This window comes from Anser anser, assembly GCF_964211835.1.
Source record: "Anser anser genome assembly, chromosome: Z".
Lineage (NCBI taxonomy): Eukaryota > Metazoa > Chordata > Aves > Anseriformes > Anatidae > Anser > Anser anser.
This window is the reverse complement of record NC_139723.1, coordinates 32496105-32628019: the sequence shown is the minus strand read 5'-3', so window position 1 is coordinate 32628019 and position 131915 is coordinate 32496105. Positions and strand designations below refer to the sequence as shown.

At 41.2% G+C, this 131915-nt stretch overlaps 1 protein-coding gene across 6 annotated transcripts; it reads left to right on the top strand.

Moving 5' to 3' along the window:
• The first annotated feature begins 32641 nt into the window (after positions 1-32641).
• PCGF3 (polycomb group ring finger 3) lies at positions 32642-87061 on the top strand. 6 transcript variants are annotated; one of them, XM_083818243.1, is made up of 11 exons: positions 32887-33026; positions 56985-57176; positions 58203-58245; positions 65073-65190; positions 69423-69519; positions 71501-71556; positions 72555-72665; positions 73124-73212; positions 74465-74602; positions 78117-78197; positions 79974-87061. In XM_083818243.1, the coding sequence occupies exons 4-11, from the start codon at positions 65082-65084 to the stop codon at positions 80019-80021; spliced, it is 729 nt and encodes a 242-aa protein (XP_083674369.1). In that variant the 5' UTR covers positions 32887-33026; positions 56985-57176; positions 58203-58245; positions 65073-65081; the 3' UTR covers positions 80022-87061. The 6 variants fall into 6 exon arrangements, with proteins under 6 accessions (XP_083674366.1, XP_083674369.1, XP_083674370.1 ...); XM_083818242.1 differs by lacking the exon at positions 32887-33026 and adding an exon at positions 44565-53861; XM_083818244.1 differs by lacking the exon at positions 56985-57176 and having other exon boundaries at positions 32890-33026.
• The last annotated feature ends 44854 nt before the right edge of the window (positions 87062-131915 follow it).

Genomic DNA, 131915 nt, shown 5'->3' with positions numbered 1-131915 from the left:
TGGGAGAGGACTGGGAGAGGATTGTGCATCCAAAGCAGTTTTCCAGTACTGATCACTCAGGATGGGAATTGCAGGGTAATTCAGCTTTGAAGAGAGCACAGGAGGTCTCTAGTCCGACCTCCTGTTCAAAGCGAAGATAGCAATGAGGTCAGAACAGGTTGCTCAGGGCTTGGTCTGGTCCTGGAAGCCCCTGAGGACAGGCACTACACAACCTCTCTGGGCAATCTCATTCTACTGCTGGACTGTCCTCATGAGGAAGAAGTTTCCCTTCCTATGCAGTCTGAACTACTCTTGTTTCAACTTGTTTGCCTTGTCTTCTACCACGTAACACTGCAGGGAGCCCAACCCCATCATGATGATCCTCCCTGTAGGTTTGGGAAGGCTGATTACATCCACCAAATCCTTTTTTCCCAGGCTGAATAAGCCACATTCCTTCAGCCCTTCAGGCAACTTCACCAGTCTCTTGCCATCTTCGTGGCCCTCTGTTGGACTCGCTTCAGTTTATCGATGTCTTTCTTTTACTGGGGGATCCAGAACTGAACACAGTACACAACCTAGTAAGTACCGACTAGAAGAAAATAATCCCTTCCCTCAACCTACTAGCTGTGATCTTCTTCACACACAATCCAGGATGCTCTTGGCCTTCTCTGTTGCCAGGGCACACTGCAGCCTCCTGTCTACCGGGCATGTCCTGAGGGGTCTTACCAAGGCCCTTCAGTACATTTACAGCAGAAGTACTCCCCATCCAACCAGTCTATAGCCTGTAAAACTGCAAAAGGTTCTTCCTGCCCTGGTGTGGGGCTTTACGATTGTTCTTGTGAAATTTCATTGTCTACTTTCTCTAGCTGGTTGAGGTCCCTTTGAATAGTAGTCCTGTCCTCACGTGTATTGAATGTTCTCCCTACTTTGGTGTCACCAGCCAACATGACAAGCAGTACTCCCTTGCATCCCCCAGGTCAGTTATGAATGAGCTAAACAGGACGGGTCCTGGGACAGATGCCTTCAGATACAGGACAACCCACTAAGCATGACCCTCTGACCCAATCCATCCAGTACTTTACCCATCCAACTTTTTGCTCATCCAGACCATAATGTCCTAACCTGAATACATTAATATTGTGGGAGATAGTGTTGAAAGTGTTGCTAAACTCATGGTAAATGACATTCGCTCCTCTCCCCTGTCCAAAAATCCAATTCCTTTTACAAAAGAAGGCAATCAGACATATCTGCAAAGTATTATTTATCTTTGGTGAACCCACACTGATATTCCCAATTGTCTTCTTCTTCATGTGTCCAGAAACATAAACCAAGATAATTTAGTTATGTTTTTTTCTAAGGAATGAAGGGAGACTGAACAACCTTCAGTTATCTGGCCTGTCCTTTTGGTGCTTTTTGAACATAGGCACAACATTTGCTCTTTACCAGTTGTCGGGAATATTCATGGCCTCTCAAAGATGACCAAAATAAGCCTTGCTACGGCATCAGCCAAATCTCTCAGCATCCTTGTACGCTGTCCTTTTGGTCCCATGGGCTTGTATGTGTCAAGTTTTTTCTAGCAAACCCCAGTTTACCCACTAATGCTCATCTTGCTTGAATCTCAGTTCTTGAGTCCTGGAGACCTTGCTAGTGAATATTAAGATAAAGAAGGCACTGAGTTTCTCAGGTTTGCCAGTGCCAACTTTCACAAAACCACCCAGCCTGTTCAGTAACAGTCCATCATTTTCCTTGATCAGCCTTTTACCACTAGCTTAGCAGTAGAAGTTCTTCTCATTACCCTTGACATGCAAGTTTATACTCCAGCTGAGCTTTGGTTTTCCTGACACCATCCCTACATGCCCGGGCAATGTTTCTAAATTCCTTCTTTGTAGCCCATCCCTGCTTCCACCTCCTGTATTTTTTTTTTTTTTGCATTGGAATTCTGCCATGATTCCCTTCTTAGCCAAGCTGGTCTTCTTTTTTTTTTTTTTTCCTGAGTACTGAAATGACCTGTTCTTTGCACTTGGTTGAGGCTTCAGAGACCTCTTCACTGCTGGAGACAGCCACAGAGTGAAAGGCTGCTTCTTCCCATGCCGTGCACTGAGAGAGGCAAGGAACAAGATGTTCTAAGCTGTAGGACTAAGCAGCCAGATATCTTACAGGTGCACCTTTGGGTTGACTAGCATTGAGTAAGTTGCAACCTTTCATCACGGTTGGGGTATTTGTAATATCCCCCTGTTGCATGGATCATCTCTTTCCTGCTGACACTGTGGTTTTTCCATGCTGGAGTGCTAATAGGTTCTCTCTCTTCAACCACAGGTTTTCAAGAAAACTATGGAAACTGTGCTGGTTTTGAGAAGGCTGTCCCTCTGCTGAGTTTCATTAAAACTCACTAACAGATTAAAAAGGGGCGAAGGTTGGGGAAGTAGACAGACTTACTAGTTTTGTTCATTACTTACTCTCTGAGGAGTTGAAAATGGTACTTGAAGGTATAATTCAAGGCAATGCAGACTCATTAAGAGCAGGGGAGGGGGATTAGGATTGCTCAAACAGTTTTTATTCTGGCATTTCCTAATGGTTAGTGTTTAAATTAGCAAGCCTTTTTTTTCTTTTTTTTTCTTCTTTTTTTTTCTTTTTTCTTTTTTTCTTTTTTCTTTTTTCTTTTTTCTTTTTTCTTTTTTCTTTTTTTTTCTTTTTTTTATTTTTTTGTTTATTTATTTTTAATTCCACAAACAACATAGTGACTAATGCTTTTGTAACATAAATGGATCCTGCCTCTGCTCCTGTTCTTTCTCTTGGCCTGATATTAGCAGCATGAGGAGAATTCCCCAAGAAACCTTGGATTTTGGCTAATCTAGACTTTTTTATGTTAATCCTCCTGTCATCGGTTTGTACTTGTACAGTTTGTGACAGAGAGGGCACCAAAGACTCATTCTGCATACCTGGAAGCCAGCATCCTGCTTGTTTCCACAGTGCACGCTGGAAGGTGCATTGGAAGAAACCAGTAAAATCTCCATCTTCGAGACCATCACAGTGCGAGTCTAAGGCCCTTTATGGGAACAGATCATATATGTAAATTTATCTTAAAAAAAAAAAAAAAAAGAGGGCATATGTTAAGCACATATAGCAAGGAAAGGATTTCCCAGATTGCAAGAGACAATTGCATATGCAAGTTCCATATTACTGACAGGTATGGAGAGGAAGCTGGAATGCAGGAGTCACCACACTGGTATGTTTGCAAACTGCTGAATCAGACACTTTCCTCCAGACGCTGAGAGTAGTTGCTCACAAGGACCAAACAGAGCAAAACATGCCAGTCAAATCAGAAAAACACCTTAGGAAACAGCAAAATGCATAACCAGCCCATTGGGTATAGAGTCAGTTGACCCAGGGCTGAATCTCTTTACAGTGAAGCCAGTCCTGGGAAGGGCTCCTCCTGTTCCCCTTTGCACCAGATATGAGCCTGTGAGCACAAATTCCCACAAAATTCCAGCCCAACAAAAGGACTTTTCTGGCCAAAACAAACGATGCGTGCCTTAGACACTTCTGCTTGTGGACTCTGAGAATGGGAAGAAAAATATGCTCCTGCTTGCTGTGTCTGTGCTGCCAATCCTTTCTGAAGCCCAGGGTAGCTTCCGTGAAAGAATTGAAACATTACTTGAGTTTTCCAACTGTTTTCTTATTTTGGTATTTAATCATCCAGGTTTTCTCCATCTACATCTGTACCAGACACAGATAAGACAAGTCACTGAAATTATTGTTAGGAGCACATAAAAATTGGCTGTGCACTGTCAGCTCCATTTATGCTTTGTAAGATGAATCTTTGAAGGAGCAAAAAATTTTATTTTATTTTGTTTTGTTTTGTTTTATTTGTTTTATTTTTTATTTTATTTTATTTTATTTTATTTTATTTTATTTTATTTTATTTTTCCTGTGGAAAACACAATTTCATGGCTTTGCAAACATCAGTAGCTGAACCTATTTTAGAATCATTAGATCTAATGATATTTCATGTTCCATTTAAAATAAATCAGTGCAAAATCCAACAAAGTAGGTGTTAAATTTACATTTTGAAGCAAAAGGCAATTTTAGCAATTAGCCTTAGAGGCACAGCCCTGTCTTTGTCATTATTTCTTGAAGTGTTTCACATATTACCTTTCCGAGTAATGAGTCTGGGGATGGAATTTAGCATTACCTACCAAGGCCATGCGAAGTCTTTCTCATGCTTCCCTAGGAGCCTCCCCAGCTCTGCCCAGCCCTGCATCCTTCCCTGAGCCTGCCACCAGCACAGCCAGCAGTGGTGTCCCATTCCAAGGCTGTCAGATGTCCTCGCCACGCAAGCAGCTGCTGCTGTAGCACAGGCACAGTGAGAATGAGACAAGAAAAGACATCTTTTTGTATACACATTCCCAGATTTGTCCTTTGTCCTCTGCACAAAGAAATGAGAGCTAAAGGATGGAGTAAGGATGCACATATTTTATGCAAGATGGGGTGCCTGAAGGTCCCAGAAGTCAACTGCTTTAAGTCCAGGCACAGTATACCCAAGGTGAAGCTGCAAAGAGATACTCAACGCTGGAAGCGAGCTGTCCAGGTAGAACACAGAAGGGATGTTGTTAAATTCACTTTTCAGGGATGTTGTGCAAAGGAAATATGATTATAAATCAGCACTTATCACAACATTCAGTTGTTCACAGTCCCAGACAGCAGTGTTTGCTGTGGACAGCTGCTCGTAGTTCTGCCGTTACTTCTCTCTCCCCACTTCCTCTTCCCATCCCCTTGTTTCCGCAAGAGAAAACCAAGAGCGGTTAGATGATTTATTTGTGCCTCTCTTGCATGTGTTCAGTTGTTTTAGTGAAGTTTCCAGTGTTTGGAAGGCTTGTGTTGTGTTAATTACACTTTCTCTTTTGTGCACTTTGCTATGTGACTGGGTGCATACTCCCTTTCATACTCGCTTTCAGCTGGATGTTTTTGCTGATGATTGGAATTCCCTACCCAAACATTACTTAAAACACAAAAAAATGATGTCACCGTGTATGATTGCTAATGTCTGCAGACAAGTTCTCAAAAACCTTTTTTCGCCTTTCTATAATCAGGTTCATGGATGCATTCTTTCTGCTTTATACCACTTTGGAGACGTAGAGAGCAGCTACTGTATACAGGTCAGCTGAGGCTGCTGATAGAGGATCCTGGAGCAGTTACAGCAAAGGACGTGAAGTACATCTCGCTCTCCTCTGGTTTGCCCGTACCTCTGCACACCTGAAATCTCCAGCATGGCACTTGATCTCTGTGCAGGAGGACAGGACACACAGCGTGTTCACATGCACACACAGCATCACACACAGGCAGACACGGTTACGTTACTGCAGGCTTGTTCTGTCATTTTGTGTAATTCAAGACTTTTATTATGTTCTGCTTGCAGGAAGTAGCATCTGAAAAATTCAGAGAAGTCCAGAAAAATTGTCCTGTTTAAGAGCAGTTTCAATTCTTCTGTTTCTGAAATAGCTGTTGACAAGAAATGATGGTTAAACAGAAGAGGAACCAACCAGGCTTCCTGGTGAGGTGGTTTGTGCTCCATGCCGGTTGGTGTTCAAGAGGCATTCGGATAATGCCCTTAATGATAAGCGCTAACTTTTGATTAGCCCTGAAGTGGTCAGGCTGCTGGACTCGATGATCTCTGTCGTTCCCTTCCAACACCTCTCTCTCTTTTCCAAGCTCGCCACAGATCACACTGCCTTGTGACCCCCATCCACTCAACAAAAAGAGGTGGGGTCATGGGAGGCCCTCTGGTTGTTGCAGTGAGACCAAGAGGAGAGAATAATGTGGCAGACTGGATATTGGATAGAAACCCACGGAGGATACAGCTTCTGTAGAAAGAACAGGAGTTGGACTCGATGATCCTTATGGGTCCCTTCCAACTCGGATTATTCTACGATTCTGTGAACTATTCTCAGGACTCTTATTACATCAGACCAGAATGTAAAATCCAGCAGCTTAATGCCTATTTTCAGAGTGCTTTTCTCAGTTTTACTATTTCTTGGCTCTAGTCCTGTATCACAGAGTTGCTAAAGAAGATGTACAGGATATAGTCTAGGTCTTACTTTAAATCTGATAGACAAGGATTGTATATTACAAAGTACCTTGTCTTATTCTCATGCTGAACTTTACACTTGCTTCTCACCCTGGGCAAATACCTAGTTCACAGTTTAATGCATAATTAACAGATCTCAAGGTAGAATTGTTTTACAGAGATACTCAGTTGTTATCATTTGAAATTCCTTTTTACTGCCCTGCCGAATCACAGGTTTCTCTTGATCCTGTAGAGCTAAACTCACATCAGAAGTTAACCACGCAGAGGTTGATTTGTTTTCTCTTCTGTGCTGTCACAGATGCTAGCATAGCTGAAAATCCAACTACACAATTTAAATATTCTTAATAGTACGAGTTTTTAAAATCAGAGTGGTTACAGATAATTTTGAATATTCTTAGGCAGTAATTAGCATCTGTATAAATTATGACTTATTTTACATCCTGTGGCTTCAGAATAGGAAGTGAGAATAAACATTTGATTTAGAAAGCCTGATAGATTGCATAGACTGTGAAACTTTTAAATGTTTGACCTGAAGACATTTTTTATTCCAGCAGAAATCTCACTCATTCAGATTTAACTGTTATTCTGGCCTTTACTCTTGCTGAGAAGAGATATTATAGTGTTGTGTAAGAACAGCATAAGGATGGGATAAACTTCATAGCACACAGGCTGGTAAAGATGATCTGCATAGAACTGTTTGTTTGCAAAACAAACATAAACTGTGATAGCAAAGCCAATGCAGCCACCCATCCAGGCTGATGTTGCAATATATGATGCTGACTCATTAATAATGCAAAGAAATAACTACACAAAAATCATTTACTAAAGTTGTATTACTCAAATACTCTAAAATCCAGCTCTGGGTTTCCACATGGAGCAGGCCATCAATTGCATTTCCAGGTAGACTCCCTAAGAAGAGAGCCAGTAAGAACCCATCTTTTTAATGTAAATGAGGAAATACACACACTCATTTCTTAAGGGTGAGGTTGCTTATTTTTCACCTACATACTCAGGAATGAGTAACACTACTGTGGCAAAGAGCATGCCCTTATCTTTCTCACATCTAAAGTCCCGTCCATCACAGTGGAAGCTTCTGTTACTCCCGAAGCTACTGTGGAAGAGATGGTTGCATGCTGACAGTAAATCAAGCTGCTCTCCTTGGTTTTCTCTCCAGGTACCATCAGTATCAACTCCACAGTAAAACTGTTTGGTCAGTTGAGTGGTTGAACAATTGACAGGACATAAGGAGTTTAGTTCATCGTGGTCAGCTTTCAGTTTGGCACTGAAACCTAGAAAGAGACCCAACAAAAAATGTGAGAGAAGGCTGCAACTAACAATTAATTTTCCCTCCAATTACCTCCTTTTTTGCTTGCCACCAGCCAGGGCAGATATGATGTCTGCAGTGATGTTCAAATACTGGTTTCTACCAGAGGCCCAGGGTTTCCCTAGACCCTGTGCATCACCATGGTGTGCTTGTGAACTTTCCCTGCAGTTCACTGCTGTATAATCATGACTTCTGACACCAGAGAAGTTTATTTAGGTCATGGAGCTGGCCTTAAGGCCTGAGCTACTGAAACCTATTTTCTAATACATATAGGCAAGGTCTTCTGCCTTGAACCCTGCTATATCTGCAGCCTTTTATGTATGCTAGTATGTAAGCAAAGACTCCCCTCCATATTTCAAATACCTTCAAAAAGGCAAAAAGCTCTTTCTCTCCACAACTTAGTTATACAATCTTTCTCCCATATTTTCATTTTCCTAAGGGGAGGTGTCATTCGCTTATATCATTTTTAAAATCAAAAATATTCTTATGTTCAGACTTAGTTAATTTTCTTTTTTTGGCCTCTGCCTATTTTATAGCAAAGTTGGCATCTCGAAAGCTGTTCTGTTCTGCTAATTTTATAGCAGAACATCCAAATTATTTTCCTACCTTTATTTAACATCTAGGTTCGTGCAGATAAAAGACTTCATAGCAAAGCAATCACTGAAGTTCTCAGGGAACTTTTCAAGCACATATTTATGTCCTATATTGCTATTTCATGTTCTTTTCTTTAATCTGGGTCTAATTTGGCAGACTAGCACCATTTCAAATGACAGCAATACTACCTAATTAAGGAAACACAAAACTAGGTAGAATGATATCACAACAGCAAGTGTGCTTGATAACCATCAGTTAGAAGTCTAGATGTCTAGACTGTCTACAAGTCTAGAGCAACTATTTTGAAGTTAATAGTGAAAAAGCTGATGGAGATGCCTATTTTGATGACATGTAGCTCTGAAGTACATCAAAAATACCATAATTTAAGTAATCTTACTACTAACCCAGGGAAATACGTACCACACACACTGGAGGCAAACCAGTGCACTAAAGTGCATTTGTATGAAAATGTAGGACTTTTCTCATAGTGCCAGTGTGAAAAGAGACACTGTTTTAGCATGTTTATTATAAGTTGCTAATGTGTTCCACACCTTAAAATGCCTGGAAAAAATATTTGGTTGAATCTGCCCAATCCCCTGGATGAAAAAAACTGATACAGGTGCATTGGTTTTGACTATGCCCCAGAGGCTCTGATGGGAAGCTGCATCCCTCGTGGCTGAAGCATTTCCCGCCTATCCATGTAGACACTGGGAGCTAAGGTCTCTAAGAGCCGCCTGCCACAGGGTCACTGCTTCAGAAGTGGGGGGAAAAGCTTCCCAGACCTGCTGGTCCGTCCCCTCTGCAAGGTATGCTGAGAGGTTTGGCTTGTATTTAAAACCTGGGCAAAGGCACACTTCAAAACAGTGAATCCTTTTGTACAAGAAAGTACCTATCTCCACCCAATCCTTTTGAAAAGGGCTTCTAGCAAAGTAATTTATGGGTCTGGCAGGCGAGAGAGCAGGAAACATAAGTGGGAAAATGGCTGTTATGAAACTGCTCTGTCCTGGGCAAATTGGTGAAAAAGCAACTTTCAGACAATAGCACATCTGGTATGACAACATGGTTCATAAAATCCTTTTCAGGCAATGCAAAAACAGCAAAACAGGAATGAGCTTTTGGTCCAGTGATCACTACATTTGCCTGACCTAAACATTCACTAATTAAGAAAAGCTAATCCCTGTTCTGCCCCATTTTCTCCAATGTTGCCCACTTAGTCACTTGTTTAACTGAAATTAAATGGGAACTTTATCATTATTTACTGACCTCCAAGCTTTTAGGATTCCCTCATTTAATTTCCATGTTCTTTCCAGAAGACTCTAAATTTACTGCTTCATTTTTTGAGAGTTTTTTTTTTTTTTTTACAGTGAAAAACTGACATTCACATACAGTCATTCATTTCCATAAGTAGATCTCATTGTAGAGAGACCTGATCTGCAAAAGGGTATAGAAACCCCAGTCTCCATTCACGACACAGTCTTTTCATTGTCCAGAATGTTTTCTCTTGTGGGTCTTTGTAACCATCCTCGTGCTTAGCATAAAACTTGAAAAAGTATTGTTGCCCTACCCACATCTCTAAATCACACTGTGTTCAGGAATTTCAGCTCTTCTATTTAATGTGATTCAACAGTTGAATTATGTTTGTTCAATTTCTGTGCAGCAAGAATGACTTGTTAGGCCAATATTTTTTTAAGCAGCATCCATTTGAACAGGGTTTGCATTGAGGACAGAATGACAACAAGATGTCTCTGTTGCAAGAACATTAAAGACCATAATAAATTACATCAGACATGTTCAGGTCATTTCTGCATATGATCTGTAAAATTGCTCTGTGAAACAACTTTAGAGCAGGAATGTATATTTTTTCATATTAACAATGTCCTAAATGGTACAGAAATAGAACTGAGACTCACTTCATCTTCTTCTAAGCCACGCTGAATGGTCTGCCTCTGATAGGCAGCTTGTTCTTCCTGCTGGTGGTTCTGATGGTGGTTTGCTCTGGGTGTGTATGGGAGGATATCTGGAGTGAGGAAATGTAAATAAAAAGGGCAAGTCAGGGTCCCCGGAGCCTGTGGTGTTTTGGAGGGTTTCTCACGTTGATCACTGACTGCACTGGTGCCTCCTGCCAGCAGTTTGCCACGGTCTGCCTGGACAGCTCAGCTTCGGGCCTGGCATCACGTTACCAGTGAGCCTGGGGGATTTTGTTTTCCCTGCATGGCCAACACATCCTATGTACTAACTATAGCTGTTTTATCGAGGTCAGATGAAGGCCTCATCTGTACAAAGGGTTTCCTTCCATGTGCAGTGGATGCAGGAAACAAGTTCCTCACCAACAGCTTCTTCAGCACCAAACATGGTTTGTCTTCCTTCATAACAGTGTAAAACTACCCTCATCTCCAGCACGAGCCTCCAAGAAGCAGCCAGTGTCACCTGAAAGGCACTTCTATCCCACCTCACATGGGAGGGAACCTGTGTTTTCTGGGCTGCTAAGCTTTCGTGTCTCCTTGATCCCCCAAGGCAAGGCTGGGAAAAACATGGCACTTTAGCTTCGACAGAGCAGCTCTGTTCTCCAGCTGTGCACCTGGTGCTGCGTGAAATACCTCACCGCTTTCATTTTATTGTCAGCTTCCTTTTATTTTCAGCTTTCTCTCAGCAGGTGGCTTCAGACTGGTGGGAGAAACCATGCCTTCCTCCCCTCAGCATGCAGCTGCAGCTCGTGCGGGTCTGGCAGGGGCTGGTGTGGAGCAGGGGTGGCAGAGAGGCCTACCGCCATGGGCCTGCCCTCTCAGCAGCTCCCGGTCGCCATGATGGGGCTGGAGCTAACTGCTGCCAGCACTTGTATTAATGCCAGCCAGGGTCTGCATATTGTCTGCAATTAGAGGCCATTAGTGGCTCCCAGGCCAACGTTAAACATCTGCAGACAGCAACTCTGAGTGGTTTCTTAACTCCTCCTCGTAAGGGAACTGACTAGGTTTGCAGACAATAAGCTCTTGTCACTCACAGGACAGGTCTTGCTTCTTCCTCCAGAGCTTACTGCGAGCACCTCCTGTCTAAAATTATCATGGTAAGGCTGAGTTTGTACATGGGATTTACTCATCTAAAATGGTAGACTTTAGTTTTTCAAATTTAAATCTTACTTGCACTACTAAAATGCAGGTGGAACTGATCGACTTTGAAGTCAAACTCCAAATCCAACAGCTTATTTGGGGAACATAAAATATTTTTAGATATTTTAATGTCCAAAATTGAATCTGTTTTTGAGAGAAAATCGGTTTTTTAGACAGTTTTAAAACAAACTCCTGAGTTCTTAAAATAATTTGTTTGAATGGAAATTGATAGCTTCTAGATCATTGCACAGAGACAAGTTTTAGTGTACTTTCTAAAAGGTACTTAGAAGAATTTGAACTGAAAGACTGTTTTAGCAAAGTTTAAGAATTTGTGCTGTGTTTGTAGGCATCCCAAGGTGGCAGTGTTAGGCAACCTTTCAGTTGTTTTCTGTTAGACAGCGAAGCCTTCTGTCCTGGGCAGAGAGGCAGTGGAACAGCTTTCATTTTGTTATGCAAGACTCTGGATCCTTGTTTCACTCAGCAGCATCTGCCAGTAATGAAAAACAAAATGAATTAGTGCAATTATTTCAGGGGTCTCGTGGCACAAAAAAAAAAAAAAAAAGATGACACAAGCTTAAACCTGCAGAAACACTGACAACAGAATTACATTATTCATATTCTCAGTGGTCACTTTTTTCCCTCTTACAGGGACAAGGAAAATGAAACTGAACTTTAGCTAAGAGTTACATTACTCCAGCACCCCTTGAGGATGGTTATCAACTGCCTTCCCCTGCAGGGCTGTTGCAGTGTTGAGGAACTAATCTACAGACCTTATTCTATGTAATTCAGACTTTGATGTGTCCTTATGGCAAAATTCATGTCATGTGCACCCCAACCTCTGACCCAAGAATTCCTCTGCTAAATCTAGGAAAGAACCAAGGCCACTGTTTAATAACCTAATAGCTTCAGTTGCCTAAACTTGTTTCTATGCCACCTCTTTCATATGCAAGGGATCATTCCCCTTGCATTAGCACCACTGAGCCCAACCACATGTGGTGTCCTGTGTTCACTTTGGGCTCCCCAGAGCAGGACAGCCACTGACTCCATGGAACAAGGTCAACAGATGTTGATAGTGATGAATAGTGAGCTGTAACACAGCACATCTGAAAGATGTGAAGAGAAAAGGCTTTTATTCAGCCTGGAGACAAGAAGGGAAAAAAGAGCTCTTTTGGATGTCTCCAGCTCCCTTGGGATGGAGGAAGAGAAAGGATGGATCCAGGCTGGTTCAGAGCTGCACAGGGCAGCACCAAAGGCGCAAGAGACCAAAACAGCCCTTTCTTTTCTAGGAGGATACTTGACCTTGGAAGAGAGACCCCTCAAGGGTCCTTACCTTGGAGGAGAAATATGGGCAAGAGAAGATTATTTGTTATAAGTCTTTTTCTCCCTGAAGCTGTAGCATTGAAGACAATCACCCTGGCCTCAGGACTACCAAATATATGCCTATTGGTCATTCTGGCTCCCCAGATTTAACCTGTTTCCAGAAGTTATGAAGAGACTCTTAATGTATTATATTCAATCCAGTTGATGGTCAGTCACCAGTGGTGTTCCCCAGAGCTCTGTCTTGGGGCCAGTTTTGTTTACTGTTTTTATCAGTGATCTAGAGGAGGGCATGAAGGGCACCCTCAATAAGTTTGCAGGCAATACAAAGTTAGGCAGGAATGTTGATCTGCTGGAGGGCAGGAAGGTTTTACAGAGGGATCTGGATAGGCTGAATCAGTGGCTGAGTCCAATCACATGATGTTCAACAAGGCTAAGAGCAGGGGCTGCACTTGGCTCATAACAACCCCATGCAGCAGTAGAGTCTTGGGGATGAGTCCCTGGAAAATTGTCCAGAAGAAAAGGAGCTGGGGGTGCTGGTCAACAGGCCTCAGAACATGAGGCAGCAGTGTGCTCAGGTGGGCCAAAAGGCCAATGGCATCCTGGCCTGCATCAGAAATAGTGTGGCCAGCAGGACTAGGGAAATGATTGCCCCCTTGTATGTGGCTCTGATGAGGCCACACCTTGAATACTGTGTTCAGTTTTGGGTCCCTTGCTAAAAGAAAGATGCTGAGTTGCTTGAGTGTGTGCAGAGAATAGCAACAAAGCTGGTGAAGGGACACATAAGAAAGACGTATGAGGAGTGACTGAGGGAATTGGGACTGTTTAATCTGGAGAAGAGGAGGCTGAGCGGAGACCTCATTGCTCTCTACAACCACCTGAATAGAGATTGCAGTGGGGAGGATATTGGTCTCTTTTGTGAGGTGACAAGTGATAAGACAACAGGAAATGGCCTCAAGTTGTGCTGGGGTGATGTAGATTAGATATTAGGAAGAATTTCTTTATGGAGAGGGTAGTTAGGCATTGGAACAGGCTGCCCTGGGAAGTGGTGCAGTCCCCATCCCTGAAGGTCCCCATCTCCACTTAAGAGATATGTGGATGAAGCACTAAGGGATGTAGTTTAGTGATGGAACTCCATAGGTCAGGTTGATGGTTGGATTTGGTGTTCTTGAAGGTCTTTTCCAACCTAGATAATTCTATGATTCTGTGTTACAGACCACCAAGTAAGGTGGGACTCATCCAGGTATGAAGATTGAAGAAAGCCTTATGGGAGTTTCAGGCTTCTTAAAGTAAGCTAAGATCATGCCTTCACTAATAGAAAAGGTTAAGAAATGATGACAGCAGAAACTGTAGAAGCAACAACAGGTACAAGCAGGTGGAAACTGCGAGTGGTTTACACCAGGGAGAAAAGTAGCTCAAGGAGACGTTAATGAAAGTGTTACATGTGAAAAAAACAGCTTAGCAAAGAAAGGTAGAGCTGAAATCTCTTAATGTGTATATGTTTATAGTTTGTCAAAAAAGGAGAACACTGTCAGCTTAGATTGCTGAGACCATGAAGGTTCTCCAGAGGAAATCGGCACAGAGATGAAGGATAATGTGTTTCCCTTTAAAGACAGCTTTTCTAGGAAATAATGTGTGGTTTATATATAGATATGGGACTTGGGTGTTATTTTTTATTTTCTAGGTCTATGCCTTGCGTCCCATGCTTTGCCTTGCCTTCCTTATTAACAAAACCTCAATGTGCATGCTGAAAATAATAATAGTAAAAAAAAAGAGCTGTGATGTTTTCCTAGTGAGAAGCTGAAGATACAGCCTTTGTATTCCTGTGGTATCCAGCTCCACAAGTGGGCCTATTGTTTCTGCTTGTTTTCAGCCTGTAACACTAGAAATACTGAAAAACCAATGTCGTAGTTGCAGAACTGTACCTGGGAATCCAAGAGCTCTCATACCTCACTTCTGAATTTCTACATCTGGAACAGTTTTTCTGATTTTTTTTCCTTTGAAATCTGTATGAAACAATTTTCTTTTTCCTTTTAAATTGCACTTAGCGTCCATAAGATCTGGTTGCTTCAGGAGCCAGGACTCCACCATTAACATCTCTTATCATCGTAGTCTGAATATGATGCTGCACTGGTCACCATAGAAATACCCTGTCACTGTGAGTCTTCCTTGCATTTCTCGTCAAAAGAAAGCATTTCTCGGTTTTCTTTTAAATCTGAACTGCAGCAAGCTAACCCACACATGTCTTGGCATGATCACACTGTATTAATCACAGTCACTGCTTTGTAGGAGCGTCTTGATTCATCCTGTGTTTGCAGTTTGTTCCCTGATACTGAGGCTAACTTGAGGGGAGAGCAGAGAGAAAGGTGGGACAGTACTTTCCCTGCCCTCAGACTCTTGCCCACTCAGGGCTGCAAAAGCCTATGGAAGTCTTACAAAATAACTCCGCAGGCTGCAGATCCTCCCCCATGCACTCTGAAATGTGGCACAGATGGAGCTGTGCTGTCAGGGGGGATTACATACCGGAGGAGTGCCTATGTACAAGAGCCTTGTCAGTGTTTAAACCCACTCTCTGGAGACTCATGCATGGGGTGTGTGGGAGGAAGAGAACAAGGGGAAGAGCTGCGACTTGCCGGATCTGGGCTGGGTCAGGTCCCAGGCTGGTGTCTTCTGACCGTGGACAGATGAGCACCTTGGGAAACGCACAGAGTCAGTGGATTTCTTAGAACCTCTGGGGAGTCTGGAAGGGGGCTGGAAAGGAAGAATTTTAATGAGGGAAGGACAGTTGTGAGAAGTCAAAATGCATGTTTCCTGCTTGCACAGGTGCCAGTGACAGTCCAGGGACCCAAAAAGGACCAGAATAGGTCAAATGGAAGTAAATTCTGTCTTTTCCTACTGTTCCCTGCAGAGCTGTTCCTTCAGAGCTCCTCTTCAGTGCATGGTGACTCCTGCACGCTGTATCAGTATGACGTTACACATTTCCAAATCAGGATGTGCCGCAGATCTTGGCAGCAGAACATGTCTCCTCTAAAAGCAGAATCATGCACTGTTTTGTGTTCAGGAGAGTTGCAGGATTTTCAGTGTCCATCTGGTGCTAGATACAGGGCTGATGAGGAGGAACTATTTCTGAGGCTACTTACTGAACTGTACGTCTCTTAGCTCTTACAGATTTTTATTGATTGATTTATTTTTTTTTATCTGGTATGTTTTTTAAACTATTTTTGAATGCTGCGTGTATTTCAGATACTGTGGTAATGGAACTGGTATTGGCCAAGCAGGCTATTTTAATGAAGTCCTGCATGGCTGCTTATTCTGCAAACGCTGTAGTGGCACTAAACTCTGAAAAGCGAAAAGCACCCAGATGGGAACTGTATATCGTAGCAGGCAGCAAATCTTTGAATTACCCAGCATCATATGAGCCAAGCTGAACCTTTAAATAAACGGGCACAGATTAACCATTAGAGATTTATCTTCGGGGCTGGTTTTGGTTCTAACCTGCAGTACTCAGCAGAATTCTCTTCGCGAGAGACCTGGGGCTCCCAGTGGAACCTGTTCCTGCCCTCTCCCACATGCTGCCAAAGGGAACAGTCCCACTGCAGGAGCCTGCCTCTGTCTAAGTGAGAGGCCAGAACAGCTGGCCAGCTGTAGTCCTGTGCTTGGATGGTCCTAGCACCATCCTCAGGGCATGCAACAGCCTCCAGAGCCGGCTGCCCACTTCGGTAGACCGAAGGTAAAAGTGAAGGTTAGACTCCTTACATATAATGGAAATGTCATGTAAATACATTTAGCGTAGATTTGAATATAAAACTTTGGAATCACAAATTTCATGGATTTCATGGGGTGCTGGCTATAGGAACTATATAACTGGTGTTAACTCTGTTAAGTTCTTACCTTCTCATAAGTCCTTTACCATGAGCCTTTTTTTTTTTTTTTTCCCATGTTAACAGTAAGGACTAGCTCTCCAAAAAGATTAAAATGGTGTTAATAAGCCAGCCTATGAGGTTTGAAGAAGGCAGAAAATTGTTCAGGAAAAATCCAAATTTTCAAAGCAGGTGAATATAATGATTGGTACTACAGAGTAACCATATAACAGTTTTATTCAAGTAGCCTAATCGTTCTTCATTCTCAGGAAACATGGCACTTCATTCAAGCCAAAAAACTTTAGGGAAAGTAAAATGGGATTTAAGGCTGGAAATTGTTAACTTAATTTTGCTTCTCATTAAAGAAACAAACAAACAAACAAAAACTATTTTAAAAGTAAATGTATTGATTTAAGAAATCAAAACGAGATGCTTGACTTTCAGAGAGTGAGCATGCAATAATTCCTCTACTACACCTCTTCAAAACACCCCAAATCATTAGTCAGCGGTGAATAACATCTTCTCCAGAGTTCACAGAAGAGATAAACACATTCCTGCCCATGACTGGGGACCTCAGCAGACTAAGATTCACTCATCAGCACTGCCTTTTCCTCAAGGAAAATGACAACACTTCTAAATTTTATCCATAGTTTTCATAACGTGGGTGATTTGGCTGACTCATTAACCTGGGGGGGAGAGGAGAGGGGGAGGGGGTTGTTAATCAGCAGATGACTGCTCTGTGTGCCACAAAGCCATGATTCAGATTTGCTCCTTTATGGGAATGCCTGATTTAAATAAATTGTATGGTTCACATTAAGCCGTAGTCCTCTCGTTTTGATCCTTGTTTCCTAAGAAACACAGCTTATGCAAACAGTCCTTGTCCTTTCTTTCCCTTCCCAAAATCTTTGCAATCCTTTTCCAAGCTCCATAAAATTCATCAGTAAAGCTGTGGCCTGTAGCAGCTTGTGACTGGGTCAAGAAGACACCATATTACTGCAGTCCTCTTGAGAGAAGTTGTTGCAGTCCTTACTAAACCTGGGTGGGAGACAGGGATTGGGGTCCCTGTTGCTCTGAATACTATCCATGAGTGCGTGACAGTGGGAGGAGAGTTCTCCTCCTGCACGTGGCCACTACAAGAGAGTTTCTAGAGACACGGTTACAGACCTCCAGGGGAATAAGCTGCATTCTTTTCCACTAAGACACTTGATTTATTTCTTTTCTTAGCTTTGCTGTGAATAGTTTTCCATCCCAGGGTGCTGTTGTAGAGCAGGACAGGTATTGCAGGGGTAAAGGGGACTAAGAAGAGGCAGTTAACAAACCTTATACAAGTCTGATGATTCTCCAATACAAACTACTGTTGAAAAGTTATCTTAGTCATAAACCTGAAAGTACTGCAGGGCTTTGCACACAGAGTTGGGCAAAGGCTAGCTGTGTGTCCTAACCTGGAGAGTTCTTAACTGAAGCCGTTTAGAAGAAATATGGAAAGAGATTCAACCCAGAAATCCCTGGGCTTTATAGTGGATGTCTTTTAGAAGAAAGTCCAGCTGTACGTTGGTGCAGTTCCTGCTTGGAAAGCAGAAGAGAAAGTAACAAGCTAGGGTCAGTCTGGAAATACAATCCAAGTCCCACAAGCCAGGTAGTTTTAGGTGAGGGAACATAACCTTGTGCCTTTGCCACATAACCTTCTGGACCTAGCCAAGCAGAAGCAGGACCAGTCACCTCATTTTGCCTACTAATGGTTTCAAGCTGAGTGCAAGAAAGGGGTGTGTTTGTTGTACCGATACCTGAAGGTGATAAATGGGGAACAAACTTTTATGTATAGGTATTACATTCTCTGTAAAACTTTAAAAGCAAATTCAAACCTCATACGCTGTCTCCTCCAACTTCTCTGTTCCTTCCCTTTTTCCCCTCCCACAGACTTACAAAACAGATTGTATTAACTCTTTCCCCTCTTCTCTGCAATATTCTCTCCCTTAGTATTAATTTGTGGCTTTTCTTTTTAAACCAGTGTATTTATCTTTTCATTTTCCTACTTACTTTGTCTCACAGATTCCAGTGTATGCATCTCCCTTTGCTTCTTCTGCAGAGCCCATTCCTTTGTGCATGACCATTCCTCTTCACTTCTTTCCAGTTCACAAATGTCCTTACTTCACCGAGGAGAATACCAGATCCAACCTACAGAGTTCTTCACTTGGGTGTATGTAGCAAGGTTTTGGTAGCTTGGGGCTGCCAGGGTGAGAAGAGACCAGGGGCTGTCCCCATCTCAGATATATCCAGTTCCAGCCAGCTTCAAAATGGACCCACCACTGGCCAAAGTGGAGCTCATCACTGGTGCTCATAGGCACCTCTATGGTAACATATTTAAGAAAGCGTAAAAAATGCTGTGGAACTTCTGGGAGATAGAGGAGTGAGAAAGTGTGGGAGAAGCAGCCCTGCAGCCCCCCGATGAGTGCAGCAGGAGGGCAGGAGGTGTTCCAGGCAGGCAGCAGCAGTTCCCCTGCGGCCTGTGCAGGGAGAGGCCCCTGGTGGAGCAGGCTGTCCCCCTGCAGCCCATGGGTCCCACACGGAGCAGATCTCCACGCTGCAGCCCCCCCGTGGAGGAGCCCCCGGTGGAGCAGGTGGATGTGGCCTGGAGGAGGCTGCGGCCCATGGAGAGCCCCCGCCCAAGTAGGGGAAAACTGTGAGGAGGAATGACCTCATCACCAATATTTCGCCTTCCCCAACTCCATAAACCTGATCGTCAGCTCTCTGCTATCCTGTTTTTTGTTTTTTTTTTCTTCACCATAGCTCTCCTCCCCACTTTCCTCAGGGCTATTCTCTCCCGTGACCCCTGTACTTTCTGGTACTGTACTGCTTGATGGCTGACTTCCCTTTTGGGCTGTGGCACCTCGTCACAGTGCCATTCTAACCATGTGGAGATGTCTGTATGCAGCCTCTCTCCCACTGTGTTAGTTCTCTGCCCTAGCACATCCAGGAACCAGCTGCTTTATGAAATATGTTTTGAACTTCACCTTTGCCTCCTCTCTTCCTTCTTTGACACAACAAATTCCCCTTACACTTCCCTTCTCTGCTTACCATCTACTCCTTGCAGTCCCATGTTCACAACTCTTGCTTGTCTTGCTCCTGCTCCCCTGGATGGTGGCTGCCTTACCATGCACAGAGACACTAACAAACGAGCACAAAGGAAAAGGTATTACAGGCCTTTTTCCCGGCCACTAGAGGAGGTGGCATCTATGGAAAACCCTGGCTGATGCTGACTGCTCTGTTTGGAGAAAGTAATTATGGGCAAGCTGACAGCACCCTGTGATGATAGTCTCATTCTGGTCACGACTAGGCTGGATAACCTTAGGGAAAAGGGTGAAACTGTCAATAATCTTCTACCTTTTCCATACCACAGATATACTTAGTGGTTCTTTAGCATCGGTGAGGCAGAAGGCCTAGCTCTGCCCCAGCCTCTAGGGCAAAGAATTGTCACAGCACATCCACACTACAAATAAGGAAAAAAAATATCCTAGGCAAAAGGAACTTGGTTTGCTCATCCCTGAAAACAAGCTTGATGCTTTGAACTCCTGTCTTGTGAGTTCTGCACGCATTAGCTTGTCTAGTCCCTTGGTGCCATTACAGAACATAAGGCAATGCATCAAGGTCTATGCTGAAATGAAACATTGCACAAATTAGCTTGCCCTGCTGGGGAGAGGCAAGACTCCTCATAGCATCTTTCTAGCCAAAAAGATGTTGATGCCAGGAAAAGTGGCAAGAAGACGCTGAGATTCTGTTTTGGAGGAGGAAGGGAAGTTTGACACAGTAAAAGAGAATTTGGGAATTGTGTCTTGTTTGGTGAAGACATGATTCCGAGAGCTCACTTGGCCACAGGTGATGAAAAGTTCTTGCTATGTATTCTATTCAGTGGTTGCCAAGCCCTTGAAAGTAATGATCTGTGAGTCTTTTCCACAGCTGTTGGTTGTATGACTGTCTTCCACCTTGTTAAGCAGATTAAATGTCTCTTCTTTGGCTGTAGTTTATATGCAAGCTTCCAGAAGTCCAGTTTCCAGATTTGTTGTTTGAGACAGGGGGGTGTCAGCTGAGGCTGTTAGTGGCTCAGAATCCATTTTAGGACACGGTGTCTGTTCCCTCTCAACCCTCGGCTTAGTTTGGCAGCTGGCTTTGTGGACTTCAACCTCTCAGAAAAGCTCCTCACAGCTGTCAATGGAAACTGATGCTTGTCTGCATAGTCATTAATAAATAAACTGTCACTGAAGCACAAGTCTTGTGGTTGTGGCAGCTTATCCAGGTTGCCTAGGGTATGCAGTGGACGGTTCTGGATAAATTTCTTCAGCAGCCTGAAGGTTTGGAGATACATGTATTAAGAGGTACACCTCTTGCTGATCAGCCCGCTCATCTCAGGAAATGTTTAGTGTTTTACATCATCTAATATCTCACTCATAGTTGAGGCCTTACAAATTATTTTGATTTGTCTCCTTGTCCTAATGGCAGTAACCCATCCATTTCTAAGGGAAGGCCACCTACAGTCTCCAAGACAATCCTTGTCTGTTCATCCAGAACAGCAATTCCATTTGCAGTATTGCAAAGCTGGGTCTGGGGTCTTGGACCACAAAACCTCACAAAAATAGACCTGTTTGTTCAACCTGAAATGTATTAATTGAAAAAGATCTGTCCTTCAAAGACAACGAGGATGAAAAACTTCAATTTGTGTTCCGGCCAGGAATATTTCAGTAGGATTTCATGTTCAAGAAGATAACATATAGCATCTGACTGGTGACCTAACATGTCTGCAGACAATCATGCTCACATTCAAGAGCAGCAAGTGCTTGCTCTGCACTACTGCTTTTAAGCCTGAAGTTGAAGCATACTTGAGGAGCATATATGTTGGATAGAGTACATGTGGGTGCAGTGGTTTGAGAGGCAGGAAAAAAAAAAAAAAAAAGAAAAAAAAAATCTTGCAAGGTTGAGAATAGTGGCAGTTTAATGAAAGGGAAAAAAATGAATAAAAACCAACCAACCAACCACACAAACACATGCAGACACCAAATAAATAGATAGATAGGTAGGTAGGTAGGTAGGTAGATAGATAGATAGATAGATAAACACCAAAAGCCACATGGAATCAAAGGGAGAAAAAAAAAATCTACTCCCCATCAGTAATAAATGTCCAGCCACCTGCTTGGAGGCAGGGCCTCGGTATGCATAGCAGCTGCTTGGGAAGACGAAGGGCTACATAATAAGAGTCCCCCTCACTCCTTCTTCCCCCCAGCTTTTATTGCTGAGCCTGACATCACACAATAAGGGACATCCCTCTTATCAGTTTAGATTAGCTTTCCTGGCTGTGTCCCCTCCCCACCTCTTGCCCACCCCAGCCTACTGGCCTTTGGAGGGATGCTGGAGAGCCAGCCCCGATGCTGTACCACACGGCTCAGCAATAGCTAAAACATTGGTGCAATACCAGCACTGTTTTACCTTCAAGTGCACAGCACAGCGCTGTATCAGATGCTGTGGGGAAAGGTACATCCATCCCACCCAGAACCAATACAACATCCACTCCTGGTTCCATACTATTTGTGTCATACTCAGGTTCCACATACCTGTATTTGTATTTTTCTGTGTATTTTTATCCTCATATCATATCCTCTGATCACCGTAATATTTGTCAGATCTTCTGGCATTAACTAGCCAAGTGACTTCTGCTAAATTTTTGTCCTACTGCTTCCACGTTCGAGCACCCAACACCCTCAGCATAGTCTTTAACAGTCCCTTATACCTCTCGACCTTTCCAGAGGCTTGTTGCTGATAGGGGATGTAATACACTCAGTCAGTGCTGTGTCTCTTGGCCCAGAAGCTTCTAAGGTTATTTTGGAAACAATTCCCGTCATCTGAATTCTCCTTTGGGTACCATGACACCACAGAACTCACTTTTCAAGGCCCGAGATGGCATTTCAGGCAGTTGCATCGTCTACCAGGCATGTTTCTGGCCACCTGGTGGAGATTTTACTCACGCAGCTTTTTTGATTGCAGCATGTTTTATGTTCAAGGATGACCTGTGTCATGGCCTCAACTGTCAGGTCCACCGCTTGATCATGAGTTCACCCATATATTGCATCTCTCCCTGGATGTCCTGATGTTTTGTGGGCCTATCAAGCAACAAACACCTCACCCTGACCTTCCCAGACCAGGCCCACCCGAGCCATTTCAATTTTTGCAGCCTGATCTATCTGCTCGTTGTTCTGATAAGAAGAGAAATGTTTGAAATGAGTTTGAAGAAGCTAAGTGTGGTGGTTTTTTCAAGGCATGCATTACCTAACAGGGTGCTTGGCCTGGTTTAAAACATCGCCTATTTGTGTTCAGCAAGTGCAGGCCACCTGTCCACGACTTAGGTGTGGGATCCTATACTTCCAGTAGCGCAGACAGAAAATGTACTCAATAATTCATTTAAATGTGCTCAATAATTTAAACACAAAACCTGCAATGATTTTCGTTGCCTTGAGTAGTATCTCTGCAGGGCTGACATGAGCAAGCAGACAGCACAGATGGCTCTGCCTAGGGCAAGATTCTGCAAGCGGTGACAAACGTGTGGGTGTCCGGCCATGGGTGTACGCGGAGGAAATGGTGGCCACCCCTGCCTTCCAGGTGTCTGCCGTGCTGCTCTAGCAGAGGCGATTTCCTCCTCAGCTGGGGTGGCCGAGCGAGGTGCCTGCGGTTTCTGACTGTACTAACCTCAAGCAGAAAGCTGTTCAGTAGGTGGGCCATGTGCACCATTCCCACAAGTTGTGAGTAGGTACCTACGCGTAGTACAGTTGGAGCCCTTTGTTGGGAGAACAACAATTTTTTTAAACTTTTGTGTGGTTACGCATAACCTTGAGCCATCCTTGTTTCCTAGATACAGACAGAAATGTTATTTTTCATTATGCACTTAGATGTTTGAAGTAATACTGTTAAGTAAAGAGTTCAGCGACTGTAAAAAGGAGCTAAAGTGGTACCAGCTTGAAAATCAGACTACTGTATCTAAAATATATTTCATACTCTTAAAAACAACTAACTTTTATTCTCTTTTTATTCTTCGCTTCTGTTTAGTTTTCTTGGCAGATTAGGTGGTAGATGGGATTGTCGATATGTGGTATTCCCTTGTGGCAGTCAGCTGTTTTCTGCTTTTCCCTGTTATTCACAGGGAGAAGCATTTTCTGACTTATAAGAAAACTGGAAGTCACTTCCTGGTCTGTCAAATGTTAAGCTGGTGCGATTTCTACCTCTTGTCTGAGCTCAGAAAGAAATAATTTTTGATGCTCCTGCCAACCATTCTTCTTCTTAGAGGGGCAATTATTCATGGCAATATTTTGAAGGCATAGCTGGAGTCCTGACTCCCACTTATTTGCCCACCAACCCTGCAAAATTTGAAGGATGGTCAGACACCATTGCCCTTATTTTTTTAAACTTTGCTGAGTCATAAAAGTTGAAGCACCTTCTAAATGCGACCTAGGACAAAAGTGGCATGCTAGAGAGTGATGCTGATTTGACTGGCAGGGCTCAGGCTGGAGGTGGCAATATTCTATCTATTTAATGGCAAACCATTTCAGTGTAGTACTCTGCCCCAACAGTCTGCAGCCTTCTCCCTCGTGCTGTTTCACTCGTACCTCAGAAAAGCTTGGAAAACTTTGATCAGATCAACCTGGACCATCAGACAGGCTGAATGAAGTATCAGTCATTCTTCCTTCCCATAATTTGGCTGGGAGGCAGAGGCACAGAAAAAGCAGTATAGCCAGAATGACACAGGAGATCTGTGGAAACATTGAGATTTCAGTTTGGGTGTGCCTTAATTGCTGATCTATTGTTTCTTTCGCTGCCAGATTGTCCTCTTCCTGCTGGGTACATGGCAGCTGGACTCTACTTGACTCAGCAACCGCAAGCTCCCAAACATAAGAGCTGTCTCATCTCTGAAGACAAAACAACAAAACAGTGCCGACTTCTCCCTGCTTGTGCTGGGGGTGACGGTTTCCTCTTTCTCTCTGCCTTCCTTGCCAAGTCCCTGAAGCCCATAAATGATTGGGGAAGGCTCAAACTCTGCAGGACCATATGTTGCAAATATGATCATGGGATGACTGGATCCTGTCCTTAATCACCTCCCACTTGTCCCTGTGTTTTCAGTTAATATTTTTCTTAAAGAAAAAGTGAAAAATGCTGTTTCCATCTGCCACACAGTAGCAGATGATGGGGAGGTGGGGGAACCAGGTGAAGACTTGTGACTAGGCTTGGTGGTAACAAAGAGTAGTACAATCCAAACACTCTCAGTGTGAATATCTACAAGAGATCTTCCTTGACCTGAGATGTCTAAAATTGCCTTTGGACAGTTCTCCTGCAGAAATACTGGCTTCAAAACATCAATATCCTATCACAAAGAAATATCCCCTTTGAGGGCTTATATTCACCTTCATACATATCTGCTTTCATCTGGTCTCCATCTCTTTCTCAGGTAAAACAGTAAGTACAAACCATTCCAATCTAAACACTCCAGAGGCAGGGAGTGCACTTCAGTTTCCCTGTGATACGGGACCACCAAGATAAAACAGAAAGAAATTGCCTTGCAACAAACTGTAGTGCTTTGTCTTCACTGGGGGAAGGTGGAGCTATTTTTCACTGAGGCACATTAGTTAACCTGAGGTAAAACATAAAACTTAAAAAAAGGTTAAAAGGTGCTTTCTAGAAGTGGTTACAGGTCTTGGTAAGTCCAGGTAACTAACAAACTGGTTTTAGACAGCCTGTTTCTCCTCCACATACAGCCTGGTGCTGTAACAGGCTGAGAAATAACCATGATTGCCACCTGAATATTATGAATTCTTGAGGTGGTAACTGTCTCTTCTTGCGCTTCCTTTTCTCCCTCTGTGTCTCTGCTGATTCCTAGAACAGCACGCTTCACCTCAAAGACTGCAGCAGCACGTTGAAACATTTCCTTTCTAGTACCTCAGCAGAAACTTTTCTACTATTGACATTAATTCCGACAAGCTTTAGGATATAATCAGGATATCCCCACATTCCTTCTGCCACAACAAAGCCAGTCCTAAAATACGTGTTTACAAATCCTGACTGCATGGCCAGCTCAGCCTGGGTGAGTTATCAGGACAGTTTACTTACCAGGGAGGATGTTTTGAGATAGTGTACAGGGCATTGGCTGGATACTTGCAAGACAATAGATAAATCTCTTGTAATATCATTGTGAAAAACACTGCAGGGAAACCTTGCAGAGAAAGTGAAAGCTCAGTGAAAGTGTTAAGGACGCTAAGCAAAAGCCTAAAAAGGAGCCTTCCAAGGGGCCATTGGAAGCCCCCAGCCATGCTGGAGATCACTGCATGAGCTATAGGCATCTTTCCGTGGAAGGCAGCATGTGCCACTTCGGCCCACAAGACAATAGATGATATAAAACAAGTGTTCTCTAGTTATTGTAGAGAAAATTGATTGAAACTTGGCGATACAGACCCTGTGTTAGTGGGACTATTATAGCACGCAGCAAAAATGTTTTGGGCTGACTGAACCAATGTAATAAGAGAAAAAACATTTTGACTTGAAAACTGTGTATTAAAAGATGGTATTAAGAAACTGAAACAAGTTTGTCTTTATAAGTGGAGTACCATCCAGCAGATCAAGAACAGAGTAAGAAGATACAACTGGAATTAGATAATCAGATGAATACAGAAAGAGAGAAAGAAAAACTCTAGAAGAAAAGTAGAGGAGCACTATACATGCTAATCCCTCTACAGTGCAGTGATTCACCCCAGAGCAAGGAAAATTCCAGTGGGACCTGATCACACTAAATATGAAGCTAAAATTAGACACTTGCAAAAGTAAATCAGGATGCAAAAAACAAACATAGCTGCTGCATTTTCAGGAAGAAATGGACTTGATTGGGAGCTTCTAGAGATGATGTCTGTGGTTTACTAAGAAATATCTGCAGGCTAACTGGTTTGGATGGTTCGCTGAAATTATTTTAATTCCAGAAGTGAGGGCTATGGTTACTGTAAAAATATAGCTCTGTATGTTTGGTAAACAGTTCCTGTATTGGAAATCTACATAGAAGCAGCTGGTGGTTACATGAAGTTAAGCTGAAGTCTTGCTGAAGGCCCTTTTGAATCAGGACAGTTTCTATCAGGATAGTTTCTTAGAGGATGAGCTGGAAGGTAGATTCCTAGAAGTAAAAATAATAATAATAATAATAATAAAATACAATAAAAATAAAAAGTATAAGAAACCGCAAGGTTTCTAGTTGTTTTTGTTATTTTTGTTGCTGCTGTTGTTTGATTGTTTGTCTTCTTGGTTGGTTGTTTTGGTTGCTTGTTTGTTTGTCCCTTCCCTCACCCCCTGCATCCTTTCATGGCAAATTCAGCTATGGATGTGTTTATTGTGAGCCTTCGGTCCCTGGTAGATGCTTGCTTAGCCTCTTCTTAGTCTTCCAAGATAGAGAATCTGTGGAGATTCTCTATATCCACAGTTGGACACTGGAAAAATACCCACCCAAGTACCACAAAACTTGAATCTATTTTTGATGTGTCTCCCTCAAGTGCATTTAGACTAAGCCCAAGCTCCCCGTGTCATCTTAGGTCCTATTTTCTAGAACTATTTATTCTCATGAACTTCCTCTTATTTCTTTCATTTGGTATGACACTTAATCAATAGTATCAACAATGTGGAAAATCTGTAACACCAACTCACAGGTCATACCCTTTTTATACACTGTGAAATGAGGTTTATACTTTTTGCATCAGTATAACATGGCATCTCCACCAAAAAGATAAACTGTTGCTTTTCAGAAACTGCAGTCCTTGGATATATATGTTCCTCCTATGTTCCAGGAACCAGCCTATGCCCTGCTGTGCTGTCCCTCCAACAGATATCAGGGTGGTTGAAATCCCTCGTGAAGACCAGGGCTTGTGAACATGAGTCTGCTTCTATCTGTCTATAGAGGGCCTCATCCACTCGGTCTTCTTGGTTGGTTGCCCTTTGCAGACCCCCGCTATAACCTCACCTGTCCCTGCCCTGCCTTTAATCCTGACCCACAAGCTCTTTGTCAGCTCCTCACCCCTCCCCAGGCAGAGCTCCATGCACTCCAGCCACTCACTGGCATAGAGGTTGATGCCTCCCCCTCATCTCCCCTGCCTGTCCTTCCTAAAGAGCCTGTACCCTTCCATTCCAACACTCCAGTCATGGGAGCCATCCCACCACAGCTCTGTAACGCCAATGAGGTCATAGCCCTGAAGGTGTGCGTACATCTGTAACTCCTCTTGTTTATTCCCCATGCTATGTGCATTAGCACAGAGACATTTCATGCAGACTTCAGACAGCTCAGACACTCATTTGCTCTACAGACAGCTCCAGGAGCTCATCAAGGCTCCTGAAGGGAGGTCCAGCCTGAAATGCAAACAGGCAGGATCAACATTCCCAGGTGAGTCACCTATGTGTACACTTGTTCTCCCTTCCTCCCTCCCTCTCTTCCTGTCTTATTGTCTGATCTTTTTTGGCCAAACATGGTATGTATTCAATCACTTGGGACATTCCCATATGACATTAAGACTGATGTGCTGCCTTCTCCTTCACTTACGGTGGTGCATTCCAGCTGAAGAGTGCTGTCTGAACTGTTCTCTTCTGTACGTGACCCCATTGAAACATACTATGCACTGCGTGCCTGCTTGCACTGTCTGCTCTCCAAGAGGAAACATGAACAGGATCCCTGATACACCATTCTGTGAAACAAGTGTGCTAAAGGGGAGAACTAGGTATCTGACTGTGTCTCTTGTCCCTCCTACCCTTCTTAGACAATGCAACTCTTTTAGGAACTGATGCCTGAAATTTCAGTCAGGAAACACAGAAATGTTAAATATGAGTGAACAAGAAGTGATTGGTAAGAATGCCTGAATAAAATCAATAGTTTACTATAAAACCCTAAGTGTAAATACTTTTAGTATAAACAAACAGTTTACATGGCACGCTCTGTGTAGAGGAATATTTTGTCTATTGCAATATGTATACAACAGGAAAAAATACCTTAAAAATATATGAAGGCGGTATACTTGAGTTGGGAGACAAATTAACCTCCTTCTTTTCTTGGTTAATCTTTGGGGGGGAGGGGGGGGGAAATGCAAATATTGGAAATTGGTGAAGCTCTATGGTAGGTTGGTTTTGGTCAGCAGTGGATGGCCAATATCCGAGATGGAGTGGCTGCTTTCTCCCTGTTTGGTAGAACCAGGGCGAGAACTGGTCATATTCAGAAAACGACTTGGGGGTAGCAGGTGGACCATGAATTGCACACTGGCCTCTATTCAGTACTGTGACTGGCAACTTATGTGGATGGTTCGAGCTATGTATGGGACAGTACAACAACGGGTAAATTTCAGCAGAAACACAGCTGATGCAGAGCTGCATCCACTTGGTTAAAATGGTTTCTAAGCCTGTCAGGTTTATGCACTGGTCTTACAGCAACAGGTTGGAAAAAGAATTGAGAAGCTCTTGCGGTTACCTGAAGAGATGGGAACCTGTGGAGGTTTTACTATGCTGGGCAGATGAACTCCACTGCAACTGCTCTGTCATCCCCCTCCTCAGAAAAAGAGGGGGAGAAGAAAGTATGCTGGAAAGAGAAACAAACAAACAAACAAACAAAAAAACCTCATGTGTTGTGATAATTTAAATAGAGGGAAAAGGAAGAGGTCAAAAAACAAGCAAAGGCTATGTGGAAGCACAGTGAGTGAGAAAAAAAAATTCTCTACTTGCCATCAGCAAGTGATGTTCAGCCACACCCTGGGAAGCAGTGCCTCAATACATGTAGCGGTTATTTGGGAGGGCAGACATCTTCATGAGGAGAGCCCTCCCTTCTTCTTCCCCCTTCCCACCTCTTATTGCTGAGTGTGACACCACACTGTATGGAATATCCCTTTGGCTGGTTTAGGTCAGCTGCCCTGGTGATGTTCCTTCCTTACCTCTTGCCCACCCCCAGCCTGCTGGCTCTGGGGTTTTTGGAGGGAGTCTTGGTGCTGTGCCAGCACTGCTCAGCAATAGACAGCACACTGGTGTGATACCCGTGCTGTTCTAGCTAAAGGTGCAGAGCACAGCACTGTATGGGCCACTGCAAGGTAAATTAACTCCATCCCAGCCAGACCCAGCACAGAGCCAATCATGCCTTGTGCAGAGGGTGCCTTGGCTAATCAAAGGGAATAGATAGCATTCTGCAAAGTTTCATTGTAATATCATTATACTTTGCATCTCAGCTTCCTATCAAAGCTGCAACTTAGATTAAAAGAAATAAATCCGCAAGGGAAAGGACATCATGGTACTGCATTCTAATAGCCTGGAGCCTATATGCTTAAGAAACCCTTAGCCCTGCAATTCACAGCAGGAACAGTTAAGCTCATAATAGAAGAAGTTTTTTCAAACATCCATGTTCCCCTGTAGCTTGCTTCTCTTTCCAGTATTTACTTCTGATCTTTCCATCTCTGCTTTTGATTTCACATAGGTTGTCTGGGAATCTACCTGAAACTGAATTGCTGAAATTAAAGTTGTTATATTAGTGGTTTCTACATGTCTAAGTAATCAGGAATCTTACCAGTGTTCTGTATATGTGTAGTCTGGCATGTTAGCAGCCAAATGATAATTGATGGTCATAAAAAATGCAACCCCTCTGTGGAATTGCACCAGCCAGGGGGGTAACTTAACTACAGGTGAGAGTTGAAGGTCAGCACACTGCCCTGCACAATGCAGTTTGTTGCAGAAAGCCTTCCTCTTACTGGAGCAGCGACAAGTGCTAAGAGGGGAACAGCCCAGATGCAGAACTCCCAGGAACTGTGCATGATTTGTTGTTGTTGTTTGCTTGTTTTTTGTTTGTTTGTTTGCTTTTCATTGTAAATCTCTTCATTTAACAGTAGGGATATGGCTAAGTCTTTTTGTGTTTAAAGAACAACCACCTGAAGGGAACTGAGCTGTGTTTATGTAGGTAGTTAGACATAGCAGGGAGGCTGGCCTGCATGATGTCCAGAGGTCTCTTCTACCCTCAACCAGTCTGTGAATCTGTCAATAAATGCTGTTCACCCTTCCTTTATTGTTAAGCAATTTCTCCAGTCGTCAGCAGAAAAATGGAGGCTTTGGGGCTGAAAGCATCACAAATTCAGTGAGAAATGCCAGTGGTGTCTTCCCAAGTTTTTTCAAAATCATGATTCTATTTCTAAAATATCATGACTGACTTAGTGCTGGAACAGCACTTGTACAATTCTGGTGTTGTTAAAACACTTGAAGTACACTCAGATTTTCTAAGCATTTCTCTAAAGTAAGTTTGTAAAATAAACTGGATTTTCTTGCATGTACAAGAACTTTCATCTTGCATCTCCAGGAACAAAACTTGAGTTGAAATGCATGCCAGCTTTGCAAAAGGCAGTATAAGGATTTTTTTATACTCTTGATATGCATCTTCAGAGAAGGCTGTGAAGAAGAAACATGATAATATAAGTGGAAAAAGTGTAAAAGAGATGTCAAAATACATTTTACATATATACATATTATATGTAAAGTCCCATATATATGTGATATAAAGATATATATATATGTCAGCCAAGGTGAAAGGCAAAGCATGGAAAAAGCAGCCAACAGCTCATTGCAAAGTTAGTCACCTAGACCAACATATTCATACGTGATCTAAAAGGCAATGTTGCTCTTGAGCAGATTGAGAAAGTTGCTGTCTTCCCAGCATGATTTAGCCAACTGTGATAATTTTTTTTCCCTGTTAATCTGAATTTGCCTGGCCTTTTTTTATTTCTCTGCTTGACAATTAATCCCTGGATTACAGAAACATTCAAGTGGAAAGGGACACCCAGAGGTACAACCTCTACCTTAAAGCAGGGCTTTGTCTAGGCTGATCTTAAAACATCTCCTAAGAGGCATAGTGCACAGCCTGTCTGGGAAACCTCTTCCAAAGTTTAATTATCCTCAGAGATCTATTTATTTATTTATTTATTTTCCTTTCTGTCCCATTACAATGTCCCCCAATTCACTTTATAACCACTGCCTCTCATTCTCCTGCCATTTGCCCCACTAAAGATCTTGACTCTGCTTTTTGTTGGTAATCCCCTTGTAAGTGTTGAAGCTGCTTTTAAGCTACTCTGAAGCCATCTCTTCTCCAGGCAGAACTAGTTCAGTTCTCTCAGCTTCTCCTCACAGGACATGTTCTTCAGGCCTTCTACTATGCTGGAGGCCTTTTTGCTGGACTTACTCAAGTTTATCAATAACTTTCTCATATTGATGCACCCAAAACTGAATGCTGTATGCCAGGTTTGTTTTAACAAGTGCCAAGTAAAAAGGGACAATCATGTTCCCCCAGTGTACTGGTCTGGCAGGATCACAAGATTCGTATGTTTCTCGTCACCGCCAGGGCACACTGGTGGCTCACGTTTAGCCTGTTGCCCCCAGAACCCACAAAGTGCTTCCAACAGACTTGCTTTCCAGTTAGTCAGTCAGAAGGGCTACGAAGCTGGTGAAGGGCCTGGAGCACAAGTCCTGTGAGGAGCGGCTGAGGGACCTGGGGTTGTTTAGTCTGGAGAAGAGGAGGCTCAGGGGTTCCTCACCGCTCTGTACAGCTGCCTGAAAGGAAGGTGTGGGGAGCTGGGGGTCGGCCTCTTCTCACAGGTAACTAGTGACAGGACTAGAGGGAATGGCCTCAAGTTGTGCCAGGCGAGATTTAGGTTGGAAATGAGGAGACATTTCTTCTCAGAAAGAGCAGTCAGGCATTGGGACGGGTTGCCCAGGGAGGTGGTGGAGTGACTGTCCTTGGGGGCGTTCAAGGAAAGGTTGGACGTGGTGCTTAGGGACATGGTTTAGTAGGTGACGGTGGTGGTAGGGGGATGGTTGGGCCAAATGATCTTGGAGAGCTTTTCCAACCTGTGTGATTCTATTCACTCCCCGTTTGATGCTGCCCACCGACTTCATAGTGTACATTATTTTCACTTGTCCTAGTCACTGACACTGCCACTAACTCCCTGAAAACCCCTGAATCTCACCGCTCGTCTTCAGAGAGAGTTGGCTCAGCACACCACGAGTTACTTCGGGCAAGACACGTTCTCCCCCTTCATGTGCTTGTGTAAGCAGACATACCACGCGTGCACTACCACATTCTTTAACAGCATTGCCAAACTCATTAGAAACGACCCCTGCCCACCCACCCCCTGCACTGAGGGTCGCGGGGCCGGGACACACCCCCCCATGTCACACCCCCCCACCACCCCGCCACGCACGCAGGCGCGGGGCGGCCCCGCTGAGGGGGGGGGGGAAGGAAGGGGGGGGGGGGGCAGACAGCGCCGGGCCCGGCCGAGGGCCCCATGCGCATGCGCGCTGGTCGCGGCGCCCCCGCTCGGCTGCGCTCGGGCCGCGCTCGGCTATTTCCGCCTCTTTGTTTTAAACTCCGGGCCGAGCCCTTTAATTCCGAACCGACGCCCCCTCCCCCTCCCGTGTGTGTTTTTTTTTATTATTTTTTTATCCCCCCCTCCCTTTTTTTTTTTTTTCTCTTTCCCCGTGGGGGGGAGGGGACGAGGGTCCGGTTTCTCTCCCCCTCCCCATCCTCCTCCTCCTCCTCCTCCTCCTCCTCCTCCTCCTCTCGCTCGCTCGCTGCCGCGCCCGGGGAAGGTCGGAGGGGCAGGGGGACAGACGGACAGACAGACAGCGGGGAGCCCTCAGCACCCCCTCGAACCCCCTCCTCGCCCACCCGGGATCGGGCCCCGAGAGGACACCGGCAGGTCAGTGGGGCCGGGGGGTGCGCGCTGGGGGGGGGGAGGCGGCGGCACCCCCAAAACACTCCCGGACCCCTTTACCCGAGGGGCTGGGGGGGGGGGGCGAACAGCCCCGTGTCCCCTTACCCGAGGGGCTGGGGGCGGCCTGCGGCCTCCCGGCAGTGCTCCGGCGTGGGGAGGGGGCGCCCGGCACCGGGCCGTGTCCCACCCCCCCCTTGCGTGTGTGTTTTGGGGGGGCTGCGCCTCGAACCCCCCGCACCCCGCTGTCAGGGGGTACAGAGCGACCAGTGGGGTTTTAGTCTTTATTTTTGCCCCCCAGCCGCTCCCTGGGGGCTCCCTAAAAAAAAAAAAAAGATATCCCCCCTTCCCCCCCCAAAAAAAAAAAGCAAAAAGCGAGGGGTGCTGCTTCCAAGCGGGGTCTCCTGGCCGCCCACCACCTGTGCGGCGTCCGGCTGCTGCCCCACCTGGGACGCGTTTCGGAGGTGCCGTGGAGGAGGCTGGGTGTCAAATGTGTCTTAGCCGTTTCCTTCCTCCTGCAGGAAATACATGTGCCCGAGGAGCCAGCACCTAGAAACCCCGCTTTGTTGGCCGTACGTGTCTGGAACGTTCCTCTGGGCGCGTTGCGCTGGGTGTCTTTGGAGGCAGCCCTTCGTGGCTGTCCTCCAGCCTCCAACAGAGGAGTTAAGTTTGTGGGTGAGGAGGTGGTATTTTAAAACGCAAAGGGTCGGGGGGTGGTAGAAAAGTTGAGCTGCTCCTTAGAGCAGGCTCGTGTTAACTTCTCCGTCCCATGTGTGGATCTTCTAGCGTGAGCTGGTCTCCTTGATGAGGCGTGAACAGTTAGGCTGCATATGTTGCAACTGGTCTTCTTGCTGCTGGGTGCTGTGTTTTTTTTTTTTTTTTTTTTATTTGTGGTTGTTGGTTGTTGTTTGGTAGGATACTCGTGAACTTTAGGTTCTTTCTTTAGTGGCAGGTCAGGTGGGAGTCCATACCATGAGGCATACCATGCCTTTCTTACAGGCTGCTTTCCAATTCGTAAATTTCTTTGGTTGGTGACAAGGTGAATAGAAATAGAACCTTTGTACCCTTCCACTGGCTTTACTATTTCCATTTAAGTTGTACTCCTAGGCATTTTGCAGTGTGTTTAAGAGAATACAGAACCTGTGCAGAACTGAAGTTGTTTGTTGAGATCAGGCACAATTAGTTAGAAAAGGGCCAGGCATTTTTTCTAACGAAATGCGTAGGGGTACTGTAACTGAAAGCTTGTAAAGATACAGCTTTCAAAGCATTTCGTAAACTTCTGCTTGATGGAAATCTGTTTTGTTTCTTTACGTGGGTTGATCTAGCCAACCTGATCTGGTGCCTCTGCTGTCAGCATAGAAAATCAAGACAGAACATTTGTTAAGTGTTGTGCTAAAGTTGACCTAGTTTATAACAGTGCTAGCATAATACTAATGCCTAGAATGGCAGAAATTAACTACCATACCATGAAAGACTTCTGCTACTAGAAGACTGTAAAGTACAGCTTTTAGTTCCTGCAGTTGCCCAACCTGCTCTTAGGGACTATGTACAAGCATTAGAGGAGGTCACCTTTCAGCTTTATGTCTGAGACCTAAGTAAACTTTCTTTTGAGAGGAGTTCTATATTTGCTTTAATAGCTTCCATTTCCTTTTTCCCAAATGACTTTAATCTAGGTGGCCTTTTTAGCTTTTCTTTTTTCCAATTTTTTTTTTATCTTAAAAGGGCAGGTAACGATCTCTCAGGTCTGAAGTAATTCCAGAGTAAAACACTGAATTATCTGTGAAATTCTGTAAGAAGTGGAAGTGTTCCCATTGCAGCTCTAAGCCAGATATGACCCATGAAGTGGATGTGGACATAATGTCTTGAAAAGTATGCACGTTGATAGCATTTCACTTTTTAGCTATTGCCTTAATGGTTTATACTGGTTTATACACATGCACTTGTGCATCTTATGATATTGTGCTATGTGTTAAACATTTTCTGTTTTTTCTTTTGGAACTGTTACCAGTTGGCACACAACTGGACATAGAGATACTAGATGAAAAAGCAAGCTGACAGTGGTGTTCAGAGATGCAGTAAGACTGTCAGTGTTCCTGACTGTTTAGTGGCTTAAACTTGGTTTCTTTGTTCAATGGTGGTTTTTACTCCGATTTGCTAGGTTAGGTGTGCTGTTGGGTTTAAAGGAAACCTAGAAAAAACCTGCCTGGTTTGACTGGAGGAAGTTTAAAAGCCAGGAAGAAGCTGTCCACATCTAGGATCTCAGCTTATACTAGACTTCTTTTGAAGTCCTCTCTTGAAGAAAGTTTATAGTTTCATATTCCTCACACCTGCCTCCTTGAAATGCAGGCTTTCAGTATTAGACTGTAAGTTTGATATGTAGAAGTCATAGGTGTAATAAAAGGGAGGAGACAAAAAGGTTATTCTGCATTAAAGGCAATCCTTGCTATTGTGATAAGTAACAATATGTTTCATGTCTAACTGAAGACGTACTGTAAACATTGTTTTGTTTTATAATCTACTTTAAATAGACAAAAAAAAAAAACTTTCTGCTGTTCTCCAAGTTAGATTTTCTCAGGTTATTTTTACTGAATAGGAGGCTCTATATTTAAATCAACAGACCGTGAAAATTAAATACTCACTGCGGTGAGGACTTGTGAGAATGGAAGTCTTTTTGCTATTGAAAGTTTGATTGAAGCTCGTTACTGCACCGATCTGGAAGTCTTGCAGTCATGTCGTTCCAACACAGGAAGTAAGGAAACAGCAGTGACTTGATTGATGATACTGTTCCCCCCACCTTTTTTTTTTTTTTAATCAGAACAAATACTTCATACTATACCTAACAACTGAGGAGTCATTTATTCCTTTGCCAAACACAGGACAAATTATTCAAAATTAAGAGGGCAGCACAGGCCACTCGAAAGTAGAAGGAAAGACAAAGTGTGAGTTTCGTGTTCTTTCTGTCGAAAAGGCGACTACTTGCACATTAACAACTGCCTCTTGTTCAAACCTCAGTTAAAAGTTGAGGGACTTGCTAGGGGAAAGTGATAAGGGTGCAAGGAGTGAGAACTGGAGTTACTTCAGGTATGTATGCTGGCATCAGTACAACGCGGGGTAAGACTGTAAGGAAGAAGTAGGTAAGTGCAAAGAAAACCAGCCCGTTCTGTTCTGCTGCTAGTGGAGGAACTTCTTAAAATATTATTTTCTGTATCTCCGCAAGGGGACGAGAAACAGATTTATTATTATTCCTATAGCACGTATTTAGGCTGTCACTAAGAGATACCTACTTTCTTTTCTGCCCTTGTATGTGACAATGGCTTAGAACTTTGTCTATGTTAAAAGGACTTGTGTTTTGGTGGCAGAAACTACCCTTGGACACAGAGACATTTGGAAGTCAAAGTTGTGTTCTTGTTTTCCCCCGTCTTAATAATTGGGTTTGGGTTTGTTTATAGTTTTTGTCTAAAACATGGAGTATGTTCTAGAAACAAGAACTGTGGTCTTGATTTGAGGAGTCAGTACAGGCAAGAAGTGAGGGAATTTTTGTATGCGTTTGTTCAGATAGCGAATCCTGCAAACCACCGAAAATGCACACACCTGTTTTTAAAACTAGCTGTCTATAATCCAGACTCTCACTTCTGTTAAATGTGTTTCTGTTAAAGATATTTCTAATACCGCCTCCTCATCTTAACAGAACGCAAACACACTGTACTCAAACCAGCCGTCTTAATCCTTGAAAAGCTTTTCTTTGCGTCTCGGAGTTATTCCTTCCACATGAGGTGTGGACCCCAAGCCATCAAGCAGCGTTTGCCTGGTTGGTTCTGCCTGCTCTTGGAGAAGCCCCCCCAGTTTCACAGCCAGCGGTTCCAGTAGTCAGTTTCTCATGGTGCTGGTCGATCATTTACTGACTTGCACATCCGTTCCCATATTGAGTTTTTTGAGCTTAACTGACTATTTCAGGGAAGTTCAAGCATAATGGTATCACTTGTGAAGTGCTCGCTCAGAATTTAGTATTCACAAGTGCACGTTGCTCTGGCCCCATGCAACAGTCTGTACTTGAGGAAGAGTTCGTTTGTGTTGGTGTGGGAGCAGCGTAGCCAAAAACTGTACTCTGTGAATGAAATCCACCAGGTTGGGAGATAAGCATTTACCCTTTTTAGGAACAGCTGCGTGGATGTGTTGTGTTTGTTGAACGGATTACAAAATGAAACCACCTTTTCCTGTAACAGTTTCCTAAGGCTGATTGCAAAACTGTCCTGTATCATAAACCAGTTTATGCTATACGTTCATGCTTTTTGTATTGGGTTGCCACTAGATAATGATTAATTTACAGGTATTTAGTTAAAATCTTAATGAAAGAAAGGTCTTTGTGTTATGCTTGTACTGTTGGGATGTTGTACTCACTCTTCAGACAACTTGTGAAGAGATGCCCAACTTTTTCCCCTGGAAAATTGATACATACATTTTCCTTCCCGACTCTCTTTTTCCAATGTGTCTGGGTTTGATAAATTGATATTACTTTATCTTGAATCTGCACTTTTAAGTTCTGATGCTCATTGCTAAAATCCGTATCCCTGCAATGGAATACAAAATCTAGCCTATTTGGAATACTGTTGTAATAACTTATTTTTCCAAAAGTTTGGATCAAACTACTATTGAACTGGAGCAGTTTAATTGAAAGGTGCTTTTTAATAACATTTATCTTTGTTAATAGCACCATTGTGCTTGGTGGCACCAAATTAAGTATTTCATATGCATAACGTTTTATTAATCATGCACTTTCTAATCTTGTTCTTTTATTTCTTGACTGGCTAGATTGAGGTAGATATCACTCCCAAGATCAGGTTATTCCATAATCATTTCACAGAAGACTTATGTTTATATTCATAAAATGCTTTATTCAAGCTTCTTATCTTGGCCATTGTCTACAAGGAAATGAGTGTAGATCCCTTATTTCTGAGGTAGCATAAATGGTGCCTGACCAGAAAAAAGCTTCTGGCTTGCCAACAAAGCTGATTTTCTTCAGTGTACTTTCCAGCACTTCAAGTTCTCTCAGTTATTGGACAGAAGTCACCAGAAGCCCTCTGTGCCTAGTGACTTGCATGGTATTAAGTGGTTATTAGCACCTGGAGATCTCATTTTGTGAGTATCTTGAATATGTGGGTGTGAAAAGTTCTGTATTGGTTGCAGTCATATTTAACGTAACTTTTTAGGCACAGTCTTGGATGCTACTATCAGAAATTGTTTGTCAGGAACATGTTTCCTCTAACCTGTAACAGTTATTCAAATTCTGTAAGGTTATTGTGGCCAGGTGATAGCTTCTGTGAGAGGAAAGAGAAAAGATTACAGATTCCTCTTCTGTAGCCACCATCATTAGGCCTCCTGTTGTAAAATAGATTCAGTTGAGGAGCATGTACAAGGGGAAAAATGAGCTTGTTTTATTTCTCCCCCAGATTCCCTATCCACTTACTGCTTCCCATAAGAGGTAGCCTTTTTTCAAGTTAGTCATCCGTTATCACCATCTGCAGACATTGACAATTTTAACATGCAAACGTGGTGGGGGCAGTCAGCTCGCTCTTCTCCCGCCCTTAATGTAAAGTCAGGGGAATGATTTTTTCAAACATTCATAATCAACAAAGGGATCCACATGTGGTATATCCTGAGACTAAAAACACTCAGTATCTGCTGTGTGGAGATCTGTCCTGAGTATGCTGCGAAGCACTCTCCTTTCTGTCCTTGTCAGCCCAACTTTTAATATTGTGTGTTTCTTGTGAGGTGTTTTATTAATCTGTGTTGTAAAGAATGGAACGAGAGAGTATCAGTGAAGGTATCATCTATTTAAACAACTATGGCATTTTTATTAGCTTCAGTAAGTTATTTTGATTGTCTCTTACTGTGTAGTTCAATTTCCAGAAGTAGCTCTTGGTGAATTGCAGAGAGGAACCAAATTCAAGTCTACAGATGCTGCTAGGAGGCTGCGGTAGTTACAATCTTGCACTGAAATACCACTTCCATTTTTACTGTGCAGGTCACATACCAATCGAGGGTTTGAAACGCATGGTAGGAAGCAATAAGAGGTTATGAAAGTGGTTTTGCTTTTACAAGTTCTTAGAGGAGAGTTAAGGTATACCTGGAATGTAATCATGATGATACATAGGAATGATAGTGTTTGCTTATTTACCTGATTATTCCTTACGTGGAATGTCAGACCCTGGTTAGACTGAACCTCTTGAGAGGATATTTTCTTCCTACGGTTTTTGAATAGTCTGTCTTATTGTGTGGCTGCAGACTTTGGTTGGTATCAGCCATCTCTTTGAATGGTAATTAAATACCAATTCTATTATAGTTCTGCAAGTTCAACGATGTTTTTAATGATGGATACATTTTCATATAGAATAAATAAAAGACTGATGTAAAAAGTGTAAAAAGCTTTAGCTGATGATTTGCCATTGCTTTTTTCGTAACTTGATGCTTTTTGATGTGCTACTGTGAACTAGAAAGTTTCTGCAGTATGTGCACGGTTTGTTCCTGTCTGTGTGAAATGCTGTTGTGCACGCCTGGCTCCTGACAGCATAACAGCCTTTTAGTGGTTATTTGTCTGCTTTCATAGTAGTTTTTCACATTGCTGTCTCTTTCTTTTTTTTTCTTTTTGTAAAACATTGAAGTTGGTTTGCTGTTCCATTCTTCTACTGATTATGGTTTTTTGATTTAGTCTATCTTACTCCTGCTGGCTATTAATGCTATCTTTGTTCTTAATGCTATCTTATTTACTGGAAGTTGTAATGAGAGAGCTATCTGCCTAGCTATTGGTTATCTGTGTCAACTTCTTCATTTTCAGCAACATTCATTACTTTTGTATAAAGTGCCTTCTTTTAAGGGATTCTGATGAATTTTGTGCAATGATCTAAATGTAGAGCATATCTTTACTCATTTATGGAACAAAACTAAGCTGTCCCATGAGCTACAGAGTACCATTACCATGACTGGGTAAGGAAGAACAACTTAACTTCTGTTCAGTGGTTTGTTTTCTGTACTTCTGACTCTAAAGAATCAGATCTGAATATGTGATGAAATGACTATATGCAGAGCTGGGAAGGGAGACTTCAGGAGGTAGTGAATTCTCCTGCCGTCTGGAGCATGTGAAGCTTATGTGAGTTCTGCAGCTGGTGCTGAGTTGGTTGTGATAAAGGAAACTGGTATTTGTTTTCTTTCTATGTGATTGGGTTAAGCTGTATTGGGCAATTCAGAGAATATTTCTATGTTCTCTATTAAAGCGTAAATCTCTCTGAACATAAATCAGGAAGGGAAATACAGACTGTTGTCTTTGGAGATCTGATATATGCCATTGGAGCATCTGGAGGGTAAGAACAGCACCTGGGAATTACGGCTGATGGGCAAGCTGGTGGGTCTAGAGCTCTTTCCACCTGTCTTTTTCCTGAAAAGCTTCCCTTTGCTCTTCTGCTACCTTCAGCCCATACTGTCAGGCACAAAGCTGCCTTCATCAGTGCTTTGTGCCAGTGTTCTGTACTGTTAAAATAAGCACCTGATGTGTAAGGATTTTTTGCCTCAAGGTGGCTTTCTCCAGCAAGGGGTGGACAGCTGCAGCCACCAACTTCTAAAACGACAGAAACGTGGCTGCCAAAGCCCACGCAGATGATAGTGTTCTGGTGAGACAGTTTATTTTGTTGCCTTAATAATTTAGACCTTTCAGATTCTCTTAAAGATCAACTCGCTGCAAAGTGGAATTTTTCTGTTTTGAATAACAACAGCAAAAGTCAGTGATCAGGTGGCCACAGCAAAGAATTCATTTTTATAAGTGCTGAATCCCCCCATCATGCCGTTTGTTAGCACTGGATTTTTCTGTCAGAGTCCAAGTCGCTTAAACCAGTGTCATGTTGTAGTGTTAGGACTGATGGACAAGACGGTGATTTGTAATGGTGTTGCCCTCTTTTTTGTGGTCTGGGTTTCAGCCTCATTTCGTACTTTTTTTTTTGTGTGTGTGTGTGTCAGGATTTGCAAAACTACCTTTTAATAATCACTTGGATGCAGAGTTTGGAATGATTGAATGGTAATTCATATGGTACACAAGATTTTCTTGTACTCTAACACATTTTTAGATTACGCAGTGAAAAAATGCCTTAAGAATTAAGTTTCGGAAATCCTTGCTTCCTGCAAGATAGCCAGTAAAACACAAAACCATAACAGTGTGATAATAGTAAATATTTTCTACGAAGTGCTGCTTGTCTGTGGAACATAATGCTTGTTTCATATCTCTGTACATTGACCTTTTCTCTGTGTTCCCACACACATGCAAAACACTGACCTAATGGTGATGAGGAAATGAAAATAAACTCAATGTGTGATGGCCTTAAAGGTAGAATTCTAACTACAAATGTAAGTTTTCAAACATTGTTATCCTGTAGATAATGTTATGAACCATTTTGAAATGGAAGGCTGAAGAATTCTTCATGGTCATTCTACGTAGCAAGTTGGAAAATGATGATTGTTTTCTTACAAGAAAATAAAAAAGCAAAGTAGTTTAAAAAAATGCATGGTCAGTTAGATGGGTACTTGAGAGTGTGTTGGCTTTTGCACGAAAATGTGGTGCTCGTTTTACATAAGCACGCATAGCAATTTAAGGAAATCTCAGAGAAATATCAAGCTGATGTTACTGTAATGATTTTATTAAGCCTGCCAAAAGCTTCTAGTGGAATCTTTACTCGGAGCAATGTGGCTGATCCCAAATACAAGCAACTTGGTGGGTCCAGAATATGTGGCCTATGAGAAGCATGGCTGATGAAATGTAGTTTTAAATGTCTTGTGTGCCTTGGTAAAGGATGCTTTCAAACCTCTGTGCTGCTTGCTGTGTCTAGTTGATACAGTTCTTGGACTTAATTGCTGAAAAGCTGTGAGGATGGGAATGTGTTAAGGTGCTGGGGTCAGAGTATCAGTATCTCAGTGCTGCTTTTTATGTTCTTGTTTTATTTTAACGTGGTTAAGCCAGAATGGTCAGCATGTCAAAGTAAGCCAAAAGCTGAAAAAGCTCAAACTACTGTATTGAATGGAGTAGCACTGGAGGAATGCTTCTTGTGCTTTTTGCATGAATACAGTTTTTTTCTTGTCCTTATAGTTTATTACATTTTAAGTGGAAAAGATTTAAAAAACACAGCAAGCCAGAGTGGATTTCAGTGTTTAACATCCTCATTCCTCCTGGAGACAAACTGTATTTTTCCTTCCTCCTTTTTATCTTTTTCCCCACTGCTATTCTCTTCCACTTTTTCTTTCTATTCCCGTGCTGTTTCTCTCCCGGTTCCTCCCAGCCCTTTCCTCTCCCGCTAGGAGCGTACTCGCTGTTGTGTCCCGATGCCAGCCTTTTCCCTCGCGGTGCTGTGTCCCACAGGTCTGCTGGAGGGTCACACGGACTCAGCCAGGGATCACTGCGCTGAGCATGCATTGCTCTGCCATAGCTGCCCATCCCTGCCTGCCCCTGTCAGGCTGGCAGGCACTTGCTTGTTGCCTTTGCTCAGAAGAGGGCAGGCGGCACCAACTGCTTTTTGCCCTGCTGTGTGATGGAGCATTCTTTTGCTTCAGATGCTGCTACCTAATGTCATAACTGTACTGGATTAAAGATTAATTTTCTTCAAAAAAAAAAAAAAACACAAACCTTAATTTTCTGTACTTCATCTAGGCCAATGATTCTACTCAGCAAACAAGTGAAAATGAGACTACCTGTTTCACTGAATACTTGAAACTTTTGGCTTTAGTTCATGCATACTGGGACTACTATGTATTAGTCGTTCACTAAAAGCAGTCTAGAGTATTTATTGAAGAAAACAGCAAATGTTGTTATTTCACAGTCCTACTAACAGAAAAGACAGGCGTTACTGTCTCTTCCCCAAATATTAGGACTGCTGTGTTCCTGCTTATTATAAATAATCAAGCCATTGGCAGGTAAAATGCTGTTGAATTTGACTATATGAAGGTGTTGGGGTTTAACACTGGTAGGCAGCTACGTTACCACCCAGCTGCTGTCTCTCACCCTCCCTCCTTAGCAGGATGAAGGGGAGAAAATGAGACGGAGGAAAGAAAGCAAGTGGGTTTGAGATAGGAGTTTGATGGAAGGAAAGGAAAGGCCATGGAGGAAACAATTATTCTCTGCTTCCCATCAGCAAGCAGTGTCCAGCCACCACCAGGGAGGCAGGGCCTCGGTACACGCAGCAGTGCTCGGGAAGCGAACAGCTTCATAATGAGAGTCCCCCCGCTCCTTCTTCCCCTTTGCCAGCCTGAGAAGGCCCTCTGGTCAGGCTGGGTCAGCTGTCCTGGCTGTCGCCTTGGCTTGTACTGCCAGTGTTACCAATGAGAAGTAAAAGGGTGCCGATAACGGGTTTTTATCACTTGATGAAGTTTTCTGTACTTTGAAGTTTTGGGGCGAACATACGATTGTATCTTCACTTAGTTTTGGATGGAGTCAGCTCTACAAGTTGGCTGAGTGTGCGCTCAGGCCGGTGTGTTTGTTCATGTAAAGAAGTGGGTGTGCACAGCAGAGAGCCTTGGAAATCCATAAACTAATGAACATTGGTCAAGAAAACTGGCTTCTCCCTGTGGTGTGGTTTGAGGTGAGGAGGTTGTCATAGGTGGTGGTGTCAATGCCGATGGTCTGAGTCTCTCCCTCTCTTCCTCCCCTATCCTACTTGAGGTCTTACAGTGTTCAGAAGTAGTTGGAAAAGATGTTTCCTGTGAAACTTTGTAAGTGGTCACTGTGATAACAGATTCTCTCTTTGCATTAACGTCTATTAGAAATAAATTTGTTGTACGCCTTGCATAATAAAGCCTGAGTTCTCTGCTATTTACACTTGCTGTACTTTGCATTCTCTAAAGTACTTGCAGAATACTGACTGCTGTGAAATTAACAGCAGCGTCTGAATTTGATAAAATGCCTAAAACCCATAAGATTTTAATTTTGAAAGTCAGTTGGATTTATACTAGTGAAACTATAGAAAGCTGATTGTCACTCTTTGGTTCCTTATGTCTGGCAACTCCTTTGTACTGAACAAAGTGAAATGTTCTCGAAGTTAATGAGTGGAGATTGCCGAGATACATGAAAAACATTCCACAACAGTGAAGTCAAGTAGTAAATTTTAGATGGTGAATCCGGTCCTGTGCAGTACATGTTGACAACAAAATACAAGCTATTGCAGCGAATTTCAGAGACTGAGTATTTTTCCTGCTGACAGTGGCTGACAACTGTACTTTTACTTCAACTGTTAATGGGTTGATGTATTATTGATATATTTATCCGTCTCCTTATTAAGAAAAACGAAGCTTTTACTAGCGCATTCTCCTGTATTTTTAACAAGAAGGCATTTTTCTGTCTTTGAAAGTAGCATCTGGAAGCCTCTGTTGCTTTTGGTCTGTTGCAACACCTGCAAGTCCCATCTCGGATGTCTCTGATTTTCTGAAGTTACTGCCTCAGTGTTTTCACTTTAACGATTGTGTTTCTTTTGGATCTTAAGGTAATTAACTTTGGATGTTTTATTTTTTTTTTTAAAGGAGGGAAAATCTTTTCAAAAATGAGGTTTCAAGACTTCAAGGTAAGAATTGAGGTAATCAAATACTGGGAAATAAAGATGAACATCCAGTTTTTGTGAACAGGAAAAAAAAAAGCTTTCCTACTGATTTGATTAAATTTTTTCTTTGTAACTTTATACTAAACAAACAATGCATTTTCTGTGAAGAAAGCTAACCACGAGGTTTATTTTGACATTTGCTGTCACTTGAAAGGGAATGACCGTGTCTGGGTTAAGTGAGCTACAGCAGCAAGAGTTCAGAGGAGACCAAGAAACTGTTAAATATTCACCTCTGTCAGAAATAAATCGAAGCAACTGTTAGAACAATAGGAGAAGTGAGAGCAGACTACATCTTAAAGTCATCCTGTGGTTTCAAGAACAAAAGCAGAAAGAAGATTCTGCGAGGCTCTCTTTCATTTGAGTTGTATAGTTCATTGGGTAGCTAACTTTATTTACTGTGTGTACATTTGAGTCCAGAAAGAACAGAGAATACCTATTATCCATTTGCAAAGTACAGGGCAATTCTAGTAACACTTGCTCATCTTCTTTCATAGCTGTTTGGAGAGGATTGTTGGACAGTGAAGTGAAGTTGAAAGCTTTGCTCACAGATTTTTTTTTTTAAGCAAAGGCATGATTTTTTTAAGATTCTTTCAAATCTTTGTTTTGTTTGGACTGAATTGATTAACTGTCATGTGCTGTAGTCTGGGTTCTGTTAAACTACATAAAGATGTTAAAAAGACAAGTGGTTGCTGGTAAAGTGTTCGCAGGGTTTTGCAGCACCTTCCTACTTACCTGATGGTAACTTCTGCCTTCTCACCACAGATTTCCATCTTGACAGTTACTGTATTAGTGGGCTGTTGCTGTCTGGACTAATACGTGGAAGCAGGGGACTGAAAACTTGAATTCCTAAAGGCCTTTTGTTATATACCCAAAGGAATTGTTTTCAGTTCCTGTATGAAGATTATTTATCCTCTCTTTCTTAAAAACTGGCAATATTTGCGTGAGAATGGGAAGCTTCTCTCTGATAAAGATCTGTAACTGCTTCACATAAGAGGTATAAAATCCCCTCTTCTCAGGTTACCCCGAAAAGGTTTTCTAACCTTTTTCCTTTTTCAGTTTAGAAATGAGGAGACATTTCGTCTCAGAAGGAGTAGTCAGGCATTGGGACGGGTTGTCCAGGGGAGCTGGTGGAGTCACCGTCCGTGGGGGTGTTCAAGGAGAGGTTGGACGTGGTGCTCAGGGACATGGTTTCGTGGGTGACATTGGTGGTAGGGGGATGGTTGGACCAGGTGATCTTGGAGGGCTTTTGCATCCTGAATGATTGTACGATTCTACAATTACTCTCTACAGATACACCTTTTCCTCATCTTTGTTAATAAGTAGTTGGTTTAGGGGACTGTAGAAACACATATGACATCATACATAAATAGATGTTTTCATGGTACCTAGGATTAAGATTTCTTTCAACAAAGAAAGTTAAAATGTATGTATATATGGCGAATGAGGACGGAAAAGATCTTTTAAAATAGTTACCAAAACTTAAGTTTTGTTTTTTTTATATATATATTTTTAAAGGAGTTGGTAACAGGGTCCTTTAAACTTCTGTCTTCACCATGGTGGACTTGGCAAGCTCTTATTATCATGTATAGAGTTCCAGGGCAATCAGTGCAAATGCAAACACATCAATTCAAGTGACAGCTTAAGGTTAATTTGGTATTGTGAGTTGCTCATCTGTTCTACAGAGGGCATAGTAATGAAGATTCAGATCTGTTTCAGCTGTGGTTAAGTCATAAATTACCTTCTCTCAAGTGCATGGACATTAAATGTTCAAAAAAGTGGTGTGGGTTCAGGTCCCTTCTAGTACAGCCTCACTAAAGGTCTGGGTTTGGATCCCTAGGTTCTGAATTGAAACAAATTGCCTTTTTAATGGTTTGTAGTTTCTGGCTCTAAATTCTCAACGAGGCTGTAGTGATAGTCACTAATGAAAGAAGGAAGCTAGCTCCTGAGATAATGTTGTGGGTTTTATAGTGTGGGGTTTTTTTTTTTTCCAGTCTCTGACACTCTAAGGTTCTTCCCAGTTTTATCAGTGATTGCAGTGGACGTTCATCAGAAATGACCTTGTACTCTCAGCACGAAACAAAAGAAACAGAATGTAAAGAGTAATTTATATATAATTAAGGTAGTGATTTTTTGTCAGAAATTGAAAACTGGTTTCCCAGAATCAAGTTGGTCAGAGGGTGCTCTTCTCCAGGCTGTCTTGCAGAAAAGTAGTGCTCCTCTTGTCGCATAGATACTATTCCACATCCCACAGTTTGTTAGCCTGCTCTCAGGAATGCATCAGGACCACCCACCCCACCATGAACAGTTCATGGTCTGCACGGCTAAGTGTGTTTTAATTGCGAGGGGCCACTTGAAAGCAGCTTCCTTATGAGTTCTGAAGGCTGTGGTTTCACAGGCAGTGGAGCCAAGCTAATGGCTTGCTGCTGCCAAAGGAAGCTCACAGTTATCACTGTGCAGTGCATGCAGCCTCTTCCCTTGAGTATTCTCCAGTTCTTTTTTAACCTTCATGTGAATAAATGAATTTATCAGGCCAGCAGAAGACTATCTACAGTGTGATGAGTCATTCCCAGAGTGTTCCTAAGCCTTGAAACAATGCTACCTATATGGAAGGTGCTGTTTTAATAAGACTCCGTTAAGACCTGCAGTGATGCATGCAGTGATGAAATTCTGTAGTTGTGCTAATTAAGACAGCTAGATGGCAGATAAGGCTAAATGTTTACTACTTCAGAGTAACAGCTTCTTTCAGAGTTTTTGGTTCTTGCAAGAAAATTTACTGAAGATTGGATTTGTGAGGTTGTAATCTGTAAAAGGTGTTCTAAAGAGAAGTTTCATTTGCTAAAATTCATTGTAATCATATGCATTACTAGACTGAGTGAAAGACTGGTCCATGTGCAGGCTTGTACAATAAGCCACATACTTAGAGTAGTAAGTCCATCTGATTAAATACAGATCCCTCAAAATAAAAATAAAAAAATGTGTTGATACTGTAGAGCTTTTGAGAGCTTTTTGAGCTCTTCTAATGGGATTATATCACAAATGTGAAGAATTTTTTAGATTATCTAGTATTAAATTAAATTTAAAAAAAGTATTAAATGAAACATCTGTTTTGATACATTATCCTTCCTCATTTTCGCATCTAAGCTTGTGTCTGCCTATGCTGCAGCTGCCAAAGCTTTACCGGAATGAAATGGAAATGGCTTGCGTTACTGAAACACAATTTCAGAGTATTGGTAGATGCTTACTGTTACTCACTATTTGTGTACTTTTGCAACTCTCAAAAGCAATGAAAGCAGCATTGTGGAAGTGGTTTCTGTGGAGGGTAAGGTACTGGCTAAGATTAAATATAAACCTGTAGTTTACATGACAGCCAAATGACTGTTTAAATACTCTGCAGTCACTGTTAACAGATGAGTACAGAAGTTATGAAAGATGTTTATGGAAGATGTTTCTAATACTTCCTCCTCTGCCCCCCCTAAATATCACTGAGTCTATTGGGATATGTAAAAGGAGGGCAGAAAATTTCATCCTAACTTTCTCTAAATGGGTTTAATATTATTGCAATAAGTCGCGTCATGGTTCAAGTACCATATCTCTAACTCCAGCGCAGTCGAGTGAGAGCAAAACAACTGAAACGAGTGCAAGGCACCAAGCTTTAAAAGAGTTTTGACATTTCTAGAGCCTTTTTGTCTTGCTTTTTCCCTTTCCCCTGCCCTTCTGCTGCTGACTTTTTCTCTGCCCATTATGTGATATATTTCAGGGGTCAAAAGTGGTTGGGAAGGCTGAGGTTGCTGTAGGCATAAAGAAACCCACAGTTTTCATGCTGTTGTAGTATGGCCACTTGATTTGCTTTCAGTCTGTGAGTCTCCAGAGTCATGGCTGCTCATTGCAGACATTTTTTCTTCACTCAGAGGGTGGTGAGGCACTGGCACAGGTTGCCCAGAGAAGCTGTGGATGCCCCATCCCTGGAGGTGTTCAAGGTCAGGTTGGATGAGGCCCTGAGCAACCTGGTCTGGTGGGTGGTGTCCCGCCTATGACAGTGTGTTGGAGCTATGGGATCTTTAATGTCCCTTCCAAACTGAGCCATTCTATGATTTTTGCAAAGCCACCTTTTCCCTCCATAGATGAAGAATTTCAGTACTGGCTCTGGAGTTTGGTGGTTGGAGTCTGGTGCTATCTAGTGGCTATTTGGTATCTTGCCTCTGAAATTTGATTGCCTAGATGAAATCTGTTTGAAATCAATTTAAATATGATTTTCCTACACTGGTCCTCCTCATGACCAGTGTAGGAAAAGTATACTAACTCTGTCCTGTTCCAGTATATTTGTGTTAGAATGTTTGCTGTGATTTTACATGTTCACTCAAGAATCCTAGCAAAGTTTTTAATCATTGATCCTTTGTCCTAAGGTTTGCGGGCTGGCTTTACAATATTAGTACATGTGAAAACAATTTAGGAACCCTGTCTGTAGTATGTTCTGAATTATGCTGCTTTTTCTCAAATATAGCTGTCATTCAAATTCTGCACCATAATACACTTCAAGGAGAGAGCAAAGTAATTTATCGCCAATCTTAAAGTCCTCTTGGCTAGTTACAGGAACGCATGATTTTTGTAATTGTCATTTCTTTCTCTGGGATGAGTGCTTTTACCATGGTCAGCTCATTTTCGTGGTTTTTATATTACATTTCTCCTTTTTCGGTTTTGTAACATAGTATCAATTTTTAGGAGTAGTTCCAGTGGTTTATGGGTATTGATTTTAAGATACTACATCTTTACACAATGAAATTTTGTATTGAAATCTGTAAGCTCAAGGTGGATGACTGTAACTGTACTTAAGGTAGCTTTTTAAGTTAATACTCTGAAAGAAAACTGAAATCATCTATTAAAAATTCTCATCTATACTTTTCCTTTCATGATCGTGTTTTATTTCTGATAGGAGATGCCTGCCATCTGTTGCCACTTGAAAAGCCTCTTCCATAATTACACTTGCATGTGTGTCTTGGGTGGATGTGATACATATTTATCTGTTGCCTGACTCTGTAAAAAAAGTGTTGAGGCAGTGGAAAGGGTAGGGAAGGAAAGATAAGGGGAATAACACACTAGGGCTGAAAGTTTTGATGGCAGGTGGGAAGCAGCGAAGAAGGCCAGGTTGCATTTAGTGTGTATATACGTTTTTCCATACTTCAAAAATCTGCCATTCTCTTACTTCGTGCTCTTATTGCTCCTCTTCCTAAAGAGAACCTTTTTTTAAATGCCAGCACTGATTTAATATTGATGCTTTATGCATATTTGTATGAGGCAATTTTCAATCATTATCAATTGCAGTCAGGAAAACTTCAGTCTTGCATTTCATCGCATATGTTTGCTTTCACTGTCGGAGCTGAAGGAATTTAAAGCCAAAATCTTTTTTCAGCTTTACAGGAGTAGGGAGCTTAATGTCTATGCTATTTTGAATTCGTGTTTGTGCAATTTAAATGTGCTTTCATTTTCTTTCCATATATTTATATGGAAAGGTACGCATTACCTGCAAGAACATTATGTAGTGGGCTTCTAAAATAAAGATTTTAAGAGGTCACAGGTAGTCTTTATGAGTGGATTAGTAATGGATGCAGTGAATATCAAAGTGTTGAAGGTATGAAACATGCCAGCTGTAAATCAGCAAACGCAAACTACGAAGGAAGAACACAAATTTATCACCATCATCTTGAGTTTGCTGTGACCGTGCTGTATCAGCAGGCTGAGTCTTGGAGAAACAGTAATGCCTGAAGTATTATTTGGATCACTTAGTTAATCTCTTACTAATGTATCTGCTATTTGCCACTGCCCCATGCTTTCATGGGTTTGGATGGTAGACACTGTATATGGGGGTTTTGTATTTCTAATTCATGGTGACTATTGCTTCATATGTATTATGAAAATAATAAAACTTAACATTTACAGAAAATGAAATGCAAATCTCAGTGCAGGGATGATGCCCATCTTCAAGGTGTCCTGTCACTCTAACAGGTAGGAAAAGGTGTAGATGAGTTTATAATGTACAGTATAATATCACATATTACAACTCCCTAATCTTTTGTCAGTATTTATTTTATTAAGGGTAGACTTGTTAGTGATTTTCTTGATTTTTTTTTTTTTGAGAGTGCCATCTTTAATTTAGACTTAGAAGGGTTTTATAAGCATGTGTTGTCAACTCACATGTTAAAAAAACTATATCACTACATCCTATATCACTACAATTTGACTATTTACATATTTCTGGCTGTAGACACTTTTAGAAATGAGTTATCTGATTTTTCTTTGTTAAAAATTTAGCTAGTAGGTAGTATTTGTTTGACTGTTCAGGATTCCAGTACAGTCAATTTTAATGCGGACTGTCAAAATTCCAAATCTAAGCAAAGTTTAAAGGAAAAGATTTAAACAAAACCTTTTATTAAAATCTCTTTGTATTCAGCACTGGTATTAAGCATGTGTCCAGTAATTTTGAGTTTGTTTTTTTTTATGATCAGATGCCAAACTGAGTTTGAATGGCTCTGTTTTTCTGTAATATTTAATATTTTTATGGTAGTTACTATTTTGTGAATTTTCTAAAAATGCTAATTACTGCAGAAGTTGAGAAAGGATGGTGTTTGTAGAGAGGAATAAGGAACATCTAAGTGAAATGAAGGAAGATGAGTTGTTAAAGTTTTTACAAAGGGGAATAGGATGCGTTTGGAGTCACTCGTCTACAGCTGAGTTGCTATTTCTTTTGCCTTACTGAAGTCCCTTTTTTCCTCATTATATGTTGTACTAATAGTATGGAAGGCAGAAAATTGAACAGTCATCTTTGTTGTGTTGACAACTTACTTCAGGGCATAATTCATTTTGTATAGTGAGACACAGGTGTTCTATTAAAAAAAATTTTTTTTGCTCTCATTGTACCATAAAAGGTAAGTATGAGGCATGAGTAAAGATCAAATGATTCTATATTTATGTAGATTTAAGGTACATTTAATCCTACTATGTCCTGATTATTTTACTTCATATTAAACATTTGTGTCATTTTCTACATGTAATTTACTAAGAGTGGTGTCTTACTTTTGCATTGCATTATCTTTCATTGAAATGAACGAAACAAACGTGTAAAAAGCAAACGTTTCACCTAGGGCTGTACAGTTCTTTAGACACCTTAGTGCAACTATTAGTAATGGCGTGACTACACCCCAAGTGGTTTCCCTTTAACCCGTTAGTCAAGTATCCTCAAAAGAAGATCAAAGTGCAGTCTGTTCTCAAGCATAGTAGATCAAAGTAACAAATAGAACACGGTCATTTTAAAGGATGCTTTCCTGAAAGTGATGTGATACTAGTCTCTCTCTCTCCCTTTTAATTACCTGATGGCTGACATTACCGTCATAGTCTGTCGTGTTACTTTAGAAAATTTTAAATCATGATTATTTCAGGTAAGTTGGCTAAAGATCACATTATTCATACTTTGTCTTGTCTTGTCACCTGCTACTCTTTGACTCTTAATTATGTCTTAATCATTAATCGTTTCACATTACTCTTACGTTTTTAATGAATAGTGAGAATTTCTGACTTTACAATGTGACAACTTAAAACCCAGCACTAAAATATTGAGAGTAATATTGAAGAACAAGTTATGCTTATTAGGCACAGGCAATTCTGCCACAGAAATATTCAGGCACAGCTTGTTTTCGTTGCCAGGTGGTTGCAGGGAGGGAGAGAAAAAACATTGCACTAGCTTGTCAATTACGGAACCAAGACTACGGATTTAAACAAAACAAAACAAAAACCTTTTTAAATGACCAACTCACACGGCCAGTTTAAAGCTGGGCTTGTAAGGTTTAGTGTTTTCTAAAGTCTTCAGTATTCTTGTAAAGCTAGTGATGCTGATATATTAATTGAAATTTTCCAGATGTCTGTCTTGAAAGAGCTTTTACTTGCTGTCCACAAAATAAGTTTTCTTTGTTATTGTTCTTTTTTTTTTTGCTAGTTCTTCATAACAGTGTTTAAAACAGTCCTATGCTTAGGGATTATTACAGAATGAAAAAAAAATGAGAGTGGGCTAGAGATTTGCACCGTTTCAGCCATCCTCTTTACATTTTCTTTTTTACTTAGTTATATGACTTTCTTATACAACATGTTATGAAACTGTATCTCTGACACAAAAGTCTGATAATTCTAGATACTGGGAAGAAATCAGGAACTTGCAGTTTATAAATTTACACCTTCTAGGGAGGCATCCCATTCATTAGGGAGCAATGAAATGTCTCAGAAAACAAAAACACCAACCACCAAAAAAACTGAAACCCAAAGTATTGAAATGTGTAAAACCAAAAGTAGGTATTGACATTCGCTTGTGGTAAGAAAGGTAGCTCAATGGCTTTTCAGTCCCTTCATGAAAAGTAAGTACATTCTCTGAAAATTTTTATAGAACTTGTAATATGTCATTTCTTATCTGTAGTGAAATTAACATAACCCTCTGTTCTGAAATAGTCATTATGAAGGAAATGAGATTTGGTTGTAAATGGCTGCAAACTGAAATAGTGGAGAAAGTCATATTGATTGTAAGAGTCAAACTGTCATCCTACGCTTTAGTTATGGTGGGCAGGCAAGTCCCTGAAAGAAACATTGAGGCAATGGCTTATCTGATAATTATGTGCACTCTGTGCTGTATAATTGGAGTAGTTAGCTGATTTAACCTCATTTTTCTTCTCTTTTCTGAATCACAGCTAAAGTATTTATCTAACTGCCAGCACTTTACTCTGTTTTAGCATTCATATACTTCATAAACCTAGCTGTGAGAGACTAAGGAGGGGTAAGTATTTCTAAGTGCTCAGTGGAATATACTGTAATGAACTTGTACATAGAAAATACTTCTTGCTCGGAAGAACCCTCGGCCACCTGAGAAATAACCTCTTGGTAGAAGACTGTTCCTTGGTGAGGATCCATCCTGTGTTCTGCGCTCTCAGCTTCAGTATTACCCTTTGGCAGGGCTGAAGAACAGCTTGCATTACTTTGCTTCTATACATACATTTAGACGGACCTGATAAGTTCCATGATAAAGCTCATCTGCACACCCACAAGACTTGGAGGGGGAAGATAGGGAAATTGTACACGGTGTAACTACTGCCAGGCCCGTCACAGGAGCCATCAGCCTGTCAACAGCCCATCTTCACAAACCCAGAGGATCACAGAGACTCAGTGGCAGGTGAGGAACACAAAATAAGGAATCAGTGTAGGGCACACACTATCAGGGATGTCACCTAACTGGGGCTGTCCCTGGGAAGCCATCAGCCACGTCGGATGGACACTTACCACTGTGAATGGATGCTGGGGCACCTTTTGGTCTGAGGGGCCTGCAAGACTGCTGCACAGGGATGTGGGGAAAGAGCATTTGGGGGTGGCATGGGACTTAAAGGATGCTTTGGTGATGAGCCAAAGGCAGGGGAAGGGAGGCATTTGGATGATTTAGGGAGGAACATATGTGGAAAAACAGAGGGAAAAGGGGATTCAGAGGGCTGGTCCCATGTATATAGCTGGCTGGTCAGTATGTCTGCCAGGTAGTACTACCCTGTGCCTGATCAGCGCAGTCTGTTGTTGTTTACATTCCTTTAACTTTTTCTCTGGCTGGAGGGCTCCCAGTTCTGCATGCAGGGTGGTCTGACAGCCAGGAACTGCAGTCAGACCTGTAGTCAGAAGGCCTGTGAGGTGCCTGTAACTGGAGAGGTGGCATAAACGAGGTGTGGGGGTTCCCTGGGTCATAGGGGCCCTTGTGTCCATGGTGTGCCTCTAAGGCTGTGAGCCCATGGTGGAGGGTGGCCTCTGGGGGAGCAGAGGAGTCCTGGGGAGCTGTGTGTGGAGGTGTGCACACAAGTGAGAGGGTCTGTACCAGGAACAGCAGGCTGCAGCCTCGGGGCTCCATTGGATATCAGTTTTTAGTAGTATTTAGCAGTGAGGCAAATACTCAGAGAAGTGAAACATAGCGTACTATTCTTGGAGGCTCTATCTTCGAGATGCCGGAAAATGAATTCTTAAATTTTCACTGAAACTGGAGGAACCTGATGTGTCAGTTGCTTTGTATGTGCTCTCAGCGGGTTGCTCAGCATGCCTATGAAGTGGGCACAGAACTGAAATTGCAGTGTTCCACTCGACAGAAGGTAAACTTAAAACAACAAAAAGCCCTGAGCAAGAAACACCAGAAAGCATGCTGCACGCAGTGTTATGGTGGTAGCACAGGTTTCTCAGTATTGTCAAAGTACTATGAACTGATCAAAATAAACTACGTGCTTAGTGGATTTTTGTTTTAGGAAGGTGGAAACAACAGATGTGTAAGGTTTGGTGGGTTTTGTTTGCACGTTTTGTTTATTTACGCTTTCTGTGTTGAATATGTTAGCAATGCGTAGACTTGTTTGATGTGGTTAGGGCACTAGTGCCATCTGCTGGTACTAATCCATTTCTAAAAATGGGTAAAATTACTTGCCAGGAGTAATAGTATAGTAAGATGTGAGGAATTGCTGGTGTGATACTAAAAAGAGTACTTGTATACATTTGGTGCTTTAACATAATTAAGTGGATGAAGTATGTCATACAAATGTGATGTATCGGTTGTTTATCAGAACTTGACTTGCTAAAGCAAATGCAAGTCTTGAACCACATTTCATCGTGCTAAACAAAGATTTGTTTCTAGTAGCTTCTTTAAATAGGGCTTTACAGACACAACACACAGACTTTTGTTGAAGTTTACAATATTTAAAAACTCAACTTGGAAGAATATTTTCTTCTGTTTCTCCATCTTGCTAAACCCAGCACAATGTTCTCATTCCGGTTTATTTGAAATTACTGTTCTAAGTGGCTAATGCACTGTTTGATGTTTGAATATTCAACAGTAGTAATCTTGGCAACAGTTGAAACAAATGACTTTTCTATCTGAAGTCATAGGATATGCAAATATTCTCTTTACTTTGTCCTTCCATCCCTCAAAAAAAAAAAAAAGTGTCCCACATCTGAAGTTGCTTACCTGAGGTAGTAATCTCACCATTCTCCAGAGGACTGAATGAGCTGTATGAACCGATACAATGAAAGTAGGGCTATGACTACTCCTGTTCTCCTGAAATAAATATCTGACTTGTAAAAGATCTTGTCCTGTGATGGAAAGATTTGCAGAAGTATTAGGTACTTTATGTTGAAGTGGTGGGTTTTGTTGGTGGTGTTTTTTTAAATGAAACACTTAGCCATATTTTTTTTCCATTTGCTGCATGACTTTATTCTAGTAAGTTACTTTTAAGTAACTTACCTTGTGAAACAGAGGCTTCCTTGTTCAGTTATTAATAACTTCCTTGTTTCTAATGCAATTGATTACACTGACAGGCTATTTTTGTGACTTAATCCAAATAGCTGAGGAGGTGCAAATTCTTTGCTCGTATTTCTTCATATATTCGACCTCATGAGAGTGTAACACTACTTCAGTTGCATTATGCTTAGAGCGTGAATTTGTGTATTTTTTTCTGCAGTTTAATTCAACTTGTTTGTCTACTAGGTTTCATCTGTATGCAGATACTAACAAATGTATTGCAGGCTGATATCTAAATTTGAAAATTTTCTTTCCAGTAGTAAGTTTTGGGTCTGTGCAAAGTTCCTTCATTGTAATGTTTTGCTCTTAGAGCTGTGACTTTCACTTCAATACTGCTACCCTTGTGAATTGAAGTATACCTGCTATTGTTTTCATTCTGCTTCCAGTGCTCTGTAACTTTAGTACCTCTCAGTAATTATTGAGCAAAATTACTAGCATCTCCCACACGTAGCTGTTTTTCCTTAGGGTCCTTCCACCGTGATCACTATTTTTAATGCTTTTTAATGTAGCAACATTACATTTCAGCAGAAGGAAAAGGAAAAAAAAAAGTGTACTTATCCTTTTAGAAAAGAATGAGGTTTAAATGGTTTGTAAATCCTTCAGGTGTCCACTTCACTTCTGGATTTGTACCTGGGCAGAGCAACTTCCTGTTTTGCCTTACCGAGCTGAGTGGTACGAACAAGAATTACAGTTAGATAATCTGCCACGTTATCAAGAGCAGTTTGAACAGTCCTTTAAATAAAATCAATTTGGAATAGGAGTACTCTCTTCTAACATGTTAGCGTGCAGGATCAGTAGATCGATCCACTTGCCCAGTTCTCAAGAACTCTCTCTCTAAATGAACTGAATTTCCCTGTATTAAGCTTTTATAGTGCATCACTGTCTTCTTGCAACTAGAACATGAAGCATATGGTGGTGATTTAGGACCAACTTGACTGTTGGCATATTTCTCACAACTTAAGTGCTACTTTCTCCTTCCAGCTCAAGTGAAGTGTGACCCCGTCCTCCCCCAGCAGCAGTGAGGAATATGCACAACCATCCCTTTTGGAAGACTTTGTTACTCACCGGTTTATGTTGTGATGTGTTCTCAGGCTGGTGATAAACCTCTGACTCTGTCTTCAAATTGCCTGCTCTGTTCTCCACATTGTGTTGCAGAAGTACATTTTGTGGCAGGTGCTGCTTTTTTTCTTCTCCCGTTCTTACAAGTGGTTTTACATCCTGTGAAGATATTTTTTGTGGGTTCCAATGAATGAGCATCTGATGTAACTTTGCATTGCTTAGTGCTAACAGTGGAATTTTCTCTGAATGCAGTAAAAGCATTTGATAGTAGAATTGCAAAGATATTTTTTTGCTTTGTATCGGCGTTCTTGCCTAGTACTACCATAAATATTTTGTGTCATGGTATTTGTAATTCCCTTAGCCATGCTTTGATTTGTGGAGCAGGAAGATGGAAGCAGTAGTACTCATTACCTGTCTCTGTAACATCTGAGTATTCCACATGTGAATAAATTTAACTAGAAAAATTGCCTTCTTTTGTCAGGCTGAGATATTTGTATGAGATTATCCTCTATCTAGAAAGTGACACAAAGGTGTTTATATATATATATATATATATATATATATATATATATATATATATATATATAAAATTTTATTTTGGAAAATATCTAGAGATTCTGGAAATAAAAAGTATTTCCTTGACAGTATTTTTGGATTTTACAGATGACTTGTAAATATAGCTTGAAAACTGAGAATAATAGTCATCTGTCTGTGGATCTCCAATTCATTTTTTTAACAACAACAAAAAAAGTATTGACTGACCACTATCTAAATAATCCATAAATTGTGGCTATCTCATTTTTGTTATTTTTGAACATAATCTAGTTCTCTTAATTGTTCCATCATATAGTGACAGGTCTGGCTGGATTTTTGAGTTTTCTGTGGTGACTGTGTCCTTTCATAGGAGACTATATTGCATCTTTTCCTTTTGAAATTCCTTTTCAGTCTTTTTAGTTCAGACAGTCTTTCCTCACTTCCTTTTACATAATCAGATACAAATTGTATGCCTCCACCCTGCTGTTATCTTAAATTAATGTAGAAACGTCCAGGTGAATTTGGTGAGCTACGTATTTCTAAGTGGCAGCAGGAATTTGAGGAATTTTGGATGTTAACTTTCAGACTATTTTTCTGTCTTTTCAGGTCTCTGGATGGCAGACTCTGAAAAGAAATGCTGTTTTAAGAGGTATGCCTCAAGTAGGCCAAAACATTCCTGACTAGTTTATGTATTAATGATAAGGCCATACTTTGAAGGAGACTCTGCTTATCCTCTCTGCGAGCTTACATTAATCATAATTTTCAGGACTGAAATCTCTCTGAAAGGTAAAAATTTGTACATGAGCATTCAGCATTGACTTGTTGGTGATGCGGCTTTCCTGGAGAGATCTATAATAAACTGCCACATTTTCGCTTGATAGTGGAAAGTTGCCTTAGTAGATGAAATAATTGGATGAACAACACCAGTTGACCGATGTACATGTCCACTGCCAGGGTCTCCTGACTCTGTGTGTGTGTTTATTTATTCTAATTAGGAATGTAGTCCAGATGCCTTTATAATTGTCTTCATGCATTGCCTTGTGTATGATGTAATACTTACCAGACAGTCAGATGCTGATGGCATTCCATTCCAGCAGTGTGATTATATAAATCAATGTTAACTGGAACCAAGATGAAGAAATATAAATCTTTGTCCAAGTGATCATTTTGGCATATTAGTAGGATGTTTGGAACTTCCTGCTTGTGTGCTGTCCATATTCCAGCACTTAAAGATTGCCTCTTCTCTTTCCATTGTAGATAGGCTGTTTCTGAATAATTCATTGTTTTACAGCTGTTAGGAAAGCAGTCTCTTCAAGATTGAATTGGATAGCTCTTCCATTATCTTTCTCATCCATTTCAGAATTCTTTACTCGCAGAGTTCAGGAAAGTAGGCTTTGTTAGTTTTCCTCAATGACAAAGATTGATCCAGCCTAGTCTTTTCAGGGCTTTCTTTTTAAAATTTCTCTAAAACAGGACTACTTCATTCTTTCAAGGATTGATTCAGGTCTATGAAACTCTAGAAGGTTTCCTGTTTCTTTAAAGCAGTAAGTATGCTGTTGATTTGTTTTGTTATGACTCTAAAATAATTCCCAGTGGAAAATACCATATGCATAAAAAGTGGCTCTTCAGCTATTGTCTGAGATATTGGTATTCCTAGAAAGTTGAGTTGGTAAGTTGAGTAAGGCCACTTTTGAGTGCACGGTGGGATTAGAGTCCGGACGTTACTTCCCACCTACATGATCCTATGAATCTTCGTAACCTGCTGAGTTATAACTTCTTTGCATTTTGCAATTCCTGTAAAAGCAGATGAATTTCAGGTTGATTATTAAGAAGCTTCTTTTTGTCAAGAAATGTTTTGTGATTCTAGAACTGGTAATTGAAACTTCCTCATTCCAACAACAAGGTCTTGAGGGAAGGAGGATCATGTTTTGACTCTAATTCACTTGTTTGCTAGATGAGAAGTGAGAAACTTTAAAATATTTACCTAATGTCACTGTTCAGTCAGCAGATTAAGAGTCTCATAAAGTTATCTACACCTCTTTCAGTTTATTTTAGATTACCTGCTGTAATAGGCTATAATTTAAGCAGGTAACTGTGTAGGAGAACAAATGAAGGCCTATGTCCTACAGATTTTCTTTGCTTGACTTTGACTGGCTTTCTTAAACATAATTTTAAGAAAGGTATTTGTAGTCTTCTAACTGCTACAGGGGACTAAGGTTTGCAGTGTTCAATTGTGAAAAAGATTGTTTGGTTCTGAAAATGATGTTGCAAATTTTCAGATGCTGGTTTGTCCTCCGAAGTTGCATGTTTGCTGTGTGGGTTATTTTGGGTATTGTGGGTTTTTTTTGTTTGTTTATTTTTTAATATAAGACATCAGACTTAGGTGGTGCTTTGGAAAAGTAGACTTACCTTCTCCTCCTGTTATTAATTCAGGATAGAGCTTGTGACTAAACATCAACCTAATTCTTCCACTTTTAAAAGAAAAGCAGCCAGTTTTAGGTGGGATTGTGCTAACTTCATTGAGTTTAAATCTGTGTGATTATAACCAGACACCAGTTCCTTGAAGTACTCAAATGAACATCTTAAGTGTAGCCAAAACACTAAGAAATTAAGTCTACCTATCACATGGGTAGACCAAGGCGCTGTAATAGGGTAGTAAATTAATGGGATCATGGGGTAGTTCAGGTTGGAAGAGATACCAGATTATCTAATCCAAATGTTCAAGGCAGGGTAAGCTATGAGGTCATACCAGGTTGCTTGGGGCTTTATCCAGTTGTCTGAACATTATTATGTTTTGAAGTTGCAGGCTTGCTTGGGAACATGTATTCAGAGATGTTTTTGGATTTTTTATTATTATTTTTAGATTACTTGTTTTGGAATTTCCTGAATTCATATTTATCTCCCTTCTTAAAAAATACTGCCTTCTGGTTGAGGGATGAGAAGATGAGATTTGTGCAAGATACTACCTGAAGTTCAGATTTGGAGAAATTAATTCCTTTTTTCAAAGGGAAGGGTGTTAAAGGGAAAGCTTGGTTCTGTCCAGAAAATAGGTTTGCTACTGGATAATCTTGGTGGTTCTTAGTCTAACTTTGTGTTTTGGACACTGCATAGTCATGCTGCTTAGTGCCAGTTTTTACTTGCAATGTATGATATTACTAATATGGATTAGCTGTCTGTGCAGAAAGTATAAAAAGTCTGTGCAGAAGGATGTTACTTCTGTTGGAATTGCGTAGAAATCCAGCAGCCAGTAAATGTGCTTTTCCTGCTTTCCTTTATATTATTACATGTTACTATGGTAGAAGAAGCTCTTTGAGATTACTATATAAATAGTCAAGGAAAATGCCGAGACTTCTGAAGAATATTGTGATTCTCAATATACGTTATGTCGCTTTCATGGGAGCCCACTATTTCAAAAAAAAAAAAAAAAGCCTAACTAGGTTTTTCAGTAGCTTGGTTTGGTAAACTCAGTAACTGAGCTGAGATTTGCTAGCTGTAATTGTGTGTTGTAAGACCATACATTTTTAACAAATAGATTGTAACTCATTACTGTGCTTCCCACATTGAAATAAGTGGGAGATTCTATAATAATTAAGGTGGAGTTAAGATGACTTAGAAATAAGATTTGGGATTTTATTTATGGTATGCTTTTCAATTTTTGCAGTTGTTGTATTTTCTGTTTGCTTCTAATCTTTGGACATGATCCATTTTTTTCTCTACAGAAGTGAACTTCCATGTATATATGGTTATTCCATGTAGATATGGTTACTCAAAGAGTTTGTGTGTGTGTCTGTATTTGTATTTGGTGAGAACTTGCCTATCTTACGTGATGAAAGTGACTAACTTTTTTCAGCAGTGTGCTGTATAGGAACATGGGAATATTGGAGCTCCTCAAGAGCAGATATGTAGTTTAAATAGAGCAGTACCCCATGTAAGTTGATAGTTGTTAACACATGTCAGGTAGGAACATGCAAGACATCCTGTGCTCTACCTCTATTCACATAGATTCATAGAATCATAGAATGGCTTGAGTTGGAAGGGACCTTAAAGATCATCTAGTTCCATGCGCCCTACCCTGGACAAGGATGTCACCCACTGGATCAGGTTGCCCAGGGCCCCATCCAGCTTGGTCTTGAACACCTCCAGGGATGGGGCATCCACAACCTCTCTGGGAAACCTGTTCCAGTGCCTCACCACCCCCTGAGTGAAGAATTTCTTCCTAACATCTAATGTAAATATCCCCTCTTTTAGTTAAAAACCATTCTACCTTGTCCTGTTATATGCCCTCACAAGGGCAGAGCAGAGGGGGACAGTCACCTCCCCTGATGACATGGAGAGTTTCTTCCGAAATGTTGTGAATAGTAGCTTAGCTTTGTATTTCTTAGTACAAAATTTATCCTGTTTATCCTGCTCAAATGATAATAATTAAAAAAAAAAAAAGTTGATGGTGTAATTTGTGGTTACGCTATTTACTTTCCTTTGAAGCAATACAGAATAGATACATGATGAATCCGGAATCACTTTGAGTTTTTAATTTTTGCTGTTATTAATGAGTTTAATTTCTTACATGAGGCTGTAGCTTTAGACCTTCTATCCTTCCATTTCTTCTTTATCTATGTCATTAGTTTAGCTTAATTATTTTTTCTCTTTCCCTCAGGGAAGGAATTTGAGTTGTCTTCAAAGTCTAAGTCTCTAAAAATGTAGTCTAACTAAACTGACGTTTTTGTAACACACCATTTTGCTGCTAGTTCCTCCTTTTAACACTGTGTAAGTCCTCCTGCTGTTACAGATTTGAAAAATAAACTGTTTGGAAAAACAAATAAGCATTTTTTTTTCCTTACGCTAGAGGGCACGAGATACTGGTTAAAGTGAAGTCTGATCCTGACAGCTTGCTTAAAGACGTTAAAAGTTGCATTGCTTATCCGCTGCACTGAAGGTTCCATGTCTGTATATGCAGAAAATGCTTCCTTCTCTTGTTTTAGTTGCTGTAAGCTAGCAGTGTGGGCCAGGCCTTCTGGAGAAATCTCCGACTGCAGTTTTTAATCTTGCTTTGAAACTGAAGTAGCTAATGCACTGGAAAAACTTGCTCGCAGTCTGTCACTTCTGGCAATAGTTTCTTGTTCCTGTTCTTAATCATCTATTGAGTTTCTTTGAGCCATTCTAAAAAGGTATATGAAACTTTCACAGGTTTGGTTTGCCAGTTAGGCCTTCTCAGGATATTCTGTTGGACATGTATTTTCTCAGTTGCTAAGAAGTGTATGATTTTATTTGTCATTCGGTCAGTGGAGTGTTTCATCTTTGCTCTTTTTTTTTCTTCTGCTAAAAATGGCTTTACTACTTCTTTGTAGTATATTTACCTTCTTTGTTGTGTGCTTTGTTCGTTGTTCTCATAATATTATGTCCCATCTGAATTGGTTTTCATTTGCTGCACTTTTTTTTTCCCTAGTGCTAGATCATGTGATGCCTGTTATGGCAATGCAGTGGGGAAAAAATTGTCAAGGTCTTTCAAGAAAATTAATAATTTCTTTGCTTCAGTTTCCACTGTAGTATCTTTGGCACTTATGCTTCATTAAAGGTTAGATTAAATCTTTCAGTCCTGAACATCTCTTTCTGAATTCCTGGCTAGGCAAGTCACTAGCGTTGTACTAATATAGCCTCTTCTAAGTATTCCTGTAGCTTGGTTTCTCTTCTGCCTTTCATGAATTATGTTTTCCAAGGTGCTGTCTACATGAATAGAAGTTCTGAGCTGTCTCCTGAACTCTTCTTAAAAGTGATATATCATAAAAGATATATATATCTTTTTCCTTTAATTTAAGAAATGTAAGTAATTCATGCAGTAGATTCTTTAACTGGATACCTTATGCGCTAACTTGAAAATGTTTAATGTGTGTGTGTTTTTCAGATGGTTAGAAGCAAACTTGTAAAATAAGATTTAGAAAAGTAATTCAGTTTCCTAGCACTGATTTTGACCTACCTTTGGGTCTGGGCACTGGGGTTTTCACTTTCATTCTTCTGTAACAGCTAGTCACTGGCTTAATTAAGAAATCTAGATGCTTTAAAACAAGTTTGATGTCTGTGTTGTCTTAGCCACGAGAACTAGAAGTCTTCCTAGTCCTTTTTGTATAGGACATGCAGTTCTGCATGGGCTTGTGGTGGATGTGCTTTTCTATAACTTATAATGAAATACAAAGTACTATTTTATCGCTGGTATAGTTCTGATTCTTATGAAAGTTTGCCTTGTGATAGTTCTTTCTGATTAATACTACTTAATTAATTTGTCATGTTCTTTTCCTTTGTTTAAGTTAAGGTGATACAACCTCATTATGACACTTTTTTGTGAAATTTGGGAAAAATGTGTTGCCAAACAAATTCTGAAATGTATTCCAAAGTAAACTAGAAGAAAACTAGTATCTGTGAGCCAGGGACAGTCAAGTCATTTTAGTAGAGAACAGTGTAATCAGGTGACATCTGCACAGCAGGAGCCAAATGCAATAAGTTATGAGCATCCTAAAATGGCTTATGTAATTAACTCTACTGCTGTCAACTTATGGTAACAGTACAATTTTCTTGTCAATATATTTTGAAAAAGAAAATACAGATACATTTAAAAAGTATCAATGTGCTTCTTCAGGCACAAGTTTTGTTTGCTGTTTTCTCAAAGTAACTGGAGTTGCTGCAAAAGAAGTTAAATGAGCGGTTTCATTTCTAACTTTTGATTATTTATTTATTTAATTTTTCAGTTTAATGATGGTTATGCCATCCTTTGCTCTGAAGAATGAAAAACTTTCTAGTTAACATTTCTTAGTATGGCAAACTGCAGTTCTCCTAGTGAGACAATTTTGGTTTGTAATGTGCTCTTCTATTAACTTGAGTATAAATAAAATGAGATTTCATAAGGTTTACTTTTCAGGTCTGTTAATTGAGATGGCTTCAAAATTATGCTTTAACCATGGTGGCACAAGGCAGATACTTAAGTGTGGTTAAACATACTATGCCAGATCAGTCCCAGTTCTTTTGACTTCTGAGTTTAAAAAATGCAAAAATGCTTTCAAATTATTCTGAGAACTTTTGCTCCTCCTTTTTTTTTTTTGATGAAATTTTTCCCATGGCTAAACCAAATGTGATCACATAGATCAACAGAAGGTAGGATTTTATCTCATATCCAAGTCCCGTGGGCAGCAAGGGGCTTATCAATAGTGTATTAGACTGTTGTCTATGCTAGTAAAACTTTAACTTGTAAAACAGTGAAACCTTGACTTGTAAAAACTTCTCATTTTCACCTTTCATTTCTGTGAAGTTCTTTCAAAGTTAGTGCTACCATCGTGTGCACACGCACGTGTGTGTATATATATACAGTGTATGAGAGCCTTTAGCTGTGTAAACATATCTTTAAGGTGAATTCTAGTTAATCATTTGTGCCCAAACTACTTTTACCTCATCATTATAGCTATGTTACTGTATGATATGTCTTTTCTGCAGACACCAAAGATGCTAACAAGAAAGATTAAGCTTTGGGACATTAATGCCCACATAACCTGTCGCCTGTGCAATGGATACCTGATTGATGCTACCACTGTTACAGAATGCTTACATACATGTAAGTAGGAGTATAATTAATTTAAAGATTTTTTTATTTGATGTGCAGTGTGATGTAACGATTTTTAGTTGAAATTCAAAAATCTATTATGCATCAGCTAAAACAATGCATGCTTTGCTAGACACTGTCTTTTAACAAAATGATGTTTTTAACAAAACAAGTGAAGAGAACACTAAAACTGTACTGCCCAAACTTGAAGCCATAGATAAGTGGTAACGTATGTATTCAAAAATGCAGTTTATTTTCCTCCTAAAGGAATGTGGTATGCCTATTTATTTCTTTTGTGACAGTTGACCCAGCATATGCTCTCCACCTGGAGCCTGCCAGATGTCTCTTGCTCTTCTGTCTTTATGCAGAGAGCAACCATATTCGATGAAGAATAAGTATATTGTATTGTACCCTAACAGTAAGCATTTGTTCCAGAATATTTTGAGATATTTGTTATGCTGCTCTGTGAATTTCCAGTTTCAGATCAATGCATTATGCTCTTGAACCTCACAAAGCCTTAGACTTCAATAAAACAATAACTACAAAACCACCTTCACTTGAAGTTATAAATTCTTCTTAGTATCTTTGTTGCTAATTTCACAGTATATAAGGATAGTAGGGTTTGAAATAGTGATGGAAACTTGCATATGAGCAGAGTTCCAACTAAAGGTCTGAAAAGAATCAATGAAAATCATTACCCCTGAGGAGGAGCCATGGGACCCACTTAGTCCAAAGTGCCAATTCAAGAATTGTTCTCTGTCTTAAATCAGTTCTGATTCTCAGCTTCCTTTGCCAAGGTAGGTGTCAGCTGAGGAATTAATCTTCAGTCCAGAAGACCTGTGCTAGTGGCATTCAATATCTTCTGTAGTAGCCACAATCATTGCTCTACTTTACATTACAGGGTTTTACCAAAAGTATTTTTCCTAGCTGTGTCTTCAGAATCCCTGCAGTTTACCAACATGTTCTTGTAAGTCAGGCCATTCTGTTTGTCCAGTTTTATTTACTGGGAGCTTAGAACATCATTTGTTTTGTTTATGTTTATCTGCATTAATCTATTAAAGAGTACGTGCTATGCAACTTCTTACATCACATGCATTTTACAATGCTTCTGTCACCGTATTTTATTCTGATAAAACTAGTATGTTGTTCAAATAGCTTCATCGCCCATGGCCCTGTGCTTTCTCAGAAGGGAATTATTTGGTGGCAGTGGCTTTGTCTCCACAAAATGAAAATTTTTATTTCTGTTGACTTATATGCCACTTAAAATTTCATACAAAGGGGAAATACGATACTCATGACTTGTCTAATATTACATTTTCCATTGTACTTCATTTCTAAGTTCTGCTCATCAGTTTTAATGTCTGCTATTCTTGTCACGCTTCCATGCCATTTTGGTTATTCTCCTGTCCCTTCAGTTCGTGTTTCACATCTTAATTTCTATAGTGCTTGTTCTGGAGAGTAGGGGAGACAATTGGATCCTTAAGCTAGACTTTTCTTTAATTTTTGTCCCAAATTCTTCACTGCTGCTATCAACAGGATATTACATATAAAAACAACATTATAACAAGTCATTTGTCTAACTCAGAGCTAGAGGGTCATATTTTGTCATTCTTCTAATAATACAAAAAACAAGCTCTCCAATCGGTTCACATCAGCTACACCATTTCTTACATTCACTTATGAAGTAAGTTTTTATTAATGCACAGTATTTTCTTCAAAAGCCAGGGAATGCCTGCTGCTTGTTCCTACTGCTTTTTTTTTCCCCCCCATTTGTGGCTTGTCCCTCTCTTTATTTGTTTATATTTTCAGAGTACTAATTCTGTATGTATTGTGTAGAATTAGAATTTTTTGAGAGGAGGCACAGCCCTGGGTTAAAAACAAACAAACAAAAAACACTTTATACAATGTTGATATTGTTTGTGTTTTGTTTGTCTGTTAATGCTAGCAATATATGTTCCTGAAAAAGCATGCTTGGAAAATCTGTCCTGAAAGAGTGTCCTGTCTGTTGAAATAATGAATTCTCTGCTGAATTACAATACCTTGTAATTTGCTATGTTTCTACTCATAACTGTGCAGTTACTGTTTTTTTTATGTTTTTTGTATTTTTCTAACGTCCTGCCCTTCAGATGTTTAGAGATTCTTCACATAAGTTGTAAATGCAGTTCTTGAGGCCTGTTGTGAGAATTATTTGGAGGGAAAACAAACTTTTTTTCAGTCTCTTTTATACTTTGTTTCTTTGCTGTAGCTATTACTCGTTGGTGACAGGCAGGCCTATAATTCAGTAGGCAAAAACTTCAGTAGTAGTAACTCACTGTTAAATCTTTTCTATTCTACGCTTGTTTCTTGACTAGAGTTTCTAGGCTGTCAGATATACACAGGTCTAGTTAAACTTTTATATTTGTAGTTTGATATTAATTAGTCTTTATACGTAAAAGCTGCTATGAAATAAGAAATATAAAAGTTATTATTCTGTGGATTCATGAAAAAGACAAACTGTGTTTCTTGAAATAGGTGTAGAAATGGAAATTGTCAAGAGGAGTGAAGCGGTACAGGTAGATAAATAGTTAGTGAGGATTCAGCCTGCCTATTCATTTTCTAATGAATGTTCATAGATCTGCTTAAGTGTACTGCAGAAGTAACCAGAAAATGTACAGCTCAGTTCAGGGCTACAATTAGCGCCCAAATATCTTGATAAATGGAGATGGGATACATTGTAAAGCCCACTTAATGGAAAAAACTCTAGTAAAACTGTTGTTTCAGACCCTGGAATAGCTTCTGTGTTAGCTGTCCAATATCCCTGGGAATTCCAGTTTCAAGAGAGTTTATTAATACCAACTTGACACTGAGGGGAGGAAAAAAAAGAATGAGCCTAGACAACTGCAGCACCCTCTGTAAGCTATCTAGTTGTATTTATTTGGATGCTGTGCATAGACTAATAAGCCCGTCAGAACCTGAGCTGATTTGCAGTGAGTTCAGCTTAGAAGGGATTGGTGTATATATCATCCACACTGGAAGAGTAGCCAAAATGGGAAGTTGTTGTTGAAGATATGTGAGGTTCTGTTTTCACTGACTTGGTAAGATCAGGGTATAGCTTCACTCTTGCAAACAGACTACTGCTGTGGCATTCCACTGCAACAGACTGCCATGCATGCAAGATCTGTGCTTTGTGCACAAAGCTACGGGGTTTGTCCCAGCCATAACTTCTACCAACAACAGTACTGTCACTGGTACCGTGTAAGTACAATGCGGAGTACAGTCTGGATGCTTGCATTGCTGCTGAATAATTTTCCTGATATTAACAGAGGTTTTTTTCAAATGTACCATCATCATATCTGAGAGGTAGATGGCACTGTAGTTACAGGAATTCTTTCATTTTGTGTGATAAGAATGAATGCATTAATACCAAAATTAAATGAACTGCTGCTGTCTGAGGAAGAAGAATTTCACTTTTTTTCCTCTACGTTTTTGAATTTGAGATTACTTAGAACTTCCAAGTGAAATCATGTAGTGATGTGTATTATCTGTATTGTTTCTTAATAAATAAATAGTTGATTTTGAATCAGATGTGAATAAGTGTGTATATGCAGCTGGAAAATGTTCCAAAAAGTGTACAGCTCTACAATGTATGACTGCTTTAGCAGGTTTTGTTAACACTTTTTACAAATACTGAAGATCTGTCCCTATGGAATTATTTTTTCTGATCGAAGTTTAACTGTCAAGTATCCTGTGAAAATTAGAAATGAAATATTACCTGGTTATCCAGTTTTGGAACGTTTTCTGTTCTTTTAAAAAATAATAAAATATACGAATGATTTCTTTGTCCTAGGTTCATTTCCACAGTACACTTCTGTATGTGGCCATGGTTAAAGCAACTTGGCTTAGTACCTTAGTATGGTGTACAGTGCCTATAGTATCATCCATGCAAGCTGGATGCTGGAAACTGGTGTGCTAGAAACTGTTGTTCTAGTAAATTCCAAAATGGGATTGTGTTGCATGCTATATCAGGCAGACTCTGGCTGTATACAGGTGCCTTAATTCTAGTGCATCACTTTTCGTATCAAAAGCACTTTTGAAAAATGTTGGAAACTCTGTTCTGTTTGGTTAGATACGCTTGCACAATGTAAAAAATTACTCTTGCGTATATTTCAGTAACAAGCGTTTCTGTGACCATATGAAAAGAAGCTTTTTTGTGTTTTATTATGCTTGTTTTATTTCTTTTTAATTATGGATGTCCTTGTTACCAGTCTGTAGAAGCTGCCTAGTGAAATATTTGGAGGAAAACAACACCTGTCCGACTTGTAGAATTGTTATACATCAGAGCCACCCATTGCAGTATATTGGGTAGGTATGAAAGCAAAAATGCAACTAATTTCACTCTAGATTGTTTTAACCTCTCTAATACAGCACAGCTTTTTCTTAAATTTTCTTAATTGCTGATCAGAATGCTATGCATTTAAACGGAAGGTTGAACATGATTATATGAGGAGATAATAGGATCAAACTTTGCTGTGAATTTGCAATTTCTTAACATCTGTTAGCATTTTTAAATCTTAATATGCAAAGTATGCACTTTACTGTTTAAATTTTGAGAAGTTTTAATGACTCAGTTACATAAATGAAACATTTGTAGAAATTGTTTTACTAAATCATCAAAACCGTTAGTCTCCGTTGAATAGTTATTTTCAGTGTCAGATGTTATATGATAAGCTCATGTTGAGTATTATCAGTGTATGCTTTGAAGGATGAAGTAGGTACCAATAGGCAGGAAGGAACAAGTAACACCCAAGACAGCAGTTTTGTGTACTGTAAAGCTACAGGAATACACCAGTGCCTTGATTCAGAAGATTGTTTTCCATGTCAAAAGGGGCCAGGAAGCAGAGCATCAAATTGAGAACAGATAGAAAGGAATTCAGCAGTTGGTTTTTAGTCATTGAATGCACTTCAAAGGAAGTATCTTGCCTGCAATAATTATAAAGTACTGCCCCTTCAAGACTACAACAGCCTTTGCTTTGCCTACTTTTGGTTTTACTTATTTATGGTAGTCAAGAGTTTCACAATATGTCATAGAATATAGACTTGAACACCTGTTCATCCCTCTCAGTCTGGGGAATACATAAACCAAACATCTTCTATTTGATAAATCTGAATGATGTTAAATTCTCACCTTTAATCTCATAGTAATGGCAGACTTACTCATTTATGTTGAAATATTTTTGGAGACGTTCCTGTAAATCCATATGTGACACTTGAAAATCTGAGCCAGTGCAAATGGGGTTGCTATTGCTTGAAATGACATGAATTTTAGAATTAATAATGTTTTGAATCTTCATGTAGTGCTACTTCAAGAGGCTTATAATCATCCATTACAGTCTTTGAATTGTTGCCATTTCTGTAATTGTTCCCTGGTCTCCACTGCTGTGAAGTGCACGTCAGGTGATGAGAAACCTGAGACTACTCGTGTAAGCCTGTTCTCTTATTTAAGTCAGATCCAGGATTTCGTACTGCAGGCTCTACTGAAGGAATGACCTTGCAGCAGCTGAGACATATTTATACTGTTTCTGACTTTATTTATGGATTGGAATTTAGGATAATAGTACCTTTCTTTCAGACAGTGACTTACTTTAGAATAATCTAGAAATTGCAGGCAAATTGTAGATAAAGTTTGGTTTAAAACAGAGCTTTGTTTTCGTGAGCTGGGAATTAAAGTTTAGAAACTTAAACAGTCCTGCTGCCCTTCCAGTTCTGCCATGTGTGGGTTCATTATGTTTGTTTTGTTTTGGGCACATTACCTTATATGGGCTTCTGAGCTACATAATGTTGCTTATAAATAAAATGTTGGCTTAAGAGCAAACTCAAATTTCTTTATGTTGTTGGGTGTTTTTTTTTGTGTTTGTGCTGTTTTCTTTCATATTTTTTCCTTGTAACAGGGAAAAGTCCTGTACAGATAACTAAATTACTAAGGAATATGAAAGATGAATCTGTAGAGATAAGAAACATACTAGCTTTGGTTCTTTCGCAGTAACAAGGTTTTTACCTCAAAGTTGTCAAGGAATTTTGAGAGTATTAGTGACAACATGAGCCTTGTTGCAGGAGGGGAAGAAGCCACTTCTTCCCCTAATTTCCCTTTGCTTTTTTTCTCAGTCTGTATTTTATCCTAATTCCTTTCTAGGTACTGTCCTCTCTTGTTTCAAATAAATATTGACTTTAGAAATGAAATTCTTCTTTAACAAATTTAGAGCTTTTAGATCAATTTAGTACTGGAACTTGTTTAACAGATGTGTTTTGAATGTTTTGATTTTTTTTCCTTTTTTTTCCTGGATAGTCATGACAGAACAATGCAAGATATTGTTTACAAACTTGTGCCAGGCCTCCAAGAAGGTAAGTTGTGGTATGATCTTTTCTTATATGTAGTCTTGCATATAATTCTTTACTTCTTTAACAGTTTAAAAAAACAACACACACATTTTCAAGTGATGAAAATACAGAAGGGGGGTGAGGGAGAATTTGAGGAAAAATACAGCAGAGAACTGTATTCTTTCATTTGTTCTATTTCTAGTGATAGATTTATCTTCATATTTTTACAAGCAGTAATTTTTTGCAGGGAAGAAAAAGGCAAGATGGGATATTTCATCAAAAAGTAGTATTAACAGAATAGTAGTTCAGCTTTTACATGTTTGTACACTGCAGCTCTCATTTGTTCTTTTTAAATTGTGTGTTTAGACCTGTTGTGCCAGCTATCCAGAATATTTAGAGGTAGCGTGTAATGCAGAAGAGCTTTTAGATTCAGGGAAGTTTTACTCTACTGTGAAAGTCCTTTCTTAGTTGGTAACTTTCAATTTGCACTTTCATAATCCTCTTTGAGACGGGATCTGTACAATGAAACAAGTACTTTATAGTAACTGCTTTTGTATTTTTTTGTTGTTGTTGATGTTGCATGTGACTCATTTAAATAGAATATCTTAATCTATTTAAGCTGAAGAAAAAGAATTTCTTAGATGTTGATAAGCAAGCTTAAATAGATTTTATAAAATTAATTCTATCATAGCGAAAATCAGAACTATAAATAAAAATTCAAAAACAGTGGTTTGACTGAAATATTGTGAGAGGGATTCAGAATAAGGCATAGTATTTAAAATCATCTCAGTTCAATAGCAATGTTATAATAGTAGCTGTGTGGATGACTTTGTAGCATTCTAACTCTGAAAAATAAGATTGGGCACGACTTGATGCAATAACAAAGATGTAGAATTAAGTGCTGACAATACCACTACTTGATGGCAAGCCTGTTCCACTTACAAGAGAAGGGATTTGGAATAATTTCATAAATGTTGCATTAGAACTTTATTACAGGGTTTAATATTTGCAATTTTTAACAGCGGAAATGAAGAAACAAAGGGAGTTTTATCACAAACTGGGCATGGAAGTTCCAGGGGATATCAAAGGGGAGACATGTTCTGCAAAACAACATCTAGATTCCCATCGGAATGGTAAACAGTCTTTTATTTATTACATCTTAGGTGGGGGACTGCTCATAATTGTCAAGCAGACAGGTCAAAAGTGTGTGTCTCGTTGGTTTATAACAATCAGAATTGTTTCATAGTGGTGTACAATAGGCATGCAGGATTGTTTTGTCCATTATTTGTTCACATGGTCTTTCTTTTTAGCATAAGCACTCTTGGTGAAGGAAATCTCTGTAGTAGTGCCCACAAGGGGACTCTGTGAAACTACTCAGCTTCTGCACTGCTAGCAGTTCAGCTGAAAGCTGTGCTGTATGCTAGTTCCTTTCTTTCATGTGTGGGGCTGTCAGCAGGCAGTGCCGAAGCAAGTTAGCACTGCTGGGAAGTTTATTCTATATAGCAGTCCTGAACCCTGCCCTTTGAATCGTATTGTCATTGAAAGGTGCTGCTGTTGAGTGATATCCTACATATCTGCTTTCTTATCTAAGGTGAAACTAAAACAGATGAAAATTCAAACAAAGAAACTTCTGAGGAAAAACAGGAAGAGGATAATGACTACCACCGAAGTGATGAACAGGTGGGATCATAGGGCATGTTTTATTTTTATCTGGTATTTTACCTTTACTGCTTCAAGTCAACAAAGAAAACTAACTTTTAAGATATTTTTTCTCTTATCTGCTTTAAAAAAAAATGCAGTGTTGCATTATGCTTTTGTGTAACCATAAGTTAATCCTTGGGTTTTGGCAGGAATGGAAAGTATTTTAAAGATGCTTTCATAAAATGTGTTATTCCTGGTTTTTTTTTTTTTTTGAGTTTCAAACTACTTATTGGCTTTTGGCTTAACATAGATTTAGGTTATTTGGGTCCTGTTCTGAATGGATGTATCCAAGTGTTATTCTGGTACATTGAACTGAATGTGTATCAATAGTTATGAATAAAAGCTCATGCACTTTCACTTAATACTTATTTCGTTTTAAATCTCCCATATTTTAGACGGTGTTAGCACTATATCATAAAAATAGTATGAAAGCCAGAATATCCACCATTAATTTTTAAATACAACACATGTTTGAGAGTGAAATGTCCTGCTGGGATGAACAATCCTTCCCTTTTATATTTTCCTGTTATGTGTGTCCAGAGTAAATTTAACTTGGATTAATTTTGTTTTCAATTATAAACCATGAGTACTTTCAAAGGGATTGTTCCTAGTTCTAGATCCTCTTAGTGCATAAAGTGAATCAGCACAAAGAGTTTAGACAAAGTAACACATAGCTGGAGGAGAAAAGAAGTGAAATTGAAGCATAGAAACTGAAGAGACTTTTTTTTTTGCAGCTAATCTTCAGAATTTTAAGTCTGTTAGATCCTTTATACCTATTCTTTTTTTAAACATTATATTCACTTTTCCACATGCATTACATTTTTTTTTAAACTGGGTTTAGCAGTTGCAATAAAGGCAAGGCGTTACAGTAGAAGACATTATTAATAATTGGCAATAGTTCTCTTATATTTCAGACTTTATTGTGATGTACGGTCCTTGCCTGCTGGATGTGGTTTGGGAATTTGGACTGGAGCATCCTTTTTTCAACATTAAAAGATCTTCCTAGAAGTTTTTTTTTTTGAGATCCTTTTTTGGTTGGAGCAGTGTTTCATTAAACTCATGAAATTTTAGCAAATGTGTTCATCAGTTGGAATGTATGCATTTCAGTTTAAGGAATATTAGTACTGTAAATTTTCACCTTGTTGCGCTAATATAAACTGCATATGGAATACATAATGAGAACTGCAGAAAATTGATCCAGCCTGCCCTGACTGCTTCCTTTTTCCTGAAGGTAAGCATCTGCTTGGAATGCAACAGCAGCAAATTGCGTGGATTGAAACGAAAATGGATCCGCTGTTCAGCACAAGCAACAGTCCTGCATCTAAAGAAGTTCATTGCCAAAAAACTTAATCTTTCTTCTTTTAATGAGGTAATATTTTAATTTCTAAAAATGATTTTGCAGATAAAAGTCCGATGGAAAGTGTGGGGTCATTCTTTTGCAAAGCAATGTCAGTTTTTATTTGCAGAAAATAAAAACATTGACCACTTCTTAAATTATATGTTATGTAGCCATTTTCTTGTCCTTTGTAAGCTAAGGAAATTAATTCAAACAATTACATTATTTTTCTTCAGATGATTTTTTTCTTTCTACTTTCAATTTACAATTTATTGTCTTTCTTACCTTAAGTTTTCCTTCTTCCTCTTTCACCTTGTAATGTTACAATTAAATGTAGCTATTTTTTCTTGGGCTTATCCTGCACTTGTATGTTTTTTTTTTTAACCTGCTGGACGGCTATACTCCACCGCAACCGCTCTCTCACTCCCTCTTCTCAAAGGAAAAGGGGGAGAAAATATGAGGGAAAGGGCTTGAGGGTGGAGATAAGGACAGGGAGATGACTTAACAATTATCATCACAGGCAAAACAGAATCAACATAGGGAGAGTAATATAATTTATTGCCTATTACTAACAGAATACAACGAGAACTAAATGCAAACTAGAAACACCTTCTCCCCATCCACCCTCTTCTGCCTTCTCTCTCTTGAGGGGCACAGAGGAACAGGGAATGGGGGCTGCGGTCAGTCCCTGACGCTTTGTCTCCACCGCTCCCTCACAGTCCCTCTCTGCCCCTGCTCCCCGTGGGGTCCCTCCCACGGGATGCCGTCCTTCCAGAACTGAGCCTGCGGGGGCTGCCCGCAGGCAGCAGCTCTTCAAGAACAGCTCCCACATGGCTCCGTACCACGGGGTCCATCCATCCCCCAGGAGCAAACTGCTCCAGCACGGGTCCCCCATGGGTGGGCGGCAGCTCCCCCCAGACCCCCTGCTCCTGCGTGGGCTCCTGTCCACGGGCTGCAGCTCTGGCCCGGGGCCTGCTCCTGCGGGGGCTCTCCATGGGCCGCAGCCTCCTCCAGGCCACATCCACCTGCTCCACCGGGGGCTCCTCCACGGGGGGGCTGCAGCGTGGAGATCTGCTCCGTGTGGGACCCATGGGCTGCAGGGGGACAGCCTGCTCCACCAGGGGCCTCTCCCTGCACAGGCCGCAGGGGAACTGCTGCTGCCTGCCTGGAGCACCTCCTGCCCTCCTGCTGCACTCACCTGGGGGGCTGCAGGGCTGTTCTCACTCCTCTCCCAGCTGGTGTTGTGCAGCAGTTTTTTTTCCCTTCCTTAAATCTGCTCTCCCAGAGGCCCACCCAACATCACTCCCTGGCTCAGCTCTGGCCAGCAGCAGGTCCCTTTTGGAGCTGTCTGGAGCTGGCTCTGCTCTGACATGGGGCAGCTCCTGGGCTCTGCTCACAGAGACCACCCCTACAGCCCTCCTGCTACCAAACCCTTGCCATATAAACTGGTGTCCACCTTAAGGGAAACCAGCATGAATTTTTTTTTTTTTCCTCTGTGCTGTCAGTGAAGTTCACCCTGAAGTCTGCTGCCTATTGTAAGCAGTGTTATCAGATACCTACTTTACCCTTCCTTTGCAGACAGTACTTGGAATCATGGGAAGAACTTGTGGTGAAAGATACAGAAAGACAACTTTTCATAGTTCTCCCATTTCATATTCCAAATTACACTTAAGGCAGACATAGGAATGCAGTCTCTATTTACTGCTTTGTTGGGTCTTGTTCACAGTGTCTTTGCATCTCAAGCATCTGCTTTCTAGTCCAAAGTGTCAACGCCTTTGTGCTCAAACCTCAAGATCTGGTTTGCATCTGTATCATTCTTCCTTCCTAGCTTCTCTATACTTCAGAGTACTGTCTTTTGGTTGGAGTACATCCCCAAACTCAGCTAAGCTTCCTGAAACAAAACTGTAACATCTGCTGTCTCGACCTCTTCTGTTGACTTGTGGCTGTAGACCAGCAGCGGCATATGTACCATCATTGATCAGAAGTGTTTTTCTTTAAATGAGACATTTTTTTTTCAGGTGAACCTTTGCTTTTGTGTTCAAGCCCTCTGTTCCATTCCACCAGTCTGATTTAATAATTTACTATCTTTCCTACCAACTTCAAAGAGTACCTTTTTATTCTTTGGCCATCCCTCCCACTTTCTTAAAGGGTACATAAATTGTGGTGCAATCACTGTACCAGTGTCAAATAATGGGTTCATGGTAGAAGGCTTTAAGCTTGTGGGAACTTGATTGCTTGCTGTAGACTATTCAAGGTTTGAGTTATTGCTAACTAGCTAAGCAATGTCAATGGACTGCACGTATGTTCAGATTTTTCTGGGTTGTGTGGTAGAGTGTAGTTAATGTATGCAACCTTGGAAGAACTTAAAATTTTCATGCATGTTTCCTGCTTCAGTTCATGTTCAGCTACTGCAGTTGAGCTGGTTATTAGTTATATTGTCCTTTTAAAAAGGGCTGGGTCTGTGCCCAGTGCATTGGAGCCGTTAAGCACACTGAGTCAAGGTCTGCTGATCAACCATTATCCCAAATCAGACAGAGTTGGGTGCCAGGCGATAATTCACAAAGCAAGCACGCCCAGAGTTGGGTGCCAGGCCTTTTATACAGTTTAAAAGGTATGGATAGAATCACTCATTGGTTGCTTTTGGTTCCATCACTTACTCAGTACCATACGTGCTTGAGTTCTGTGCCAGTTTATTAACCTAAGGCTGGTTGTCCATTATGTCAGATTGCCACCCAGGGGTGTGCATTTTATTATGCTAATGAAGCATAGGTTACCTAGAGCATCGTTGCCTCTTCTTTTGTGCTTACATTAGTACATACTTATGATTATACAGTTACAAGTCTTTGTCCTTGCATTGTTTCAAAGTAACTTTTTGTCCTGGGCTGACTACAATATGTTTTTATGTTTATATCCTTACTGTTTCTAGTGTCAAGACCTTTCAATGCTGAGGCAGAAATGTAAAAACAACTCATTTTAACAACTTATTATAAACAACTGAGTATCTGCAAAAGTAAAAAAAACAAAACAAAAAAACACCAACAGACAAAATAATCAAACAAACAAAAAACCTACCACCAAAAAAAACATAAATATAGTATATGAGAGAGTGGCAGACAGTTTTTAAAAAATACAGCCTTATTGCAGAAAGCCACTTGTCTGGTGTTTATGTAAATTTTTTTCATAATGTGGTAAATAATAAAGCTCTCCTGAAGACTTGTGGATTCTGTCTTCATCATTTAATCAGGCGTTCTCAAAAGCATGTAAGGCTTTTAGGAGACGGCATTAGTGTTGCTTAGGAAGCTAAATCAAACAATTAAGTCCAGCTCATGCAAGATATTCGAGATAGGTACAGTCTTTCAGCACTTTATATTGAGAAAAGACACTGTTTTCTTTCCTTATGCAATTTTTATTTGCAGAAAAATTGTAAGATGAATGGTTTCACTGTCTTTGGAGAAAAAAATAATGCCTAACATTTGTAGTATTATCTGAAATATTTTGTTTCATGTACAGTGTCCTAACAAATTAATTGTCGTCTTTGTTTTGCCAGCTGGACATATTATGCAATGAAGAGATTCTTGGCAAGGACCACACACTCAAGTTTGTAGTTGTTACTAGATGGAGATTTAAGGTATGCCACAGTGGTTACAAGTAAATCATGGAGTGGCTAGATTTAAAAAAAAAAAGTTATAAAATATGTCATTTGGAACTATACTGCAGTAACTATAAACTCAATAAAAAGATACTTCAATAGATACCTAATACAACATTCTTAAACAGTAACTATTAATTTTGTTTCAAAGAAAATGAAGCAAAAGGGAATTAAATATACATTGCAAGGAGAAAGGGTATATTACATCAACTGTCAAATTGTGATCAACTCAGGGAAAGGAAGTAGAAGCCGCAAGAAAGTATTATTTTTAGCTGTATCAGGTAAAAACTGGTTTTACTTTGTGTAGGTGGGGAAATAGATTGTGATGCAGACAAGGCAGAAATTTTCAACACAGTTCTCTTCTCTAGCTCAAGGGGGCTGATTTACTTCTCAAGGAGAGGGAGTAATTGCAGTGCTTGTCTGCATTAGTTAAGGAGAATTCCAGCAGTATTTAGTAGGCATAAACATGGCTTGTTAAGTGAGTACATCTTTGACTTGCTGATTGTGGTTTCTCTTAACAACCCCCTTGCAGCTGAATAATAAAGTGGAACATTCATTCTGAGTGTTAGTTATCACAATAATGGCAACTCAAGTGAAACGGGTATAAGAATGAATTGCAAGGCTGAACACTTAGGAGTTGAGTCACACCTCCAGAATCAGTGTATGTGTATTTGAAGCTATTTGAATGAGGAGTTGGTATTCATAATGGACAAACAACAACACCTAAACTGACAGTGTACACTGAGATAGGACCTAGTAACTTTGGATGCACATCTGGAAGAGGTGTAAGCGAGAGTAGGGAATTGTTTTCCTGTCTTTGTGCAGAAAAACAATTGATTTGCATATGCAGAATAGAAGTCAGTGGTCAGTCTTTGAAACGTGGAGAGGTCACAATTAGAATCCTACTAGAATCCCTTCCTGAATGACCAGGAAGGGTCTGGATAATGCAATAACAGCTCAGCTGCAATGCTGTGGTTATTTGGGATAGTGAAGACAGATTGATCACAAAGGATGGAAGCAAACCTTTACAGTTCTTGGTGACTGGAGATTAATAGGCAACTTAAGTTCAATGTAGGTAAATGTAAAAGAATACATGTTGGCGATAACAGTGGGCTCAACTTTACATATAAAATGATGGATTGTAAGCTGACCGAATTTTCAAGGCTTTGAAGCCGGATGGAAGAAGAAGAAGAAAAAAATTAAATGCTAGGAATTTTATGGAAAAATGAAGAATTGAACAAGAGCACTAATTTATATGTATCTGTAGAAATCTTCTATTTACCTTTATTATGTAAATCTGTGGAATTTTGAGTCATGTGGAAAAGGCAACCATTAATTGCCATCTGAAGTGAAAGAGGCAGAGGGCATAAAATGAAAACTCACAGGTGGGAGCTTCAGAACAAACAAATAAAAGCAATTCTTTACAGGATACACAGCTCCTTGGTGCAGGATATTGTGAATGTTGTAAGTTTACCTATACTTAAAAATGCAATGGATACGTTCACAGAAGAATTGAGTAAGACCTGTTAAATACAAAGTAGTGTGTGCTTTTACCCTGTTACAGTTATTAAGTACTGCATGCTTTGACACAGAACAGTTATTCTGATAGTCTGTTTAAGCTTCGTTTTATGGAACGTGTACTGAAAAGTTTAATTTTGTACTTTTATGTACTGAAATTTACTTTTATAATTTTATGTACTGCAAAGTTTAATTTTGGTTTTGTTTCTTAACTTAGCTTATATTTCTGTCTTGCAGAAAGCACCTCTACTGCTACATTACAGACCCAAAATGGACTTGCTGTAAGAGAACTTTATTGTCCTTGTGGACAGAGTTTTTTGCAGAGACTATCATCTGGCACCTTCTTAGTGCATCACTAATCACATGACACAAACCAGCCGAATAATTTTGGAAGACTGTAGTGCTTTCATAGCGGACTGTCCTTCTGAATATTTCTCCTAGGGATGTGTTACCTAGATTTCTGGACAGAAAATATTTATACTTATTTTGTACGAAAGAAAGAAATTGCAACTCAACAAGACACTACCAGCACTAAGTTTACAGATACTGAAAACACTTCACAGTTCCATGTAGCTCAGCCTGATTCATCTCTTACAGTTACACAGAAATAAGTTAGAATGTTGTGGGGTGATTTTAAAATGTTGCTTTTGACACCAAGTTGCATTTAGTTACTTCTCACATTCTGAATATTTAAAAACTATATTTTTGCAAAGTGTTCTTGTGTTATATAGTATGCCTGATTGCATTGGCTTTAATCAAGTTGTTCTGTAGATCATTGAACATAACTAATGATATATAGTGACTGGTGATATTTATTATGCTGCATTGAAAACTGAAAATCTGGGAAACCAATGAGTTTGTTAGTTTTGCCCAATTGTTGCTTTCCCCCACTTTCTGTTTTGGTAAAGTCTTGATGCCCCTTTTGCATGTTGATTTGGTAAGATTAATAACAGTCACTGCAGTTGATTTTTAATGTGCCCTGATATTTTGCCATGGCATTACATCATGACAAGTACTCAAAAGTGCTAGATTTGTGAACTTTAAAATATATATATAAATACATATTTCTTATTTAGCTATGGCTTGCAGAGATCAGTTTTTACTTTAGAGAGAATTTGTTGTCACTGACTGGCTCTTGAACAACATTGGGTGATATTGCACAATTTTTAGTGATTAAAAATTACTTAAGTAATTAAGAGCAGCTTTATATTTTATGAACAGCTTTATATTTCCTTCACCTGTTTTCTTATGTAACCATACCTTTTTCTTCAGGACAATTACTAGATGTTTTGGGGGTCAGACAAGATTATTTTTGCACCTTCTGGCCTTAACTTATAATTTTACTTGCATCAGCCCTAGTGGATGCAAGGTGACATATATTCTGTGTATGTGTGTACATATCTATACACATATAAACCTATATATGTTATGGAACGCACCCTCAATAGCACTTAGCAGAATTCACTGCACTGTTTGTAATGCTTTTTGTAATTGTCGGCTTTTTAAAAACAGTAGTTGAAACTGATTTCTGCAAGATGTATACTGTATAGCATGTGTAGTACAGATGTGAGAGCATTTGCGTGCCGGGGTGTAAGTTACTTAGAACTCCCAATATACAGTTTGCATCTGGAAATAGCTAACCTTCTAACTTTCAGAAGCATTTTCCAGTCAGCTGAAAACGCTAGCTGCTATACCTATATATTTTTTTCGATAAACTGCCTTTGGATAAGAAAGTAAGCCTGCTTGTAACTGCCCTGCTTTCTCTATCTGTGCTCCTTCCCCTCTTCTGCAAGAAGGTATTACTTGTTACCGATAACAGGAAGCTGATATCGCAAGATCTTTAAGTATTTTCAGTCATCTTCCTCTTCTTGAGTTTTCAAAGCACCACATTCCTCAGCATATCTCCTGCATTTTCATTCTATGGAGTCCTCAGCTCTCCTTTCTTAGATCTGCTGCTGCAGAAGGGATGTTCCAATTTTTTTTATCTTTGAAAATAGGGTTTTTCAGTTTATATATAGTCACAGATGTGAATGGGATGGAAATCAAAAGTTATGTAAGCAGAGAAAGAACCGAAATAGAGATGGGACCCAAATGAAGGCTAAAAAGAGCTGCTGTCCCTGCAAATGAGGGCATAAAGTAGCTAGATCTGAATGTCTGGTCCGCATCCAGGCCTTGTGTGTGGGTGTGTGCATGCACATAGAGCGATGGAATTGGAACGTGGCTCTGGTTTTGTCTTACTGTTTTCATACTCATATGTACTTCAGCTTTCACCTGTATTTAACATCTGTTGAATTGGTAGAGCAAATGAGATCCTGAGTCTACCTTTTTATAAGCTTTTTATGAAAACAGTGAATGCAGGTGGTCTGGATGCACGTGCAAACTGGCATACTGGGCCTTTCTGGAGCTGTTCATGTGGTTGTTACTGTCCTAGTGTAAACAAGGGACTGGCTCTAGCCAGTGAAGCACTGAGAATACTAACACAGCTATAAGTAGCCACCCTCTGTACACCCCGAATGTACAGATACTGGCTGTACCTGACGTAGACATAGAATTAAATCCCCTAGACAGCATCCTGATTAAGATAGTTTTTGTGTGTGTTTATATGTGTGCACAAATGCGCGCACACACACACACACATTTGTGCGTGAGATCTGTCTACCTCAGAATGAGTGTACTGCAGAAATATTTTGTACATCCAGACATTGATGCAGTGCTGTTAAAGTATGTTAGGATTTCAGCACTTTCCACTGTGTAGTTGTACAACTGAGGACTCAGTAGCAAACAAGCAAATTCATAAGCCTTTCCAATCTATCGTTTTCTGTAAAAAAAAAAAAAAAAAAAAATTAAAAAAAATAAAAAATAAAAAAAAAATCTGTAGTACAGAACATATATTTGGAAGTTTTTAGCCCTCTTTAGAATCACTTGAATTTATTATGGTGCTATCAATATGTTGAAAACTGTGTTGATACCTATATAGACAGGTAAATTCAAGCCAGTATTAATATCTATAAATGTTTGGGAGTTTTTTTCCTCAGAACTGTGTGCAACTGCTTTTGCAATGTGTTTAGTCTGATAAAACTTCATCAGTGAAAAGAAAAAAAAAAAAGAAACCCCTGTTATTTTTCTAAATCATATGTCATAGTGTCTTTGGTATAGAAACTCTTTCCCTCAGGAGGGGTGTGATTGTGTCTGGACCATATATTTATTTACTCTAGCCTTACTAAAAGACTACAGTGCAATTGAATTGAACTGAGAGGGAGGCCTCCTTTGGGTCAGAGCTCTGTTTCACTTCTGTGAAGCTTAGGAGACAATTAATTTATATCAAGATTATATTGGATAGAATAACCCTGATTCTGTTCAAAGTTGAACTGAAAGTTGGACTCAGCATAGATATCTCTGTCCTAGCGAGATCCTGTTCAGTTTATTTTGGATTTCTTTGAAGATGGCATTACTGTGAAGTAGTTTTCACAATTGCTTACGCTGGTAAATAATTACAGTAAAGAAGTATCTTGTTACATTATCCTCAGCAGCAATGAGACTGATGAAATCACCCTGGGCCAGAGTCTCATTAAATATAGTTTCATTAAAAACAGAGAATTCAGATAGAATATATAATATTGAATTTAAATAAGATTTGGGGTTTTAAAAATTAACTTTATAAAATTATTTATTCTATTTTAAACCTTCTGTCTTATTTTACCATCCAAGTATTTTTGGTTTCAGTGGTCCAACTTTATTTACGGGCATATAAGATGAAATTATAAGATGTTTTTACAAGCTTCTTCCTTTTACATTGAGTTTAAGTAGCTTTTATTTGTATGTTTCTGTTTTGTATGGATAAAGAGCATTACTTATGTTTTTGTGCAATAGGTTTGAAACATGCATTTATTAGGCATATGTTTAAATTGTAAATGTAGCATCTACTTACTGTTAAACTTTAAAAGGACTGTAGATGGCATTTTTGATTTGTTCAAATGGGGTTTTATTTGGGGCTGTTACTTGGGGATGTTGTTTTTGATCATTCTTTATTTTAAGAGTGGAGTGTGGGATATAAATTTGTGTAAGTACAAGAACTATCTGTCAGCAATATTCTAAAATAAATGATCTTGCAAGAAACCTTAATGTGAATTGTGGAAGCAATCGGCAAGACTTGCAGCCTATCTGAAAATGTTTTTTGCCATTGTTATGTCTGGTATTTTTGTATACCATCAAACCTGGGAATATTTATTTTTATTGGTTGTGCAATAGTGTACACAACACTATCACTTCCGGGGATATGGGACCATAAAAAAATATCAGACTACAACTGTGATGGTGCTATTTTTTCCAATAGGCTATGAGCCTTTGAAAGCTTATCTGGCTCTATTGTCTTCATAACAGCATTAATAGTCCTAGGGGATTCATTTAAATTTTTTTCTACAGGATGGTAAAAGTAACCATACAATGAGCCAATTTTACAACATTATGCATCTTACCATTGAGATAAACATAATAGGAAAAAGCCAAGCAGTCTGTACGTCAGCAGATGAATCTTAGTAAGTTATATTCTCAACAATATTTAAGATACGTTTTGTACAGAAGGCTGGACTGTACAGAAGAATCTAGTTTCTCTATTTCCTCAGGTAATCACTTCAGTTTGGATGTTTCACTGGAGATGCTAATACAACCTACAATTCAGTTCCTTTGTGTAAAATTGATAACAGGACAAAAAATTGTCCTATACACTAGAATCTCTGCATAAGATATAATTAACTGTAACTGAGAGGTTTTGACATCTGTTGCTGAAGTTAAAAGCCGTAGAGAGAACAACATTAAGGAACATGGGAACAATACTTCAATCTCTGCTTTCATCTAAACTTGCAATCAGTACAAACACTTTCTAGGAACTTGCTTTAACTTGCTTTTTGTAGCAAGCTAACAATGTTTTACCATTGAGTTACAATATATTTATATACAAACTCAAGCTCCAGTCTTGCTATTTGATCTGTGTTTGATCCATCCATAGGGCTTCTAGGAAATCTTTCATTTAGGAAATCTTTCAAAGTCACAATGATGCACCCAGATGAGAGTGGTAGGATAGGAACTAAGCGTCCTGTGGGCACTTCTACTGGTAACTTTGCAAATAACCTGGATGGTTCAACAGGAACACACAGGCTCATTCATGCGAAGTCAGGTGTAGCTCAAGGATGGAGTCCTGATTTTTAAAGGCTGGGCTGGTGTTTGTTTGACTTTTTGTTTGTGTTTTTTTTTTTTTCCCCCAATTTTTATTTGAAACTCAAAGCATTGGTTTACTGGAATCATGAATTCAAGTTAAGTCATCCAGACAAAAGGAGAGTTTCTTTCCTTCTGCAACAAGATTATTTCACAGTTAAGGGACAATAAGCCAGTGCAACCACTAAGCCTTTATCCTCATATGTGGCATAATAAAGATACTGAAACTGTCACAGTGTAAAACCATATTTTTGGCTTAGCTTCATTTGAAAGTTTACAATTTTTTATGCTTTGTGTTGCTGTGTAATTTTTGTACTATTGGTGGATAGTTTTGTCTGAATAAGCCTTTTTGGATTATTGCTTAATGTTTTCATTTTATGATAGTGAAGCTTGTATCCAGTGTTTTGCCAATTAATATTATAAGCTTGTTAATAAAAGCAGAGAAACTAACTGAAATCCTGTCAGGCTGGAAGTTCTTGTCCCATTTTTTTTTCTCAAGAACATAAGGACCTAGTCAGCATAACATAATAGCACTGAACAAACCCAGTGTGACTGAAACAACATTACGTGGTTGTCATAAATCTGTCTATAACTCATCTTACTCAAATAAAACACTAGCAATGCCTGAAGCATTGCCCCACTGCCCAGGTGGAGATATGCATGTGACAAGTGAATGGCATGTAGTTGCTGGCTAGAAAATGGAATGGCTTCGGCTGCATGGAAGAAAAACATAGTTGCCCTTTTATATTTATTTATTTGTGGGTAGAAATTTACTTGCTGGAACTATGTATTGCTTTCAGTCTCACTTTTACCTGGTCATGCTGACGCACAGGGGCAGACTGCACCACTCTAGCCCACAAACGTGTGCTTTGACACATCAAATTGCAGAGCATAACCACATAACCATTCCTTTTTTTTTTTTTCATCTGAACTGCTAAGAAAAAAAGGGTTTTGCTTATTGGAACCTTTAATTAATTTGTTTTGCCTTTCAAAAATCAGTGTCTTTTGGTATTTGGCAAGCATTGGTGCTTGCTCTCTTGTTAAATTGAGATCTTGTGTTTTTCTTCAAGAACCTTGAGAATGGTTGTAAATCCTGAACACCAGAGGTTTAAGGGGATTTTTAGCTGAAATTAATTGAAATACCTAGTTCAGATACTACCGTAAACTGGAAAACACATGCTACAGTAATTGATTTCCTTGCATTATCTATATGCAGTAATATAAATTTATAGCTTGTATATAGCTTGTGTTCTCTACATACTCAGAGAACTAGAAGGACACTTTTTTTCCTTCTTTTTCTGCTATTGGCTTGTTATGAATTGCCAGTAGCTGTGGGCTGGTTTGAAGTTAGAGGCTCTTACACACAGCTCTTACTTGCACTTATAGTTCCAATATATAATTGTCCTGGGGAAATCAGACATTTGCCATTGATTAGCTTAATTTAAATACCAGCATGAGACACTTACCTTAGAAGGGTCCCTTTGCCTATATGTAGTCACTTTAAAGTAATAAATACTAGCACTAATTCTTCCTGAGCAAGCACTATTTCTTGTAAATCTTCTGTTCTCTCATTATTAGTTGTTCTAACAGTTCCCTGTACTTTGTACTATTGGTTGCTCTCATCTACCACTGAATGAATCTGTGATGGGCCTGGTTCAGACTGCTTCTTCCCTTCTTGTATTTTCAGCAAAATTCCGGGAGTGCAGAGGTGTTGTGCTAGAACAGAGGGCTTCTACTTCATGCCGGTGTGATTGCAGATTTGTTGACTTCTGTAAATGCTGTAGTAGTTAGGAGAAGAAAACCTCTGCCATTTCTTACACGAGCAGAAGTTCATAGTGACAACACCACGCAAGTTGTGTTGTCTTTAATTGGCATATATGTCATGGAGAAATTACTCAGGTATGCAGGGGGATTGATTTAATACGTATACCTCACTTAAGGAATAATTAAAGTGCTGCCATCAACATCTGTTGTGAATGTGACTTTTGAAATACTTGTTGAAAAAATTGTTATGGAAGTCGATGTTTCGTACTGTACCATGTAGAATATACTTGTAATTCAGAATGTTCTCTGCCTTTGATTTGGACAGAAAAAAAATAAATTATTTGACTCTCTATCTCTCTTACCACTACTTTATCTTAGTTTGAAATGAGACATTAAAAAAAAAAAAAAAAGATTTCATTGTACATTGTGGAAAACATAGCAAATACATGATGGGGCAGAACTAAACCCTTGTTGTTACCTGGCCATGGTGCTGATCTACTAAATAAGAGCAGAAGCAATTCCTGTCTGACTGGGAAATTCCCAAGCTTCAAAATAAGAAACTTTGCTAATAGTTGTGTAGCTAACCCTGAAAGCAGAAACCTACGCTGCAACTAATAAGCAGCAAAGGTGATCCAACACAAGGAATTTCTAACTGATGTTTTCTTATTCCTCTGACTGAATGCTCTGCTACAAAAGACAGTATTTACAAGTGGAATATCTGCTTTTGAGCAATGATTTTATCTGAATTTCCTTGAGATTAGGGCAGTCAAGAAAAAAATCCGTACTGAATATGTAAATGTCTGGACGGGGGGTATAATGCAATACTCTGCACCTTTATGTGGAAAGTCCCTGTACGTCTTTAACTTGAATCTCTCTGGTTTTTGTTTTTGTTCTGTTTTCCTCTGTTGTTTTTTCAAACTTCGTCTTGACTAGCTTTTCCATTAGGACTTCAAGCAGTGGCCTGGAGCTGGTGGAGAAAAGTTTACAAGAGTAGTTTACTACTGAGGGTAAAATGTGGGCTACATAAGTCTAAACACATCTAGTCTTTCACATGACAATATTCTTGGATTTGCACTGTCATTGTGTAGAGATGTTGTATTGATGGGTTTGAATTAGATACATCTGTAACATCTGTACCTGGTATGCTGTGTATAATGGTTGTATGCTGCTGTACTTAAATGCACAACGTAACTGAAAATGAGAACAAAATAAATCTGAGCAGCTGGCTTCGGTGGGAAGGTTGACTGGGTCATCTCCACGAAGTGATGGTGCCCTTACAGCCTTGCCTCTTGTTCTCTGCCTCTGCCCATTACATGCAATGCTTCCTTCCCACCTGAGGGAAGTTTCATTTTTGTGTAAGTCTTCAAGTTTTTTTTGTTTGATTTCCCCTTTGATGCAAAATTCACCATTGCTTGCTTGAGTTTGGTCTGCTTCATTCACGAGAGCACAAGGCCAAGGCCTCGGTTGCTGTCATAAAAAATGCTGACTGCTGATACAGCAAATAGTGTTGCAGCTTCTGGGTAGGTCTCCTAGTTCTCAGCAGGCTGCAGAACAAAGTTTTTGCTTTAGTATGTGTTTTATAATACAATGTATTCTCCAAATGCTTTTGTTTTGCCACTTGAGCAATGTCTTTGTAAGCAGCTGAAATGGATTGTGACAGCATCACTTGGATTTGTTTTAAATGTATTTGGTTGTTTCTGAGAACACCTGGAAAGAGACTGATGGTACCATGGTGAACCTGGAGGGCAAGCAGAATGTATCTGCTGGTCCTGCTTTCACATCACCTGAGAAAGATGCGTTCTCCTGCTTCGTTTCAGCCTTACAGTCTACAGCTGCAGCGTCTGGTGCTTGAGCCGTTTCTTCTCAGCTTGGAGACTGTCACTGGAGCTCTCATGGCATTGCTTGAAAATGGTAATTGTTGGTTTGAATGGTAACAATAACGTTGGTTTGAAGTGAGAATACTGAGTAGTTGGTTCTGGGCCCTTTACCATTGGCACCTCAGCTGGTTTGCATCAGGTATATCCTGACTCCAGAGGCATAACTGGCTTCTCATGCTAGAGAAACAGCATCGTTTTTCCTTTCCATACAAAACAAGCAGTCTCAGCTCTGCATAACTTTTGATATGACAGTGGCTGCTTCACCATCCTTCTCTTTGAGAGCTTCCAGGTTCCATGTATCCTCATGTTCAGACAAAGTTTACACAGTTTTACTGTGGTTCACAAAACCTTACAGAAACTTTGCTAGTTTTCATCTGAGTGATTTGATGCTAAACAGGTGACCCAAGACCCAAGCTGCTGCCAGGAAGGCAGAAGACCCTGGTCAGATGCCTCCCCAGTTCCTGGTCCTGTACAAGGTGCATAGTGACGTTAGTTTTGTAGATCTGGTTCATCCCCTTGGTGGTTATGATTCCCAGGATGGTGCTGGGGTGAGAGCAGGCTGCAGGCTGAGAGAGGTGGCTATGGGGTGGGCTTGGCTGGAGACCTGTCATGGTGATATGACCATGAAGTAAAAATAAGGGCGAAGGGAGGAGGCAGGATGGGAGGAAGAGGAGCTAATAATCTGGCTGGAGGAATGAAGCTGGCATCACTAGTGAGGCCAACAGACTGGGTATACTTTGGTCATGCAGTATGTTTTGCACATGTACTTGACCTTTTTCTGGATGGCGGATTTTTAATCTGGAAATCTCTGGCTGGTGCACTGTCTGTGCTTCCTTTGGGGCAGGAAGTGCTGTGCTTTGCCCTGGAGCTGGCATGGTCTGAGGCAAGCATAATTGTTAACAGCTACAGAGGCTCTCTGTTCAGAAAAAGAGGTGGTAACTAGCAAAGCTGCGGTGTGTTCCTGGGTTGAGTGTTGAATGCACTCGTTGAACTTGAGCACATACTAGAGCATTAACTGGGAGAAGGGCAGGGCTCTTCTCACTGAGGAGCTGCCTGTTTGCTTCACCCACCGCCTGGCCTCTAGGCAGAGCTCCTTCCTCGTGCCAGAGCAAGACCTGCAGGTTCCTGCAGCTGTGACTGGAACCGGGAGCAGAGGCTGCTCTTCTTGCCAGCCAATTGTTATCCCCAGTTCACAGAAAGAGCTAGGAAGTGTGCGTAGACTACTGCACTAAGTGCCTGGAAAATGTAAAACATAATTACTGTGGCTGTGGATCTGAAAGGACTGCCAATGTTCCGTGACTAAGTAATAGACTTGATGTGAAGGATGTTTGTTACCTGCCAAAGAAAAATCAGAAGTGTCCAGGAGATCCTGGAGGCCATCAGGTAGGGTGAATTGGCTGGGAAACGTTAAAGGCTGAGCCTGGACAACATCAAAAGCACAGGTCTAGCAGAGGGCACTTGGGATGACCTGAGAAGTCTATGCATGGTATGTGCGTAAATTAAAAAGCTAAGTGGAAGAAAAGGGCATGGTGGAAGAAAAAAAAAAAAAAAAAAAGAAACAACAGGGAAATACATGCTGCAGTACATGAGGAGCTTGTTGAGTGCTTTGGATTTTGTGCTGAATGCCTCTTCAGTTTCCTTTGCACGTTGCTGTGTTCTTAGCACACGTGACTGCAAATGTCCTTGTTTTTTCCTTGTTTGTTTTTGTTTTGCTTTATTTTCCTTTATCTGGTTCATCTAGGGGTTTTTTGTGCTAACAAGGCACTGTTGGACTGTTCAGCCAACCAAAAAGACAAAAACCCTGGAAGCAAAGAGTTGCTACCTGCCGAGCCGCTATCGAGATAGCGAGCTGCTATCTGCCATCTGCAGAGCAACGGGCATGGTAACCAGTGGCTACAGGTATTCTGATGCATGATAGTGACAGTTCTTGTTGTGACACATTTGTGTATTGTTTGGTCTTTGGATTTGATTTTGTTCGTTTGTTTTCTGCAAGTAAGACTCTTACCAATCCACTTCTGCAAGGCATCAGTTGGGGGAGAATTTTACTTACAACAATGGTCCTTCTTCTTATTTCCATCTCCCCTGGCAGTAGCAGTAAGGAGTGAAACATGCTGCTACGTTCTCCTTCCTGCCAGGAAGGCAGAGGATGAGGTAGCCCTGCTGGTGCCTTTGGGCTGCTTCTGCCAGGTGTCATCAGAAGAGTGGAGCCCGTGTGTCAGCAGCGTGTCTCTGAGCAGCTCCCCTCCCGTGGTCTTCACTCAGGATGTGTGTGGTTTTGCCCAGACAGGTGTTACATTAGGCTTGTTCCTTCTGCTTGCACAGTCCTGTAGCCAAAACCAAGGAGGGATGCTGCTATTTGTGTGCTGCTCAGGTTTTCCTCAGGTCCCACTGAAGCCATGGGGCACTGATACAGAAGCAGCAGCCTGAGAGGGTCTTTGTGTCGGAGGACAGCCCTCTGCCTGTCTCCAGCTGGTGCAGACTTGTCTGATGGGCTCTGAGCTGTGCAGGAAACCATTCTGGAAGTGCAGAGCCTCCTTCATTGTGAGTAGCAATAGCCCTGGAAATGCCAGTGCTTCAGCATGCAAGCAAATGCTGAATTTGGGATGCTACCCCTGGACTGGCTAAGAGAAATGTGCTACACCAGGGCTGGGCTGAATGCTAATATTTCTTTTTCATCATAATAATTCTAATTCAAGAAGCCTCTTGTTTTTGCCCTCTATCATCCTGATGCCCATCCTCTTGCTTAGTGGGCATGAAAATATGCATCTGTCTTACTGAGCTAGAAGAGCTTTTGGCTTTTCTTGAGGCACATCCTTCTGTTTTTTGTCTTGCTGTGCAAAGGGTTTCTATTCCAAAACTGTGTTCCTTGCCAGCTGGTGATCCACTTTCAGCTTGTTTTAGAGTGGTGGGAGATACCCATTCAAAGTAGCAGTAAAATAAAACATAAAATAAGAATGCCTAGCAGCACTCTACTCACAAAAGTGTGCTTGTTTTCAGTGTTGCTTCAAGGTAGCACAGCTAGATTTGGGGCTTAGTGAAGCCTGTTGAATACTATCAGCTTCTCTGTCTGCCAATACTAGAGCAAAACCTTTCTTGAGGTGCTGTTTAAATTCTCTCTGCAGTCCTGCTGTTGGGGTCAGTCACTGTTTGTCCTCATCCCTTTTAATCTGCTTCCAAAACTGATTAGTGCAGCCCAGCACACAAAGCTATGTTTATTTCCCAGAACTGGTTTCCGAGTGAAAGAGGTTGTGCTCTGAAATCACCAAGAGAGATGTACATGCTTGACAAAGCACAAAGTGGATGAAATCATGGATTTTTCGTTTATTTTGTTAATCAAAGAACAGGTTGATGGCACTGGTCTTTAGGCATCTAGAGAATAGCAAAGTTCTGAGACACAGAAGCCCTTCTGTCTGGAAGCCAAATCTCATAAATGCCACCAGAAACAAAACACGCACAGACCACTTTCTTGTGTGTGTCCACACATGCTGGAGCTGCTAAGCTTCATATGCAGTCATCTATAGGAAGAATTTTTTTGGAAGGAAGAAGTTTCAACACTGGCAATTTTCAAATTGGGGCTGCTTTTTTGGTAACAGTCTGGTTAACTCTAAACCATTGGTTGTGTTTCAAACAGTGGCACAGTTTTGCAGCTGTCAGGCTCAAGTCTCACGGCAGGCTTCTTTGGAGCAGAAACCTGAAAAACTACTCAACCCCAACCTCACCCCAGCTGCTGCAGCATCACATACGCACACGGCTGGCCAGGACTCCCCTGCTCCCACAGCCAACAGCACTGTGCTCTCATTACTGCAGACACAAGTGATGGGTCTGAGAGCAGCCCAGCAGGGTAGCTGCTTGCCCCACGCCCTGCCATGGTGCTCCTTTGTGGGTGTGCAGATGAATTATCACATAAACTGACAGCTGCGTGAGAGGTTAAGTGATGTGGCACCTGCTGAGGCGTGAGGTCCAACCCATGCGACAGTGTCGTGGCCATGCCCATCATGGGCTATGTGCATCTGGCGTGAGAAACGTCTTTCACAGAGAGGATACTGGTGGTGTAATGAGATGGGAACTAATGAGAAGCGATGTACAAGCATGCCATAGTTGCCTGTAGTTTCCTGGCACCACAGACTATTGTTGGTCCTGCTGGATCTAACTCAGAGAATGCCACTTTACCTGCATGCTCACTGCTTCCTGGGACAGCTGTGTTATGTCCGAGATGCTCAAGTGATGATTTCAAATGCCACGGGATAATATTTAATTACAGCACAAAACAAATTAGCTGTTCTTACTTCTTAGCCCCTGCTGCCATCCTCCAGACTGTATATTTTTAAGGATCAGTAATGCAACTTACTTGGTTGCTAGTGAGCTCCTCTGCATTCAAGCATCCTTAGGACTGGAAGTGGTGAGTAAATAAGTATCTTCCAAAGGTACTCTTGTCTTTGCTCAGAATTAGAGGTGCAGAAAGTTTCCTCATGGAGCAAAAGTGGTTTGGTTTTGTGGCTGCAGACGTGCAGGATTGCAAGAGAGGTGGCAGAAGATAGCTGGTTGTAGGCCTTTTCCACTTCTCTTGTTGGGAAGTGTGATCGGGATGCTCACTGCTGCAAGCTGTCCTTGCACAGATGACACTGGTGCAGGTTCTCAGCTCAGCTGGATGCGTGGCTGTTGGTCTTTGTGGTTGTCCTGCAGGTGGTAGCCGCCAATATGGGACAAACAGTCTGTCACACAGTCTCTGTTTCTGAGCAAAGCATCGCCCAGCTTGTACTCAGGAAGAAGCAGCTGGATACCCACAGAGGGGAAGTGCCAGACCCAGGGACAGACCATCTCCTCCATCAGTTGTCCCAACTGCATTACTGTGGCCAGTCTTCACGGTTCTGGGATCACACCACCACCTGCTTTTCTTGCTGACTGTTGCCATTTTGAATAAGGTGTGTTTTTATTGTTGTTTTTCTCTTTAATCTGTGACCCTAAAGCTCAAAAAATAGGGAAGGAAGTGAGGGCTGAACAGACAGGTAACATATCAGAAACATGCTGTTGGTGGATGAGTAGGATGAGTATTATGAGGAAGAGTTTTTTGTGTCATGGCTCAAGTGCTCCCAGCTTCCTTCAGCTTTAGTATTGTTTTTCTCAATAATGTTTGGTCAGGAAGATTTTTACTTTTATTTTTTTAAACTAGACCGTGCAATTGACAAGGTATTTAGAATAAACTATTTAAATCCCCCATTTACTTTGTGTTAAGCCACAGCAAAAGTGAATTGCTTTTAAAACTCTCCTGAGCATGCCTGTGTTTGAAATGCCTTCACAGTGCACCCGCCTGCTTTTGAGGGCCTGAAGCACTTTACAGAAATCTATGTGCTGTCACCTAAATGCAATCCTTTGTGCAAGAAGAGCCTTGGAGAGAAAGCTGTGAGTAATGCCTGATAATCACAGGGCTGTGTAGGAGACTTTGGGAGCTGGAACACAACCACTCAGAGCTGATTTAATCCGTCTGCTTTGGGGATGAGGGAGTGCTGTTTCTCAGTTTACCTGGCACTTCCCCCCGTGATGTACTTCCCTAGTACGCAAGTTTGGGGTATTAATAGCTTTTCTGGTTCCTGTATAAACTACATTCAAAATATTTATGAGCTAAAGGACTATTGGCTCCGTATGCACAAACAGCCCTGGACACAACCCCTCTGCAGGAGGTTCTCACATCACGGTTCTCCTGTTCTCACCCTCACCTGGGGCCTTTTCTCCCTTGTTTGGCCAACTGTCTGTGCTGCACTGCTGGTGTGGAAAGGGCTGTTCTGGTAAATTGCAGAACTCCATTTCACTTCAGTCTTTAAAAAAATTGCAGACATTGAATAGACTTTGAAAGCCGTAATTCTTGCAAATTTTTTTTAAAGCCCTGCAATGTATGCCATACAGTGAGTGGCCCACTGCCAAGTTTTGACTCTTCCTTTGCTCAGCTGGGGCAGTTGTCAGAATACGTGTCATTTCCTTGTGCAAAGAAACTTGGAGTGGCATTTTCCATTTTCCAAGCACACACTGGAGACATAAACACAGGCCATGTTGTGCTCTTACATGTGGATGTAGCACACTTGGGCAGAGCTCAGAACACGTGCAGGTGGGTAAGGGGGACAGGGGCCCAGATGGTCACTGGCTCCATTACTGGGTGAGACGTTGTCTTGTAAGGGTCATCAGATCTGTTTCTTTAGAACATGTGCCAAGTGCTGCTTGTCTTGTTTCTGTCTGAAGGACTCCCAGGCAGTGCCTTCAAGCACAGGCATTGGTGTCACACAGGAATTTAGCTTGCCTGTCAGGTAGTGGGCATCACCACTGTTCAGTGCTCAAGTTTGAGGGCCAAATGGCCATTGACTTTGTATTCTAAATCTGTATTTCAGATTCTTTGCCTTTTTCAGCTTTTGTGTTTAATTTGCCTTTCCATAATTACAGGTTAAGAAACATAGGAGACTTCTGAATTTTTTCTTTTTTTTTTTTCTTTTTTTTTTTTTTTAATATTATTGCTTTAGGGTTTTTTGATCTTGCAGTGAAGAAATCTCTAGCTGGTGCTTTAAATGCTACTTAAGTAGGATTTAAAGGACTCGGAACAACAATTCTAGGAGAGCAGGGGAATGCAGGCAGTTGACACTATGATTCTTGGATGTAGAGTTCCTAGTTCTCTCCAGAGCAATACTTTATTGAACTATTTCCAACATGCTATTATGTTAACAGAGGAAAGACACCACAGCAGACAGAAATGAAGAAAATAGCTTTCTACTGTGGTGCACTACATTAAAAGGCAGCAGTGGTTTGCTCTAGGTTCTTGGATCCAGCTGTGTTTTAGCAGAATATTTAATCTAGAATTACAAATATGTAGACTTCTTGCTGCTTTTTACACGCTTCGGTGTTGGTTCTGCTGTATTATCTGTCACAATTCACTGGAGCTGTGTTAAACCTTCATGAATAAAAGCATGCATATTTTTTCTCTTGGCTGTCTGTCCACTTATTCCTCTGCTAAAGAGGTATCACCATAATGATTAACACAAAGCTCTCCTCAGACACCCAGGGTGACTGAAAGAACATTTTATAGGATTTTCATTTAGATGAAAAAAACCTTATATTCACTATCAACACTGTCCCCTGCCCCACTCCACTCCAATAAAATGTCAGCTACATTATTTTAGCTCTGGCCTTCAGCATTTCATCTTTGCACATGCAGAGACTGATCCCTGAAAATCCTGTAGGAATGCAGATGGAGGAGTTCACAGTGCGGGAAGTGAAAGTGATGTTTTCTGCATGTGCTCATTCTCCTAGTTGAGTGCTCATTCATCCTAGTTGAGTTCCAACAGGATGTCCCAAGAATGTGACCAAGGGAAGCATCAATGGAGATGCATTGAAAGAGCTTTCTGGTTCATCACATGACTCTCCTTCCAGTAAAATAAATAAATAAATGAGTAAATAAAATAAAGCTTTTCAATGTATTTTGATATATGACATTGTTTTCCTCATTCTGCAACTATTTTGAAAACTTAAGCAGAATAAACAATTGTTAGGAGAAAGAGTGTTTAATGCTGACTAGTCTGAGTCTGACATAGATGGAAATAAATTAAATCTATAGATTCCTGAGGTTTTAAAAACCAAAAGTAGCACGCCAGTCAAGATGGACTGAAGGTCGTTGGCTTCCCATAGGTGTCTTCCTTATGGCTAATGATCCATATACTGCAATGGAGAGATCCCAAAGCGCAAGAGCACTGTGACTGGCACAATCTGTGCTGAAAGGCAGCACCGAGGGTTTGAGTGTGCTGACTGGCCTTTACTCTGTGCCTGTGCCATGTGGCTTCTCTGTCAAATCACTTCCGAAATCTGCTGATAGCACTGAACCCCGAAGATTCTGTCTGAGTCTCCTTTAGCTTTCTGTGACCTTCTCCTCACTTTTAAGTATTCAAGATCAGGGATTCTCCTCAGCTCTGTACCTTGCAGGCCTCTGGCAGGAGAATTGTTCCTCAGAATAGAAGCAAATTACTGTGCTTTGATTTGGGGGGGGATGGGGAGGGGAAGAAAAAAACGCATGCTCCTGAGGCAGTGACATCCCTTGCCAAGACGATATACTGTGAATTAGGTGACACAGGTGCACCAGCATCATCCACCATGCTGGTTTCTTTCTCTGTAACACGGCAGCGGTGCTCACCCTTGCAGGAAGAGCAATAATTTCTGGAAAGCCTCTATAGATGAGGCTGAGGTTTCTTAAATGCTTTGCATAGATTCCTCTCCTCACGTGTTCGTCTTTGCTGGGGCTGGAAGCTCTTTCTCTAGGGCAAGCATAATGGAGTACAGCTGGCAAAGCCAGTGCGTGCTGTGCTGCCTGTGGGCGCTGAATGCAGTGGCAGCAGTATGACAGCGACCAGCGGCAGGCTCTTCAGGCAGCTCGGGAGCGGGATCACAGCCAGGGGTGGACTGTTTGTGCCGTGTGGCAGGAGGGAGGGCTGTCATCCATAAAGCACTCTAAAAGCAACTAATGGCTGTTTTTACGCTACACCTCCCGCTGGTTTGCATTCTAGGGCTGTCCGTGTTAATATTCTCAAAAGCCAGTTTTGTTGAGCTAATTGCAGATTCCAGGGAGGGCAGCAGAATCCGAGCTCGGTTGGACGTGACGTTTGATGTCTTCCCCTCAGCCCTTGCACTGTTCCCATCATTTTGAAAAACTCCCCTCATCCGGCTATGCTCTTGTCATGCAGCCTGTGGGCATGAAGGTACTCCAGTGGGCTTCGTATGGGACAGAGCAAAAGGGGCTGGGAGGACAGAGCCAGCAGAGCCCTCACGATCGGGTGCATGGCAGTAAATTGAGGGTAGTTAAGTGAACCTGGGCTTTTCCAGCTCCTCAGCACAAAACTGACCGTAGTTCTCAGTCAAGTTGGTCTTGGAGCTCTGGATGGCTTTGGAGCTGTTCCCAGGACTTCGTTGGCTTTCTGGAACACAACCTAAAGCTGAAAATCATGCACTCTTATAGGAGCACTTCTTTTAAGTGTCTTGTGCCTAAGGGAACAACCAGCAGTGTACACAGAATGCTGCATGATAACATAGTGAAATATTTCAAGGGCACATCAGATGGTCGGGCTGGTTATAAAAAATGCTGGTGGAAACCATGTTAAAGGCACATAAACCTCTTCCAAAAGTCTCTGCAGGGAGGTAGTGGTAATACCCTCCCACTGCAGCTTCATTACCGACATCTATCCTACATTTAGAGAAAAATAGAGATGACATTCCCCAAATATTTGTTTTACCATAGGAAGCAATGCATGCAAGTGATTGAATAATCACAGTGTCCCTTCATTGTCAAATATTTCTTTTTTTAAGCCTGCGGCTGACCACTGCCTGCCTTAGAGAGAAGCTGGAGGACTGCAAGATTCTGTGAGATATTTTACAGCTAATAACTGGAGTAAATTAACTGCTGGCCGTAGGAGAAGTTACATTTAGATGTCTGAAATGTACTCAGCTGTGGGAAGGCAGCAGCGATTCCTGTTTATTTCATGGTTCTGAATTTTATTTAACTCTCTGGGAGGAATGCTAAAAGTGATGAGAAGCTAGCAGAAGGGTGTAAAATAATGGAGGCTTATCCAGCAATACATTAGTGTGGTAATGAGTGCAGTCTGTACCAGGGAGCTCGTTGGAGACGCTTGAAGCATGCTGTAGTTTGGAGGCTGTTAAGCAGATTTAGGCAGGAAGAGTAAATGGGGCTTGGAACTGGCTGCAGTGCTCCCCAAAGAGGTAATGAAACTTTCCTCGGGACGTGAACAATCTTTGGAAAGAGAATATCAGAGTTTCTCCTGGTTCAAGCACCCTCTCCCTCAGCCCTGTGACTTTATCCCATTTGAGGAGTGCAGGCTGGACTCCTGCACTGGCTGCTGCCTTGTACAACGTGTCCAGTCCACGGCTCTGCTTTGCTTACGAATCAGCAGTAGAAGTGCAGTGGTTCGATGAATCCAGGAAGTGGCACTGTTTGAAAGCAACTATTTAAGGCTGGTGTGCAGCCTCTGCAAAGGCAAGCTCACAAGCAGATGGACAGTCTGGTGGGACAGTGGGCTGGAGCATATGTCCGAATTGCCAGGGCTGCCAAGTACCTGTGTATCTCATCAGGTGGACTCTGAACTGGATGCTCTAGGGGTGTCATTTCTGTTAAGGCTCTAGCGAAAGATGTATCATGGCAGGAAGGAGGAATCACTGTTTTCTTCCATTCTGCCCTGTGCTCCCAGGGCACAGATAATTCAGAAGTTTCCTTCCTGCAGTGCCCTTGAAAGGATTTTTCTGTTACAAAATTTAGAATGCAGAGAGGGCATACATAGGAACAGTCCAGGTATTTCTCTTAAGGCCTCAGATCTTCTTGAAAGTCTTTTCATCTTTGGAAAAAAAAAAATAAATCAGTACTGTGAGGCATGCTAGTGAAGGACTGACACCTGCAAAATTACAGATGTCTCACATTTTGCATGGTGATCTGGTGGTGCAATCCAGTACTATTATCCACATGTGAGCCACAACGCAGTACTGCAAAATCTGCAAACATCAGAAATGAGCTTAGATTCCCCCTCAGAGAGAGAAGAGGTGCTTCAGCCCCAGGCCATGCTCACTGCGTATCTCCTGCCTTTGTGGGGAGCACCAGCACTCCTCCACCCGATCAAACAGCAGTCACCTCTCTCCAGGCTCATCTCTGCTCACTGCCTGTTTGCTCTGTCCCCGGCTGGAGGGAAGGCCACAGCACAGCTTCTGAACGTGGAGTCAGCTGCTGTGTCTCTCGTTGGCGCTGAGGCCACCAGCTCTTCCAAAGTAACCCAGGTTTGTGACTGGGAAGCTACCACCCAGGAAGCTACCACCCAAACAGCATCCACGTTACTATTTCTTCCGCATTCCCTGACCTGCCAATATTAACTGCTACTGAGATTTTCTGGCTTAGCTGAAGTAGTAAACATGTATTTCTTTTGGCAGCCTATGGCCATTTTTGTCGTTGATTTTAATTAAGCCCAAACCACTGAAATTAGCCTTTCTGAGTAATATCTTGCATCTTCACCAGACGAACTTTCTCTTTTGTATCACCTTTTAGTTAAATGCAACACTTTTTTTTTTTTTTTTTTAGCAAAAAGGGTGATCCAAAAGAGAAGGCTAATCTTTTGGCATTTACTTACAAGCTTGGCTTTTAATTATGTTAAAATCTATCATTTTTGCAACATATCCAACCCTTACGGTTCTCGTGAGAATTCTCGTGCCTCCTCTCGGGAGAGCAGTGTTTTTAATTAAGCACAGGTATAATGGCAGTGCAGTGATTCACGCTTAGACGTCACTCACGGTACAACCTACTTCGGACGACGCATTTTCACTGTAGAGGGTATTTAAATCCTGCCAGTCTTATCAAACAGGAGTTTCCTTATGCGATTCCGGGGCAATTCTGCAGCCACCGATGTCCCCCCCCCGAGCTGCCACCAGGCCACCTGCACCCAAGGCCGCCTCTGTCGCCGCCCGGTGTCGCTGGCGCGCCGCCTGTCGCCGCTCCCGACCCCCGCTCGGCCACCCCGCCACCCCCGGGTGCCAGACTTCTTCAGATGAGACTCTGTCGTGATGCTTTTCGAGAACTCTTTTTGCATGAGTCCCCTCCCCTTTTCTTCCCCCCCCCCCCCTTTTTTTTTTCTTTTTTTTTTTTTTTTCTGGGACTGAGCAATAAGCCGTGCTCGGTTACCTTTGATTTATACTAAGAACCGGTCCTCCAGCTGGCAAAAATTACCCAAAATACGTTAGCGAAACTACTTCAGCATCGATCAACGATTTTATTCCTCGCTTAAATTCAATTTCTTAATTTTGCAGACCACAGCCTTAAAGTCAAACTGCAGTAATGCAATTTGGGTGGGTAATAAAAAAACCTTGTAAACATTTGGAAAATGTTTATTCTATGTAATGCAGCTGAATGCACTAAAATATCTGTTAATTCAAGGCAGAATAAAATGCATGAATCTAGTTTGAATTTATTTTCCTGCAAAGTTGCTGAGTATTTACCTTTTTTTTTTTTTTTGAGACTGTAAATCCTTGTCTTGTTGCTTTATTCATGCAGAGAATGTCACTGCACGTACCCCAGCTATCTGCTTTAGCATAATTCCTCTATCCTTCTGCTTAGCTTAGTCTGCCTCCAGAAGTCAGGTCAAAAAAAGTGAATCACAGTTGCCCCAGGAGAGCCAGCTTCTACCTTGAAATTCATGCTAAAATGAGTTTTCTGCAAGTGGTCTGATAACCATGTTCTTTTTTAATTAAACTTTTTAGCCTATGGAGACTAAGGAAGTCAGGTAGATGATTTTGTACTGGGAAAAGTACCACTACATATTTCACAATTACTTTTTTTCTTACTTCGCTGTTATTTATTACTGTTATATGCCTTGGAAAAATTGAGTACTGCCAAGCACTAGAAAATGAATGGACATACCTATGGTGTGTTTTTTCTTTTTTTTTCCTTCTTTTTTTTATTTTTTTTATTTTTTGGTAAAAGCTACACTGGACTTTGAACTGAAACATATGGTTCATAATCTTACAATTAAAATTGATTTTCTCTGGCTAGGAACAGTGTTTAACACCTATTCCATTTCCTTTTGTACAATTTGCAGAAAAGTGGACGGTATCCTTCTGTTTTCTGTGGAGTGTATCTGCATCTCAGCCTTGTGAAATTAGAAACGAGGAATGAAGCTCAGAGATGGGAAGGACACAACTTTTCTGCCTTTGGCCATCAGAGCTGGGCTGAAATAACCATTATTTACTAAGTTTCCAAACACAGTAAGTATTGGTGAAGAGCTTTGAGTGCTTTTGTTCAGAGTCCTGCTTTCTCACCAAAGGAATGATTAAAGGAAGGGTAGTACCACTGAGGATTAGTGTTTGAGTTGTTGACTGCTTTCTGCTGGGGAAAAAAGGGAGGAACATGCAGAGAGAGTCTTATTATGAGAGACTGCATTTAAAAGTTTTGGGGATATCCCTCTTGCGTATTTGCATGCAAGTTTCATGCTCATGTCCTTCCAAGAACAGAGCATCAATTTTACAGAGGGGTCTAGCTGTTCAAGGTGACTCTCAGGAAAATACTAGCTTTCACATCTCTTTGGTTTTTCCTAAATAAACTCTTGGCTCAGAGCATCTGAAATCCTGGCATGGCTTTTGGCTAAGTGAGCACTTCAGTGATGCCAGCCTTGGCTGTGTGGTGTGGCCAAACCTGCGGCACCTGCAGGAGGGCATGCCAGCAACCCATTTTCCACCTCCATAGAGACAGCAGGGTTGTTCTTTCATTGGCCAAGACATTGGTACATTGCATTGCCATGTCACAACCTCTGGCTGGCAAAATCAAGCCCAGTGGGGACTGAAAAGGTGTGGGGAGAGCTGGTGAGGAGCATCACTCAGAACCAGCCGTGCTGGAGACAATAAGGACTGCTTAATTGATTAATATCCACCATAAAGGTTGGTGGCTAAAGCATGACTTGCTTCTTTGCTCTGCAAACAGAGAAGCTTTACCCCATGCAGTCAGCAAACTGTGTCCCCTTGGGCTGGTACAGAGTGAAGTCCTCCACCAGCAGCTCTGTTCTACACATGTAAGGCTCCCATGGCCAAGAAGTTGGAGAGGGCAACTTGTGGTGGATCTGCTGGAAACAGGCCATGGGGATGGACAGAAGGCTGCTTGGAAATCACAACAGCCATATCCACAGGAAAGAACTTTCCTTTAATAAGCAAAATCAAGCATTTTCCCCTCACTGACAAGGACCTGATACAAAACCTAGTGCAGCAGCCTAATCCCTCAGACTCAGTGCAAAATGTGCATGTGTAGGACAGCTCTGTCAGTGGTGGAAAATAATGACACCTTTCACTGATGACTCTGCAGGAGGGCTTCAGAGGACGCCCTACATGAGAAGATGTCTCATCATTTTCTGTGCTGGCTTGTGATTTTTATCTCTGGTAGGTGAATTTAATTTGTCACCACCCTGATGAGTTCTGCTTGAATGAATTTTCCTCCCAACACTGCAAGGCAGAAACTCAGAGAGGGGGAAAGGGAAATTCTGTTTCTCAGATCAGCTAGAAGAAGCAAAGATTTCAGCCTCCCTCCTATGTTATGGCTATGACTGGTCCACCACTACCAACATATGGCAGCATAAAGCATACCTGAAAATGTAAATACACAAAGATGAAAAGACCACAAAAGACCTCAGCTGCTCACAGTATCCACTTCTGCGTTAAGGCTATATTTGGGAAAAATCCCAAGCTGAAACAACCTAAGTGGAGGATTTTTAAACTTGCAGTGGAAATGGGGTGTAGAGCAAGGGGAAAACATTCTGATTTGTAGCTACAGTGGAGACAGAAGTTACTCACAAGACTGTAGCCTGTGCACTTTGAGGTTAAATGGAATTGAACATTTTTTTTTCTTTAGAGCAAAGAGAAAACAAGAGGAAAATAGCATTACTTGATTGCAGTAATTACAAACCTTAGAAAATGGCTGTGGCTTAGTTAGGTTGTTGATGAACCCACTGGAACAGCTCTGGTCTGAGTTGAGTAGTACAGTGTGCCAGAACTGATTCTTGGCAGAATTACAATTCTATTGTTTTTAATTACGTCCACCTTTTGACATTGATTTTGGCAGGTGCTAGTATTCCAGCATGCTAGATTTTATAATTATAATCTATAGTCAGATAGGTTTGCACATGGCCTTGAAAACATGCTGCAAAGAATGACATCAGTGTTACTGATATTATTTAACCCCATAAACTTCTTCATCCAGCTAACCCCTATGTCCTTTGTGTTCTGTACCCCCTTTAAGATACTGTGATATGCTGATGCATAAGGAATAAATGCAATGACAACATTTAACAGGTCAGGGAATCAAGATATAGTCTATAGTTGGGCAATAATTGTGTATATACTTACCTAACTACAGGTCTGTAGTTACCGTGAGTTATCATCGGAACTCTTGCTTATTAACCAGTTAAAAAAAGTTCACCTTCAGCCTCAGGTGGGACACAGGAACAGGGAGAACTGCTTGGAACTTACTGTCAGGCACGGGCAGGTCCAAAATGCTCGTCTTGTTGCTTAGGATGTTAGAGGTTTGCTCCTCATAGAAGTTTTGTCTGTGTTCAGGCATAAAAGATAAGTTCAGCTGGCCTAAATTAGAGCAAAGACCCTGCCCTGGTGTCCTGGTCAGCATCTGTTGCCCAGAGTTGTGCTAAATGGGTCAGGCACGTCGTGGTTCTTTCCCAGCACTCTCTCCTGTGCGCCTTGAAGATGGCAGATCTAAGGTAACTGCCCCGAATGGCTTTTACCTGTGAATTTCTGTGTTTCTTTCTGGATTTGTGTAAGTCTCTCACATTCTGTAGTGGAGAGGTAAACAGATGAATTACATATTGTTTCAGAAGCCACCTCCTTTCATTTGCTTTGAATTTCTGACAGATAGATTAATCTGATGTCCCCACCTTTTTACTAGAGGAGTCAGCTGAACAATTATTTCCTGGTCACTCTCTCTGAGCTTCTTGTCATTTAATGTGATACCACTCCCCACTCACACTGTATCATAACAATGTATGAAATGTCATAATCCTCTCCCTCTGATCCAGACATTTTGGGGGTGTTCACTGGGCAGAAGCTGTATGAAACATCTGATCACCCCTCTTACCTTCTTGGCACCTTTTGTAAATCCATTATAATTTGTTGAGAGAAAAACAAAAACAAAAACAAAAAACAACCAAACAAACCACAATGCACAGAGCATTCAAGGTTTATTCACTTGTACAGAAAAGTAAATGTGATGTTGTCTCTGGTGCCTTCTATCCCTTTGTAGTAATTCTGGCTATGTGACATCTTTGTCTGCTAGTGAGCACGGTATTTTTGCTGTATCACCAGCCAGGAACTTACTCCCTCAGTGGTTATGATTAGTTCTGAGACCATCATTTTATACGTGATATTGATGACTTTTTTTTTTTTTCCACCAATGTGCATCACTTTGTGCTTATCTACACGAAATTTCATCTGCTGTTTTATTACCTAGTCACTGAGTATTAGCAGGTACATATGCAAAGCTGGCTCTTGTCTGAATGGCTCTGATTAGGTTCGTGTTACTAGCAAAGTCTCTGCCCTCCCTATTCTCTCCTGACCTTTTACAGCTTATTTGAGACTGTGTTGAACAGCAAAGGTCACTAATGCACACCTCTCTGGAGATCTTCCTCTGCTGGAAAAAAATCCTGTTTCCTCCCACTCTTTATCTCTTCCCTTTTAACCATTCATTTAATCGTGCGTGAGGACTTTAACCTGTTATCCCACGGCAGATTTGTGTCTCCTGAAGACTGCAATAAAGTCCATCAGAACTGTTTCAAGCTGGCATGTCATCTCAGTCGTCCCACGAACACTAACAGGTTTGTGAGGCAGCACTTTCCTTCACACATGCCAACACGACCCCTCCTTATTATGTCTGATTTATTCAAGTGCCCGCCAGCTCTGTCCACTCAAAGACTTTCTGCTAACGTGCCGGTGCAGACAACATGCTTGCAGGTCTGTGGCTCTCCAGATCTCATGGCTGTGGTCCCTGGTGGTCCCTACTGCAGTTCCCAGTCAGTAGCAGAGTCTGGGAACGCTAACCAGGTCTGTCTGGACAACACAGATTTATCTGGGAATGTGCTGGAAGGAAAAAGCTGTGCACGGAGGGAGAAGCAGCCACATAGGCTTCTCCCATGTCTTTTGTCCTTTAGAGCTTTGGGCAAAAAAGGAGCAGGGGAGCTTTCAGCATTGCTGGCTGCACTGGGTGGCAGAAGAGCGGAAAACAAGTTTACATGAGAGAGGTTCAGTGAGGAACCAAAAGATGTTTGGGGATAATGGGAGAATTAATGACTGAATACTTATCTTTGGGAAGACGACTTAGGTGTCCACAGTCCAACATCTCGTTGCCTAACTTAATACAGAAAGCAGAGAAATGAGGAGAATTTCCACTTTTTTTTTTTTTTTGGGTGATTTATAAACAACAAGCAGCAGCATAAAATCAAGCAGTCAGGTTATGTTAATTAAGTCTCAAATCAAAGTTAGTTGCTTTGACAGAGGTGAATTGATGATAGACTTATACTAGTAACGATATTTTCCCCCACTTGTGGTGGTGTTTAATAAGTGCAGAACTGCTCTGGCAGAGAGAAAAAATGATCCACAGTAGTGAAGGTTGTGTTTGTGTATTCTTCCCCCTGTGTATGAGCAAACGCATGCTTCAGAGATGTGTTCTGGCTGTTAATTGCAGAGCTGCATCAAGAATAGCTTTTGCTTTCACCTTTGCCCATCATGACTGCTTATCTCACCTGCCGTAAGACTGCCTCAGTTTCTCTTGCCCTCCTGAGCTGCTTCCAGGGGCTGCTGTTTGGGAAACAGTACTTCATGTGCAAAATCTTCCCCATGCCATTCTTGCCCAGAGAATATGGCATTAAATGTTTCTCTCAGTACAGAACTCAGCCTTAGCCAAAAGCCCAGTGCAATCATCAGTAGTAATAGCAGAAAGTTATCATTTTAGGTGTGACTAATAGACTGAAGGCTTCATTATACTAGAGGCTATACAGACAGGAAAAAGAAATGACTGCTGCCTTGAAAAGCTTATGGCCCAGAGATGCGTTTAGTGTTCGACACCTTGTGATCCTTTCTGTGTTGATATTATAGAGAAATGTTATCCTTGCCTCCAGATCATAAAGGCTTCCTAGGTTCTAAAGTGTAATGTTGGGATTTCCCCCCTCTCCAAAGCTGTTATCACAGATTCCATAATTTTCTGTTCAGTTTTCAGCAGTGTTGGTCTCATAGTAACAAAGGCATTTTCCTTTAGGTGACTGAAAAAGAGCTTTAACAGCATCACAAATCTCCCTTCTGTATATTCATTAAATGACCAGTGCGCCTATACAGATATATCTCCCCCACTCCCCAGAAGTCATACTCAGGGCTCAGCATATGAATTTACAAGCACCAGATTGCTCTTTCCCAGTAGAGTAGGAAAAGATGTTGGATGTGTAGTGGTGCAGCTATGATGAATTCACAGTCGCAGCCCATTTTGTGACAGCATCTGCTCTTTTGCAATTCCCAGGCCTTTGAGAAAAAAAAAATAAGCTGAGGCATGGTTCTCTATAGGCAGCTCTGTGGCGACAGTTTCCATTACCACCCTTGATGAGGTTCTACAATACCTTGGAAACAGATGTAGAAACGCACTTGATTTGGCACGCATCTTTATCTCCCTTGTTTTTGAGAGCTGCATTGTGCTGTGCTCCAGTTGGTTTCAATTAACAGGCACGCTGCTCAGAATGGACTTACTGCTCTTCTTCCTGCAGTGCTCACATGAGCAGTACCACGTAACCACCGTGCCTTGTTGTGACAGAGGGAAAAGAGCAAGGGCTGCAGAAGTGAAAGACTATAAAGAAAAATTGCCACGGTGCATGTGTCAGCAGGTAGAGTCTGTAAGTGGTGAGAACGGGACTATGAAGTCCTTCAAATTTCTTTCAGAGGTGCATCATTTCTTTCTGTGATTCTATAATTCTATGATTCTATCATGTAATAGTCAGGGAAAAAAAAAAAAGTTTAAGGCATCTTCAAACAGAAGCTGGGAAGCTTTGCATCCTTAGGAGGAATGCCAATGTGGAAAGGTGCAAAATTTGTGCCTGAACAAGGGGCCTCCAGAACAAGGTACAGAACAAGAGATCACCACTGGGCAAATCTTCTGCTCCTTTGGGCCACCCCACATCTTAGTTTACTTAGAAAAAACAGTTGGAGAGTTCTTTGAAAAACAAATAAACAAGACTTTAAAAATCTTTTAGCCTTATAAGTGTCAGTTGGGAAAACATATATATTACCCAAAGCTTTCTGAAATTCATATAAACCATCTTAAAAAACTGGTAGATGGGTCTTTGAACCTCATTCTGTTGTAGATGAAAACCCACATACTGATGGCTGAAATGCAACCAGTTTCAGAAAAGCATTGTGAAATCCTTCAGAAGCTTCACTACATCTAGATGCCAGGAGCTGGAGTCTCTCTTAATGTTTACAAAAACTGTGAACCAGGAAATGTGAGTCTGTGCCATGGGAGAAGCAACCCACAGGCACAATGCTTTCTAGTAAAAAGATCTCCTGGCTCTCTGTTGACAAAGCTTTGCCCAGAACAGAAACAAATGCTTTGTCCGAGCCCTGACCACAACACTCTCGAAGTGCCTTGTCCATACGCTCAGCTTGCTTGATTACATGAAAAAAAAGTATTTGTGAAACTCAGCAAAGTTGCTATTGCCTTGAAACAGTGCTCTGCCAGCAGATAAGCAGTAAGGGCTTGATTTGACAGTGCCAGGTCTTTCAGTGTGCATTTGGTGAAGGAGGCTGGACAGCTGTGAGAGGACTGGGGTAAAGACAGAGACTTTTTCTGGGCACCCAGTGGGATTTTTTCATCTCAAAAAGCCACTGAAAGTGGTTGGAAATTGGGCTGGATGTCCCACTGCTAGGAAAAAAAAAAAAAAGTTTGCAAATGCTTTTCTGCAGTCTGCCTAAGCTGGCAAGATTTTCCTCAGTTAGATGATGACTTAGTTGATAGGTTGTCTCTTCTTTTAGCATAGCAGTGGAAGTTGGCATCTTAGGGTGCTTGCTGTTGTGCTGGGTTTACATAGCAAGAGTTTGGTAGGAGGGGATCTGCAGGGGCAGCCTCTGTGAGCAGAGCCTAGCAACTCCCCATGTCAGACCAGAGCCAGCTCCAGACAGCTCCAAAGGGACCTGCTGCTGGCCAGAGCTGAGCCAGGGAGCGACGCTGGGTGGGTCTCTGGAAAAGCAGGTTGAAGGAAGGGAAAAAAAAAATGCTGTGCAACAGCAGCTGGGAGAGAAAGAGTGGTGTGGTGGAGCTACCTGTGTGAAACCACCACATCTATCAAGAAAAAGGGATGCTGCTTCTCTTCAGGCTTTTCCTCTTTTGGGATTTCATTACTGCCCTTAATACTCTTGTTCTTTGGGAGCTGCCCTCAAGAGCAGCTTCACATGCTGGTTGCCTGTGGGGAAAGTGTGGGATCCTTTGGAGATCTGGGTTGCTCTGATAGTGCCACTGCTTCCCAGTTAGTGGGTGAGACGAAACATGTGCAGCACAGTGACTGGCATTTGCTGCACGACCAAACCACGGTGTTGAGAAAGCCTTTAATTCAGCGTGTGCGAAATGTGTGAGCAGCTAATGAGTAGACTGACCTTATCATCTGGGCAGTGCCTTTGTGGAAGAGCTGGAAAGTGTGAAAGTCACTGCTGTGCCAGGTGAGAGGACTGGGGCAATCACAGTCCCTGTGCTTTTGTCTATCCCCAGCCACTCCTTTCCCTTCACACCATTCCGGGTAAACACTTCCATTGAATCCATTTCCAATTGGAAATCCAATTCCATCCAGTTGAATTATTTTGCCCTGTGGCAATCAAAGGCTCTTGATGCAGCATCTGGGCTTGAAGACAACCTGGGCTGCAAGAGCAAGCTGTCATTGAGAGTAGTTATGCACATTAAAATTTCTGATACAGCCTAAAACATGTCTTTCTAATGCCGCTGTCTGCTGTCCTGTGGAATTCTTGTGTATAGTTGCACTTAAGGAGAGTGATCCCTCTCAGTCTGTGATTTTTTGATTTTTTTTTGTTTGTTTTGTTTTGTTTTGAACGAGAGGCTAAGGAATCAAAAATTAGAAATTTCTTATGTGTTTAGCATTATCCTGGAATCAAGCTGAACTATAGCTGCAAGATGAAAAAAATGTTCCCTTTTTTCTCATTGCAACATAAACAGCTTAACTAGTCAGCAGTGACATCAATTGTATGCAGAAGTGCTCGAGTGGGCTTTGACTAAAGCAAATTTCTTTATTTGATGTTCTTTCTGTGCAATATTCTCCCCTTTCTGTTTGCCACTAAGGGGTGTTTCCACATTACGCTGTTTTCTAAACAAATTTCCGAATGTGCTGTGCCAGTCTCTTCTGACCCATACAGCAATGGTGATTTCAGATATGCAGAGAGCTGTTCTGTCTACTACGGGGCTTTTGCACATTGTAGTAACCTCCAGTGGACTTGGGAATCAGGAAGAAATAATGTGTGATGTGGTCATAGCAAGGCTTCTGATGGGCAGGGCTGTGGAGGTCTGTTGGGAGGGAGAGGGGGTTAAAATGTGGCCACAGGCAAAGTTACAGGGGGTCATCTCCTGCAGAGCTGGGGATGGGCTGAGGTCGCTCTGGGTCTTCCTCAAGAAGCAGTGCTCTGCAACACCTTTTTTTTTTTTTTTTCCTGTCTTGTGGGAATTCTCACTGCTTTATTTTTTCCCCTTCTAGCTCAGAATGAAAGGTTAGGTCTAAAAATAAACTATGGACTGAAAATAGGAACAACAAAAAAAAAAAGAAAGAAAAGGAAAAAAGAAGCCCTCACCTTCTGCACACACACATTTCAGAGAAGTAACCTTGGTACCAAAATCAAGTTACACACTTTATAAAACAAAGAAAATTACAAACCTCCTTTTTTTTAAGTCATTATGGGAAACATTGGCAGAAATTAAGATTTTCCTACAGGCTGCAGGCTGATGATTTTTTTTTCTGCTGTATTTTATGTTGCTTGGGAATCCATTGTTCATTCCAGCCCTTTTATTTGGGTACTGGTGCCATGGGACTAGTTCTTTAGCTGGCAATGGTTGATGCAATTGTCCATTAATCTGCTGCTGGTCTTCCTTGAGAAGTTATGCAGTTCCTGTTCCCACATCTAGCTTTTTGAGTCAGTTTACGCTGGTGAAGCAGCAATTCCTGCTTTTACCAGCTAGGTGGTGTCCCTCCTGGTTTAACTCCCTTGCAGTTTACCAAAGGACAACAATCTCTCCTAGCAAATGTTTTTTTTCCTAGCCCCTATTTGTACACTCCTCTCTCACCTTCTTCTTTAACATATTTTATTCTACATGTTGCATGTATGCTAGGAGAAGACAGCACCTGTGAACACCTGCTCTGTCTTTCATCAGGTACTGCATACAAAGAAGATGTAGAAGGCCAGCAAGGGATGGTGCAGAGATTCCCATAGGGAATTTGTATATTAGTCTGCTAATGTTTTCTTTGCAGCCTACTGAATAGTAAGGGCTTAAGATGGAGGTTAGAGCATGTGTGGGGTTGTCCCATTCCCATTCATCTGAAGTTCTGGAATTTGGTATTTGGCAGGGAATAGATGCAGACATATGCTCATTCCTGAGGACCTTTCCAGAACCACAGCAGGTCCAATTTTATACAGGAACAGAGCAAAATCATGTGATTTTGTCAATCCGTGGTTATCCACTTGGTAAGGGGAGCTTCTTTTGTCTTGCACTTTCTCTGTAAAAGAACATTTGAAAAACAAAAACAAAAACAACAACAACAACAAAAAAAAACACCACTGTACTTCCCCAAATAGATTCCTAGAAATGAGGGAGTGGAAGAACAGTGTTTTGCTTCCTTTTCCACAGGTGGTCTCTGAAACTGCATTTTCTCAGCTGGCTCCTTCTAGATGAAATTTGCTATAACCTAAAGTAAAGGCTGCATCATTTTATGGACAGCCAGGGAAGATTTCCGCAATTTAGGCTGCCTTGGAAAACATAATTTTATTGTCTATTGCTTATTACAGTGTTTACCAATGCAGCTAGTGTGCTTTAATGCTGATGTGAGTCTCTCCATGCTATCTGATATTTAAGCTTCCATTCACTTCTTGCAAAATCTGTTTTATATTGTAGTAAAATTTATGTCAGCATTTGCATTCATAACTTTACAGTCTATGAGATGCAGCCTATAAATTTCCAAATAAAACATAACAAAGTGTGTCAGAATCAACACTGCTGTCGAATCTAAAGTGGTCACAAAGAAAGCATCTCCAGGATGTGCACCATTAGCGCATCACCAAGGAGAGAGCTCTGGAAACCGAAGGGAGAAATAACTAGTAGCTATTACTGGTTCCACGTACTCTCTTCAAAGCCTTGCCCAGGTGCTTGTTTCAATGCCATTTTCATGAATGATTCCATTGTAAAATATGAAATATTTCTTTTGCTGAAAGAAAATCCAGGCAATCTGGAAGATGGGAAGATCTTCCTCTAGCTCAGTCTCCCAGTATCGAGTGCCAGGTAGATGAGACAGCACTTGGTATCTGTGGATCAGAGATGGAGTTGAGATTGGATTCCTAATAAGTTTGGATCTGAAAATAGAGTATTGAAATGAGTTGACATTTTTTCTAAATCAAAAATTTGTCGAGGAAGAGCTGTTGGCAATTGTCAATGCTTGCAGCAGTAAATGGAGTGAGGATGAGATTTGTAATGGAAAATGTTCTCCCAAGCAGTCAAATCTTTGAGAAAAGGATGGTTCTATTCTAAGGAAGGTCTGCACTATGTGAGCGGTGTTTGTGTGTCTAGCTTTACCTTGAGCACAGGGTGAACCATGCAGTTCTCATGTGAGTACCTCATGGCATCAACCACAGTTGTTTCCCTATGAACCTTAAAGCAGGTGTTTTCTTGCCTGGTGCTCAGTGCTTTTAGGTGGGCCAGCTGAGTGTCATAACTGCCAAGGAGAGGATGCTTTTTTGGGGCCCTACACTACAGCAGACCACACTACCAGCCTCTCTTCTGCTGGGGCTGTGAACAGCCTGGTCACATCCCTGCACCTAATGAAGTTGCTGAGACTCATCATAGGAAGAGGTCCTGCTACTGGGTACTTCTTCTTACGGAAGAAGCTGCAGCTGCAGCCTCATTTGTACAGGACAAAGGAATGGAGGTGAATGTGTAATTTCCAGAGCCTGACTCCCTCACAGTTACCTTCCCATGTGCAGAGGGTTCAGTCTCTAGCAGCATTTTAGAGCCTGACAAGCAGCTCCTCAAGAGCTTGCTTTCATTGGTACGCTGAACTCTTATGCACCGCTGAACAAGGGCATGTTCCAGCTCCCTAACTCTGCAGTTTAGTGCGATCTTGTGAAGGAAAGGGTACCTTCTCAACGCTCGTGGAAGCTGGAAGCTCATGTCCTCTCCTAATTCCCAGGCTCAGCCTGCTGGTGAGTTTCTTTGTGGGCTTGTCTGTGGGTGCAGTGGTTGCAGGCCAGCAGTGAGATCCCCCTGAGAGCAGGTGCCTTGAAGAATGATGGTAAAACTGCCAGTGTTTGCTGCAAAACTTTGACTTCTGCCTTGGGACTTTTATGAGAGACAGAAATCCAAATATGTGCCATCCAGCAGGAAAAATACACTATAATGTCGGTCCTAAGAAAGATATCCCTTCTCTGTTGTGAGGAGGAAAAGCCTCTCAAGCTGAAAAATGAATATTGCAGAACAAAGAGAACTAGAAGAAAGGAAATCTTCTCTGAGTTTGGCTGCACAGAAAGGAATTTAAAAATACTTTCCTCAATTATAGCGAATAACAAAACTATCTGCATTACTTTCCCCTACTTCCACCAAGTCTTCAATTTATCAGAGATCAAAGACCCCTCTCACTGCTGTGCACTCTGCGGTGGGCTTTTTGTGCCCTCGGGCTAGGCTGACCTGCTCGCAGGGACAGCACAGACATCTTCAGGGCATCAGGGAGCTGTGCTCATGAGCTGATCTATCTGATGTGAATCTCACAGCTACTATTGATTTCCTTTTATCCAAAAGTACACTGGAGTGGAAAAGAGAAGCTTTGGCTTGCGACTTTGTTCTTTGTTGCTCTTTTATTATGCGTGAAGGCACAGTTTCTGTTTCAGAGATATTAGAGGAGAATTTTTGTTTAACCCAGCAGCATCAGGACTGTGAAACCTTCTCTTTTCTGGAGTCTTTTGTCAAATTTTGAGGCTGTGAATAAAGCAAGCCGTGGATGTGTGGATTTAAGCCAACTCTTTCACATCTGTTGGTGCATTTCCTGATTTTTAACCTTGGATTTAACAAAGTAATTCAGTGAAGAGCTTTGGATGGAAAGGGAATAGAAATAGAAGTCCTTAAAGTCTCTTCTCCCTCAGGTGATGAAGCAGAAGTGTTCTTAACCAAGGTCTCTCATCCCCATGGAGCCCTAAGTCCTCAGCTATTCCCACGGGAACTATTATGAACCTTCCAGAGTATCCCAAGGACCACAGAATCAGTCAGCCTTCAATCAGAGCTGGACAGAGACAGAGGTTAAGCAGGCCTAAATGTTTTCATGTAGAGGTGTCATTACTAGAGCTGGACATTTCATGGACAGGTGACACCAGGGCAGTTCAGCAAACTTTCTGTTCGATCAATTGCCAGCAGTGCAAAGCATAGCTACTATGTGTATTCCCTTCATATAGCCTGAGCTTTCAGTTCACTGATCTTAGCTTGGTCCACCGCATACAGGAGAGCCAAAAAGTAAATATTAATTAATGTTTCAGCTATTGAGTTACCAGTTTGAAGTTGAAACCTGTGAAGAAGCGATACATCTTCCACACAAGCATAATTCAGAAACCATCCTGATCGGATTCCTTTTCCTAAACTGCCTTGGGAATGAGTCACAGAACATGTCAGTCCCAAATGAAATGGATAAATCTGAGAAGTTCAAAAACAAACAAACAAACAAACAAACAAACCAGCATGTGGTACTAGGGCTTGAAATACAGCATTGCACAATCCCAAGTCTTTCAGTTAAATGCAAAGGAAAATTGCCAAATTACTCAAATTAACTAGTAGAACAGCAGAGAGAGACTGCATGAACTCCCACATTCACCTGTAACCTGACATTTAAAGATTATCAAAGGCTAAGTAGTCTTTTACATGATTTGTGTCCAAGAGAAGTTTCCATAAATAGGAACTTTGCTAGCAAGTAGGCAAATGCCTGAAAGTAGTGTAGTGTCAGGGAGGTGAGATTTCAAGTTGTAGATATTCAGTCATTTGAGGGCTATGAATCTTCTCAAGTCTAGTAAACCAAAGTGAAAAATTTCTACTCCACAGTGAGGAAGGAAGGTGCATAGGCATGAAGTATGAATGCTTCTGATTTGTGTACAGGAGGTGCTATGGAGCACCTTTGGAGCAACCACGTCCACTAAATGGGTGAAATCTTCCATCAGGGAGGCATAGGCTCAAACACAACTGCCTCAGCAGAACAGTTTAAACATCACAGTAAGCATGACAACTAGCTTGATTGATGTTAATGACACAGCAAATCCTACGGGACTGTCCATCCACTGCTGAAGTTGGCAGGAATCCTACCTCCCATAAGCAGTAGTACTGATATGGAGGAGGTTAATTCTTTTGCCTCTGGCCTTGCACTGACTACACAGCAAGGAGATACAGACCTGCACAAGAGATTTGCTTTTCTGACTGTTTTTAATGCTTGTGAAGTGCTTGAAGATGAAAGCCCTAAATATTTGTTTTAGTCTTCACTTGCTACCACGGCCTGTAAAATTCTGAGCTTCATGTCGGTGCTGCCTGCCAGACATGTCAGCTGAGAGCAGAAGGGCTTTGTAGTCTGTTCTAAGTCTGTTATTTACTTTTAAATGGTTTTGACCTTTCCCAGCACTTCAGAGCATTAATTTTTTACCATCCAGTGCTCAGGGGGAAGAGAAGAAAACAATTCAAAGGATTTACAAGATCCGTGCTTGCGCCCTGGTTTTGGCAGAGGACGGTGTGGGTCGGTGTGTGCTGGCAAGGTCTACTCAGCAGGTGGCATTGCCAGGAACAGGATGGGAATCTGTGCCTGTTAATGTCAGCTCGGAAACAGCCAGGGAACAGTGCCTCTCTGTGAGGATTTAGGCAGGTGTCGATGTGTGAAGAGCTGTGCGGGAGCCACCTGCAGCCAGATCCCAAATAGCTTATAACTTTCCAAGTGCCAGCAGCCTTCCTGAGAAGTGAGATACCAGGCTAACTTTCCTTTGGGACCAGCTCTTGGCTGCTCACAGCAGGATTTGGCAGCGCAGCCCATGGTGTTTGTGGTCCTCAGACTTAGGCTGAGTGGTCTATGAGCACATTGTTGTGGACACATCCCAGGGAGCTGGTGGGATGGGTGCTGTGGGAGACACGCAGCCATGGCAGTGACAGATGGATATAGTGCTGGAGGTCACGCACCTCTCTGTGCCCTTGGCCTGACAACTCAGGTCACACAGACAACGCTCACACTGTCTTTTCTTGATAGCTACCATGTGGAGATCCACTGGTTGGGGTTTTTTTAGCCAGTTCTCTGGAATGTAATGGGAGAAGAACAGAACAGCTAATTGTTGCCTGAGATGGGGAGAAGGTATGTTTGTTTTTGGCTTGGGTGAGGAGGAAGTGATGGCTGTGTAAAGGCAGGTTTGTCCTGGTCCACAGTGGATTAGCAACTACACCAGCAAGACAGGGATGGAGGAGCTTGGCTGCTGCTGACTTTTATGATTTAGAGCAACGTGCTATAAACAGATGTGCCTGCCATGTGGATACAGTAGAGTTCAAATGAGCAGACAGATACATGCTCAGAAAAGCAGGTTACAGTTTCCTCCAGAAGCTGCAAGTGACACACAGATGTGACTGCTACCATTCCTTCCTGGGAGACTGAATGAGCATTTATGTGTGCAGTCAGCGACCTTTAGCCATGCTGTAACAAGTATTTTGTATGGTCCAGTCACCTCCACACATGCAATAGGCCCAGTGTTCAATGCTGGACAGACTCTCCCTTTGGGAGCAGTTCAGCAGTTGGTTGTTGTGGGAGGCCTAAAGCAATGGTCTTGGAGTTAACTCGTGAAGGCATGGAGAAGGTCTTCCTTTTTCTCTTGCAAGCCTAGGAAGACTGAACAGGGCACCCACATTTCTTTGCATCATTGAAAGATAGTAAGGAACCTTTCCCCCAGCAGAAAAGTTTTTGGTGGAATTTCATGATCACAGTAGGTGGGTATTAGCATGAATGATTCATAGATATTTCTGGCTGTGGATGCAAGCTGAAATACCAGGCTCACTGCATGTACCCATCCAATCTCTCTGAAGTGTGGAGCAGAGGAGTTTAGCATTGAGAAGACAGTGAACTTAAAACATCTTGGCCAAATAGCTTGGCTTTTCCTTGATGTTACCTGAAAGACTAATTTAAATTAGAGACAATTTAAATTTTCTGTCCTAGACTGAAGGAGCAGGACTGCTTTCTGGAGATGAAAAGTGGCAGTGCTCCTTGGTACTACCATGTTTTGTCCTTTGCTCAGAAGAACTGTTTTGCAGTGGTGAAGAGGATTCTGGTGTGAAACGTGCAGCATCAACAGTCAGGAAGCTGGTCAGGCATGTCTTGTGTCATTCCCCATTCAAAATACATATTTTTGAAAACTATTGAGAGTTTGGGCAGGACTTAGAAGTAATTAAACCATGTCCCTGGAAAATTTTGACCCTTCTGGAGAAGCATGGAAGCTGCAAGTATTTCAGGACATTGTCTGTGTAGTATTACTTAAAAATGTAAGCTATTCACAGTTCTATGAGGAAAAGAGATGGAAAATATTTTGAAATTGCTGATGTAACATTTACAGAATTTTAGCCAGAACTAAATTTGTTTCAGTTTTCAGGTTGTGGAATTGTTTGGGAATTTCATTTTTTTAAAGACCATTTATTATTTTTAAATGCCAATAATTTACATTTTTTGGCAGTAAAAACCTTCTTTATTATTGATGATATTGTACTCTCTTTGTGGTCTGCTAAAGCTTTAATGAGAGGAAGCTGAAGAAATATGAGATGGAATCACTTCTTAAATTCCCTCTCCCACCTTGGCTGTTCAGGCTTGCATGTACAGATGGGAAAGATAAGCTGTACTTGATTTTTCTGGAGTGGCAGTTAAAGCACCAGAATGCTGACAAATTTCAGAAGTACGCTAGTTAAAACTGGGATTTCTGTCCTCGGGGATATTGTGATACTTCAAAAAAAAAAATCACTCTTATTCACAGGGGAAATTATATATTTCTCTTGCAGCCTGTGAAAATACTTTTAAGCTGAGTTTCTCTTAGTCTTCAGCAGCCTGTCGTGGACTTTCACAAAAAGCTGGAAGCCCTGGTGACCCTTCTGTCGGGCAGTTAGCTGGAAAAACAGTCTGGACTGGCATTTGCTCTCCACCTCCTGAAATACTAGCTGCTCACAGTCAAGCTTTCAGCACTGGGGTCAGGAGTGACCTACACACTCAAATGAGACAGCACGACCCAAAGGCTTTGGGATGAAGTGGTCATTCTCTTGAACACTCTTGAACAACACCAACCATGCAACTGATGGAATATTTGATGAGAAGGCATAGTAGCTTTTGCCAGTGAAGCTAAAGGTTGTTATTTCTCAAAGAGAGCTGCAGACAGTGATTTATGCTTCCTCTTTCTTATGGGGCCCAGATAACCCTTAGTGTGGGGGTGGTGGAAAGGGCTGGCTTTGTAGGACTCCTGTGAACACCCTTTCATGGTGGTGAAGGGTGTAAATGCTCTGAGATTTCTAACATTCCTGATGAAGTTTCAGGGGTGTAGTCATAGGCTGTCATTTAAAACATGGGGGTGATATTCCCATTTTGCATTCTTTGGTGGTCTTTTTGTGGCCACTGATGTGGAAGAGACAGTTCTTTGTTGTTCCATAGATCTTGGCATAATTTATCTGTGGTACCTTGTGTGGGCACCTCTAATAAAAACTATCCATTCCCTTCCAGACTCTTTTTTCCAAATGCTACCCTCTCTATAAGGAAGGTAACCACGTACAGGCAGCAGCCAGAATCACCAAGAAGTGTTGTGTGCACTGTAGCTTATTTTATAGTCTTGTTTTGAAGCTGTTTGTGACATCTATTTTGTCTCTGAAGCAAACATTTCGACACCCACCTTGTTTTTTTTTTATGTAAATTATGGTACTTTGCAACTTAATTGCTATGGGTTTTATGCAACTGCATTAAGGACTGAGATAATTGTGGGCTTGTCCCCTTCCTATTTCTCAGTGCATTTTGAAATTAGAATTCTAAGTGCACGTATTTAATTTTTTTTGGTAAATCTGTCTAATGAGATTATGAATTAAGATGAAAGAAGCAGAGAAAATCTGGCTCTGCATCAATACAGAGCTGTTTCTAGCAACAAGCTTTGTCTTCAGAAGCCTTCTGGCAGTCTGGGCTGTTTTCGTAGCAGTGATCCTGGAGAAATGCTCACAAGGAAAAGCCAGTTGCCAAGCTATGGCATTTGTTATCCTCAAGTGAACTGCCAACCTCTGTTAGTGGCAGAATTTTGCTTCTTGCCATGGGTGCAGGATGTGCTCTGGGAATTGGGAGTTGAAATGTGGAGAGAAGGCTCCTACAACCGTGACCTGTGGGTAACCTACATGACCTACCCAAATCAGCGTCAGAACCATCTGTAGAGCTGGGCTGGGCAAGGTGCTTTGATACAACATACAGGTTTATGTAAGAAGCTATGAACAATTGTAGCCATTTGGAAACATGGTGTTTAGGGCTAATGAGCATTTGGATGGTTGATACAGCTCAGTACAGGACAGCATCCTAGTTGTTGGTATGGGCAGCAGAAAACTGAATCCCTAGTTAGGAAATATTCTGTAAGAAAAAAAAAATACGCCACTGCATATTCTTGAGATGGAGCAGGTCCATCAGTTGTTATTTTCTGTAGCTCTTGGTCCAGATATTCATCTGGATATCTGGAAGTTCAGCAAGTTTGGTGAGCATAACTATTTTTCTTTCCACAAACAACAGCTGACCAAAGCTCTCTGCTGTGTTTTAGACATTCTTACGTGTTAACCTAACAGCTTGCTGCACATCTTTTGTCATTGGCTCCACAAAACTGTGAAAGCTGAATATTACTCATAGTGATCCAGTTCTCTGGTTTTTTGTTTGTTTGTTTGTTTTTTTTCCCCACTATGCAGTATCTAGCCCTGCATTATGTAATATTAAATTAAATCCAGAAACGTTAAGAGCAGAAGTTGGGCTTGCCAACTTAGAAAATGTTCTTCTCATGTGGTAAAATATCTTTTTAATTTTTAATCCCCTCAGATACTCCTTTCCTATTTTATCTTATTCTTCCCATTTTATCTTATTGGAAACAAAACATTGTTCTAAAACACATTCTCACATAAACAAGAAAACAAACCTACACAACAAATCAAACCTACTCTCCTCCCCACCTCCCACCAAGAAATGGCAAAGGAAGCTGTTTTTTGACTCAGAAAACAGGATATTTCTGTATGTAGTTCAAGCTATATAAACTAAAAAACAAGTGTTAGGTACAGGTCTGTAGCCAAGGTTTTACCTGAAAGTAAAAAGTTTTCCATATTCCAATGTTTTTCAGAATTATCTGCAGGATTCCCACAGTGACAACAAAAATATCAGCCCCCAACGCTCTAATGTGTGTGGAATGTGAGGCTATCTAGTTTGTAATGGTATTTGTTTAAGGGCTATTCAACATATAAGACAAATCTGAGAGGTAGGAAAATTAATACACATACTGATACACAAGCCTTAATAAGTGGGTCTGAGCTCTTAGGTCCATGAAGGACAGGTCTTTGCAAGAGCCAGACATAGTCTTTGAGATCTTCAACTAGAACCTTGTAATTAATAACAAAAGGGGTAACAAGACTATCTTGGGTCTCCTGGGAATGAAGAAATTTGTTATAAGATGTTTAAGGGGGGCTGTGGGACAGTGCAACACTATATGTGTTAAGGGGATTAGGGGAGTGTATGGGAATCTTTCTTCACTTTTTCTCCATGCTTGTGGTCTTGCTACCCTTTCCTGGATACATCATAGTTAATGAGACAAAACCTCAACATTTTCTCATTTTTTCTTTTGTCTTCTTTCACATTTATAGATGTGTGAGTGACATATCTGTGCTCATTATACTTGCTGCTCGAGTGTCTAGATCAGAAACAAAGGTTATTCTTGCCTGGGCAAAGGGCAGTTCAGACCTGTTCGGATTGGCCCTCCAGTTAGTGTAATGTCAATTAGAGTGGTGAGCAGAATACATTTTTGCTTGTGATGACAGATTCACAGATAACAACAGTAGACAGGAGAAGTGAGCCCTGCCATCATGCAGCACTTACAGGACCACCAGGTGATCAGGCCCAGTCAGCATGGGTTTTTGAATGGCAGGTTCTACTTGACTCACCTGATCTCCTTCTGTGACCTGCTTTAGTGGATGAGGGAAAGGCTGTGGTGTTGTCTACCTAGACTTTAGCAAAGCTTTTGACATGACACCATTTCCCACAACATTCTCCTCAAGAAACTGGCTGCTCAAGGTTTGGAAGGGTGTATGCTTAACTGAGTAAAAAACTGTCTGGGTGGCCAGGCCCAGAAAGTTGTGCTGAATCACAACTGGTGGCCATTCGCAAGTGGAGTCCACCAGGGTTCAGTACTGGCGCCTGTTCTCTTTATATTTATCAATGATCTGCATGAGGACATCAAGTGTACCCTCTGTAGGCTTGCAGGCAACACCAAGTTACGCATGAGTGTTGAGCTGCTCTACAGTAGGAGGGCTCTGCAGAAGGATCGGGATAAGCTGTACCAATGGGCTGGGGCCAGCTGTATGAGGTTCAACAAGGCTCAGCACTGGGTCTTTCACCAGGGCCACAACAACCCCAAGCAGCACTACAGGGGTGGGGAGGAGTGGCTGGAAAGCTGCCTGGCAGAAGGAGACTTAGTAGTATTGGTCAATAGCCAGCTGAAAATGGGCCAATGGTGTGCTCAGGTGGCCAAGAAGACCAACAGCAGCCTGGTTTGTATCAGGAGTAGTGTGGCCAGCAGGACTAGGGAAGTGATTGTCCCCCTGTACTCTTGCTCTGGTTTAGGCTGCACCTCGAGTACTTTGTTCAGTTTTGGGCCCCTCACTACAAGGACATCGAGGCCCTGGAGTGTGTCCAGAGAAGGGCTACTAAGCTGGTGAAGGGTTTAGAAAACAAGTCTTAAGAGGAGTGGCTGAGGGAGCTGGGGTCGTTTAGCCTGGAGAAGGGAGTCTCAGGGAAGATCTTATTGCTCTCTGCAGCTACCTCAAAGGAGGCTGTTGTGAGGTGTGAGTCAATCTCTCCTCCCAAGCAACAAGTGCTAGGAGAAGAGGGAATGGCATCAAGTTGCAGCAGGGGAGGCTTAGGTTGGATATTAGGAAGAATTTCTTCACTGAAAGTGTTGTGAAGCATTGGAACAGGGTACCCAGGGAAGCAGTTAAATCACTATCCCTGGAGATATTTAAAAGATGTGTAGATGTGTTGCTTAGGGACATGGTTTAGTGGTAGACTTGTCAGTGCTAGGTTAATGGTTGGACTTGATGATCTTAGAGGTCTTTTCCAATCTAAATGATTCTATGATTTTATTGTTCTTACTGATATTTATTGAATTTTCTCTGCTACCCTTCAGGATCTGAATTTCAGGACCAAGTAGACCATCCATAAGGAAGCTTTTAAGCATGGCCTTGAATGTCACTGTTTGTTGAGGGCACAGGTTTTCTGGGTTTTTGCCTAGGTGTGTATTTGACAGATTGTTCTCTTCTCTGCCCATATAACTGCCTTCTTAATGTTCTCTAGAGAGATACAGTGGAAGATGAGCTTGGATTTGCAACCTAACTATCTGTATTAGTTCTATGAGGTAAGAATACAACTGAGTCTAGCTGATGAAGGAGGATGGTGGGAGCAAGGAAATATTGTGTTTGTAGTAAGAATGGACCATGAGATCTGAATGCACAAAAAAGGGAATTCAAGGCAGGAGTGGTGAAGGACTTCAGCATGCTGGCTGAAGGACTGAAAAGTACAAGGCTGCATTGCTCTCTTTCCTAGATTTTAGTGGATGTACACTCCTAAATCACCATCCAGCTCCTGCAGGCTGCAGTGTTCTGCAGTTCTTGGCAGAGCAAAAGGGTTGTATCAGAGGCAGTCAGAGAAGATGACTAAATTTCTGAGTAAATCAGTCAAGCAGCATTAGGAGCCATCCATATTTCATATGAGGTTCAGTGTCTGATGAGTTTGACACATAGTGTATGTGATCTTTTCCTTAAGGATGAATAACATGACAAGGAAGTGTATTCCATAGCAGCATTCTTCATAGGGGAGCTGGCCCATTTTGGGTGAAGTCCACTGTGGATCCTGACACTAGGTATCCCAAGTGACAAGGGAGTGAAGGTCACCATGAAGCAAGGGGCCTTTGTAAAGCACATGCAAAACTCCCATTTGCACAGCAGGATGGGTTAATGAAATGAGACACTTGCTTCACAAACCAAGGGAGAAATATCTGTCCTCCTCTATGTTGGGGAAACTGAAGGGTTGCTGGGAACAGCGAGTCAGGTCTCTTGAAAGACAAACATATTTAGTGTCTGTAATATCTAGCTTTTTGCTCTCCGCTATGCTCCTGAGACATGGTGAGCTGCAGTACTGTGAAGAAGCAGAGGTAGCATTTGTGCTGAATCAGAGCTATCTTTGAGAATGAATATAGTGACAGTTTCAGGCATGCCCCATGCTGTGCCCACCTGACAGATCCAGCCGAAGGGCTCTGCAGTTGCAGTGATTTTTAGCTTGCAAAAGGGTTGGTCACTGAATACTCTTTCTGAAAGTTCTGGGTGTTTCTCAGGAAAGATATTTTTCATTTGCCTCTGGATAGTTTTATAGTAGGAACCAAACAACCACTTCGGATCTCTCCAGAATATAATTATCCAGTTGTCCTAATTAGTTTCAAACTATGCATTATGTCTGCCTTGATCACTGGGGTCTCATTATAGTAACGCATCAAGAAGTTTTCTTTATACATAATTCTCAATTTTCTCAGTTGTTTGTAGTTGGGGCAATGCCAGTGGCAGAGCTGTGAAAAACAAATGAGGCTGTAAAGGGGAAAGTAGACTCCTACAGGGACCAACTTTATTTTTTAATTTTGATCAAGTGTTGATACAATTGTACACTTGCTGTATTGGTTTAATAACATAAATACTTTTGTATTTATAAAATTGTTAGTAAATTCAGAGAACAAGTAGAGTATAAAACCCTCTGGAAACGCTATATTCTTGGGAAAAAGAAGAAAGTAGGCATTTGTTTTCACTTTATTACCTGGTTTACTGACATCTCTCAATCATCTTGTTATCATCAGGAGCTGCCTGATTTGTTGAACTGCCAATCTGAAGACCTGAGAAGAAGTAGTGTATGAATAAATCATTGATAAACCAGTGGAAAACTCACCAGATAAAATAGCATAGAATCATTTAGGTTAGAAAAGACCTCCAAGATCATCAAGTCCACAGAACCTGAAATTTATTGTCTGAAATCAGATGAAGAATTGGTAAGATGTGAGGGAATTTGCATATGCATCTACTATTGAAAAAGAGATTTGATCCAAAATAATGTATGACTTGTGGAAACTTCTGCACCAAATCCACATCTGCAGCTCTTGGTTGCAGCTATTTTGCATTCAGAGCCTGGTACCTGTTCTCAGGTAATGTGTTATTTTTGGCACTTCACCACTTCTGTCACTTTATATTGCATCAGTTAGGCAACCTGAAGCAATTATACAATGTAATCAAGGACAAAAATTTAACACTTGACTGATAATTTTAATATGGGGAACCCACTCTGCTTTCTGATAGCTTCATTTGATTTGAACTCCTTTGAATAATAATGTGGTAAAACACAGGTCTCTAGGCTAGCTTGTTGATTTGAAAAGCCAGTATGAAAAGTGGCAGTACATATCTAATTCTCCCAATAATTTATATTCAAATGCTTTTAAATAGTTCTTTGTGTTTTGTGGTGAGTGAGTAAAAAATGCTTGTGTTTTGCTCATTGAGACTGATTGTTGGCAATAAAACCATGATTTTAAATGCAAAAGAATCCAGAGAAAATGAATTTTCACTTATATTCTAAAGAAATACACTAAACTAAGCAGTGACTTCTCCTTTTTGATTCCCAATTTGAGCCCTATTACTGCTTAAAGGGCTTGTTGTGTTTATTCTTGTGCCTAAGCTCAAAGGCAGGGGAAGACTTGTGCTTGTCTTGTCATCAGCATCTTCCCTCTCTAAAGGTTTGAGCTGCCATCAGCCACTGTTGAATTCAAAAGGTATGACCAACATGCCATGACTATGGATTGTCTTAGGAGACAGTTTCCCTGATGTGGTAGAATGGACATGTTTCCTGGGAATGCAGAGTTGCCTGTCGTGCAGCTGGATCAGTGAAGGACAAGGTCTCAGCTGCTGCCTTTGGGCCTTTTCCTTCTGTTGTTCACTTTATTTGCCTTTCCTCTTTCTATTTTTCTTCCAAAAAAATTTGTTTAGGTTTGAATCTTTCTTCAGCATCCTCTTTGCACAAGGCTTCATCAAGCCTCCTACCTGTGAGTAGTGGAGAGGAGGTTTCTATGTCTGGTCTAGGTACAAGGTAATGTCTCACTGCCTTCAGGCACATAGCTGGAGAAAGGATGAAAGGGATCTGATCGTACAAATTTTTTTTTCTTGGAAAAATAAGGCTTTGGGGTTAGCTGAACTGCCACCTTGGACTTCCAGAGGGCAGACTTGGGCCTCTTGGTAAACTCTTGCTTAGGGACATGGTTTAGTGGTAGACTTGTCACTGCTAGGTTAGTGGTTGGACTTGATTGATGATCTTAGAGGTCTTTTCCAACTTAACTGATTCTATGATTCTATGCCTGCAGTTTCCAGATCAGGGCATGCTGCGGGGAGACCAGTTTGTCTGCAGTGGGTAAGTGCATCCCTGTAAGAAACATCAGGCTTCAGAAGGCATAGGCATCATTAGTGTTAAAATATTACTCCTTTACCATTCACAGTCCAAGCAAGATGTTATGCAGCCAAAGTATCTGCATGAATTTAACTTGTGAGAACCTAGAAAAAATCACGATGCTAAGAGATTAAGTTTTAGCTGATGCTGAACAATAGTCCTGCTTTATTTTCTGTACACAGACATCCAGATCATCCCTGTTTGGTTGGGTGCTCTTGCCTACAGAGTCATGAGTACTCCCTTTGGGTACTCATCTTTTATATTTTCACCTGAAGTTCTGTGGCATGGATATGTTTGGAGACAGTTTCAAACAGGGGGCTTATGTGACCCTGGTAAACAGTTTTTACATCCAAACAGGATTACCCCTGATCTGGTATTACAACTGCTGGAATAAACATCTCCTAGAACACAGGGCATTTCTTATGCATGGATGGGAAGTGTTCTAATTACCCCATTTTAATGAGTGTACTGCAGACAAGTTTGATTAGCCTGGGACAAATCCTGATCAGAATGTTAGTAGCTTTACTTGCTTCAATCATTGTGGTATCGGAATCCAACACCCTTTCAGACCCACTAATCTCCATTATAAATGTTAGTTCCTAGGAAACAAATGAGAAGGAAAAAAAAGGTAAAGCCAATAAACTTATTGCAGGGAGAGGAGATGAGATAAGAATCAGTTTATACTTCTTCATTTAATTCAGTCTTCTGTAAAAGTTATTTCAATTTAAATGAACTTTATTTCTACTCAAGTATTGATTACACCAAACAGTTCTACTTTTCTCAACCTTTAGTTGTATTTCACTTTGCAGACTTCAAGTTGACCAAGTTGTGGTCTGTTGACCAAAAATACTCTGACAAACTTTGAAGAGTCCATCATAAAGTTTAAGTTCACCGTGACTGAAAATAGAGCGGGACTAATAACACTCTTGTGTTGAATGTTTCCTTTCCTGGAATAAATGGTACCATTTCTTGCAGAGCTCTGTGGGGTTTTAATAATGTGGACATTACACTGAAGTGGAAATGTGACAGTGAAGTGGCCCTGATTGCAAGCAGGTATACAAAAGCAAAGGGTCTAGAGGAACTGAAAAACAAGGAACAAAATGAAAAATGTTAGGGCAGGTGAAATTTTCTCAATGCTTTTAAGACACTGATGGGAAAATAAAAACAAACAAAACACCTTAAAGAGCACAAAACAACTCTGTACATTATAAATCAAAAGGCATGTGACCTGCACTAAATAAATGTGCACTAATTGAACTCTGTATTCACCAGTGCTGCAATACCAGCACTTCAGATGCAAGCAGCTGAGAGGGGGCTGGGAATTAGCACCCAGGGGCCTTCCTCTGACTTACTGCTGACCTGGGAAAGCTCCCTACTTATCCCGTATCCTACATTTAGAGAAAGTGGGAAATTGTGACTGCAGACAACTTGGGATGGGTGTGCAGGGTTCAATTTCCTCAGGAAAGCAACAGGCACGAACAACTACTGAGCAAGTCACTCAGCAGACAATACTGATGCAAGTGATAATTCCATATCTAGACCATGATGGATAGGATGAAGGGGCCTGTTTTGGGTAACAAAGAGGAGAAATGGTTCTTAATGAAGAGGAGATAAGCAAGAGCTGGGGAAGAGATGAAGTGTACCTATATTTTCTGAAATCTGTTCTGATCCTGAAGCTAGCTCAGGGCTGAACTGAGGGATGCAAACCTGCTTTTAGTCTTTGCTTTCAGAAAATGAGAGCTGGCTCACTGCCTCCAAGAAGTAAATGTGTTTCTCCAAAGGGACTGAGTAAGGTCTTTGTCTGCAGAGAGTTCTGCAGGTGGATCTTCTACTGGTATAAGCAAGGGGAGAATATTTATCAGAGCTTTTTTGCAGGGGGCGTTGCCTCAGATGTTTGATGCCTCCACAATCTCTTTTAATCTCTGTCCTGGATCAAGAGTATTTTTTAGTGAGGCCCATTTCGCTGAGCTATGCTTAGGGCAGTTGTAAAATATAATGACTTCCACGTGATCATTCTGTAAAACACACACAACAAACTGAGCTCTGTGGATCATGCCTCCTGTGATTGTTCTCTGAGGCTAATCTGTCAGTGTCTCTTGTGCTTCAGGTGAACCTACACAGAAAATATTGGAGATTTTATTTTACTCCACAGTGCAGTTATTTCCACAGATTACACAGATCCCTTGCAGGGCAGAAATTTGTGCTTCTTGTTATTCTGAGGTGCCCAAAGAAGCTTTTCTGATGGACTGCTGGGTTATGTATTAATCCTGAAGGGTCTATTTCTAGGTAAAGCAAAAGCAGAAGGAGCAGGTAAATGATTTCTCTTCTGTGGGGTTCTAGATAGAGATCACGTGGTGGGAAAACATCCTCAGATCTGTGCTTGGAACAGTACACAAAGGAGCACAAGCTAACTTCACCCAGCTTAACAATATACCATCTGACTCTGAAATAAGATGTACTCTTAGCTAACAAATCTGTACTGATGTGGCTGAATGGTTTCTGAACCACTAGAGGTGGCTTTCATCTTGTCATCTTGAACACAAGGCTGAGGGCAGTTTTTCTCTGCTTCCAGATGACTATTTAGACAGAGTATGCAGGAGAACAGTTAAAAGTTGAGCTTGTGAAAGAAAGTCCCTGCGCCTGTGCAGAGATAGGAAAAGGCAGAATATAGCTTCTCTGTTTCATTTCTCCAGTATCCACATATCCCTCTTAGACCACATGTACAAAGCACAAAGTTATCTGTTCACCATGTCTGCTTGTCTGAATGTGCTCATGTGAATGGCATTTTTGGCAATTGCTCTGTTGGATGGGCAGACGGATGCTCCTGTTGCTGATTGACAAGAATGAATGTTCACGGACGGCAAGCAAGCTGAAATGGTCTTTGCAATATCTGTGAACCTAAGCCCTGGAAGAAAGACATATTCTGGTTCTTGTTGTGACAAATAGGAACTTCTTTAAGTAACAAGTAAGTTAAGTAACTAATTAACAGATAGCAGATGTCCAGGGTTGTGACACTTTCTGTTCAAAGTTACTGGCGCGATTTGGCGCTATTAGTGTCTAAGCTTAGATGCTGAAAATTGCCCTAAAATGCTAGATAGATCCCTGGCTATGACATGAACCTGTGCAATTCACTGGTTTCTAAACACAACTCATGTTCTATTGGTGATGGCAACTGAGTTATGTGTTTCCTAGGTGGAGTTTTGAGGATTTGGGTTATCATTAATACATTCAGACAAAGCATAGGCAACACTCGCAAGTTGAAGGGTCTTGTTTCAAATAGTACAGGTTAAGCACACACCACTTCTGATTCAGGATGTGCAGCTCCAGGTTGAACTTTCTACCAAGGCAGGAATGACATAAGGAAGGTGGGATCGGGATGAGTGAAGGAGTTGTTCAGTGTGAGGAATACTAGGGACAGACAATCAATTGCAGGAAAGAGAACCTGGAGGAGGAGGGAAGAATGGTGAAGACAGCTGGAGAAACCAGGAGACTGGGTATGAGAGGAGACCCTGAGGCTAGAAAAGGAAGAGGCTGATGGAGACTTCACAAGAACTGCTTGAGAACACATCCTATCAGGTGGGAACCAAAGTGAATGAAGGTACTGGAAGGCAAGCCAAGTTTTGGAGGAAACTGATACAAGAAAGATATGCACAGGGAACACTGGGAGAGCCCTGTTGAGCAGACTGAAGCTGTCTGCAGGACTGAAGAACATGTATGAGTGCCAAAAGAGAGCAGGAAACCACTTTTGATACAATAGAAAGAAGGAATGAAGGCAGGGTGAGAGAATGGAGTAGTTGCAGCAAGAAGGGGCTTGCTGAGGAAAAATGCAGTGCAAGGCATACAGGCAGCATCTGTGTCCGTGCCCTCCTACTTGAGAAACTGTTACGAAAGTCAGAGAGACCCGTGGAGTCTTGAGCCCAGCAGGAACAAATGAGGAATGCTTTTGCATATGAGTCTGAAGACTCTGGAGGCAAATCTCTGGTGAAAGGGACTAATGTGGTTCTGGCTGTTCATGTAAGCTTGTGGCAATGTTGGAAGGTAAAGAAAAAGGGTACGGTATTAAAACCTCCACCAAACGCTGTATCTTCTGCCAAAGGTTACCATTAAACGTCCATGCTGCACTGATATTCTGTGAGTTCATAAAAGACAGGAGAATGTTGCCCTGGTCTACTGTGTCCATAATGGCTCTGCTCTGTTTGACATGACACCATACCTTTGGGAAACTGCATTGTGGATGATGCATTGGCAGATCTGCTTTGTGGATCAGATCAAATATCTTGCTATAATGCTGTCTATGAGAGTGAGTCAAAGTAAAATGGAAATCTCCCCTGGAGCAGAAGGGCAAAAGCTCGCTCAGTCGTGATTCTCATATTTTTGCAAAAAAGGGGCCTTACAATACTTCTTTTTGTTAAGTAAGCAAGATGTGTCAGAAAATTTAACACAGGAGTAACTATCTTGTGGATGCCAAGTGTTTGTAATGACATAAAATTTACAATTTGAGATTTAAAATTGCTTTTTGATCTTTCTGTGTTTGGACTTCTTTTCAGTGTGAGGCAGAATTCACCAAGCTCTAGATTGTGTTCCCACTACCAAGAAACATGACCTGGCTTATGGCTGTTGCAAGTGATGTTAGTTATCATAGAATCATAGAATCAAAGAATATCCTGAGTTGGAAGGGATCCATAAGGATCATCGAGTCCAACTCCTGGCTCCACACAAGTCTACCCAAAAATTCAGACCATAAAACAAAATAAAACAAAACAAAACAAACAAACAAACAAACAAACCATAGTTAAAACTTTAAAAGCAAAGCAAACAAAGCAAAAACAGAAACGAAGAAAAAAAACAACACACCTTAAGATTTTCTCAAGGTGCAAACTAGGCACAATATTTATGTTCAGACCCCACCTAAACTCAGTTTGTAAAGAAGACAAACCATAAATTGTTAGTTAAATGACCCCAAGGAAATATTCCCTCCGCACAGAAGAGTTAGATATTTTTTTCAGATGCAGAAATGTGTTCTTTTCTAAAAAAAACATACACTTATTTTTTCTTGATTCTATTTGATACCGTTTCTGACACCTCAGGGATGCTAATAACACTTCCAAATTTAGTGATTCTGTGAATTTAAGTAGCATGCTGTTGACCCTCATCCTCCAGCTCATCAATAAAATGTTAGAAAATATCTGACCTACAGCCCGGTTCTTTTTAAAAATATTGTCACCTGCCTTAATTCACTGCTGTTTAGCACTGCCCTTTATATGCTAATAGTACTTCGTGCAGATGAAATGTATGCAGCACTGTTCACGACTAAGAAAATCTGAGTTAGCATTTTTGGGTAAGATAATTACAGGTTTTGCTTCCAAAACCAGGAAGAAACTTCACCAATTGAGTCCACCTATGCAGAGAATACATTAGAGCTCGTGAGTATAACTAACATCTGATACAGATTCAAGTAGCTGCTATATAGCTATTACTGGGTTAGCTATTGTATTTAACTATATATGTGTTACTGAACCATAGCTAACTGTGTTAGCAAAGTTGAGTTGACAATGGTTTATTCTTTCAAATTTCAGAGTGTATGGAATTAGAAAAAATATAGCTGATCTTGTACTGGGCGTACATGACAAGGGTTTGGTAGCAAGGGGGCTGCAGGGGTGGTCTCTGTGAGCAGAGCCCAGCAGCTGCCCCATGTCAGAGCAGAGCCAGCTCCAGCCGGCTCCAAAAGGGACCTGCTGCTGGCCAGAGCCAAGACATTGAGCAATGCTGGCTGGGCTGCAGGGAGAGCAGATTTAAGAGAGGGAAAAAACTGCTGTGCAGCAGCAGCTGGGAGAGAGGAATGAGAAACAGCTCTGCAGACTCCAAGGAGGGCAGGAGGTGCTCCAGGCGCTGGAGGAGAATGACAGAATCATAGAATATCTGAGTTGGAAGGGACCCACAAGGATCATTGAATCCAACTCCTGGGTCCTTGAAGAACCATCCAAAAAATTAGACCATGTGTCTGAGAGCTTTGTCCAAATGCTTCTGGATCTCTGGTAGGCTTGGTGCTGTAACCATGGAGATTCTATTTGTGATATCCAGCCTGAACCTCCTCTGTTGCAGCATCAAGCCCCAGATCCCTTTATGTGTACATACAGTCTGTACGTATAGCCAGGGTTGCCCCTTCCCAGGTACCTAATCTGACACTTGCTGTTACTAAACTTCATATTGTTGGTGATAGCGCAGCTCTCTCATTTGTAAAGATCTCTCTGCAAGGCCTCACCACTCTTGATGGAGTCAACAGCTCCATGCAATTTAGTATCATCTGCGAGCTTGCTCAGAAAACCTTCAACTCCTTCATCCATATCATTTATGAAAATATCGAAGAGGACTGGTCCTAAAATGGAGCCTTGGGGAACTCTTGCAGCCCACGGGTCCCACATGGAGCAGATCTCCACGCCGCAGCCCCCCTGTGGAGGTGCCCCCGGTGGAGCAGGTGGATGTGGCCTGGAGGAGGCTGCGGCCCATGGAGAGCCCCCGCAGGAGCAGGCCCCGGGCCGGAGCTGCAGCCCGTGGAGAGGAGCCCATGCAGGAGCAGGGGGTCTGGGGGGAGCTGCCGCCCACCCTGGGGGGACCCGTGCTGGAGCAGTTTGCTCCTGGGGGATGGATGGACCCCGTGGTACGGAGCCATGTGGGAGCAGTTCTTGAAGAGCTGCTGCCTGCGGGCAGCTCCCGCAGGATCAGCTTTTAGTTTTCTATCTCTGTATGATGAGTCT

Coding starts and splice junctions, on each gene's coding strand:
- PCGF3 (XM_083818241.1), top strand. CDS start 65,043: ATGTTACTGTATGATATGTCTTTTCTGCAGACACCAAAGATGCTAACA. Junction 69,520..71,500: donor CACCCATTGCAGTATATTGG/GTAGGTATGAAA, acceptor TTTCCTGGATAG/TCATGACAGAACAATGCAAG. Junction 71,557..72,554: donor TGTGCCAGGCCTCCAAGAAG/GTAAGTTGTGGT, acceptor AATTTTTAACAG/CGGAAATGAAGAAACAAAGG.